Raw genomic sequence first — 112,104 nt, forward strand, 5'->3', positions numbered from 1 at the left:
GGTGATCCCTGTGAGCAAGCTGGGGCATAGCGGTTATCCGAGGGAAATCCTTGACGTCGCTGTCTTATTCTAGTTTCTAGTCCATTTGTGCCGTTTGCCAAACATCAAATTTATATAGGGCTTTTCTCGGTACTCAAAGTCGCTTTACGTAACAGGATGAAAGATCATAAAGAAAGCAAAAATCAATAGGAGCCTGGGCTAGTTGGCTGAGCTGTGGAAAGTCAGTTGTAATAGGTGAGTTTCAAGGCCCCTTTTTTAAGATGGCCTCTCAGTTGTGATTGGGGAGGGCGTTGCAAATAGTCAGTAGAACCTGCTTAACTGTAGATAAACTACGCTGTTATCACAACTGGGCTTCTAAACACACTCTAAAAAACAGTCCAAGTGGGCTCTTGAATGCTCTGTAGCAGGACCAGTTAAGGCATTTCAGGCTTTGCAAAAAAAATTACTTCTGCTTGGTGCTAATTTATGCATAGGGGAAATTCCGATCAAATCTAATATTTATTTTTCTCTCCTGCTACTTTGTCTTCAGAAAGTCAAAAGAGGAGTATGACGAGGGAATTGCCAGGAGGCTGCTATTAGAGAAAGAGGTTGGCTCCACCTCCAGCAGCTGCTCTGATAAGCCAGTGGCAGAAAGCAGAGAAGCCCAGAATACCACCTCTGCTCCGAGCCAACGAAGCAACACTGCCAAAGTAAGGCATTGTGAGCTGTATGAGCCAAATAAGACCAGCAGCATCCCTGTGTTACCTTTGTTGGACTTTGATCTCACAGTTTAGACGTGTAGTGCCTGATAATACCAATGCTTAATGGTTATAGCCAACAGCCCTTTTCCCCTTAAAGCCTGATTTCTCCTTTCTAACGAGACACTGTCTCCAATGTGCTATTTTTTCCATGTTAAGGCCAAAGCTGAGGGGAAAGGTGACCGCAGCCACAGCAATGGTCACCACGCCCCACTAGTGAACGGAAACACTACCACAGAATTGAATCTGGTAACTGAACCATCCGTGTAGAAACATTTTAATTAGTGACCTAATAATGTGCCACATCTTACTGCTGAGTCTGAGGATGCATTAATGCCATTTGAACTGTACCTGTAAAAGCTAACACAGATTAAAAGGGTAGGTAAATGTAAAACTGAATACATGTGAATTGGGTTAGATTTTAGGCCAGCTCTTTAACAGGTAAACATCAGTGATTTTCTCTGATATCAAAATGTACTGTATGGTACACAGGTATTGGCATGATATTCAAAACCTAAGTATCAGTGCATCCTGAGGGGGAAGATGGTAACTTTTCTGTTTCTTAGCCTGCGTAGTGGGGAGGCTATGTAGAAGCTTTGTAATTTTGAAGCATGTGAATTAGATTGCATGTGTAATATCAATAGACATTTGCTGACTGCAGGATAACTGGCATTTTACACATTATTAACAATTTGATGTGAAACATTGTCTTTAGATATTTAGAGGCCATTTACTGTATTTGCACATACTGACCCTGACCAGTTTGGTACCAATCAGAGCTTTACTGTCAGAGGCTGCGTTTAAGTGCCTGCTTGGTCAGCAAAATGAGAGAAAGATTGTCAGGTGGAAAATGTGGTTTATCTTTTTCAGTGTCCAGCAATCCAGCAGTATGTCTACAATAATGTGACAGTATCCAGTCTGTCACATTACTGTAGAATCTAAAGTGATGTGACAGTTTAAAATGTGACAGTTTCTGTACGACACACTAGTGCCTACAAGTCCACAATCAGAGGACTGTATGTGGTGTTGGAGCTGCAATAGCATGTTGCAATAATTTAATGCGATGTTTGTGTCGTCTGACATGTATTATACATTAAACATGTATTAATGGTCCCTACCTCCAGGTCAACAGCAAACCTGCCAAAAAACAAGAGAGCAAGACGGCTGCCCCTGCAGGTGGGGATAAGAAAAGTGCAGCTAAAAGCAGCTCCACGTCTAAACCCACACCAGGTATCTCCGAAGAGCTTTGAACATTTCACCACCAACTCTACAACCATGAACGTATCTTTGTAGTCTTATAAAAACTCCCCACCACCTCTTTAGTTGTTTTATTCGTAGGAAAGCCATGAATAAATCCAAATTATAGTTTTCAAAACCTCATTAACCTCTGAGGGGAAATGAGGCATTGTGGAGAGAAATGGTTTCTCTTCGTTTTGTCTAGTAAATAAGCCACGTGAGCAGTCCTGCAAGAATAATTTTTTTTTTATTATAATTTCTTTTAAACTCGCAACCAAACTGACAAAGCTGCAAGTTACCAAATTAATTTTGAATATGCGTGTGCAGATTGTGGCGGTAACGTTGTGGAGTCCAAAGTCCTTCCAGCAGTGAGAGCACCAGTAAAGTCCGGCGAACCCTCCGCCAGCCTCAGTCCTGGTACCAAGGAGCAGAGCAGCAGTCCGACTGCAGCCGAGGCGTGGCTGGAGGAGGCACACAGGGAGGCTGGCTTCTCTAAGCCATATACTGTGAGTCTTTCCTTCCCCTTGTTTCATTAAGCACGGTTGTTGTATTTTTGTTTAACAGTAGGATATCAAATTCCGTCATAACCAAATTCAGCTGAAGAAACTTCTGAATGTGTCTGACTGTTTCATGTTTTTTCTTACTGTGCACACCGCTTAAAAGGTGCAGTAGGTAGGACTTATAAAACTAACTTTCTGTCATATTTGCTGAAACTGCCCCTATGTTCCAGTAGAACTACATGAAGCAGGTAATTAAAAATGTCTAACTGCGTGTCAATCACTGCTCATGCACACGCATTCATTCTCTCTTGTGGGGGGAGGGGCTTAGGAGACCGTTTTGGGCTTTAGTGGAAAGGGGGAGGGACTGAGAAGTTGTCGATGTTCACATTTTTTGGCTAAATCCTGGATCCTCACTAGGGTTGCTGAAGCTACCCTAAAATGTTCCTATCCCCACTAAATAATAATAAGAACAACAATAATAATTTGATTTATTTTTTTTACAGTGCACTCTGTATCACTAACTACGGTGAATCAATCTTCCTTCACCATTCATCTGTGTGTGTCGGTGTGTAGTGTGTCTGTTTAATTCTATTTTACAACTGTCAGCTGGTCGAAATGGTGGTGTTAGAGGCTCAACGAGCGCCCACGTGCACGGTAACGAGCGACGTAGAGAGTTAGCTACTGAAGAGAGCCAAGCGGCATTAAAACAAAGCAGAGAATCAAAGATTCTGCAACTGTATCAAGCATCTCATTATCACTAACCGTATCCCAATTCACACAGCTAAAAAATAGCAGAAAAGTCGGAAGTTAGACAGTAGTACAAAGAGTCGTTGTGCTATCAAGATGATGCACCGTCTCGTTGCATTGGTGTGAACTGGCAGCTTTCAGAGCGTTGCAGACCGGAGCGTTGCAAGTAACTCGTCTCGTCGCTACTCTTTGGTCTGAACTTGGTACTACACACACACACACACACACACACACACACACACACACACACACACACACACACACACACACACACACACACACACACACACACACACACACACACGCGCGCGCTGAATGAATGGTCTAAGAAGATTGATTACACATAGTGAGTGATACAGAGTGAAATTGTAAGTTGTTTTTAATGACCGGCTTACCTTTTTAGCTAAGTTTTCTTGAGGTAAAGGAAAGGGGATATTTTGGTTTATTATGGAAAATAATAGTCTAGCTAGAGTGAACGAGCGAAATACAAGAAATAGTTAACCTAGCAAGCTATCCAAAGCTCTTTTATTCATTGCCAATAATATAGCCTATCTCTGTAGTCTTCTAAAACAATATCAGTCCCCATAGACTGTTGTTGTCACTGAATACTAAATGTCATAGGGTCCCTGTTAATGCTATTGTACCGGTGTATCCTTCAATTCACTGAGCAGATGGATAGTGGAAGATATTTTAGCAGAGAGAAAGAGACGCAGGAGATTGGCAGGGCAGTTGATTCTGAGGGAGCCGGCGTGATTGAGGTCAGTAGTGGTCTACAGGTCTAAGGAAATGTGGGGTCTTTTGTTTTCTTCTAACAATAAGCATTTGTTGGCAGGTCTAGGCACTGAGGCATAGCCTAAACTTAATTATTTCATTATATGTATTATATATGCTGGCTATATTCTGACCAACTTAACTTTCTGCATTCATTGGCTGTGATAAATTAAATAAATATGGAGATGTTGCCTAAATGCAGGCCTTAAAATTCTGGTTCTTGGGTTATACTGTATGCAAGCCAAACTACACAGCGAAATGACACTTTGAGTGAACCAATCCACAGCGCAGTTACAGTAATTAGTGTAATTTAAATAGCATTCTTTGGACAACTTGGAATTAGCTATGGTATGCTATTACTTTATCACACATTTACATGAGCAGACAGATAGCATTAAAGTCATTGCCTACAGAAGAATTACATTACAGTAACTTTTGTTGAACGGAGTAGAAATTGAAGAAGAGGATATGTCTGTCACTGTTTACTTGTTAACATCTTGGTTTCTTTCTGTCTTTAAATCCTAGTGACGTCCCTGCTGGATACATTTAATTGTTGGAAAATAGTTACTGTGCAAAAGTCATATTGTTTTCTTGTGCATGGGTTTGAGTTGTACTGATGTACTGATCCTGTTTCACCTCTACACCCTCCAGGAGTTGTCAGTGTCTCAGCAGGAGCAGCTCCAGCAGAGGGCGGCATATCTGCGTCAGCAGCGAGACAAGCTGCATGCATTGAAAAAAGAACAGCAGAAACCCAAGCAGGTGACCGCACCAGAGGAGGCACCCCCCACCACCACCACCACCCCGGTAAGTACAGCTCTGTTCCTCTCCTACCTTAGCCTCCTTTCACAAAGAGGTCAGAGGTCAGGATCAACCATGCACATGTACTGTAGAAGAACATGGCTTGATGAGTAACACTTGTTTTATTATGGAGGCCTGATTACATGTTACTCTGTGTAAGAGGTAAATAACTATTTTATTTCCTCATATTGGCACATTAGTGCCAGAGTTATCGAGAGATGTTGTTGTAAACAGACTACAGATAATGTCAGGGTAACATTGGCTTTGAGTTGTGTCTCTCAGAAGTCGCGGGAAGAAATTGTGCCAGGGCCATATAATTTAGACTTCATATCCATACTTAACATTTTACTTTTTTTTTTTTTTTTTTAATCTTTTAATTCCAAAACTACATACTACCTAATTTCAGCTGACTTTCTATAACCCACATTTTTCCTCATTATTTTTTTTCTTCTTCTTCTTTTTCATCAAATCATCCTTCTGGGTTCTTGTTCTTCATTTGCCTCTGCCTGTATCTAGCCTGGCCTGGCTTGTCAAGAGGCAGTGGGGCGGTCCCAGAGGAATGGGGCCTGTACCCCTCCTCCTCCTCCTGTTCCTCTTCCTCCTGCTCCTCTTCCTCCAGCACAACAATCTGCTAACTCCTCCAAACAGAAGGTGACCCATCAGCTGCCTCTGCCTGATGTGAACCCATGTAGTCATTCATGCCTAGTATGAGGGCTTTGCTGTGTAGTACTTTCTTCCGTCTCTGCGGTACTCTCCGTCTCCATCCCTCAAGCAGATGTTTAGATGTTTAAAGCTATATCAATATTGTGTTATTTGATACCACTTTGAAAACCCCGAAAATACATGTGCCATGATTATCCCATGATACCCGCTGCTTTCGTTTAGTTTTCTAGGTAATCATGTATACACGTGTGCATGGTTGTATTTAAGTAGTCTTTCCCTCTGCTTTTTCACTCCCTTTTTTCTTAAGCCACTGGTGGCAATTGATTTCTTTTCTATCCCGTTTTTAACCCTACTGCCTGCTCTGGTCTCTTTACACAGGAGATATCTGCTGAGGAGAGGAAGAAGCTGCAGAAGAGAAAACATCTGGCTGACAAGCTGAAAGAGGAAGTGATCAAGAAATAACCCCCCCCTACCCCCCTACCCCCCAACTGCAATATTCTCATTTATATGCTATCTGTTTACTCCGTTAATCAAACACACGGCTTTCATTTACACTGCCTCCTTCAGACAGATGATTCACTTTGCGTAACACAGATCAGGGGTTTTCCAAAGAATCACAAAATGTTAGATCTTCCTTCTTCAAAGTTCTTTTCATTGCTGTGTACAGAGGAAGGTACACCTTCTTTTATATTTGGGATGAACCAGTATTTTGGCAGTCTCCACTCACATGAGCACACCGAAGTAGCATCTGTTTGATTGAGCAAGTTCAGAAAAACACACCGTAGTCAGGTAATATGCTGCCAGTGTTACTAAGTTGAGTGGAGAACTCGGATAGCTTTTACTTTACATCACTAGACACATCTGTCCAGAGCGCTCCTTATTTGCCACTGGGTGCACTACATTTACTTTAATGAAATTTTGGAGTGTCCAAATTCCAAATGCAAAACATTATGGCTAATAGTGCCCTCACAAAATCCCACATTGAAATGAAAAATGTGTTCACAGCCTGTACATTACTTGGTGAAAATCTTACAATTTAGTGCTTCACTATTGATAATGTAAATGTTTATTATGCAACACTACATGATTCATAACCACTTTTGTACTCCATATAGAGTCAACCATTGATTATTGACTCAAGGAGTGATTTTGGGTTTGCTTCTCTGTAGACAAGTCAAAAAAGTTAAAATAAATGTGGTGAAACACAAACTCAACGTTAGGTACAACTGGCCTCGAGTTGTATCAGTGAGTTAAGGGTAAATGCTGGGGACAGACTTCATGGGGCGTTTCACAGTGAGGTGAAGGTAACATTAGCTAGCGCAAGAGTACAGTCTTGTCGTTAGCGTCTCCAGAGGGAAGAGTCAGCTGCCACATCATAAAGCTGAGAACACTGTAGCAGCTCATCGGAGTCTATAAGCGCTGTGGAAGTTGTCAAGATGAATACACTGTAGTGATCATGAAGAGGCCAAGAGAACAGTGTGTTGCTTTCTACGAGGAATGCAGTATTTCATGTATGCCGTTTAATAAAAATCACATTTTATAGAAACAAGCTTGACTTCAGACTTTGTGTGTATAAAATTTACAGTCACTTGATATGTACTTTGTGGTCAGTTGGTAGGTAGCTGGTCTCGGACTGATCTTCTCGTTTTAATCTGGAAAAAAGGGCTTTGGTGTGTTTTCTTTTTTTTAGAACCACATGGTATTTATAACCATGTTTTTATTTTACAGGATACTGTGCATGAAAACTTCTCCTTGTACAAAACATGTCAAAACTACTGTTGATTCCTTGCTGTAAAATTCGCAAAACTTACCCCTAAGTAATATCTGATATCCAAAACTGCTCAGCAGTCAAGTTTGTGAGATTTGATCATATACAACCAATCTGGACTCAAAGTAATAATTCAGAATCAATTAGAAATTTTGTAGCTCCGATTGCCAAATCAGGAAATTATTAAAACAAAGCTACATTCACAAGTTCAATGTCAGGGTCGCATTTAATTTCAAAACTTATCAAATAAATTCATACAAATGTTAAGAATGTGTAGTGGTAGTAAATGCACTTGTTACAAATTCATCAAGAGGGAGCAAAAACAGTCATAATGTTGGGTGACGGTAACAGACAGGAGGAAAGACAATTCGCTGCTCATGTACTGCTGAACTCCTGAAAAGCGCATTGGCAATAATTTTACTTGTGCTCCTACCTCATGACTCTGACGTTCTAGACAGAAGTCTGTGTGATCTGGCATTTTTAGCTAATTTTGATTTTCTTTTCTTTCATCTGCCTCTCAGCGTGATTGTGGTGAGACCAGGACAGAATATACAGCACGTGAAATTTTTCATCCCGACAATAAAAAGGTCTCATTGCCTTCCGACGTTGTCGAACCTGTGTGTGTTGTGTCAGAAATCCTCCACCTCAATTTCGTGGTTTGATTCTAAAACGTCACTGCGTCAACTCTGGGGGTTAAATCATCTTTTAATAAAAACAGCTCATCCAATAAAAAAAGGTTTTCCTTCAACTTATTTTTGATCTGCAGGAGGTGTTTTTTTTTTTTTCACAGGCCAAAGACCTGGATCAACTGGTGTTGAACATTCCGGACCTTCATATTGGGATAAAAGCTCCTTGGTAGCTCACTAAAAATCATTCTTCATTCAGTAATACATGCGAGATGTTGCGTTACAGTGCACAGACAAGGTGGGTAGCTTGGCGTTTCTGATGCTAATAGAACTCTGAACCTGAGATCTGTCTGAGAGAAGGGTGCCAAGACTTGAATCTCCTGAACAAGAGTGTGCACTAAATCTAGTCTAAGCACACCAATAGCTCAGGTTTTTCACCCAGTTACAACAAAAACTGGGCTACGTGTGCATTATACTGAGGCCACTAAATTCTTAAATCCACTAAAATACAAAACTCCAGACATCCTCAAAATGTTGGCTGCAAAAATGACTTTACTGCAGTTTTAATACGTTATTTCTTTTTTTTTTTTTTAAAACCAGCATTTGCAACTTCTCTGCATTTTACATTGAGTCAAATGAACTGGACTGAAAGGGTGAACAGTGACCCCACCTTTTGTGCAACAACAACAAAAATACACAGGTAGGTAGGTATCTCTCTCCCCTTTAAAAATCAGATCAGGGAAAAATTATTAAAAAGAAAGAAAAAAAACAAAACATATGTACAGTACTTTAACAAATTCATGAAATACAGGATTTCTGGCTAACGCAGTCCTGTGTGTGAGATGTTGTGTGTGTGTGTGTTTTGTGTGTGCCTTGGCCAAACTGACGCCATTGGCTTTTGTAGGTGTGAGTCCTGCTCCTCTGGATCTAAGCCTCATTACTGCGGAGTTTTCATCCTGGTACGTTTTGACGTTTGTGATCTCCCTCGTCGCTCGACATTTTGTTTCGATCACTCTATCCCCGACTAAAAAGGAACGGTCCTGTGGCAGGGCAGGACGCCCCGCTTCAGCCAGTCAAGCTTTCTATAACTATGACGGCTAGTCCTGCTAGCCTGACTGGCCGGCTGAACAGTTCGTACACTGGCTGGTTGTGTTCTGGCTTCTTTCTGGCTCGGGAGCTCAGTGGGTCGGGTCCGAGAAGGATGGAAGGGAGAGTATAAATGAGGACATGAGAGGGGTTCCCCGTGGAGTCTCGGCAGTAGCGCAGCGTCCTCGCTACTGTTGCTATAGCAACAGAGCAGAGGTAGAAACCGCCTTGTCAATGTTACTTCTACCGCAGCGTCTCTGGTCAGTACGTAGGGTGGTGGATGAGAAGAAAGTTGTTCAGGAGGAGGTCAGAACTGGGAGAGCAGGAGAGCGTTGTGAAAGAGGGAAGGGATGAGTTTGCAAATGGTCAATGGGTTTCCCCTCGGGAGGAAGAAAGGAGATTTGGGATCTCCTAGAGGAGAGGTAAAGGCTGAAGGAACAGACTGATTTGTCTTTCTTTCCAGAAGAGAAGCTCTCCATCTCCTTCCACTGAGGGAATAAAGACGAGCAGGCATCAGGAGGGACTGGGTGAGGTGGAAGCTCGTCTTTGCCTGTCTCATCAGTGAGACTGACAGGTGGCACAGGCAGGCCAAGGACCAATGAGACGACCAGAGGAGGGAGGGACTCCGTGTCCGTCCACTACGACCAAACGGAGAACAATAAGCCTTAAGAGCTCAGACGGGGCCGCTTCCTTGGAGATTGCTCTTCCTCCTCCTCCTCGTCTTCCTCTTCTTCATCCTCGTCGTCAGGGTAGTCCACCAAACCAACCAGAGCAGTCTGAGAGAAAACGGAAGGAGAAACAATATGAAATCTTTTTTAATTAAAATCACTATGGTTTCTTAACACTGATTTCTGCAGGTTCCGTCTGTCCATTACGATCAGTTCTCATTGCTACACGCTTGTCATTACCTTCACTACTGGTGTGGCAGGAAGAGCAACAGTTTTGACAGAGGAAGTGGGACTGTTGTTTGGAGTGACGACTGGTGAGGCAGGTGGGATTGCCGCAGCTTTCCCGTTATTGTTGGCACCATTAGCTCCGTTGGCAGCTCCTGCAATATCAGAGACTGTAAATATTAAAAAATGTATAGGCTGTTTCAATCTGGGAAACAACGATGCATACAGCAATGCCAGAGGAGCGTACCTTTTTTGGCTTCCATGTACTTGCCGTAGCTGTCAGCAAAGTCATCCTCCATTCGGCTCTTCTCCACAGCCTCTCCATCGTCGTCCTCGTCGTCGTCATTGAACCACAACTCTTCGTCCTCGTCCAACGACCGTGCATCTCTGCGATATCTACAGGGGAACATTTACTTCATTAACTACAGAGTAATGGGATGAAAAGAAGGCATCATGCCATCTCTAAGATAAAGATCACTGCACTGATTTGACTTTGTGTCCAATCAGTCTACTGACCTGTTGAGCCTCTGACTCTGCCTGTCTTTTTCTTGCTCGTACCGGCCTTTCAGGCCTTTGAAGGTCTGGACATACTCAATGGATTCAAGTGCTTTGTAGAAGTTATCCACAATGTGAGCTATGAGAGACTTGATGTCCTCCTGCAAAGAGAAGAAATGGTGGAAAATCGCAGAGCAATCCACTTTCAGTGCCACATGCACATACCCTGTACTAATGAACACTTTTCATTAGGGTTCGATTTGTGTCTACACACCACTTTAATGAACTCAAAGAGTTCTATGATGGCTGAGTTGAGGAGGTTGTATCGGGTGCCGTTGTCCAGCAGGGCATTAATGACAGGCTCAAATAGGTTCCCTTTGATGATGTAGCGGTTGTAGTACTCATCCTTCAGACCAATGATCCTTCGCATGAAACGCAGGGCACCTTGGGAAAAAACAGACAACAAATTAGTAAAATAAATTAAGCCGTCTGTGTGTTCATTGGTGTGAGCTGGGATGCATTTAGCAGACCCACATATAAAGTTGATAAGGTGCGCATGCACGTGTGTGTGTGTGTGTATACGTACACCGTTTGTGTACGCAAGGAACTTACAAAGAGCCAGAAATGTGTGCTTTGAGTTCATGAGCACCAGCACTCTCCTGAGCAGGTCTTTGTTCATGATGTAGGTCTTGATGTGATAGGTGTGGTGCTCCACACAGAAGGTCAGGAGCTCCAGGATCAGTGCCAGCAGCTGAGCAGTCTGGAAGTTGTCTACACAAAATAAAACAAAGTGAATAAGCAATGCAACATTTTTCAAAAATTCACACTAATCTGCAGAATTACAGACCATACATTACAGTCCTGCCATTTTATCACACACACAAGCCCAATTATTTACAATAATTCAATTTTAAAGCAAGTGTGCAATCCTAGAAAATACAATTATATCTTACATTCTTTAAAACAAAACAACATTGTTCATAATGCTTTACAGCTCTGAGAGTGTTCACATGAAAATCACAGTCACTTCATCATTTAAGCAATTGTGAAGAGGTACATGGTCATTCATGTCACCCTTTTCTGGTGGGTGCAGGTGAAAGAAACTTTATTAACACAATATTCAAGTGTAATGTTACTATAGCTATGCTTCAAGACTAATCATTTTCAGTAAAGTCTGACATGAACAGGTTTTTGACTTTTGGACAGTTTATGGTTAATGTTGAGTCACGTAACACCCACCTGGACAGACCGGGTTGATCTTCGTTGACCCCTCCTGCAGATCTGAAAGGCCATGGCATAGAATAATCAGTTTATATTCTAGTCTGAAACACTCAGTTAATGTGTGGCCACTGTCCCCAGCTCACCTTTTGAGTTTTTGTCATGTGCAGTGTTGGCCAGCAGAGGAGCAGTAAGGACATGCATGCAGTACTTGTAGAAGAAACTCAGAAATTCTGTCTTCTCAGTTTTCTAAAAGGAAACAAATGACAAGAAGCTTTGACAAGTGCTGTTGATGTTGATTTAGTGTTGGACAAAGCAATTAGGGGTTTGAAATTTACCAGCTGGCCAGCAAATGTCAGGGGGCAACATGATTTCTAGAATATAATGTAAAACATGACCCTGTTCGTCAATACGTAATTGTATTGCCGGTCACCGATAACTTGTGTGCGCTGGTTCTGCTTACATTGGTGGAAGCCAGCATGTTCTCAGGGTCAATGAGCGTCCTGAGTAGACCCATTAGCTGGACAGCCCCTCCCAACTCTGGGTCAGAGTCACAAATCATCTGCTTGATTACAACATTTATCAGCAGAACATCCTGTAAACAACACACACACACACACACACACACACACACACACACACACACACACACACACACACACACACACACACACACACACACACACACACACACACACACACACACACACACACACACAGTCAAAATAATGTATATTTGAGGTAAAGTCAACAAAAACTTTGCATGACAGTAAAGCAACCCTAACAGCTAAAACACACCGTGCGTGCCAACATGGCATCATGACTTTGCGTAAACATACACGCCACTTTCCTAAAGCCAAATGGCGTGTTATCTGCATGCATTTTGAGCTATCCACGTGTATGTCTACGCTGTATACAGCAGATGTAAACATACACACCACGTGGCGTGTTATCACAAGAACGTCACACGCATGTATAAAAAAAAAAAAAAAAACATTGGGAAAGGCTTTAGTAACACAAAAAAATGACAAACTAAAAAAAGAAGACAAAAACTAAAAAAAGAAGACAAAAACTAAAAACAGAAGACAAAAACACAACAGTGACACGCTTAGGAAAACAAATGGTTGTGGAGGAAAGAAACATTGGGGAAGGCTTTAAAAAAAAAAAAAAACTGTTGATAAACGCCACATGCGGAACGCGACCCCGGCTCTCCTGGGTGAAAGTCCTGTGTTTTACCCATCCACCACCCCCAACCAACCTCCCTCCCTCCGCAAACTTTCGCTACGGCAATAATTCACACATAATGTAGGTCAATGGAGGCCAAAAGGCGTTGATAAACACACAAAAAATCAATTATGAGTCTTGATAACACGGCAAATTGGCATACGAATTGGCGTGTCATACATACGGCACTTTATGAGATCAGTCAGGCGCAGGATCAGGCACGTATCTACGCTATGCGGGCCATGCGCCCAGTGTGTTTTCACTGTAACCCTACTGAAGGGAAATTTATTTCAAAGAAATATTTTTGATTCCCTGAACTATATAGGCTCCACTTCTTTTATGTATAGAAGTGGAAGTAATACAACAGAGGGCCTTAATGATAACTAGTAGATCAACTGCAGCCAATGCCATTCGTTTCTATGCCACTTGTAGGCCTCTTGTCATCCACATTTTCTCCCTTGTATAACTAATAGAATGGAGAAAAGCAAAGAGCTCACATCACAAAGGATTTAAAAAAAAAAAATCCCATTTTGTATCTGGAGTTAAACTGATGCAGCATCATGCTATAAACTGAGGGAAATACTGTAAAGGGTATGTTTGTACATCACCCAGTATACAACATTTCATACAAGTATCAACCAACCTGAGGAGAGTACATCATTTAAATATTCTGTTCAACTATTCATTTTAATCACAACAATGTTGAGCTACACAGAACTTTTTAAATATCCAAATTTATAAATGCGATCCTGGGCTGAACTCAACTACTCCCTGGCATCTAAAAAGTAAAAGCATGCTTGTTGACCGTGATGTTTAGATGCTTACATCGTCTGTCTGCTGTGGTTCCTGCATGACAAACTCCCTGACCATGGAGGGGCTGAATTCCACCAGGTAAGAGAAGATGTCTGTAGCTGCTGCCCTCACCTGCAGGTCATCCATTCCCTGAACAGGAGAGAAATAGGAGTTGAAGACAGGGACAGAGAGAGAATTCTACAGACATAAAATGTTTCCCCAGTTAATCATTCTCAGGCAAAAAAAAAAAAATATATGTATGACCCAAAGAACTGTTTCATTAACGGCAAAAAAAAAAAAAAAAAAAAAAAGATATTCACATTATTTTTAATGTCTAGAACATACCATTACTATTTCAAGAGCTGGTAAAATGCCTAGATTTGCCAGAGTTTTGAAGAAAGCGTCCCTGTTTTGTGGTTGCAGCGTTTGTGAAAAAGCACAGAATTCCTTGACAAAGTTCACCTGAGGAGTAGAAAAAAACAAACAAACAGATGTCAGTATTTGATAGACATTCGCCGCGGACTTGTACTGGTCGTACAGCCACAAGGTTGCATGCGTCGTGGACACACGGCCAATTAACACAGTCCACGCAACCGATATTCACTGATTTATTCATATCACATGCAAGCAATTCATTTGTAATATCTGTAAACTTTGTGTTACCATTTTTTTTTTAAACACTGGTAAACACTGTGGGTGCGCACACGATACGTTTTCCCTTTTTGGCGACACCAGAAAATGTTAAATCCCACCACCGCTTTCAGACGCCATTGTAAACAGTCGGACGCGGTTCATCTTCTCGCTGTGTATGCGTGTGAGTGCTCGGGCACTCTTGAATTCTGCGTACTCTCTTGAATTTCTATATTGACAACTTCGTCAGAAATTAACATTAGGTTGAATCGCAGTTATATTTTTGCCCTCCCAATTATTAAATCATCATCACTGGTCATTTTTTCCTGTGACCAGGACGGCAGGACAGCCTTAAGTTAAAGCCCTGAGTAAATATTTAGGCCTTGCGAAAGCAATGGCATTACAGACAACAGAATTAATCCATTTAACAAGAACAGTAATACTAAGTACATTTCATTCCCGCAGCAACGAAAGCCAACATCACTTACGAGCTCTCTTCTTTTACTGTCATCTGTGGCTTCATCGGTGAGCTGTGCAAACACCTCTGTCAGGAACTTTTCGTCCTCCTGTGGCACATGAAAAACAGGGTTAAGGGATCAAGATACTGAAAAAATAAAAGGGTAAAAGACAAAGACAAACAAAAGAGGAATACAAAAAACTTAATCCTGGGCAGTTTGTATTCACGTTTTGCATCAATAAGAATAAAAAAAAGTGAGATATTCCAACAACTCAGAGAACCCATGATTCTTATAGACAGCCACTTCACTACTCATCAGCCTTAAAATACAATCATTGGATATTGGGTAACACTTGAATATGAAATGAGTGACGTGGAAGGTACTGTTTGCATCATGATAAACATTGTACTGTCCAATTTATTTTTTTTATTAACACCTGCCTCACATTCATACTCCATATTGAAATCCATTTGCAAGCAATACAATAATCCTTAATTTATTTGCTCAAAAATGTTTTCATTATTTTATATTTTTAATGGGTCAACTGACACATCTTTCACTTGTAGACAACTACCATAAATTGAAAAGCAGCTATATGTATTATGTGATGACAGATAGATTCTTAATCCTAAACTATTTCAATTTATGGAATTGCATTTATTAATTTATTATAAAGTATGAGCCATTGTTATCCGGAACCACATGGAGGATAGGTTGTCTTGCACCTTGCAATGAAATGTGGTACAAACAAAACAGATTAGACAATGGCTTGGTGATAAATTTTGCCTTAAAGAATAATACACATTACCGGATTTAGGCCCTTACCTGCAACATACTGACAATCTCCACCTTGTTGAAGAAGATGAAGGAGGTGAGCGTGGACAGGAAGTTCTCTTCAAACACAGATGGAGTGGGCAGGATGATGTCCTGGATGTACTGCACCCGGTAGGTCTGGTGGATCTTCTGCCGCAGCTCTGAGTCCGTGATAGGGATCACCTCCTTAAACTTTGCAGTCTTGGTCAAGAATTCACGGTGCCGTTTAGGCTGAACCAGTGCTGGGTCATACTCAAGGCAGCCCACCACATCCATGATACAGTCATCAGAGAACATCACCTCAAAGAGGGCCGCTTTATTGAGGAACAAGACACCCCGGACAATCTCATAGAGGTGATGCAGACCTTCTCTGTTGTCCAGGTCCTCACATACTCTGAAGAGGCCCAGGAGTTTCTTGATGTATGCCTCACTCATCAGGGCCAGGGCGAGTTTTTCCCTCCGGATGGGCGAAGACAGGACAGAGGTAACCAGGTCAGCAATCTCCTCCAGTCGGCTTAGCTCACAAGGAGGGAGCTCCACCAGGTGACTTGTCTCTGGAATCTCCTCGAAGCGCTCCTCCTCCGACTCATCAATGGGATCCTGGGTGATGTCCAGGGCAGGGTCCTTGCCTTGAACCTGGGAAATACATAGTCGGTAGATATGAGGTGAAGAATTAAACTAGAAGTATCACTGTACTGCCTCTTGCCCTTTATGGTAGCGTCAATAGAATGTTTGCACCAGCAAACCGGCACCACTCCAGTTTCTGTACAACCTGGTTAACAAATGTTTAAAAAGAATGAACAAAACTTTAAACTGGATTGACTTTACCTGGCAAATCTTTTCCCATATCTCATCGCAGCCCGCCTTTTCCTGGAAACTTAGGGCGAGGTCATAATTATCTGCTTCCGACCAGACAATCAGTGTGTCCTGGGAGGAGGAGAAAGGCACATCAAAATGTATACAAAGTAATGCTTATCGTATTCATAGGACACACTCAAGCGTTGTTGCATGGGCTCACACACAAGTTCACATTCTCAAAACATGTTTCAAATGGAGTGAGACCTGACACATGCAAGCACTTTCATGCCTTTTCATCTCTGATGAATAAGATTGTTCTGTCTACAATATTCAAGGGGAGCATTTAGCTTAGATCCATTATCTCAAACCATGTACATCCTTAAAATGCTGAAAAACGTGTTTTCTGGTATTGTAAATACCAATAATGTGACCTGCCAATTGCTTGTTTCCAGGGTTATACTCGGACCGGATACTTATGCAATGCATCATTTTAGTAGTAATTGTCTGGCAACAAGTCTCAATGTTGAAATGATTACATTTTCACACTCTAATTCTGGAAAACCCGAGGTATGCATGACTTCTGTAGCTGATCCAGAGTCAGATCATCTAGTCTTACCTGTTGTTTCTGATATGCAGTATTCGGGCTTATCTTCGACTCCAAAAGTAGAGATCCTAAAACACAAAGACTTCGTAAACTTTCCTTTTCCGAACTAGTGCGATTGATCACAACAAAAGGTTGCTACATGATAATATAACCCATTCTTGGAGGTTAAGGTCAATAAATCTGCCTGGCATATAGCATTTAATGCTAAGTAGACAATGTGAAACAATGTTGCAAAAATACAAAGTTACAACTAACATCAGAAGAGCTTGTTAGCCTAATCCAATGTTATTTATTTGACGGGGTGATCTGTGCCTGGACTCATAATGGTTTACTATCTTGAGCAATAACAAGTTTGTACATTTAAGACTAGCTAGCTAGACTTTGAAGGCCCCCCCCATGCTATTCGCCTGCTGCTATTTAATACATGATTGCCTTTTATCTAGGGGTAACACTAGTGTACTGGTTGTTCCAAAAGTTTAAAACAATTGACTCAGCAGCAAATTCAAAGAAACAATTCCAATAAGTTACCCAATATACATAGTGGCCAACTGAAGCCTTATGTCCGAAGTTAGCGTGCTAGCATTAGCCAACGTAACATCAATGCGGCTATGCTAACTGGGAACTTACCGTCCGATTCGGCCCGAACTAATAATGATATTCCCTTCAGTCGTTCAACAAACGTAGACGAAACGTGTCCGGTACCCCGATCGTCCCACTGCCGGTCTTCATTTAGCGTATATACTTTCACTCGCCGCCGAGTGTCCGACATGGTTAACCGAGTCAGAGCTAGCAGGCTGCTAACAAGCTACCACCTCGCTCCGTCTGGTGTTTTCCTACCCTCGACCTGTTAACTTTGTTTCCACCCGCATGTTATAAAACATGCACGTCTAAGTAACGTCCCCAATAGCAGTACAATTTATTAGTAGCTATTTCATAAACACATTACGTTCACGGTGTGAAACAACTCAACAGGAGGCCTATTGTCAAACTGTAAAATTTACAGAGAACACAACAACTCTAACGGCCTTCTTGCTAACGTCCACAGACCGCCATCTTGTAATCCGATCTGTTCTTTTTCTTCTTCGACGTCAATCAAGCGCTAACTGCCGCGGGGTCTCCTCCTCCGAGCGAAATTGTCCAATGGCAAAACCGCAGCGCCAGAAGTTAACGCGCCACCATCTGGCAAGAACAGTAATAGCATCAGCAAGTACTTTCAGATTATGAAGCCTACAGATACATTATAATAATCAGGTTTACATTTTAACACCTGGGACCAGCTGTTCATAAATAATCTGATCGTATTTTGGGATTGGATCAAATCTGTCAAATGAGTTGTTTCGGATTAGATAACGTAGTCCAATTTTGGTCCTATAATATAAATCAAACCGTCAGTATGTGTTGTTCAAAACTTTTCAGTAGGATTGGGATACCTTTGATCCATGAAACCTGGAGCATCCTGATCCCAGCAGAAGGGTGGATTCAGGAAGAAAATGTAATAAAACTGTATTTATAAGACGACATTCGTATCATGTAGTAGCCTAGCCTAGGCTACAGTATATATATGTTACATGTATTAATATTTTTGCACCTGATTTGATTGATGAAGTAGATAAAGTAGACACTAAGCCTTTCAGGACTGTTAAGTAAAATACATGTATGAGTTTGTCCATATAAAACAATCCCCCAAACAGTTCAATATCAAACAAAAATAATATATTTATTCTATCTGTCAGAGTCATTAATCATCACCTATATTAATTATCAACAATAACACAACCATCATAGATGTCAAAAGTAGTTTCTAGCACATCCAGTCAGTCCCTCATTTGGAGAGAACACCGGGGGTTGGTTTGTAGGAAATTCTTTATTAGGAATAACCCCTTGAGATGTAGCATCTTGTTTTCAAGGGGGTCCTTAAAGGCAAACATATACAATACATTCACAATTAGACAAAACAGTTAACAAAACAACTTGAGGAGACCTCAAGAAAAACATCAGACATACATACTGACAAACAAAAGCAAAGCTCTCCTTCACACCAAAACCACCCATATCCTCCACATTCAAACCATTAAATATTAGAAAATAAAGGCAAGGCAAGGCAAGGCAATTTTATTTGTATAGCACAGTTCAGCAGCAATGCAATTCAAAGTGCTTTACACAAGACATAAGACAGTCACAAATTCATACAAATTGGTAACAGATAGAAAGCAGTTAATACAAAAAATGAAAATGAATAAAAAAAATGAAGTAAGAAAAGACAGTGTTAAAAAGAAAGGTCTTCAGCCTTGATTTAAAAGAGTTGAGATTAGGGGCCGACCTACAGTTTAGCGGTAGTTTGTTTCCCCCTTTTTTGTTCCGACTCTGGGGATTGCAAGCAGACCTGTCCCTGATAATCTCAAAGATCTTTGCGGCTCATAGTGTAGTAGTACTAATGATGTAATAAACAGTGGTCATTCATATACAGTTGAAAAAAAAATAATTTAAGGAAAATAATAATAATAATAATAATAATAATAATAATAATAATAATTTGTGTCTTCAACAGCTTCAGGTGCATCATAAACATCACAGAGAGGGACATTGCGCCTGGTAGCGATGTTGTGCATGACAATACAGGCCGGTATTATATGTGGTGGTGACCCCATGCTGGCTATTCTACCGGTTGTTCTTTACATAGCTGATAGCTTACATTGGAATGTGTACATGTGACACATGGATTGCCTGATCCTGGATAGCAAAACATGGGATTTCCATATCTGGATCATTCTGATCCAGATTAAACTTTCTGAACAACTAGGCCCTTTTACATACAGATATAGCCTATTACTTTGCATTAGGCAAACATTAGCCTACATTACATTTCATGGCCCGAGGCACCGACACTGTCGGTCGGTGAAGTCCCTACTAAAATCGATAGGGTTATTATTAGGGACGAGCACCGACAACATCGGGGGCGATTTCGCTAATCCACTGGCATTTGTTTTATGTGTTTACCATGTTATGTCAATAAATGAATACATTCATTGAATTGAAATTGAATCTAGGCCTACTGAAATCACACAGAGAACAATAACAAGACTTTTGGCTTTTAAAACGGTCTTGGTAGTCTAATCAGGGGAAACAAAAATAAAACTGTAACTAGCCTAACACAAACTCTCTGGTTTGGTGCTCTGGTTTATTGGCATTTCTTTAAACCAATCAGAATCGTCATGGGCGGCGCTAAACTCCGCACGGAGCCCCTGTAAAATAGTTGTGCGAAAGAAAACAGATTGGACAAATGGTCTAGCTAGCTGTTTTAATTTACCCTGCAGAGATCTGAGGAGCAGTCAACCATAGTCCTCACAAATCCACCGGAGTTTAGAATTTCAACACAAAGAAAGCGGAAGGAAATGGACATACATGCATCCGGCGGAATTTCCTGAGGCATCGGAGCAATCCCGGAAGTGGAACGTCAAGATTATAGACTATTGCAGTATCGAAGGACATACAGTTCATACATGTCTCCACCAGGATCAGCTGTGGCCATGCATACACCTATGGCTGGGATTCCTAACAACCAATGGATTTTAAATGGTTAAAATAAAAAATAAGTTCTTCACATTATGTTTTAATGAATTTATTAAGTTCTAAACATCTAGGACCGGAGAGCTTGACATTCATCTTTGTTCCCCGCACTTGCCCATCGGACCAGCAAGCCAAACAAACACACAAATGATTTACATACCACCTCAGATTATTAGTAAAGATATTGAGCATGGAAGAAATGGAGGAGCATATGCATTTACGTTTAATTAATTGTATTAAAATTGTCTCAATTGTCACCCCATAGAGATTCAATATTCATTTGGTACATATTTCTGCCACAAGATTAGGGGTTGAGAGTTATAAAAATAATTACAAACTCTGCCAGAGGCCAAATAATTATGTTCTCATTTAAGTAAACAATTCTAAAGTATATCCCATAAATAGCCAATGGGGCACCAGATCCTGGCAGAGTGGGACACAGCAGATCCTAACATGGGTATTTCCCAAAGTTCCTGAGCCTCACGGCTGCACATCTTGTGGATGTCAGAAACTGTCTCTTCACCATCAGATTGTTTAGACCATTGGCTGATCCCTGCACATATCGAGCAGTTGTCTTCATGGGACGTACAATTGGTGATGAGGTCCTTGCGTATGTCCTTGTTGCGCCACCGAGACAGGAATTACAACATCTATGTATAAAGTCAGCCATTTTACTACAGCGGTGAAACAACTAGGCATGCTACAGGGTGGGTGGATGATGCGTGTGGAGTCCACACTGTGGACCATTGGTTGGTCCCAAAATTTGGTACAATTTATAGTTTATTTTCTTCATCCTACCGGTCTTTAACCTGGTTCAATACGGTTTCATTTGTTTATATTTACCTTTTATCCCTACGAGAACAATTTGTGGCACTTAAGTGTATTTCTTTGTTAGCATCTGAATGTTGGGCTAAATTAAAGTCTGGTTTCTTATGTGTGCAGGGTATTTTTACACTACAAAGCTACCAGTCATTGTTTTATTTACACATGACTTAAATATCCTGTCAATGCACCCTAACATAAAAGGAATATATATACATAAAAAAACTGTACACTTCTCCCATTTTGCATTCTTTGTCCATATCTCGATTCTGGCTGCTTAGAGGACACACTGCCACAGTGGATACCAAATATGGAAATCTTTGCATATCCACTGAAGCACGATGATGGCAGGATTTGATGAGCTGCAGTGTAGTGCAGTTTAATCACTTCCATACCTACAGCAGCAGGGTAAACCTCTGGGTTCAGTTTGTGACAAGATCTGATGCTCTTGTTTCTCAACAGAACTGTTGTGTAGCAAAATCTCCTCAATTTGAATCCACCTTGGCAGCAAATCCAGAAGGTAGCCTGCTGTGTTGGTGTGTCACAAATCGGTGCTGGTGGTGTCGCTTGAACCCATGGAGATGCTCTGTTTCTCACTTAGAGTCTTGACGACAGTTGCAGCAGGAGACTGGAGCACCTTCCTTGAAAGTCTCATTCTGCCGTCTGTTGGGTCCCGTCCAAAGTACTTGACCTGATAGCATAAATCCAGTCAGAGACAATAAGCCCAGTATGTAAACACAGGAGGCTACGTTGGACAGCAAAGCCTGTCGTTATTGACACCTACCTGTATCTGCTGTCCCACCTCTAAACCCAAAGCACTTGGATGTTTGATCTTAAAGAGGAAAATACAAAGAAACGACCTTTAGCAGTGATTTCATTCTCAAACGCTCACAGAAACACGGACACGCATGCAAACAGCATGCAGAGGCAAATTCACTGACCCGTTTGTGGTCGAGTTGTGAGTTGTGCAGCAGGACAGCGCTCATGTTGGGATAAAGCTTCACCATCACGCCAATGTCCCTGAAGCAGAGCAGCAAAAGGCTTCAGAAGCAGTTTGAATGCTAACAAGTTGGATTTATCCATAGTTTGATTTTTTATTGAAATATAAATACATGTCTCCTAGATAACATGTTTAAACTGTGTGCTAATGCCTGGCATCAAATACCGTTTAACAGTAAACATCCCAATGTATTGGTTTACCTTATCTCAGTGATAGTGGCGGTGTAGATAGCACCAAACTCTAGCTGTTGATCTTGCTGCAACACAAAACAGAAATACACATGTATGTTCATACACATACAGTATAGTACATACGTGTACGAACATACATACGCAAACCCTTATGTTCAAAGTCAGACTCTTTTTCATTTAAGTACTTATAGCATACCTGCAAACTCAGAAGGGCTGAAAAAGCTGACACATCATTCTCTCTTCAGTTCCCTCTAACGTCCGTTTTCGGAGCATCAGAGAGAAGCACAGGCATTTAAGTGGCACCTAAATAAGGCACCGAAATCCAAGTTGCTATTCGATCCGGTACATAACGGTCATTAAGGCACCGGTGCTGTATTAGCACCGGGTCCCCCCCCAAATAAAAACTCTTTGGATCTATATGATTCACGTGGATGACATTTTCCCATTCAAAACGGCGATTTTCACCAAAAAGCGACTAGTTTGCAGGTATGTTCTACGTACTTTTTGTCATGGGTTTAACATGCGTTTTTCTAAATGTGCAGTGTTTAATAGGCCCCTGCAAGTGGTGGAGACTCACATCATCTTTGCAGATGTCACTGATGAAGTCTTGGGCTTCATTCATGGCTCCTGGTGTTGGAGCGAACACAGAGAAAGTCTCCTCGTCCACCTGACTTATTGTCACACCTCAAGAAGAAAAAACTATTTACAGTTTCAACATTTTGTTATGAAGGAGTCTGTATTGAGTCATGTTCCTGGTTGGTTTTTCTGATTAAATATGAATATTAGATTACTTGTTACCTGTTTGAGCTTGTAGCCTGCGAAGATTATAGCCCCCTGGACCAACAAAGCGTGCTCGTCTGGAAACAGGCACCCGGACATTTTCTGAAGAAAGATTAAAATTCACACACATCAGTTCCCTATACTAAACCCGGCTTTGTATCTACATTGCATCTGCTTAGGTTAAACTGCCGTGGCTGGTCCCTCTGGCTTGATGGGCAGTATCATCGTAATGTCATGGCCCACACAGTAGTCCAGCCATCATCTCTACTTATCCAACTCAACTAGTCTTACACATAGTTACTAGTTATATCAGACAAACTTCTCATACCATTCTCTGACCTAGTCCAAGTTTGTACCTCTTTCTTTAAAATGTACATACACAAATTCATGTTCAAACACAAAACTTACCAACAACAGGTCCATTCTCTTTCCTTGTCTCTCTTGGTTTTGCTGTACATTTGTTCATGATGCTCAAGATTTCCCTCTTTGCCACTGGAACATAATATTGGAACAAAGGCCATCAAGCTACCAAAAATGTCTACACACTTCATTTCTGAAGTCTAAAAAATGTTCAGTTTCACTGCCATCAGAGCATACCTGTGGCCTGTTGGATAGCCTCCATGACCACCTTCAGAGGCAAACCTGGGATCTTCACATCAGCCTGGCGGTTAAATACAGGAGTGTAAAACAATATACAAAATATGGATCAAAGGATAAAACCTAAAGCAGCATTAAAAGCTCAAGTCATCAAGATAACATTTTCCTCAAGGGACTTTACAATCTGTACAGCATTCAACACTCTCTATTAGGGCTGGGCAATATATCAATATTATATCGATATCGTGATATGAGACTAGATATCGTCTTAGATTTTGGATATCATAATATTGTTATACGACATAAGTATTGTCTTTTAGTGGTTTTAAAGGCTGCATTACAGTAATGGTACAGTAAGTGATGTACTTTTCTGAACTTACCAGACTGTTCTAGCTGTTCTATTATTTGCCTTTTCCCCACTGATGATTATTTATCTAAAATCTAAGCGTGAAGATATTTTATTAAGGCACCAATTGTCAACCCTAGAATATCACCACAATATTGATATTGAGGAATTTGGTCAAAAAAATCTGATTTTCTCCCTATCGCCCAGCCCCACTCTCTATCTTTGGACCCTCGAGTCAGACAAGTGGCAGTATCTTCTAATAAATAGTACATTTTTTAAAGCCTCTTATTTAATGTTTCACACAGCACCAAATTATACTTGCACAGCACTGAAAATGTGCCGGGTGAAATATTTCTATGAAGAATTTATCTTTTCAGGTACATTTTAGTTTTCCTGCTCTTTTCAGCTACTGAGTGAGTCACAAAGTTTATTTTAGACACTTGCTATGAGTTATCAGACACAGTACCTGTAAAGCAGTGATGCCCTTGTTTGTTCCTGCCAATTTGAAGTCCATGTCTCCAAGGTAATCCTCTATTCCCTGTTAAGAAAACAATAGTTAGCTGGGGCTCCTGAAGTCTCCTCGACAGCGGCCCGTGTTCGAATCCGACCTTGCTGCGTGTCATCTCCTCTCTCGCTCGCCTTTTCAATCTATCAACACTATCTAATCTAAATAAAAAAAAAAAAAGCCACCTTTCATATTCAACATAACTACACTCTTTTCTTCTGCCTGGTAGTTATAAATGGTTGGTCACACACTCTATGTACCAAGATATCAGTTAGTAATCTGTAGTCTTGGATCTCAGTAGGTTTCTCTGGGTTGGCCTTGGAGATGAGGCCAACTGCTACACCTGCCACAGCAGAGGAGATCGGCACACCTGGGAGACACAGATTTGGACATTAGCAACATATTATCACACAACTGCATTTTATTAAATGTGACACAACGACAACCGCAACAACAAAACAAACAAAACCCAATCTAGCGATCCTATCTACCCATCTTTAATTTGCTTGGAGTAGCATGATAAGAATCAGTCAGAAAAAAAACACTAGGGTACAACATGAATCTGTTTTGTAAAATAATAAATATAAATAATGTTACTACATACAGAGATTATAAATTGTAAAGAAGCTATTTCATGCATTCCCACTCCAGTACCTGCATCCATTAGAGCAAGGCTGCCTCCACATGCTGAAGCCATTGAGGAGGATCCTGAGAGGAGATAAAGAGGTGGAAATAGGAAGAGGAAGGGAAAAGTGAGGCAATCAGACAATGTAACCCCATGTTCCTCCCTGAGACATCCTGCCAGACAATGAGCACATTTCCTGTGGTGTTTGTACGCTTTACAAACTGTGTCAACACACTCACCGTTTGACTCCAGCACCTCAGCAGTGACCCGGATAGTGAAAGGGAAGTCTTTAGGAATAATTGGTCTCAGAGCTTTCTCCGCCAGGGCCCCTGGGAATACCCAAACATGAACAAATAACACACACAAACACACACACAGTCTTTGTCCAGAAGATTCTTAAATCTTAAAGGGAATGAGACACGGACTAAAAGTAGAAGATGTAAATTTGAACACAAACCATGTCCAAGCTCTCTTCTGTTGATGCCTCCCATCTTTCCAATCTCATTGGTTGCATATGGAGGGAACTGAAATTAAAGGCAATGCTGAGTTTAAGTTCACCTTGAAAACAAAAATATACACAATCATACAAACAATACAACTCTATCTATGTGACTTTTTAAATAAAAACAGGATTTTACTCACCTCATAATGAAGCATGAAATTTTTGGATTTGATGCCACTGCAGAAAGGAAATGAAGGGAAGACCTGGGTTAAATAGTCTTTTCAAATACTTTTATTTTAGTCTGTGTGGGTAACTTAGGATGCCATATAGGACGGAACTAGTGCAATGACATTAAGATATAGACAGATATTAAATATTCTTGAAGGGCCAACTCTGAACTGTAAACAGTATGAATGTGTGGTTTCATGTGTGAAAATAAGTGATAACTTTACCTCAAAGCTGTGGTGATAATATCTGCTTTGATACTAGATTCCAGGGAATCGAAAGTAACACTGCACAGCACCTATATAAAAAGGAAGAGGACGAGGACTGAGCTCTCTTTGTTTAAAGGGTAAATATAGGTATAATATAGGATCGAATACAGGTAAATATAAATAAAAGTAATCTCAGAACAAAGAGCCTCACTGGTTCCCCTCCTACTACTGCATTCATTATCAAACCTAGTATTATTATCTTTCAGTTGCAGAAAATACCAACGCCAGTCTTATACCTCCATCAAAGTTGGGCACAATGTTGTTCTTCTTTCAACAAATCATATATCTTTCAAATTAAGCTTCTGTGGCCTTCCTGCTCTGTACCTACCTGTGTTTGTCCTCTCTGGAAAAGAGCTGAGCCATGCAGCGGCTTGAAGAGGTCGACATCGCAAGAAATGTTTCTTAAAGCAGTCAGCTCCCTCCCATCACATCTACAGCACGCAAAATTAAAACAATCCAGTTACAAAGGCACACCACGTGTCTTGAGAATACACATTCATTTTACCATGGGCAGTGCTTACCTCTTGTACTCATTAAGCACTAAATTGCGGAAGATTTCTTTGCTCACAGCGTTAAAGGACTCAATGACTTCAAAGGGCTCAGCCTGAGGGAATCTTTCTACACATGGGAAACATCAATTGACACTGTTCAGCTGACAGATAGGAACACAAATTAAGTACACAGACCCAACTGAATTGAACTGTAATAAATATATGATTGTGTGAAGGGGGTTGCAACAATATTCAAATCAGCTAACTTGAAATGATTTATATGCAACACAAATACTGAAGATGATCTACCTTTTAGGTCCTCTTCAGTTTCTAGTCGAACTTTGTTGATAGCTTCATCTCTTGAAATCTAAGACAACATGATAAGTATATTACTGAGACTGTTCAAGAGATAAGGTACATAAACATTGTCACATCACAGAAAAGAGAAACATGAGTGATTTTAGCTGCTTTAAATTACTTAAAGGAAACAAAAACTGAATACTTATTAAGATGAGTTCAAAATGACCACATGAGGTGGTACAGTAAGAGATGGTTAACAGAGATAACTTTGAGTCAACACCTGGGGAACAGACGTCAGACTTTACCTTATCGTGTGTGTAATCAGTGAAAACAGCATAGATCTTCTTGGAAGCTAATCTGCAGGGAAGAAAAAAACAAAACAAGTCATTATTAACATATAAAACAACATGAGTCCTCTTTTTGTCACTCATTTTTGGGAAATAAAGTTCAGATACTGCTTTATTAAGGTCCCCAGTACTACTGTAACAGGTAAAGCCATTACTGAAGAGTGCCAGCCCTTTTCTAATTTACAGACAATTTCATATACAATGCATTTTTGGAAATTATTTTTGATCATTCACATCATGTTAACTTCCCTTTCTGAATTCTGTACAATGTAACCTTCGACTGAATGAATGTTGGCCTGATTGCCTAAACTAAGGCATTTTGCCTTGAGAACAAAGGCATGCAAGATACTAACTATAAAAGCAACTTCAACCAGAGGGGGAGGACTGAGCCCAGGTATAAAGAGAGATAACTGCTTCCCATTGATGTGTATAACTGTACAAACTAATCTTTGTTTTGGGAAGCATGCATCGAGTGTTTAAAAGTGTGATGATACTGTAAGAGATATTTGTCTCTTTATGACTCTGGAACAACACAAAACAGTTTCAACACTGGTCTTACTGCCGAACATGCTCCACCATGTCAGTCGGGACTGAGAAGACCCTGACGGGGGTGCGCTTGGTGACCTTCTGTTCTCGCGCCAGCTGCTGGATGGCCTGTATGATCTGCTGGGTGTGTTTGACTCCCACCTTCACTGCATGGCAAAAGTCCTGCTGCAGCACGTTCTCAGCTGACGCCTCAATCATCACTGGCAGACAGAGTCACATTAAAGAAGTGTTTTATGATGCTCCCATCAGATCGACAGAAAACAGGCTAATTAATAACATGCAACACCGAGCTGAGACAATTGCAGATGCTGTTCATAGTTGTGGTGTTGACACCTAAGTAAACTATGTATGAGGATGATAACTCTCTGCTTCCTAGCAGATCGTCAAGCAAACTACTAAGTAATAACTTACTTGTCAAACGCAACAAGGTATAAAACATTGTCATTCGATGGTGTAGTAATAATATGACTTATATTGTTTGATGGTGTTATTACATTTTAAGTTAGCATTCTTCCCATTCTTAAGGAGTTATTCCAACATATGACATCACATTTATATTGCCTACTTCTTTAATAATTTGCACATTGTTTACTTTACTTTATTTCTGCACAACTATACACATTAAAAACAGACACTTTAATAACAGATTTTTTTCTCATATTATATTGTAACTTTTCTTATTTTACAAGCAGCTGTTAGTTAATGGCATTATGATGTGTTTGTTCAAAGGTATTAATACTAAGTCACTAAAATCACAAGTCTTTAAAAAAAATGTCAGTAAATAAACACGTCAGCTTCTGCTGCGAGTGTTGTAGTGTTTGCCAACTTACCCACTTGACTGCAGGGGGCTCCAGCCACAATCAGGTTAAGACTGCTGGAAGTCATCTCTGCCCTAGTGGGGTTGATCAGCATCTCTCCATCTACCATGCCCACACGCACAGCACCTGAAAAAACACAAACACACAAGTAGTCCCAAGCTAGGTTTAAGTGTACAACAATAATATCACAGGAATATAAATTGAACAGACAATTGAAAACTAGGATTTAAAATCAATAAATCAAAATGTGTTGTGTGTTCCTCACCTATGGGTCCATGCCAGGGGATGTCAGACAGGGCCAGAGCCGCAGAAGCTATAACGAAAGAAAACATTGTTTTAGCTAAGGTTCTAAAAATAGCTATGCTCTGTGGAAAACATGGATGGCTGAGATTTATCTCACCTGCATTAATAGCCAGCACATCTGGATCATTGACACCATCTACTGCCAGCAGGTTACAAAGGACCTACAGGAGACATGAACATACCGGTACACAAAAAGTTGAAGACAAAGATGCACATTGTTATAAAACTATTACCACATAATGATGAAAACAATTTCAAACTGAACTGACCTGAGTATCATAAAAGTAACCAGGAGGGAACAGTGGTCTGATTGATCTGTCTGAGCAACGGAAACACGAAGAACTGTTAGTCAAAGCACTCAAGTCATAGTAGAATATCAGCACACAGACCTGCTACATTAAGGGTATGCATATAACTAGACACATTTTTATCAACTCACCTATGAGTCTGCTGGTGAGGATCTCATTATCAGTGGTGCCCAGCTCTCGCCTCAAATGGTTAGTGGGGATTCGACCTGCAGCAGCTGCTTTCTGTCTGTAGTCCACCTGTTAATCAAAGAGGACATTCATTGAGAAATATTTGCCCTAAGCATATACTGAGGTCTCATAAGGTATTCTTTCTAGTTTCTAGTTCTGGTGCACACAACAACTGACGGTGACAGGCTGGATTACACTTTCTATCTACTTAACGATTCTTCTACCAAATCCATTTACATTACATATAACAAAATGAAACTGAACGATCACAGATTGGGAATTTTACTGTAATGTTCGAGAACATACCACAAGAGGCATGAACTGAGATGGAGAAGGTTTGACTCTGCTCACAGCAGTCACCATCACAGAGGTATCTCCCAACTTCAAAGAGAAAGAGGTTACCACAAAATACATGAAAAATCCACAAATAGCATCAAACATCTTGGACTGCCCAGTTCAGCCCTACAGCACACTTTATTTCTTTTCATGAAGAAGTCATGAAAGAAAGAATTTTGACATTTTTAGCAGTAAAGAAACACACTGATTTACACAAGCTCTACTTTTACTAGTACAGTACTGAATTATATCATATAAGTCAAATAAATGTAGTGGAGTAAAAAGTACAATAATTCCCTCTAAAATGCAGTGGAGTAGAAGTAAAAAGTATCATACAATGGAAATACTCAAGTTAAAGTACAAGTATGTCAAAATTGTAATTAAGTACAGTACTAGAGTAAATATAGCTTACTTAGTTACATTCCATCACTGCTGCCATGCACCTGTTTGGTGTAACCAATTCTTTTCTATGGGTGTAACTTTTGACATTGTTCTTCTGTACCTTTACTACAGCAGATCCATCAGCAAATCTAGCAAACCTCCCTGAAGAGATCTCAAGTTTCCTACAAAAGCAACAAGACCACATCACATCAAAATGTCTCAGATACGAAAACCAATGTTATATGTACATGCAGTAAGGTGACATATGTAACCGTGTGTTCTGGATACCAACACATCCCAGTTGTCTGTTCTGTCTCTGGCTAAGAGCTACACGAGTAAAAGCGAGGATACCAAAGCAACGGATACACTTTGACAGCAGGTACAGAAACAATTAGCTAGAAGTAAAAACCATGTCTCGTGTGTTAACAGTTATTGGAAGAGAAAGGAAACCGGGAAAGTCAACTCACTTCTCGCCAAGGTCCACTACCAGTCTTCGTGGATTTGTATGGTTACTGTAAACACTTTGGTGACATAAACGGACATGAAGGCGGGCAAACGAGTGCCCCAGTCGGAGCAAATACCTCATATCTAAACAAACACGAAAACAAAACAAAGAAAACGATGTGGTTAGCAGGCAGTGCCTTTACAGTTCAGATGTGCGCATGGGGGCTTCCATGTCAGTTTTGCTAACATGTACGGAATGACGTCGTAGAGACGCGTCTCCTGATTCGACAGGCCGAGGTGAGTGTGTAACATCAAAAGTTGCCGTACTATCCGAGTCACAACAATTCCGCTTTAGTTTTTTTTCTCAAATAGGGGCAAGAGTTATCTGAGTGATTTAAATCCTATCTGACCTCAAATTAGCAGGGATAAAATATTGTAGCAGTGGGGGAAGTTTGTAACGCTACCGCTAATGACATCCACTTTATCGTATCTCTTCCATGTGTTTTTGTCCTATTTAAACGCATTTTAATGCTAGGTTTGTAAACGTTCAGCTTCGGCCTACCTGCGAGAAGTGTCAAACATGTTAACCCTTTACATAGACATTCCATGGTTCCATAGTAGTAGCCTTATTGTCATAGGCTCATACTGTATTCACCACTTGTAAAACATACAAACAAAAAATATGTTATACGTACAGGCAATATAACCCAAATGCCCATTTAAAACAATGTAGGCTACAGTATGTCTGGAAGAAGTAGCCTGGCAGCATGAGGAGCTCTTAAGCCTCAAATATGCAATTTGAAATCCATACCACTAGGTGTCAGGATTGCCTCACAAAGAGCATCTTTCAGCTTGTAGGAACATTTATGACCAACCACCTCCCTTTTATAATACCTACATCATATACTGTATACATCATTTAGAAATTAAGTTCATTTTCAATCGCCTAAGTTGTGCCACTATTTTCATTAGTTACGGCCTACACATCAATAAAACATCAAGGGCCTTTTAAACTGTGTTTATTTAGCAACATAATATCTGATTTACCATAACAGGCACATATCCTAGCCCTTACATACATACTGTTTAATCTACCATAAGGGAAAACAGTTAATGAAAGTTCAAAGTCAGCTGTGGTGGAAGAATTCAGCTCCACTTTGTTATGAGGGAGTGGAACCTTGCCATGTGCCATAATGTAATTACCACGCTTGTGACAAAGAAAATCATGCGTTGCCAATTCATGTAACTATGAGCTGTCTAAACGGTGGTTCCCTTCGAGTTTATGCATGTCCATATCAGTGGATCCAATTACTGGCTTTTCAGTGACACACAGGAGAAATGGAAATATGTCTTTCCACCACAGGAACAGATGAATGCAGGCAATTTCAATATGACTCTTGATGGAAATTTGTAAAATGAGTTACAAAAAATAGGATGATAGATAATCTGCCTTTAAAGACACAGATATGTCTGGTTGCCAAGGACCCAGAAAAACTTCAGTTTTCACCCCTGCTAAAAATCCTGTGAATTCTGCATGTGTGTGCGTGTGTTTGTCAGTTCATGACAAACATCAGTGCAGCGCTCATGCAGGCTGTCCTGTTGTTACCTCCTGAAACAACAGCATACAAAACAGAAAAGCACTTCTCTCTTGAATCCTGAAGCGACCAAGGTAACACACTAACGTACAGGAGAGATTTAGGGTTCTTTAGTTTGTCTTGGTTGTTGAAATTTTGCCTTTCAAGGGTCTGATCGTTTAATAATTAATTGATATATAGATTGTCAGACAGTCAACAGATAACCAATTGATTTCTCTATTTGTCGATGAACATTTACATGAGAAAATTCTCTGAAAAGGAAAGCATCGTCAAGAAAAGCAACACAGTATCCCCCACTGAGCTGTTTATGATCCTTGTATGATCATTGTGCACTAATAGTCCTTGGCTCTGCTTGGTAATAGTAATAATGAGATCTCAATGTGTCCTGGAGCCATGGAAACAAGATAACACTAATAGAAACCTTGGTAATAATGAGAAAGTGGGTGGGAGTTTGTGTGAAATCCTGCAATTAACTGGAGTGTGTACATGTGTTTGTGCCTGTGCAAGTGTGTGCATGTGCGAAAGTAATCCAGAGAGTGTTAGAGATGCTGTTAACACTCATCTGTTGCCATAACAACTGCAGCAGCCCCACTGTTAGAGTTGGCTCACTGGCTGGCTGGAGGGCTGTCTGGCTGTTAGGCTAACTTCTGGACTCGCTGTCTGATCCGCAAGCAAGGTCACTGATTTACTGGGAGCCTGATGTACTGACAGTTCAATGAACTGATTGTTTGAAGCGCATAGAGTCCATTTTTTCAAAAACATTTCACATAACAGTATAACAGTTGAAACAGAGAGTCTTTTCAAAACGTGAAGAACATACAGACACACTCCACATTTTACTCTGGATTGCTGTAAACTACAATTAAAGAAAATCAGCTCTCCATACACTTTTAGTTCAGTGGCAGGTTAGCTTTAGCAGTAAAAAGGCTCCCATAACAGTAATGTGTGTGTGCGTGTGTGGGTGTATGTGTGGGTGGGTGTGTGGGCGTGTGCATGTGTGTGTATGTGTGCGGGTGCGTGCGTGTGTTTGTGTGTGTAGACACACTGTCTGGATAAGAATGATGATTCAAAGATGAGAGTGTAAGCATGATGCAGCACTAATCAATTAAATCTAAGTAAGATTCAATGATTAATAAAGAACTTAAAGAAATGTTTTAATCACAAACAAAACATGACATAGAGACACAGAGAAGACACATGTTCTTTCATTGATTGTCTTAGTAATATGAACAACGGTTATGATAGAAACCAAATTTATTTGGTTTTTAACAGTTACAAGGTGTAGTTGGCAGAAACCGAAGTGTACCAGAGAGTGTACAACTCATGTTTAAAACATGAAGAAAGATTACAGCTGGGAGAAGAATCTCCACAGTATTAATAACAAAATCAGTGTTTATTTGATTTTTGTCTCACAATGACTAAGAGTAACTTAAATTTGTTTCATTACAACTCTGACCCCTACATTCCTAAATATTGGCTCCCTGCAGTGTTGTTGATCTTAAAGCCTCTCAGACAGAGGGCAGATAGAGTGATTCAAAGCATTGAGGCCTGGACTGCAAAAAGCTGATTACATTTTGGTCTCAAGCCTCGAATCCAGAGCAGTCATTTAGGCTCATCTTAAGAACCTCTGACTCTGCTGTTGCTCATAAACAATCTAGATAAAGCACAGCTTGGTGTTTGAGAAGGGAGAAAAGGGAATTGAATTTCTATCATGGTGATATAACGGTATGTACCTCTATGTCTCTGAGATAAAAAACACATCTCTCTAAGTTAAGGGATGCATCAGAATTTACAGGACGCAGAGGGTTGGGACACACACACACACACACACACACACACACACACACACACACACACACACACATACACACAAACATTTATTGCCCTTTAATGTTATGCAGTTAGGCTTTGCCTCTGCAACAGGGGGCTTTAATCATTGAATGATTTGAATTTCAGGCATGTCAGGCATTGATTTCACATAGCAGCAGAACAGGATGGAGACAAGCAGAGACAGAGAGGATGGCCAGAGTAACCTCCGCTGCAAAGACAGAGGTCAGACCTATAAATTATTTAGTCAGTCTAAAGGCAGGAGTCATGTTTTAAAGCTCTATGTCAAATTATTTTTTTGTGCCGTTGTCTTCATGAAGAATTGAATTTACAGCTGGCTTGTCTCAGTAAGTTGTAATGTTGATCTGTCTGCTCAAGATAGCAAGATACATCTCTACAACTAATGACCACATTAGCATTCAATTTATCATGAAACACAATGATACTGAGAGTATGATTCCTAATGGTTTTGGTCAACTCCATATAAGCTTGGTCAAGCTCAATGTGTTAAAAATGCGCTTTTACTCAGAATATCGGTGATATACTGTTTGGTTTTGACTTGTGCATGTGGCCTATTGTATGAGAATTACTCAAGAACATCTGGGGTCTGAACTCTCCTTAGCAAATACATTGTACCTGTAGTATTAGTCATAACATTATTAGGGGAAGTCAATGCTGGTTATATGTTACTTAAAGAAAGAGGAAATGGTAACAACTTGAAAAATTCTGTACAACATGTCAGCCCACCCTGCATTCAAGGCCACCAGCACAGCTCCAAAACTAAATGCTTGTGGTCACTTGTAAATTCCAGTGAAATAACTAACAGGAACATGCAGTCTTATAAAAAAGACAAATAAATAAATTATAAATTTAAATAATTTTATCTGAGAGGAGCTGCAAGGTCATTTGGTTGTTCAGAGAGATAATTTATATATTTTTTCTGTTGTGGAATTTTAGAGCAATTGATTTGTGGTTATGTTTTTTTTTATACTTTTTATCCCTGGGCTGGATTAATACTATGTAGAGGAAATGTTTCCATGTGTTTCTGTACGCTGGTTCTGTGGAGTTTGAGCCAAAAGAGGCAGTTGTGGGTTTCCTCTGGGTAGTTTTGCCTGCTGTCATACCTGAGTGTGTATGTGAGGAATGCTGCTGTGGGTCTGTATAATCACTGAGTCATTAGGTGGAGGTGGATGCCACTTTGTGACAAAGCTTCTTAAAACATCATGAATAATAGATTTTGATTAAAAGGGCAGAAGCACTCTGTTCAATCCAAGGTTAATGAATCCCACACTAACAAAGAATTTATGCTAAGACACAAACACGATCACAAAAACACTGAGCTATACAAAATATCCACCTAATCCTCCACAGTAATTGAGCTGAACATAATTGTGTTCAGGCTGCTGTGTGGGATAGCACACACTTTACACAAGCCCTGAAAGGTTTTCATTATCTGCGTCAGTGTTTAATCGTGTGTTGGGGTGATAGGGTTAGCAGGGATGTGTGTGGCTTGCAACAAAAAAAGAGCTATATTTGATTTTTTTAAAGATTTGATTTGAGTAGATTCTGAAGCAAATTGCCCTCGTAAGATAAACTTCATTGATTTCGGAACAGGAAATTGAATTGTGCAGAGGAATGATTGGTTATAAAGGGCCTGAAAACCTATTTTCTTAATCAGCTTTATTATTCTGAGCAACAGGGTTCTATGTTAACACAATATATTTTTTTGCTCTTCTCACTGGTTTAAAATGGTTGGGACTCAATGCATAAAAGTATTGTCCCATTTTTGCATCTCTAGATATCCACATTTAGCCACATTTGAATCAAAATGTGATGGCAGATGTGGGGCTGTTTTGTTTATGTTGCCAAACCACTGTCAATCAAATTTGACAAAATCACACTGTCGGCAGATTACCTGAGCTTTTGAAGGTTAAAGGGCCAAACATATAGAAAAATACTTAAAGGGAAATTTTGCAACTTGAAAGAAGAAACAATACATTCTTCTTCCTGCAAATGGAAAGTTTAATTTGTGAGCAATGAAACACATTTGTTCTATATTTAATACAGTAAGGGGTTTTGTCTGGTATGACCAGCAGTGTAAGTGGTGGATAATGTTAATTAATGTTGTATAAAGCATATTACAGAGTCAGTTTGCTGACTTCATGAACCCTCTCACTTGTGGCCAATGGCCTCTGTTCAGCAAAAATACATAGGCTCACATTAAGGTTTGAAACTACATTTTTATAGGCTTTAAAGTAAATTAGTTTAGATATTAAACAAGTGAATGACTGCAAGCTATGTGATAATGTGTCATTTCTACAAAAACAAGCATTTTGGTAGACTCATCACACATTTTGTTTTATAGAAAGTAGTAGAGTTTCCACCAGCATTCTACCTATAGAGACAGGTGGACATAAATAGTCAGACATGATCTTTTAAAACATATGACTTTGAAGCTTCTCCTTATCTAATGAGCATTTTTGCAGTGAGTTAAAGGCAGAGCCTAATATTTAATGTTTAGATTAAGATAGACTTCATTGTTAGTGACCAATAAAAAGAGAAAATAAAATAAAAAAATTTGATATTTTTTTTTTTTTTTTGGTAGGCTATTTTGGCATACATTCAAGAAGTTGCTCTTCATGCTGTGGCCTCCTGATCTGTCCTCACTGAGCTTACCGTACAACCTTCCAGTCAAACACGTTTTGCAGAAAACAAGAGACAACAGGTCTAGTCAGGATCTCATACTGTGTAGCCTCAAGCTGAAGCACCAACCACAGTGACCGTTATTCTAAATGCAAATGCGAACCTCTGTTTGTCCAAGAGAGCTGCTGCTGAAATGTGCTTATTAAACGTTTTAGCGTAACATACAATGATCTGTTTGTTCCTGAGAGGTGACCCAGGTCCCCAGCTCCCAAATCAGTGATTGTGTTTTAATTGGCTATTTGGTCACACAGCCTCTGCTCTGAATTCACACCAACAGAGCCATTCATCAATTGTTGATTAGGTGTCATGTGAATGACTGTGGGTCTGGACTTATCATCCAGTCAATACCTTGCTATTGATACAGCTAAAAGAAATATGCGTTTAAAAAAGCTGGTTGCTGGTATAAACTAAAGTTAATGCATTTCTTCTTTCAAATGTGTGATCAATAGCTGTATAATGTATATCACTGTAAGTCCCCATTAAAGAACAGATATAAAAATATATATGCTCTTGCTGAATGAAGTTCTGTCATTTATTTTAATTTTTGCAAATTTCAACTTGGCTTTTATTTAGATGGTATTTTGGTATCTTGGAATAGTTACAAAACATCTCTTTCCTCCGCAGCGCTGTGGAGATAGGTCTGGCAATGCAAGACTACTAAACATCCAGTCCCTTTTTTTGTGATGTCAACCTAGCTGATTATTTTCAGTTTATTATTATGTTCTTGATGAATTGTTTGGTCCATACAATGTCAGAAAACAGTGAAAAATGATGATTACAATTTCTTAAAGCTCAAGGTAACGTCTTAGTATGTCCAATCTATACTCCAAAACCCCAAAACATTTAGTTTACAATGATATACTGAATTGATATTTAATGTATGTGTTTGTATGCAGCTGTTGTCAGCACTCTTTGCCCAAGACAAATTTCCTTTGGGACAATAAAGTTTATCTAATCTTATCTTATATAGAAAAGCAACAAATCTGAAACTGTAACAAGCATTATTTGGCATTTTTGTTTGAAAAATGACTTAAGTGATTAATCGATTATCAAAATAATTGTCGCTATATTTTCTGTCGATTGATTAATCGACTAATTGTTTCAGCCGTGTCATCTCAATATGTTGTTTGTCCCAAATTAGCCTATAAATGATCATAAATGGATTCCTTTAGTACTTCCTTTACATCCTGCATGATAGCCAACACTGTTGAGACTCTCCCTCTGTTTTGTCAAACAGTATGTGATATCATCAAGCGACTTTGAGTCCATGAAAAGCGCTATACAAATTCAATTTATTATTATTATTATTATTATTATTATTATCATGCATTTCCCACACCGTGCCAGTGTGATAAGAGCAATTTCTTTGAATGGACAATTATTTTAATATCCGGATAAAGCTCACAGACAAATCATTTACTGTCCATTTACAGTAGTCTCTTTGTCCATTACCCACCAGGTGTCAGTAGCCTACTTGCCTTGCTGCTTTGATGTATAGCCTAGCCTATACTGTAAATGCAGACAAAAGGTATGCATGGCCCCCAGTATTTCTACTTGCCTAGGAATAAAATAAGCAGAGCATTTTAGTATGTTTTTAGTACGCATATTAATTACAGGAGCTGCACCCAAACTTATTCCCATCCCATTTATGTCTGCATCATTCCTTAAAAACATTTCCTTCTTTCCAACAAATTATTTAATTGTGCTCGATGATTAAAGTGTTTTCTAAGAACACAGTCATCTAAAAAGAAAAGGATGCAGGATGCTTTGACCAATGCCCTATTTTTTCTTCTTCTTTAGAGCAAAAGGGGCGGAGGGAGATGCAGAGGAGAGACAGAAAGGGAGGCGGTACTAAGTGTCCTCCAGTCATCCTCTCAGTCAACTCCCTCTGTTCATTAGTAGGCTGTGCTGCGTTTGAACGGAGGCAGGGGATAGACATGTAAGCGCTCAGAAATAACTTCACATTTAATACGAGGAGTAACCGGGCACCGGGATCTTAAACCTTTGGATTTTTTCCGCTCTGGATATTTTCCTTTAGTTAGTCGTCTCGGGGTAATATTTCCCCTTAACGTTAGATTTCCCCTCTGAGATCTTTAGCCAGTAACGGTCCTTTTTTTTTTTTTTTTCTTTTCAGAGCTAGCACAAAACCATACCTGTCTCAGGTCTCATGTAGTCCGTCTACTCGCCTCTGTAGATAGCTAGCTAAACCAGCGGACGCTAAAATAGAGAATATCTTTAACTAATGGTGTTCATCAAAACGATGTGATTTAATTTCCCTTCACATGAGGTAGCCAAGCCCAGCCGTTGGCATCTGAAACAGCTGGCCCGTGTCGAGACGATTGTGGATTAACGTTTTTTTTTTTTCCTCCACGAATATCTCCAAGAAAACCCGGACCTGGTTTTTCGGTGGCCAACATGAGCGTCGATTTAATTGAATCAACTACATGAGTGGAGCCAAAACAAACACATATTTCTTCCAAGGAGTGCACATTTTTAAGCAGGGCCAGTTGTCCTAGAAAATATGGAGAGCGAGGTTTTTACCCCTTTGCTGGAGCAGTTTATGCTCACGCCTCTGGTCTGCTGGGTAAGCTCCCTAAATAACTATTCAAATGTGTATTAAGCTCCCTAATTAATTAATTACTTAATTAATTGCACTGTGAAAGCATGCTTATTAATTGTCTTAACACCTATTTGCATTGTCTCATTTATTTCCAGGTGAAGACAGTCGGGCAGGCGACATTGGTCGATGGCACCCAATTATCGGAATATATTGAATTAGTGGATGGGATTTACCTGAACGAGATCATGCTTGAGATGTAAGTAATTTGTCACATATTTAGAAATGTGACAGATTTGTCCCCTGCACCACTATTGTGTAACATGATTGGCCAAATAGGAGCATGCAGACCTTTGCTTGTTAACAGATAGCTTACCTTTTAAAAAAAACCTGCATGATGCAGTAGCCACCTTCAATAGTTAGATAGCATTTTGTTTGCTCAATGACGGGGTCAGTGGGTGTGGACCAGAGACAACAAACTATACACTGGGGCTTTTAGTTGGGTTATCCCCACATGAGCAAATTAAGCATTTCTATAAGAAGTCCAGCACTTGAAATTGTCTGCTGAAGTGAATGTAGGCTACGCACAAAGGGACCTTATTGGGGGCAATCATGGGTCAGACTGTCAGAATCCTTTGCAGACAGTTATTGTCAGGATCCCTTGAAGCTGTGTGGCTTGCTCCCAAGCATCCCTGGTGCAGAGAGGCAGCAAAGCAGATCCACAACCTCCAGTAGCCTTGTTTTTTTTTTTTTTTAGTCACCCTAGACTGTCATCTGCAGCTGACTGGAAGACAACCCGCCCCTGGAAACTACAGAGCTCACCCTGCTGTGCTGCAGATTGAAATAGTAGCCTTGAGCGAACAAAATAGATGTGTTGGTAGATCTCTTGATAGTGAGAGACTGAGAGGGTGGATGCTGAAGATGAGGCATTAGACGTCTGTCTGAATCTGTCTGTCTTTCCAGTAACGTCCTAACGTATAGCATGACGGAGAAGACAGCTTTCCATTCCTTTGTCTGGCTTAAAGCTGCAACTTCCCGCTTGCAGGGGAATTTTTTTTCACATTTTCCGATAATGCCACACTCTACACTGTCAGCATTTACTCCTCCCGTTTCCCTGTCAGAGGAGCGTTCAACCAAGCCGGCTCCCAGTGGAATGGATTTTCACCTCAGAAGGGATTATAATGTGTTGCAGTTTCGTAGGGCAACTTCTCGTGTTCCCTCGCTTCAGTATCTCTCGTATTCCAAGGTTAGATTGGCAGAATTGTGTCGGTAGGGGGAAGCTTGTCTCTGTATTTCTACATGTGCAGAGTATACTACCTTATTTAGTATTCAGTGTGAATTGTCTTTAGAGGGGTTAAGCTGTAGCTGTGTTGCATGAGGAGCTGATTATCCCTGATTGGCCATTTCCTGTCTCCAGTTGGTGTCGTCTTCCTCCTGCTCTGCCCTCTTTCACTGTCCTCGATCTCCTGCTGCCCGGCTGCATCGCTTCTTTAAGCAGCCTACCTTCAGGTTTCAGCTACCTCTTCCAACTCTCTTTCTCATGCTTGTTTTTCCTCCTCCTACTGCTCCACGCTGCATGAAACGCTCTCAGAAGAATCCTTCAAAACAGAAAAGCGGTTAGGGAGGCCACTTGCTGGTTCAGTTAGACAAGGGCGTCTTTTCTCTTCCACACAGCCTCTTCAAAATGATGAACAGTTCAGCAGTATTTTTAGAGAATTTCCCCCTATGGGACTTTGTATAGTGGAAAGCAACCATAAGGATATGAGGGGGAAAGGGTTGGAAGCATGAGCAAGACAGAAAATGATTAACCAAAATGGTTAAAAACCTTAAACATGACCGGGAATATATGCAAAGGAAAAAGCCAGAGGGTGACCTGCAGAAGACAAATTTAAAGCCCCAATTGCGGAACCACATGGCAATTCCTCAGATCTACACATTAAGACTGAGATGTTTTACCAGGCACTCGGTAGGATTGGTGTCTGCACATAAATGGAATGAGCTGGACGGGAATTTTCTGTGGTGTGTTGAGGGCTCCTGTACGGAACAGCCAGAGTTGAGCTGAAATTAAATGTGACTGGCTTAGTGATTGCCTGACAGGATGTCGGGGATTGCTAGTCACAGCCAGCTCTGTGTGTTTATGTTTGTGTGTGTGTGCTTTTCTGTAGGGCTTCTGTGCCTGCGTGGGGGTATGTGTATCTGTGGGTGTTTTTCGTCCGTGCAATTTCTTTAGGACTGAGGCAGCTGTTGGTAGTCGTCTTGCCCAGCCACCCTCCCACACAAAAGGCCTACAGTGTTGGTCAGATGTTATGTTGGTTGGTGAGACTGCTTTTTGTCTGCCTCTCCCACTTTACAAGCACCACGTGGAAACCTCCAGTAAGCTGAGCTAACTAAAGTAGACTATCATAAGCTATGTTACAGCTCATGCATCTAAACCGCTATTGCAGGGAGCTTTGGATGATTGCAGTCATCGAAGACATATGCTATATCTTTTATTCCTTGCCCTTTTAATCTTTTAACTGAATGTGTAAATTCAGTATTAAAATACAGAAATGTAGTTGAAACTGGCCACATGATCTAAAGTTTGTTCACATTTAAAGCTGTACGTTGACTGGAAGAATAACTGTACATGGGAGCTTAATAATGCCTCATTCCCTCTCTTCATCGCTCTCTCTCTCTTACACTGTTACTCATTAAAAGTAGCTTAGAAACCACAGGTGAGTTTTCTAACTTCTTAATTAACAGGGATTGTATCCGTTTGAATTCTTGGGCTCCCACAAACACACTCTCACTTACTAATTTAGTTTTTTCCTCACCTCCTCTGTTCTGATAGCTTGACATATTTGGTAGTGAGTGTTAGTTGGCATTGCGTTGCTTGCCATTGATGTGTTTGTGCTAAAAAGGCTCTGCTGGTGTTAGCCTCCCATCAGTAGCTACTGTTTACACTGGCGAAAAAACTAGTGTTCAGCACTGATGACACTGCCATTGAAGAAAATGTTCAAGAAACCCACTTGACCTCCAGAGTGGATGATATAACTCCAAAGATAAACACAAATCGGTAGATGAAAGTCGGCACACGCTAATGTGTGCACTAAACCTTGTTAAACATGGTTTAATTATTTCACTTGTCTCTCACAAACTTAAACTTACGGTCTGTCTAAAGTAACGTATTTAACGTTTTTACTGGTGATGGTAGTAGTAGTAGTAGTAGTAGTAGTAGTGTTGCTGTGTGAATGTCTCTATATGGCTTTAGTGCAGACAGGCTGGCAGCAGTTGTCATCGTAGCAGCATGGGAGAGCATAGAGAGAGGAGAAGAGAGACCCCAGGAGAAGAGAGACCCCAGGATTATCTAACGGTTTGCTGACACCCAGATGGCACCACGCCCCCCCACATCCGCCCTCTTATGACTGACATTATCTAGCCAATTAGATTGCCTCCTCAGTGCTGTCAAACCAATTAGTTTTCCCGCTCGGCAAGAGTGGGCCCAATTAAAGTTTTGTCAGAGTGACAACTTTCCAGTTGAATTCTCTGTTTTCCTGCCAATCCTGTAGACCCGTACCGGCTCATTGGCCTATTCGGTCTGTCCTCTACGGGCTGACGAGAGAGTATAAAAGAACGCGAATGTTACTCGCTTCCAGCATTTTCGTCTGCCTATTTTTTCTGCTTATAACATGCAGTAGAGGGTGCTTGCCAGTGGTTGTCTACCATAAAGCTGTAGCCTAAACCTATGAGTCAGTGACTATGGATCTAGTACTGAATGCAGATTTGAAAGCCTGTTTTTCTCTCAAGGCCACATTACAGTAAATCCACATTGTAGGCTCATGTACACAGGATGTAGTCCTCTCTACGTCAATCATCACTTCCCTTTATGATGGAATTGGCTTTTCGACACCTTGTGCATACACAAAAACACTCGGCCGATGAGCTCTGTAGAAGAGTTTTGGTGTGGAGGGACAACACTAAATGTGTTGGTTTAAGCCCTGGACCTAGTTGGTCTTTTGTAGACTATCAAATGCATAATTTGACTCTGTAGTAATTGTTATACTAACACATGGAGGCTACATTGTGCTCGTGCTTTTATGTGGCTTTGTTGCTTTTGTAGAATATTGAGGTTAGACAGCCGTCTGGCAACGTTTCATATAACATTCAGTATATAGAAAAAGGCTGCATATATTTTATCTTACATTCATCTTTCGATTCATCAACAGAGTGGGGGGGGAAGAATTAATGCATGCCGTGTCCTTAAACAAAAATTCCCACTTCCTTTGCTGGCTTTCTCCCTTTTTTGTATTCATTTGATTGGACTAGAGCTGCAACAATTAATCGATAAGTTGATAGAAAGAAAATAACCTGCAGCTATATTGTTATGTTAACCGATTGTCAAGACCGATTTTCTAGCAAAAATACCAGACATTTGCATGTTGTTCTCTCTTTCCCCCATCCGTCAACTCATTTGTCTCACTTTTTGTCTCATCATGTCTCAACTCCTTTTGCTACACTACCTTCTGCTGAAGACTTTTTTTTTTTTTTTTTCTCCTTCATCTATGCGTCACTTTTCTGTTCATGCCTCACCTCTCTCGCTCTCTCTCCCCTTTCCCTCCTCTGTTTTCTTTGAACAGCATGTTGAAGCCTTTGTTGCTTTCTCTAGGGCTAGTTACAGCAGACATTTTTGGGATTCCAGCTGGACTAGAGAAAAGAGGCAGGCAGAGCTGCTGGCTGGTGTGTCATTCTGTTCGGTTCTCCCACTGCTGCCTCCTGGACTGTGGGGTCCACGGCCCTCGTCATCGGAGTGTATAGTCCCACATTAATCTGGCAACTCGCATAATAGTCTTTGTCTCATGCCATCCTTGCTGTGTCTGTCTAGTAGGAGGATGTATATCAAGTCAGACAGGAAACGGCAGCTGTGACCTTGAGAGGACAAGACTTTAACAAGGTTGGGTTAATGTGAGGCACTCAGAATCCCACCACCGAGGACATGTTACACCCCACAGGGACCATTTTAGGATTTTAGAAATGGGTTTGCTGTTAGTTTCTCGACCCTAGTAATTCAAAGTCAATCTGATTTACTGGGGTTGATATTTAAAGTAAATGTATTTTCAGGACCATGTTTAGCATGCGTCAGGAAAAGGCATTGACCTGTCAATAGTGCTGCATTTCAATTGACCATGAATGAATCGCAGCCCACAACAATTTTGACATTGTGTTTTTGGCTCGTATCATTATGTAAACCGAAATTAGAATACTGTAAAATAAACATTATTTATATATTATTTGAGATTGAGACCTTGTTAGAGACAGGTGTTTATTTCATATTTCCCATTTCCCTTGCTTTATATTTGGTTATACTTGATCAAATAAGGCAAACTCAACACTTCCTCCATCTGCTTCATGTTACAGGCCTTCTGTAGCGCAGAGGGCATAATCCCTTCTGTTCCCTGGAAGACTTTTGCTGTGAAGCATCTGCAGGAAGGGTTGAGTTTCATTAACAGCAGCTTAACATTCCGAATTTACAGCACAGTAGAATTAATCAGTGACCAAATACAACATTTCTGTTAAAAAAGAGGAACTCTGAGTAGTTATTATGGCATGACTATGTTGTCACGCTAAAGGAATTGTACATATTAGTAGGTTTACTTTGTGAGCCATTATGATACAAGCAATGTTGCCTATTGTTTGAGACATTGAATTGCATTTCAATGTTTATGGTCTTGTGCTTGTAGTCCAGTACAAAGTAATGCATCAGATCACATCCAGTTGGGCAGGAATGAGTTTAGCTGCAGTCTCTATGGATGCAACAGCAGAGGAGAGGAATGGGAAGAGGCCCTGTGGAAACAGAAAGACAAAGAGAAACGAGTCCATGAAAAGCCAAGACAAGGAAATGGGATGATGAGAACCACATACCAATGGTCAGATCCCCACTGGGCTGTTTGTATACTACAGTTCTCGTGGGAAAAGGTTGGGGGATGAGAAAATAGGATGCAGTGATCTTGAGCATTAGGTCTGCATGATGGCAAAATATAAAATCTTGACATACCTGCAATGCTAACGTGTTATGTTTTTATAATATTGCTGTCGTATTGCAAACTGAGAGTTGATGCTGTGTACCCATTGAATTACATACTTTGAATATATATTTTTATATGGTATGCTAATACAATAGCCTAATAGCATAACTGCTAATTAATTAATTTGGAAGTAGAAGGATGGTGCCATCATTATCATATGATGTTCTAAGGTCATCGCTTCCTTTTTCACTAGCTTGAACTTAATTGTATTTGTAAAAGTACTGGTTAGCCTGCCTGTTTGTGCTTACTGTACTAACAAACTTCCATTTGGAAAGGCAGTCAGTGTGTTAACATGCACTCCAGCATAACAAGATTTGATTATAATAAGGTTAAGGCTGAATTCCAATTATTGGAACTGGTGTGTAAACATTTAAACAAATTTATCTTGCTTACATTAAGGTTTTACTCGGAGTACTCATGATTTGATTTAGAGAGCTGAATTACTCATTGCTTTCTTGAATTACTCTTGCCATACACCACAGAGATATGTGTGAATGACATAGTATTTCTTAAGGTATTCTGCGTCTTGCCTGAAACAACCGTGTGGCAATAAAACATTTAATTGGAGTGCTGTCCTAATTGCCTTTTATATTTAAAGGGGCTCTAAGCGATGTCACATGTTTTTTTAGGTTAAATTTTTTTGTCACATACAGCAAACATCTCCTCACTGTCCGCTAGTTGCCTGTCCCCTGAACACACTGTAAAAAAAACGCGGTCTCTGTAGACAGCCCAGGCTCCACAAAACGCCAACAAAAACAAACTGCGCCAACCTGCACCACAAAACATAACATAACATGACAAACAAACAGAAAGGTGCTCTAAGCGATGTTGGGTGATGTCACTTCTTGTTGACGTTTGAAGTATTGTCAAACAAAACGGAGGCTAGCTCGCCCCTCCCTCTTCCTCATCCCGAACACTGTTATGTTATGTTTTGTGGTGCAAGTTGGCGCAGTTGGATTTTGTTGCTGTTTGTGGAGCCTGAGCTGTCTACAGAGACCGCGTTTTTTTTACAGTGTGTTCAGGGGACAGGCAGCTCGCAGATAGTGGGGAGATGTTTGCTGTATGTGACAAAAAATGTTATAACCTAATAAACATGTGACATCACTTAGAGCACCTTAAGTATTTGATCAAATTCAACACAAAATCCTGTAAATTCATTCAATATGACAATTCATTTTCCAAGTCATATTTCCTATCGGCTACTAGGAAACTTCACAAACAAAAAATAATGTAAACTTTGTTGATCGTTGGGTTAGTGGCATTTCTACAAGGCATGTCAATGGTTTAATGAAAGTCCGACTTTGATCTGGGTAATGGATTGAAGTGCAAACTGAGACGTATTAGGACACATAGGTTAAAATTTTGTCATTTCAAATTTAGTTCAGTTCCGGTTTGTTGTGGTCGGTTAGTGTCAGTCAGTTTCAATTTGTAATGTGGAGGTTTCAGAAACAGACCCACTGAACTGTTAACCTTAGTGTGTGTGTGTGTGTGTGTGTGTGTGTGTGTGTGTGTGTGTGTGTGTGTGTGTGTGTGTGTGTGTGTGTGTGTGTGTGTGTGTGTGTGTGTGTGTGTGTGTGTGTGTGTGTGTGTGTGTGTGTGTGTGTGTGTGTGTGTGTGTGTGTGTGTGTGTGTGTGTGTCACACAGACACTCCCCCGCTGTGTTTGGACAGTACAGCTCATCAGCTCTATCCCTAACACGTGGCCGAATGTAGCCTGCCATTTTTTTTTCTTTGTGTATGTGCATTTAGCCTACTCTGTGTGTGTGTGTGCGCCTGCCTGGCTGCCCATGTTGACTGTAATGCAGCCTGTCATATATAGGCTAACACTACTCCCCAACCTATCCAGCCAATCAAAGCCAGGAGATGAGAGGAGAAAGCCCAGTGTCCCTAGGCTCTACATAAGGCTGCAGTGCCTATTGACAGCACCGACGAACCGGCTTATTGACTGGCCGTCTGGCTAACTTGCTCACTAGTTGTCTGCCTTGCTGGCTGCTTAACTGGCCTTCTGCCTGTCTATGTCTAATCTATTTGTCTATTTTAGGTCTTAGGTTTTACTATATCAGCAGAAACGGGGATGGAGGCAATAATGGACATTTTTGACCCCAGTTACCGTTCTAAGGCCCTGTATTTATTTGCCTGGTGATCCACAGGGGAGGTTGGCCAGTCGCGTGCTTGTATGTGTGGCATCAGAGCCAAAGAAACGAGGGGTGGATTGTGTGGTGTTACATGCTTATGTTGTTGTGGCCGCCATGTTCTTGGCACACTAATGGTGAAGGAATGTGTGTGTGAATGGGCAACCCTTTCCTTGCTCTTTCAGTCTCTTTCTCTCCCTATCATACACACACCACATCCACCACATGACTCTCCTCGCCCTGACAGGATTACAACCTCCTCTGTGCTTTTTAATTAATGGGTTAAATAGACCCCCCTACTATGGACCTCCAAAGGGGCAGAGTGTGTGTGGAGGGGGGAGATGGGAAGGTCCCATGATTGTTAATTTAGAAAAAGAACGCTGTGTCCTTCTGATTAGCATGACTGTGTGTGTGTGTTTGGGTGTGTATATCGGCGGAGGCTGGTCAAAAGACTAATTTAAGACATCCACACTGCAGCCGGTTGAGGGGCTTAGGAGACCGTTTTGGGCTTAACGGAAAGGGGGAAGGGACTGAGAAGTTGTCGATGTTCACATTTTTGGGATCTTGGATCTTCGCAATCCTACCTACGGCACCTTTTTAAATACATACTCCAATGAGCACTTTAAAACTGTCCAAAAAACTGTTCCAGCATATGCATGGGAGCACTGTTTTTTTTGTAATCAATATGTGAATTTGAGTAAATTGATAGCTGGGAACTTGGGATATTTTTATATTTCTGGGTATAACACAGATTCTTATGTTTTGGTTTTATATGAAATAGATGTAGCCTATGTTTAATCAGTTTTAGTGGAAACAGGGCAGTGATATGGTAAAGTGATTAGGAAAACCCATTCATCCAGAAGTCCTGTGTGACTCTAAGCATCCACCAAGCGAAATGTCCTTGAGGATGATAAAGAATCCTTCGCCTTTTGACCTTCTCTCTCAACCAGAACAAGGCAGACAAAAACAATCTTGATTGTGTGCTGTCTTTATGGTGTTTCGAGATTAATCTTTATTGAGCATACAGACACGCTATTCTAGAGTGCAGATGCAGACATGCACACACATGCATGACTACACATGTGCTACACACTGCATGCATACATTCACAAGCAGCCAGGACTCTCCTCCCCCCTACTTGGAGCATGTTGACCCTCATATATAGGTCATGGGATGAACATGCTTTGAAGTCTGAAGTGCTTATCATGAAAAAGAGAGCTGCTCTTAAACAGTGTGGGTGTAAGGCTCTACAAATGTCAAATACATAAGTATTGTTGTTTTCCCAGACAATCCCAAAGCAAGTGTATCATAAATTAATTAGAGGGTAGTTGTTGGTTTTTCAGGCGGGGTGGATGGGATTTTTCCTAGTTTTCCTTCTTAGGCTCGATGAATGGTAGATGAAGGATGACTGACTGTCAAAACGTGTGGCTAATTATCTAAATCTAAAACCTCTTATGCCTGTATGAAGAGTCAAATTTCTTTTCTGTAGAAAAACATAGGTTCAAATAGATACAAATTATGTTTATCTTGATATTTGATTGTATAATCTTTCAATTATTAATTTTCAGTTGTGCTGGACTTAATAACTATAAATGTAATAGAATGCCACTGCCTTGAAACAGATATTTAAAGCATGACCGCAAATGTCTGCCTTTTAAAGTGTCCCTCTGCTACTCAGGGAAACCATATCAGCTCTAGGGTTGATGCTTTGTCACCACCTCTGTTCTGTCAAGTGGGGAGCCTAGGACATAGGAATTTCCCTCAGGGAATTGGTAGATATCATATAAAGGCAGTTAAACTTGTAATTATACAAAAGTTGCCATTTCAGAAAGCTTTTAATAAATGCCACTCATGCTGTCAACGGTAGCAGTCAAGAAGCCCTCCTTACATTGCAACTTTACAGTTAAAAAATAATAAAAAAAATGAAAAGCTGTACTGACCATGTGCCTTGCAGATAGTTGGCATGCAATCATCCAAAGAGACAAAAAGACAGACACACAAATTGCCATCTTTTTGCAATAGTTAATTCCGCCAATTATGTTGTCACTAACTGGTTTTAGATTAAATGAGGTTTGGTACTGGTATCTTCCATAGATATGCAAACAGTAGTTTGGATTGTTGTAGATAACAGCGGCTGGGGAGGTGGTACTGTGTGAGTTTGTGGAATGTCTACGAGGCTCACTAAAACATGTTGACACCCGTAATAACATCAGTTGTCATGCATGCTCCTTTTAATGTCCCTTGGGCAAAACACAGTCAGATAAACAGGCTCTCTCTTCTGCAGGCGCTAAAAAGATACTTCTTTTCTTTGATTCAGACAGATGAGAGAAAGTTAGATAATGGTTAAAGGTCAGAATTGCTGAAATACATGCTCTCTTTATGATGATAATCATGATAAGGAAAGTGTCAGTATTTTGAGGTACAGTCTATTGGGGTCGCCACCTCTTAGTCGATTAGTTGACTAATCGGTCGTTTTGGTCTTAGTCGACTAAGATTTCTTTAGTTGATTAGTCATTTTTATGCTTATTCATGCTTAATTACTCATTTCCAAGAAACTTCTGAGCACATTTATGGTAAACACAAGATTTAAAGTGGTGCTTTTGCAGGATTAATTGTGGAGAAACTCAGTTTTACAGATGGTTAATTAACTACATTTATATTGTGCTTTTATAGTCTTAACCACCTCTCAAAGCGCACAGCTCTGTCAATTAAATCAACTAATCGATTAGTCGACAAAATCCTATAAGTGTTAGTCAACTAAGAATCATAAATAAAGGGTCTCTTGTAGAATTTCATGTTCAGTCCAATTGTAGCTTGAACATTTTTGTTTCACAAAGATTTTTGATGTTAATGATTGGGGCACTGTCTGAAACATTGGTGCCACCAGATTTATGTAAGGGTCTTTGAATGTGTCTATGTTTTCTTTAACATGGTTATGGCATTGGCCCTACTTGGACAAGGGTCCATTGTCACTGTACTGCTAATGATTTTAGCCAAACACATACTTGTTACATTACATAGAGCAACATAGTGTCAAACTGAAACACGGATGTTTCAAACAACCTAGTAACACATGCTTAGAATTAGTTTAAAAGTGTTTATGGCTACATCTTCAACTGATATTTATCTTTGCTACAAACAGATAAAATAACAGTATGCCATTTTTTTTCACACAGAAATCCTAAGGCCACGGTGCAGAGGACCAACAAGAAGGTGAACAATGACTCAACACTGCGCATCCAGAACCTTTCTATTCTCATAAGGCAGATTAAAGCCTACTATCAGGTAAGTTTTCTTTCTGGCTGAACAAGCTGCAAAGTCAGATATCACATGTACCTCTTTTTGCTTGATCAAAAGTTGTCCATGTGAAAGTTGAGAGCTGTTTTTCTTCTTCTTCTTTTTTTTTTGCTTTTCTCTTTGCATCTCAAAAACAATCTTAAGCAGTCCGTCTTGGATGATAATCCTGATATACTATATGCCTCAATTTGTCTCGGGTGTTACAGAAAGAGAACAAAACTACAAAAAGCAGCTCACAGCATTACCATAATACTTTACGCTTTAGTCAGAGACATGTGAAGGTGATAGAAGCACACCAAGTCACATGTAGGGAAGTCTTATCTCATGTTCAGTGTGTGTTTACTGCTTAGCACGGTAGCAGCCCGTCAGGCCCTGAAACATGTCGTTTTACTCTCTCATCACAGTTTATCATTACATTTACAAAAAGGAAATGATTGAGACTTCAAGAGAAAGTGGAGGAAGGAAGTGTGGGGGAGTAAATGTGGAGAAAAGATGGGTACCCTGATTACACAATACCAGAAAGTGAGCCCCACACTTCTCACATGCAGCACTCCAATGCACATTTGGTGATCTGTCGCATGTGGAAAGCTGTAAATGCATGAGGGAGTAAAGCATTGATATACAATTGGTCAGGAAAATGTTGTGTTCATACTACATATTTGTACACATGCATCCTGGACCATCTCTTAACCACATAGTCAACTTTGCAGAGCACACAAATGGCATGCTACATGGTTAATTTGATTTGCCTGTCAAACTACTTTTACAGTTTACACCCCATGTCTAAGGCTAGATGCCAAATATTTGATTAAATCCTAATCTATTTTCCATCTCACTCTGTATGTCTGAGACTGAATAAATCCGAATACTGAATAGATGCTACACTGCTGGGCTTGATAGAACACGGTCCTCGTTTTCTCTTCATTGTGCAGATTAATGGAATCTCTTATCGTGTGTTATTGTGACATCATATCCTTCTTATTGTCGAGTCATTTTGAAATATAAGGTGTCAAGATTAACAATGTGTGGTGGTTTCTGCTGGTACCAGCAGAAACCACCACACATTGTTAATTACATTGTTGTGTAAAATTTTACACAACAATGTAATTTCAACACAAATGAGAACAAACATGGTACACACAACCAAATGTCAAGTTGCTGTAACAGTTGGTTTAAATGTCAGACTGCTGTCCTATCATACTGCTCAAATGCACTGTGTCAGTTCTTAACTGTGCAACTGTTAATCCAATTGTCAAAACCTATGAGCTTAGCGAATTGAACCAATCCAGAGAGGTTATGATTCATTACATTGCTGCAACAGTGTCTCAACTGTGTGTATGATAACCACGAATTGAGCATGACCCAGCATGCTGTTGCGACAGAGGAGTGAGTTTAGGAATATTATCATGGCCGAGGAGTCTCACTGAGCGACGTATTTCCCACACTTCAGACCTAGGACTGTGACCCATATCCTCAGGGGCTGTGGCTGTGCAGAGGCACTTACTTATCACATCATTTGGTATTATTCAGTATGGAGAAACATTGAATTTTTTGGCCTACTTTTAGCTGGATCTAATAAATCTTCTTTGTAACTTGACAGTACTGGAATAAGACTAAACGGTTCTTAAGGTGGTTGATGTTTTTAGGTGTTTTTTTATTGTTAATAAATCTGCTGTTTCTATATCTCAAGTTCCATCTTTAATTTCGCCCCTGAGGTCAAGTTAAGAGTGTTACTGGTTGTTAACTGCTATGTTAGATCTAGTTTGCCCTGGTCCTAACAGCCTGTTAGCCACTCATCATCTTATTTAAACAATCAGCCTATTGTGTAGACTTTGACGTTATAAGCCTACAAAAGCTCCCCGAGGCGCACACACTCACACTTATCGCTCTAAGAGTCGGTGGTTGGGTCAGTGGCTGCTGGGGTTAAGTAGGGACCAGAAGAGTCGGTGGATGATGAGATGAAAAGAAGGGTTAAAGATGTTACCTGCGGGCATCTTCGTTACTCAGTTAGGCACAGGACATTACTGAAAACATTACTGAAAATATGAGTCTTTATTGCAAGGATGTGGACATTGTAAACTTTGTAAAAACATTGTAAAATCTATTTACTTTCAGTTGCATTTTCAGTATTTTTTTTAAAAAGTTTTACTTTTGGTAAGCACATTTCACTTAAAATGTATTGAATTGAATACAATCATTGTTTTGTCTTAAAGTTGAGGCAGCCTTGGTCCACATGGCCGAAGTGTTCAATATAAAGTTGTCACACCTCTTTCTGAAAAGTGTGTAGTTATTTAAGGAGGATGATTTAATGACATTGGTAAACACAGTGTGAGCAAACGGGTGTTAATGACGGGAAAAAATTGCCGATTTTTTTAGTTTTTGTTTTGCAGGTATAGACCCATAGACTACCTTGCAGTTGAGTAGTCAGAGTTGTTTTAACTTTAGGAGGACATTGAAAGCCAACAACGAAACTCTTGTTCCTCTATGGTGTTTCATTAATCTTCTGATTGTAGCTGCTTCGCTCTGATGACCTCCTGGTCACACTATTGTTCAGCCACTTGTGTCTGCCGGCTCTGCCTCACAGAGACCACCTACAGATTTAATACCCCCCCCCATAGTTCCCTGCTGTCCTTGCTGTGTGTCTGTCTGCCCCCTTAATGGCCTTTCAGGGACTTAACCACCCACTGAAATTAAGATATTTTTACTGTAATTTAGACAAAAGCCAGACTGTATCATTATGTGGTTCTTAGTTGTCTAGTTTACATGGGGCTATCGGTACTTTTGGCCAAAGAGTTTGAGGTTGGTTGACATACCAGCGGTGCTGTTAAAAACATTACAGGGGCACCGTATGAAAAGAGCTACATGCCCCGCATTGTTCACCCAAAATAGACGTCTCAAACACTCTTGAAGCTGAAAGTCAGCTCTTTAACCTTTGCCATTTTTTCAATACATATAAAATGGGCTGGAGCACAGAGCCAAAACAGCAGGAAATGTGTCTAAATACTTACTTATGGATCACACTGTACCTACTCGCACACAGTTACTGCTTTAAAGTGAGCTGGTTCTTATTGGGGTAATGAGGAGGAAAATTGGCTTTCATATATGGTTTAGTGGTGGTCTCCTTTTCCTGTGGTTGTTTTGTCGCTTATCGGTTTCAGATTTCCAGAGCCATATGGATGAAGACAGAACCATTCAGGTCTTAGGCTAATGGACTTAGCAGGTTTTCAATTTACTGTTCTACTCAGCACTTTGAAAGAGGACTTGGAGAGATTGGAAGCCTTGAATGGTTGCTTGCTTCCTGTGATTCAATAAATTGATCTGACTTCAGCTCTTTTTAACTAGATTTTCCCAGAATCCGTTGGAAACCACTCTCTAGGTAAGGATATCACTGTATGTCACAGAGCTAATAGTCAGAAGAGACAGTCATAAGAGAACTGAGATAAACCTAAATGCATCATCATGAGCTGAATTTAATCCCATAGTCATTGTCTAACAGAAGGGTACTGTGAACTCTGTTGTCCATAGATATAGAGCTCTATATTTCATTTAGAGTGTCTGGCGAGTCAGCAAAGGCTCCAATTCAATAAAGTCTTCCCCTCCTCTTTCCTCCCAAAGGCTCCTCTGGTGTCAAGAAATGACTAATTCATTAACCTTCCTGAACCGTCAGACAGTTGAGGGCATTTCCTCCCCCATCCATTACCTTCCCTACTTTTCTGCTCCTCCTCCCTGCCCCTTCACTTCTGTGCGAGATGTAATCCTGACCGCATGTGTGTGACATTTTCCACATGGGAAACCAATGGAGATTGACTTTGTCCAGAGGTTGTGAAATGTGAATTGCAAGATGAGAATTTCAATAAGGTTTTTTATTTCATTGCTCTCTTGGGCTGTGCGTGCGTGTGCGTGCGTGTGTGATCAAAGTCTCAGTTATTGTTCTGGTACAGTAGATTGTGTAGGAGGAGGTCAATGTCTAGACAGGCTTCAGACTTTTAACAGCTGTAATCGTGTGTGTGTGCTTGTCCGTATGATTTTAATGTTGCATTGAAGCATATATGATGATTGTAGTAAGAATATTTCCTAACCGTTAGTGAGAGTAAATGTTCATGCTAGCAATTATCGCATTTCTGTTTCCTGACTAGGTTATTGACTTTTCCGGTTACTTGGTCATTTCTGTACAGCAGAGTCCACTGAAGGCTTTCATTTTTCTGGTGGTCAGTCCAAATATATAATGGTCTCCTTTGTAATTTAGTGGCCTTGGTTTGGCATTCCTTTGTAAGGTGTAATACTACATTCTTTGGGCTTTTCCTGGCTTTTCTCAAAGCTTGCTAAGGGAATCCCTTTATCCTGGTTTATAAAAATTAGGCCCGGACAGCATCTGGGGGCATTTATGTCCAAACTATGAATTCAAATTGATGGGATGGTGATTCCTTTTTCCAATGACAAAAATGTGAGTACTTAAGTTGTAACCGTTTTATAAAAATCTTAAAGCTCCATTGGATGTTATTTAATATAAATGTGTTTGATTATAGGCTGATGTGCACTTTTGTGCAGTTAAAAGCAACATTTCTCTCTGCTCCCATCCTTTTTAAAAAGCTCAAGATGTCGCTTTTGGAAATAAGAGCAGTTCTGTCCTCTGTTTGCAACTGCTTTGGTTTGGGGTGTGGCGTAAAGGCTGGGCTCTGTTTTGACAGTTTAAAGGGTGACAGAGGGCACCATTCATGCTGAGTGGGCCTTTCCCTAAAGATTTGCAAGGCTCTGAGAATAGATAATGTTGGATAGGTGATCAGGCCTTTGTTTCATTTGTTATCATCTTTAGGATATGTTGAGATCAGCCTGAGAATAGTTGGATTTTGATGCCCCTAGGCCTTTTTTTTTTTTTTTTTTTTTTTTTCTGACCCACTATCTAAAATACTCTGAATTATCATGCGCTAACTTATTTTTCTGCAAATGTTCTTCCCAGTTAAGAATTTCTTCAGATGAAGAAGAATTTAGGAATTCAGCATGCTCAAGTTGTGGCTGGTTTGGGGCTTAAGAGACTAGCTTTTTTCCTTCTTGACCTAAAGCCTCACAAAGATGCTCTGTTCCTGGGCTAGAGTGAAGCTGAAACCAATACAGTACACACTCTCAGTCACATACATACATGCACACAGTCTGCTGCAGCATACTGCAGCTATGGATAATTGTTGTTTGACTTCATCAAAAATGGAGAAGAGAATCCTTGTTATTACAGCTTTTGCCTCAAGCCAGCAGTTATTTTTATTGCCTTCAACTAGAACTCGTTTAAAATATACAAATAGTTTTTATATATGTTTGTTTAATAAGTCTGGAATTCCCTATTGACTTCTTGTCTGGCTGCTCCTTTCAGCATCAGTCATGGGCAAATCAGTTTATTAGGGCATGTGCTTGTAGCTGCAGGCTTAATGTGTGTTGTCATGCAGACTCACATGCTAGTTAGTCTGAATATCCTGTTGTTGTTGTTGTTGATGATGCAGCAGCTAACACACATAGCTAACTAGCCAGCTAGCTTTCTTTTAAACAATCACATAGACATGGAGTAGAGTATAATGAAGTTCAGGGGTGAATTGGATGGCTCTAGCCATACAATAAACTTTTTAAAGCTTTTAATCCTTGTTTATTATTTGTTCTGTTCCTAAAACCATAACTGTTTGGTTTTGAGTAGTTGTAAATACTGTTTAGCAGCACAATAAGAGAAATTGCAGGATCACTTAAGAAAATGACCACTACCAGACATCAGGTGCCGTATCAAATACCTGACTATATGAATAAGGACTATCTTTTAGCTTCATTGTGCAGCGCAGCTAAAAGTTGATATCAGTTACTGGTTTCTTGTTACATTAAGTATATGCCAAAAACAAACCAAGCTGCTTTGAACAAGCTAACAAGTGTTCAGTATAGTTGGATTCAACCTGATGAAAAGCAAATTCAATTGATTTGAATTGATTAAAAGCAAAGCTTTTTCTGCTTTCATATTCCTATCATTAATATGATTAATTCTGAACAGTCATACATTCTACTTTTTCTGATTTCAAACCACACAGGAACAAGCTTACTGTTAACAAGCACTCCCTTATCCTGAGCCATATTTGTACACAGACATCCCCACTGTTTTTGAACTTTCAAGGCCTTCATATTGAGCGGTGTTCTCGTTTATGTTTACACCCAGAATCCCTCACCAGTCGCATCATATAATCACAACCCAGAGTGGGAACTGAACATTGGCTTAGTGGGAACTAAAAATTGGCTCAACAAAATAACACGTACATTTCTGTAAGCACTTACTTTGAGATACAGTACTTGTGAAGAGGAATTTGCAGCAGTTATGATGTAGAGTTGGTTCCCATATGCTCAAAGGGAGCTATTTATAGGCATTAGCACGGTTTCTGTATTAAGGGGAAGTTCTAGAAATACGGTTCTTCTTTTCAATCACTGAACTAGAGCATGTGGGTTGTGTCCACAACTGCTCTGTGAAAATAAAATCCAGCCTTAAAATTCTAAATTTAAAGTAGTTTGAAGGTGTATACTGTTTTATTTCAGCAGTTGCACCTTTTTATAATTTAAAAAACTATTATCACAGTCCAACGAAGATATTAAGCAAACTAAACCAAATACAAAACCGTAGATTAGAGTTGAAAGAACAATGTTGTCTTAAAGTGAGCATAATAATAATTGCATTGCCTTAAATTGCACAGAATGGCATGTGTGTGATTATGTGAACCTTTCCATGCAGTGTGAAGCAGAGCCTTGGGGTGATGGGGTTGGGGTGGAGGGGTTGGGCTTCCCCCAACCCACCTGCCTCCACCTTTTTAAGGCGAGCAGCAGGATCAACCCGTCCACTCGTTCAGCCTCAGGGGTCTGTTGTAAAAAGCACTCTAGCTGATAGATAACAGCACAGAACAAAAGAAACTGGGTACTAATGGCTCGTTTTCTCCTCCTGCTCATGTAAAAGATGATCTGTCCATCTGGCCATCAGTAGACCCCGACTGCTGTTCTTTTTAGTGGAGTTTACTGTTGAGCCAAGAGCAACTGTTGAATTTTTTTTGTTAGGTCAAATCTAATTAATTAGTAGTTCATAAGGACTTTAGCCTTATTTCACAACCCGGAATTAGGCTATGTGATGATTAATTGAACTTGCACAGGGTCATTCTTTGCTCTCCGTAATTCATTCTTTTTTATTTATTTTTTTATTTAAAAGCTCTTTTGTCGTTCTGCAGGGCTTCATAGAAAATGTTGTTTGATCTGTTTATAATTCCACAAGGTAATAGCCTTGTTGATTAAACTCTCATTTGGCTGCTTGTGACTAGCTCGTATCGATAGACAATTACTCTTTAAATCATTGTTATTTTTGTGAATCTTAATAAGAGGGGAAAAAAAGCGTCTCCGAAGAAAGCCAATAAGCTACCAAAGGGATGTTGAACTGCAGTGTGCCAACCCCCTTTGTGTTGTTATGGGTCTATTACAGTGCTGAACAGCAGGAAAAGCTTTTTTTGCATTGACTGAATTCATGGGGATATAGTGAGATCTGGTGTTAAGTGGTTTCTGTGTTTGTGTTAGAGGTGAGAGAAAGCAGAAGTGTGCTCCTTCCTATTGCGGTCGGTAATAACCTTTTCAAGTTCATAATCTCTGCAGTGTGTGTGTCTGTGTGTGTCTGTGTGTGTGTCTGTGTCTGGCATAGGGAGAATAAACCCATCTCCTCGTTTCTATGGTAACACTCCATGTCGGCAGAATGGGTGTAATTCAGGATTTGTACACACACACACACACCGAATGGCAGTACAATTAGTCCCCTGTTAAAGCTGTGCTTGCAGTGGAACTTGTGCTCGGGTGGGTAGATGGGAAAGAGTAGTAAGGAGGTGTGTGTGTGTTGCAGAGGGCTAGTTTAATAGGCAGGTCTCCTGTGAGACAGAAACACAGCATAATTTATAACCTTTCCACTGACACCACTTTTACACAAACGTACACACCTACCTACTGTAAGAGCACATGCACTAATTTTCTTAGCATGGCCCTTGCCATGTATTGCATTCATAGCTGAGTGTGTGGGCATTATCTACCAGGTTGATGGATCCGCAGAATATTATTTCTTGTCAGAAGTCCGTTCAGCCACATCTAGCTTAAGAGAATAGAGCAGGATGCAGACATCAGAATCATTTGTTTTATATGTCTGCCTCATAATTATCTTTAAACAATATCCTATAGTATAGCTATTGCTTAGGTTTGAACTAAGGATGTCAGAAGAAATGTTTGAACAGCACAGGGAGGATGATCAGATCAATGAGACAGACAAATATGTTTGTTAATGTAAATAAGCTTAACAGATGTACCGGGCTAATTTGAAGATTTTTTTTGCTCTGCTTACATATACATAAAGGCGCATGCCCAATACCGCATCTCTTTGCACAAAATATATTGAATGAGTAAATCCCATTTACAGGCTCCCCTTTAACCAACGCCTCATTCTGTCAGTCTGTCTGTCTGTCTAAATGTCTCTGTGGGATGGAAGATGAGCCAGTGTTGAGGAGCTGTGCATCCTGTTGGAATCAATAATACAGCAATATAGTGTCAGGATGGAGGGGGGGGAGGGAGGGAGGGTGGGGGAGGAGACAGCTCAGCCCTGCGTGCCCGGAGTGAAAAGTGTTGGAATCAAAGCTTCATCTCTCTCTTTCTCTCGGTCTTCCCTTTCACTCTCCATTTCTTTTTTCTCTATCATCACTCACTCTCTGTGAATATTGTCTTTTCTGAAAATGTAGATGACTGACTCTTTCCCATTCCCCTTGTGTAAATTGGATATGATTAGATAGTGAATATTGGAGAGTGTGACTGAGCCAAGGATGTTTCTGCTGTCACAGCTACAGTGAAGCTTTACATTTGAAAGCTATGTGTGTGTGTGTGTGTGTGTGTGTGTGTGCACGTGCACATCGTCATGACGTGATCAGTGTGGTGACTGGTCTCCCTCCTGCGGTGTCTATCATATTTTATTTATGAGCGCTAAGCCTTCCCCAGCTAATCGGCAAGAGGCATAATAGTATACTGTAGTTTTAGCTTTATTAGCCTGCAGCTAATCATCAAAGCATGTTATTACCTACATCTTTTAAAAATACAGTTCTTTAAGTACATGCACTTGGAATTTGACTGGCAGTATACTTAAGGTTTTGTATTAATAGTGCATATACAAATACATTTGGCTGGACTTGCATGCCTTATATTGTAGCTTTTGCCTCCTTTGTTTGGGCTAATTCCTTATTTATGCAGCTCCCTAAGCAGCCAGAACCCTATAGTTTGTTGCTGGGAAAAGCATTTCTATCTCCATTTGGCATAAAATATAAAAATTGTGCTGCACACCACTCTCTGCACATTGACGGTGCCATGCTCTGCAGGAAAGACACAGTGGCACTCAGAACATCTATATAGCATCTAGTCCGCATTAGTCCTGTCAAGCTACAATCTGCATTTTAACTCTAAATTCAGATACAGATTACAGGTTAAAAATGAGAGAAAATACATTAGAAGCTCATGATGTCTAGGTTTTTTTCAGAAAGCTCCAAGCTCAGTTCAATGGACCCTTGAGAAGGGAAGGAAAGGGAGCAAAAGTGGTAAAATGCTGGCACAGCTAACACATGGCTTCCATTTAAGGAGGCAGGTGTGAGCATGTGTTGATGGGAAGAAGAGAGACAGGTGTGTGTGTTCGTGTGTGTGTGTGTGTGTGTGTGTGTGTGTGTGTGTGTGTGTGTTCGTGTGTTCGTGTGTTCGTTCCCATGTATGGGACTAGTAATGGATCTGAAAGGCCCAGAGGTGACCCTGTTGGAGCTCGGGGGGGTATATTGTTGGTGATTTGAGTTTTATTTTCTGTGGTGACTCATTTTCTACAAAGCTTAAAGCACAGGTAGCAGTTTGCACAAGCCTGCAAGATGTGTACAAACAACACTCTTCTACTAGCGTCGTCCTCAAATCTGTTTCTCTCTGAAACTGATTTAACACACAACTCAGGAGGTGTCCTAAAACTTTAGATATTTGAGCAACTCTAGGTTCCATTGCTTTCTTTGATGAATGCAAATTATTTTTGGCTCTTGTTAAAGTCTTGGATGTTTTTGCCCAAACCGGCTGTCATGAGTTCTACATGGTGGATTGGCTTTTCTGGCACACCAAATGCCTGGCTGTGAGACACCAACTGTGGCTGTCTGAGCTACGCTGATTATTCTGTCTGACACTTGTTGAGTCAATCTGTCTCAGTCCTCAGACATTATGGCTGTTTGGTCATTTCTGACTGGAACTGCCTGATACAGTAGTAGTCATCACAGTATCAGAGGCGCAATATGATAGTTTTTGATGAATTATTATCAGTTTTGTTTTTTCTGTTGAGAGGATTGGAAATGGCACACATCGTAACACACCATAACCTCTCTCCCAGCATGCCCAGTGTAACAGAGAGATAGACAGACAAGACAAATGGGGCCAGTGCTCTTATTGCCATGAACCCTAACCCTGTGAAAAACTGTAGCAACCATGCTCCTAATTTAATAACTGTGACTGATCATCAGTGAGACCTAAACTTTGGCCTTAATCTCAGGACATAGAAGTGTCTTTGTGGGTTTGTGTGTGGAGGTTAAAGCATGGGTCTGATCCTCATGATTTTGGTCTCCTCTTAAATACATAAGCACCTACAAAACGGCTTAATTATTTTTTTTTTATATGAACATTTATATTTATTTATATAAGTCTCATAGTGTTGTAACAATTAATTTTCCACTGTCAAGAGTGAGAAATTGTAGTAGGCTACTATCTGCTTGAAACCAGACGTGAGTGATGCATTGGAAATCTACCACCCCATCCTCCACATCGTCCTCTATAAACCAGCGGTTTTCTGTCTCCGCATCAAATCAAACCGCCAACAAAGCTTTAGACGACCAAAGGTGTCTGCCGCCTCGGCTGCAAGCCCTGATAAGGAGGGTATATCTGAAGTTGTGTTTGCAACTGTACTGAATACATTTCCCCTGACATGGAGAAACAATGACACATGTATGTTTTTCAAACAACAAGCACATTGTGAGCTCATTGTGTACACAGAAATGTGGGTGAAAAGAAGACCTGAAACATGGTGTTGAAGAAATGATGCAAATTTGATATTTTATTAAAACGGCAGCTTAAGTAAGGATATAGGATATATGTATGTATGTATGTATGTATGTATGTATATGCTTAGAAAAGTTTTTTCCAAACGTTTGCGTTGACATATATACAATATGGTAATATTGACCATATAGTTTAATTTAAGTTAGGGGCTTGTCACCCTACTTTTTAGAGACAGAAGCTCATTCATTCAAGGTAAGGGGCTAAATCTCAGACAAGAACAGCTCTTTGTGAGAAAGATGATATGTTGCTTGTAGATAAGTCTATGACGCTAAAGTATATCCTATTAAGTCCAGTGTCCTGGGATTTTGAGGTAAATAAGAAATGTGTAGAAGATATGTGGGGTATACAGTTTTGAAGTCTTCAGTTCTCAGTCAATTTATTTGGTTGCTGCTTTCAGGCATTCTCAAAATAATCACAGATGTTGCTCTATTTTTTAACCAACCAAAACCAGCAAATGATGTCAGATTTCCTGCCCCCTTCACCTCCATGATGAGGTAATGCAATATGTATAGGGCAGATGGTTATGGCAGGAGGGAGGTTTCTCTAAAACCATTTACTTATATAAGCCTCTTTGTCATGACAACAGCAGTAACTTGCATAGAGTAGTCAAACTGTCGGGTCAGAGGAGTTCAGACGGCTCTCTGCCATCAGGTAGACATGAAATATTCAAGTTAGCTGACCTTCGTGTCATTTCTGCTTGAAGAAACCAGCCTTTCTTTTGAGTACAACTGTATTTGGACTTGGTTTGTACTGCTCTAAAGGTTAAGACTACAAACATATTTTGGCAGGCCGTTGAGTCATTACTTCCAGTGTTTCCTCTAGAATATTTTTCAGCAGGTGGGGTGTGGGGTGTGTGTATGTTGAACATCAAAAAGTAAAGTTACCTAAAAAACAGTTTCTTTGTAGCATCTCACTTCACACTTTCAGTCACTATGACCACTACTACGGTCAAACAGAACATTGTGCCAAAATATGAACAATGACGTTGCTGTCACCGCTCATTTTACACACCGTTTAACAACAAAACAAAATGCTGAGTGAACATTACTAGCTACGTTTTTCATGTTGGTTTTGAGCGGTATGCACCCCCACTAACCTGGAAAACGGTTTTAAAACCGTAACGTTAATACAGCGTGTTGGAGGAATACAGCGTTCTCCTGCAATGGGAGGCAGAGGCACCGCAACGTTCGCTAACGTTAGCTTCTTGTACCATCTGGGGTCTGATAAACCGTAAATTCATGAAATTCAGTGTCCACAACGGCTTTCGTCGCTATTGTCACTTTGCCTGAGATTGAGTGACAAGTGTACTCGCCCTGTTGTTTATTTGGTTGATGACGTCCCGTTAGTCCCCAGCGGTGCGCCGCTGCTACATACTGGAAACCCTGTTGTGTGTCTGCCCTATTTCTGATACCGTGGCGGCAAAATTCAACATGGAAATGAAATCAACATAGAGGAAACACTGACTTCCATGTACGATATGTAATGCACCACCATACCACATATGATATTAATGGCGAGCCAAAAACAGTCGCGGTGCTGTTGACGTTACACTTCCTCTTAGACAAGCAGCCACAACGGTGGTTTCTCTGCCCTGATGACTGACTGACAGGCTGAGCTTGCAAGGCAAGGCACTTTTATTAATGTTACTCTGAGTGAGCAGTTTTACCAGAATTTTTTAATTTTGATAACTGTTTTGATTCAAAATGAAGGTGGAAAATAAAAGCTTTGTGTTTTTAATGTATTTTTGTTGATGTTGAAATGGATTTTAAAACATATGGTATCGAAAAAAGTATCGTTGGGAATCTGTATCGAAACTAAGGTATCGATATTGGCACCGGATCGAAAGATTATGAACGATACCCAGCCCTAAAAGGCATACATTCAAGTAATTTGTTGTTTCCGGTAGCTTGTTTGTGCTCTACTGCAGTGCTCATAATTTAATGATTTGACTTAAACCAAAAACCTCAACACTAATTAAGTCCTGTCCACCCTTATCCTCTGTGTGTCTGCATATGTGCGTGTACACATGTACATATCGTTGCATTTGTCTGCATGAGTGCTGTAAACTGCAGCTCATGGTTTCATTTAGGTTTTGTGATTGACATGTGAATAGAGGGGGCCCTGCGGCAAAACCCACACCAGAAATTTAACCCACATAAATACCACTGTCTCTCTATCTCACACACACACACACACACACACACACACACACACACACACACACACACACACACACACACACACACACACACACACACACACACACACACCAATGAAACCATCACTGTGTCCACTAACTGAGATTGATACTACACCTCGTTCCCACACTGTAAACCCTGATACCCTAGGCTTGCTACACTATTACTGTCTTTGATTAGAGATGATATTACGGTCCAATACCTGCAGCCTTTCACACTGTCAAAGCCCTGAGGATGGTCATTATGGTGTTTATATTCTGAATGTAGTGTGGAATCTGTTTTGAAATGGGGATTTGCGATGACAACCTCTGCTCTCTTAGTGTAAGCACACTTGGAAGGCTGAAATTCTTTTCATAGTGAGCTTATTTGACTAACGGAATGATAGTAACCGTCAAACGTAAACTATACCGTAAGTGTTTGATCAACATGTCAATGGAAGATTCAAGCACACTCGTAGTCACAAAATCCAACACTCAAAAACTCCTTTTTAATAATTAGATCAGAAGTTAAGTTAGAAGTTAATTGGGCTAGGTTAGGGTCATGTAAATTGTATCTCTCCATATTCATATGTGTAATTCTTATTCAATGCTAAATAGTGATCTCTCTTCCTGACTTTCTTTTTTATTTCTTTGTGTAACAGGAGACTCTCCAGCAGCTGGTGATGATGCCTTTACCAAACATGCTGGTACTGGGCCGGAACCCTTTGTCTGGTAAGTGTCAATGTACTAAACAATACAACCACAACGTTTTACAGACTAATACTTTGACCAGTTCTGTGCAAGTTTTAATTTGAGTGTGCTTGGCCTCTAAACATAAGCAAAAAAAAAAGTATTCATATCTGCTCCAGGATACTTCTCTAGATCAGTCACATGAGCAGCAAGCGTCCGTACAGTTCATAAGGAGGACACATGCAATTTTGCAGTGCTTTTGTCGCTTTAAAATGCAACAATAGACCTCCTTTTAATTATACATTGCTTTGATGTTTTCAAGTGACTTTCTCTCTGGCTGTAGATTTCATTTTGCAGCCACTTCTTTTCTTTTTCTCCATGTGCTCGATAATGACTGCCTATTTGACCGTCCTTCATAACCCACACATTTAAAAATGGACTTGATGGCAGAATTAAAAGGGACTTAGGCTAACAGAAGAACTTGAAAAATGCTGGGAAATGGACCGATTTATGGTTGGTTGGCTGATTGGTTTCAAAGAAGAAAAAACCCATTTTGGTCACACAAAACTGTTGGTAATGTTAAAATGCTTTGTGACCCACATTCTTAGCCAAAATGCCTTTTAATATTAAATATTCAAACTATTGATCCTAAGAAGGCATATTTGGATCATTTGACAATATTTGGATTCCTTTTAACATCACAGGCTGCAATCTGTTCAGGAGGGTAATGATAGATGGCAGAATTATAGACCATTTTAAGTGCAATCTCATACAGTGGAAAGAGACAAATGACTTAGTGAATGGGGTTGAATGTTGCTATTTACCCAAATATGTCCTTTTATTATAATAGCACTATACAGACCACTGTCTTCTGACCGCATGTTTCATGCATACCATTCTCAAAGAATGTGATTATAAGAAGATGATTCTCACGGGTGACTCAAAGATAAATTGGGGGAACAAAACATGAAAAAACAGTATTGCAAAGTAATTCCTAAGAGTGAGAAGCATAACTATACTTCTGCCATTAGTCAAATTGAATGGTCCAATTTGCTAAACAGTTGTTGCTTTAAAACATTTTTGACCGGGCTTAATAGCGTCACTACGTTCTTTTTATAAGTTTAACGTTAACCACAACGTTTACTTCTTTGCCATGGCTTAATGAAGATCTCAAAAGAGAGAAGTCTGGAGATTTCTTTTATCTATTACCTGAAGCGTTGCATTCATTTAACCATTTTATAGCAAAATCTTTGACCTTCCGAACCTAGCTATTTGATACTGTATGTTTGATCAGCCGTAGCGCAGTGTCAAGTGTTTGCATTTCATTCAGCTTGACCTCTGTAGCCTGAACTGCTACTTGATATTCCAATGTGATCTTGATGAAGCCACTGAGGAGAGTAGATGACTAGGGGAAGGCCATTATTTTAGATCACGGTGTGCTGGCTGTGGACATGAAAGGGTTGTATGGATGAAAAAGAACTATGTGATGAAAAAATGCTTCCTGCCTCCCAGCCTGTATAGATCAATTATTGGCACAATAGCCCCCACTGCAAAACATTTGCTAAAACCACTTCAAGGCCTTTGGTTGTTTTTACTTTTGGAAAAGAGTGCCCACAGAGTCATAGCATTTGTGTGCACCTCTTCAAATGTAATCATCAGCTCTTCAAAGTGAATTGTTTCCAGCCTCAGCTGGCAGAGCATGTTGATATTTGTACCTTTTTTATTTTTAAGCAGATGAAATGGCTTCTTAATCCCTGTCCTCCCTCAGCTACATTTGTCACACTTTCACCACAGCCATTGCTGTTATTTTTGGCTTTTCATCACTTTTCAATGGTCACAGTTACCTCTTTAATTTTCATACGGCCCCACAAGGATGAAGGGTAAATAAACGGACATCAGCAGACTGCAGTGAGTACACACACTGTTGTGTTTGACTGGGTTTCTGTTTTATGCAATGAAAACATGGTTGTTAATTTACCTTAGCGGTACAAACAAATACACCACTGCTCTGCAAAATACACAGTAAAAACATATTTTTATAAGTGTTTTTGAATGGGTTATTCTAAGTATTTGTTCTACCACTAGTGATAACGACCATCGGCAGCATACTCCATAACTCCTAAACAGCTTTGTTTTGGCGATAGAATTTAATTAATTCCTCTCAGTGCTGCTTTCCATAATAACCCAGTCTAGCAATTTTGAAGCCAATAGGGAATCTTTCATGACAGAACTCCCAAAATAATGTCTACTGTTTGGATTTCAAAGCAGTGCATTTCTGAAGATCTACTGTGCGTACAGCAACTTGAAAATCTTCCAGATCTACACAACAGCCTTACACATGTCTGAAGTGAATATCAAGTCGACCAAACACCGACAAGAGTGGAGGGCAGCTCCGGGCAAGTGGACCAGAGCAGGCAGAAAGCATTAGACGGCATTCCTCAGGGTTTCTTTTGCCCTTTACCCTCTGGCTTGTCAGATAATCAGTCAGTCAGTCAGACCAGCGGTGGCTGTGGAGTCTGGATCTCTGGCTCAGCTGCTGCCAGCTGAAAGTCATTGGCCATGTGGCTTTTATTATGCTCTCATTAGGGGGCAGGGGACGACTCTGCATGTGTGTGAGTGCGTGCACGTGTGTATGTGTTTAGTTGGTGGATGGGGGAGGGGTGTCTTCAAAACGGTGAACAGTGGGAATGCACTGTAGTACCCCCCCCAGGCTCTGATTTACTTTAGTCTGCCTTTACGTACATATAAACTGAGATGCACAGGCACACGCGCTCTTGTGCATGCAAGTTGTGTTTAGTAAGTATGCTTGCATGCACACACACTCAGCATGTCCTTTTTGTTTAGTCGGTCTTAAAGCCTGTGAATTTGTAAGCGGTGATCTGTTCTGATCTTCTGAAAACTTAAAGTCCTTCCCTCTCACCCCAAAATGTCAGATGTTGGTCTGTAGCTGCTTCACTCAAGTTTCTTGCAGACTACAAAAAGACTACAAAAAAACCTCATATCCTCTCGCCACTACTACTGACGGAGAACACTGCACCTTTGACAGATCGCCATATGCAAATTTCAGATGCAGTCTAGATTTTTGTTTATCTTTTTATACATATAAATAAATGTAAGCATAAATATGGCCAAACATATGGATGACACAAATCAAAATGGAGTTTTAGATAAACACAATGAGCAGAAATAATTTTAAACCATAGCAACAAGTAACCGGACACAAGACAACTGTTGACAGCTGACGGAAAGTGTGTGTGTGTGTGTGTGTGTGTGTGTGTGTGTCTGTGTGTGTGTGTGTGTGTGTGTGTGTGTGTGTGTGTGTGTGTGTGTGTGTGTCTGTGTGTGTGTGTGTCTGACTTTATTCGGAACTACACAGTGTTCCATGCAGGCAAATGTTTTGTGTGTTTATACAGTCTGTGTTCACAGCGTTGTGATGTCCATTGTCTCCATAAGAAAGAATAGAATAGACAGGATTGTTTGTGTGTACGAAGATGTAGCCAAAAGTGCTGGGTTGGCTAAGTTATAGACTGAAACAATGAATATAAACAGGAGAAAATGCCAATTTGACCAATATGTTTTCTTTGTGTTTTATCCTTTTTCTTTGTTATGCTCATTTTTAGCTGGTTGTATAAAGGCAGACTGTGTAGCGTGCACTGTTGCTCATGACACTGACCTCCGCTCCGGGCTGTCTGTCTTTGATGTCACTTGACACTCCATTTGTCTTATGAAGCACAAATGCCCTGAAATAATCTGAAAGCAAGGTTCAGCCAACTCTGTCCTCTGCTCCAGTGAGATGGGCTGAATATACTCTGGCATGCTGTCCAAGCAATATCAGATTGCTTGTACCAGTTTCACCACTGACATGCAAGTCATCGGGTCCTCAATGACTCTTTCATCATGGAAGAAGAGAGGGTTGAAGCAGTTGATTGCACATGTAAACAGGCACACATTTGTTTTAGTTTTTTATTCACTCACATCCTCACACAGATAAACAATGGCATTGCAGGAAGAAGGGTTAGTCACTGTCCGTTTGACCTCTTGTTTCCTGCTGGGAGGATAGAGCAGGGAGGAGGGACAGGAGGTGAAAAAGGATGCCTAGATGAGTGAATGCGGGAGGCGCAGATGATTTGTAACAATGTTGAAGGAAGGAAGGATGGGTGGATGCGTTTAGCTGGGAATAAATGGATGGATGAAATGAGTGTGTGTGTGTGTGTAAGAGGGGAGGAAGAGAGGTAGGGAGAAAAGAGGCTGGTGCGTCTCCTTTTAAGCCGCCTTTCTGCTGCTGCTGCTGCTGGAGAGAGATTTCTCTTTTCTATTTTCAACCTTGCCTCTTTGCCTTCCTCCTGCTCTTTCTCTCTTTTGGTTTCTCTATTTCTATATCCATCCCTTGTGTTTGTGTTGCTTGTGCTTTGTGGTGCTTTCCCTTTTTTTTGCCTCTTTTCCTTTCATCTCTCCCTCTTACCGTTTCTCCCTCTTGTTCCCCCTCTCTAGCTGTATAAATTATTTATCCTATGAAGGTCCTTATCTTTTCTACGTTGCCTCAGTAGATTTGCTGAGCTAAATCCCTTCCCTGACTCGTGGCTCTAATATTCCTTCCTATGGCTCGAATAGTGTATTAAGCCCTGCAGCTGCAAGCAAGAATTAAGTTTTATCTACAGTCATCCTTTTAGGCCCTAATTTGCTCATATTCTCTCTATATGCTTAATATGTCTTTTTATATCATGAATGCAGGTGCTAATGAGGAATTGTCTAGTGATGACTAAGCAGAAAACCGTGATTGATAGCACACCATCAAAGCATGAATGGAAAAAGGTTTTTCTAAAGTGGATAGATAAAATGCAAGAAACTCAGTCTTCAATTGAGTTTTTCCAACAGTGTCCCATTTAACAACCATAAAGCCATGTAATTCATGTCTCGGTGCTACTTTTTACAATCAGTCGTCTACAGATGCAGTTATTTGAGCAAGCTAGTTATGGCTGTTGCAGGAGTGGACCTCATTAAGATACACTATGCTTTAAAATAAGTAGTTTGACGTCTGACCACGGTGGAAGGCAAACGTGTTTTTATCGTTGTTTAAAACAGCAACACTCAAAGTCTGCGTCCTAGAGAGGAGTGAGATGCGATAATCGTGGGGATTTTATATTCAGCCGTTCATAGTGTTGCACTCGGTTGACCACACAAAAGATTTATTTGTGATGTCCTACTCATCTACTGGAAAGTTTCACTGAAGCCTAGCAAAAACAAAATTCACCATGTTTCCTTGGCTGCAGTACAGAACAAATGTAATTACAGCTGAATTTCCATATCACGATAGACAAATCCAAACATTATCCAGTCTTAGTCCTAATCACATAGAGAGGAAAAAGACTGCTGCATAGCCTCAGTTTTCCACCAGCTCTAAGGCAAAATAACATGCTGTGATATCACTGATTGGGCCATAGCCAAAAGTACAACATGATCAAAGTGCGGCGCAGCAGCAGGTTTCTTTCCCTTATCAGTGTTGGCTTGTCCTTTTAAACTCCAGGCTTGGACCTTTGATCAAGTATTAACTGTCATGAGTATATTTAGGGTCCAGAACCTCAAAGATTATGATTTAACCTGCCACATCGTGACCACATGGAGGTCTCGATTGCTAAATAATACATTGACGTGTGTATCTCCATTGATTCAAGAGGAATGAGAGAAGGGAGATTGATTTGGGTGGAGGATTCTGTAAAATTGATAGATCCTCTGTATTAGCATAATAAGCTTTCCCAAAGGAACAGCCTGGTCGTCTGTTTGCCGCTCACTAAATTGGTGCTTTACACAGACAATCTGATTTCTTTCTCCAGCATTTGTGATAATGTTGAAGTAGTTTTATTCATCTCATTTGATTTTCATTTAAAATCATTTGGAAAGTCCAACAAAGCATAAAGTCATGGATCAAAATTGTCTTCCAGTACGCCAGCCATTTAGCTGTTCCTGCTGTGATGATTGGCCCATTAAACTGAGAGCCCACCCTACACAGAAAACACGCTGTCACTAATCTGGATTTATTATTATTAGTGCCGGACAGTGTTAGCACTCACTACCCCCTGGGCAACGTGATGAGCTGGCTTAACACACACACACACACACACACACACACACACACACACACACACACACACACACACACACACACACACACACACACACACACACGGGTAACACACACACACACACACACACACACACACACACACACGGGTAACACACACACGGGTAAACACACACACACACACACACACACACACACACACACACACACACACACACGGGTAACACACACACACACACACACACACGGGTAAACACACACACACACACACACACACACGGGTAACACACACACACACACACACGGGTAACACACACAGTCCTAGTATAGACACAACTTGCATATACCATACCACTTAGTCAGTGTAACACACACAGGCACCACCTGGTTTACTGCTGTTCAGCAACAAATCCCACAGATGAGCTCAGACCTGTTGAGCATGCTAGCAGCTGTTTGTGCGTGTCAGTGGTTTCTGCCAATATGTCTTAACATGTGGAAGAGAACTGTAAGTGGAAAACTCTGTGGCACTGTTACTAGAGGAGGGGGTTTTATTAGGGGAAAATTGTAACAACCTAGGAATTTAAGTTAATTGGTATGGCTAAGTAAATGTGGGATAGATGGATGATTGTTCCAAGGTGGCACCTCAAATGTGACCTAAATTTTTTTAATTTTTTTTTTTTATTGGAAAATACATTTGAACAGAGCAAGCACAGGAGTAAGAGCCCACCTGCCTAGAAGTCACCTGCTATAATTAGAGATGGTCCGATACCATTTTTTGCTTCCCGATACCGATTCCGATACCTGAACTTGCGTATCGGCCGATACCGAGTACCGATCCGATACCAGTGGGTCATGTATTTTATTATGTTTTAACAACTGTATACTACTATCCCTGTATGGATGTGATATGATATAACAACTGTATACTACTATCCCCGTATGGATGTGATATTATTTCTATCTTTGTTGTCTGTCTGGCTCAGGTTAAACTCTTTGTAAAACATGAACAAACACAAACAATGAATGTCGTACAACTTTCTTTTATTCTCCAGTTTGACAGTCGGTTATAACGGAAAAAGAACATAAATAAACTACTTTAACGTGGATTTTCTTTAGGGCTTTATTACGTGGTATCGGATCGGTGCATAAACTCCAGTACTTCCCGATACCGATACCAGCGTTTTAGGCAGTATCGGAGCCGATACCGATACTGGTATCGGTATCGGAACATCTCTAGCTATAATCTATGTAGTTGTATAGCTCTAACTGCAATGGCAATGTTTAATTACAAAGCACTTTTTAAGACTTCATTGTAAGGAAGGGCTTTACAAATGTAATCAAGTAAGTTATTTCTCTTCATCAATCACCAGATCTCTCATTTTGCAGTAAAGTGCTTGAGGCAAAGGTTTCTACTGCTATCAATAAAACCCATTAATAGAATTTATTCATTAACCTCCGTGTGTTTTGACTCCTTCTTAAACCACAAAATCTGATTGAACAGAATGTCAGACAAGACAAAACCGAAACAAGGCTACATTTAATGGTTGCAAATTGTTTGGTTTTGACAGTCATTTTGTCTCATGCAGACATACTTTAAGCGGTTTGGCTGTAGTTATAATACTCTTTATCTTTGTTTTGTTTTCTTTAGAGCAAGGTCTGGAGGAGATGAAAAAACTGTTGCTGCTGCTACTAGGCTGTGCTGTCCAGGTAAGAGCACAGTTCAGTGTAAATCCAGTGCAAAGAGAGGAACATGGTCTTTGTCTGATCTCTTTAACATTACAAAAATGTCTTTCTCCATCTCTTCTCCCTCCTTCCTCTGTTTACAGTGCGAGAAGAAGGAAGAGTATATTGAACGTATCCAGACTCTGGACTTTGACACCAAAGCTGCCATAGCATCCCACATCCAAGAGGTATTTCTTCTCCATAGAAAACAAAACTGGAGAGAATTAAGATATTTAACCTCCTAGACCTCCTTTAGCTCAATTACATCATCTTATGGACAATATGCTAATAGTGGAATAATGAATTGATAAATGTACCAGTCTGACAAGGTGTTATGAATGCAAAATTTGTTCTCTACATCAGGGACAAAATCTTGTTATTCATGGTATTATGTTGATTTTAGGTGACTCATAATCAGGAGAACGTAGTGGACATGCAGTGGTTGGAAAGTGGGGAAATGCCTCCTGAAGACCTGGACAGCCTCTCCAGAAATCTGGCTTTTCACCTCAAACGCCTGGTGGATGAGAGGGACACACAGCTGGAGGTAATGACCTGTGTATGAAGATTGTTATAGCTTTAATCCTTGTCGGAAATTCTTTTTATTTTCTAAAGCAACGTAAGCCAAATGGCAATAAACAAGGCCGCGCTAAGCACAACTAGGAGAGTGTGGAATATTTTGTGTGTTTTTTGTTTTCTCTTTCTATAGTTGTGGGGGGGAGTTTGTCATGAGCGGATACGTGTTTATAGAGGTTTGTTACAGTTCTATGAACAGAACTTTGCTAATGAAAATGATAGGCTAGTCAGCACTGTGTGGAAACTTTGCCCTTTTTTTGCCATTACCACAAAAGAGCAGCCTCAGGAAGGAAGGGGGTGTGTGGGGGGGGGGGGGGGGGGGGGGGGGGTTTGGGGTGTGTGTGTGTGTGTGTGTGTGTGTGTGTGTGTGTGTGTGTGTGTGTGTGTGTGTGTGGGGGGTCATTAAATTAGTTCCCTACCCATAGGGTGCAGATGCCCACAACTGATATAGCTGATCTTTTTGTGTTTGTGTGTCAGGGGTTCTAATAGCCTCCAGATTATCACTATTTAGTCCAGCCGCTCTCAATTAAAGTCACATTTCCTATCACAGGCAGTAGATCAAAATAGGCTGTGTGGGACTGTGGATGTACTTTTTGCCCTAATGCATGTGTTCTAGTTTTGCATGGTGGGGGTGCTATGGGTGGATCCATGGATCTACTCTCTCTTTTCATCTAGTCCATGCTAGCACAATTGTTGAATCCTACTTCTAACTTTGCCATTGTATGAAAAAGCAACACTAGTTCTGTACAGATTCCCCCAAATACAAATCCAAAAACAATTTTTGTGTTTTAACACGTTTTGTAGTGGGTTTTCTTCCTGAGTCTGGCTTTGAGGAATCAAAAGTTAGCTCACACAGCCTGGCTTCTATTAATGAGCTTTTGTACTCCTATACACAGCTAGAAATTTCACTGCCTGCTCCCCCCATGCAGACTATAGTGGAGTTAACCCAGGAGAGAGACTGTGTGCAGCTGTCTCCACTGGCTCCCTGTCCGACCCAGTCTCCCGGTGACTCCCCCAGTATCAGGAGGACCGAAAGCCGACAGCACCTCTCAGTGGAGTTGGCTGATGCCAAGGCCAAGATCAGACGCCTTCGACAGGAACTGTGAGTGCCACGTCGTTATCGTTATACTATATACTATACGTATTACAAAATACTGAAATTGGGCAAAGGGGACAGAATGCAGAAAAACCGGAACTATACCTCCATAGTTAGCCATAGACAAGCTCAAGAACTACATACAAAAAGGTAATTTTCTGGAATAAAACTACCCTAATCTTGTTTGCTACTGTAGTTGCCATTTTTGCTTGTTTTAGTGCCATCTGTTTCAATCTAAACTGGGAACTCTGATATCGTCATTGGCAGTTCCATGATTTTTTAATCAAAGGGAATCGGAGCTTCTGTCGTCAGTGTTCTGAAAATACAGTTTACAGTGTCTATACATCCTGGTTATGAAATGTCTTTCACCATGAATTTGAAGAGTTGTGTTCCATAATTTGTAAATTTAAAGTTCTCATATATGGACTGCAATGTTTCCCTTATAATTGTACAGTGAACCCCCGCCAGCCCAGCTAAATGTTTTTATTTTTTATTTTTAAATGTCAAATCAACCACCCCCACCACCAGAAAAAAAATCATTATGGTACTGACAGGAACTCAGTATGAGCGTGTGCTCTTAGTTGTTATTGGTAGTTTGAAGCATGAGGCTTAATACAACAACGGAACTCAAAGTTGTGATGTCATACTGCAACACACACACACACACACACACACACACACACACACACACACACACACACACACACACACACACACAGAGTCCAAGAGAGCCTCACACCACATCCCATCACTCTCACAAACCTTGGTGAGGCATTTAAAATTTTGCCTATGAATAATAGAGCTTCCTTTTTTAAAGTGCTATAATCCCTTTCCAGACAAAGGCTTAATGGTCAACACGGATCACTTAGAAGAAAGGGAGCACATTCTGACAAGGGGAAGCATTTAAATGTTGCACAAACATTACATCTAATCTAAAAAGACCGGCTGGCGTCATGAGGTCGGGCTTGATACTGAATGCTTTGATAGAAACTGTTTTGTAAGAGGTGTTGCTAACTTCATAGTCTATCCTTGTATTTTAATGATGGTCTGCATCAGGTCCGATAATGTGTAATTCTTTCTTCATGGGAATCCTTTGCATGCTTGAGTGGATCTGATTTCCAGACAAGAAGACTATTCATCACCTTAGCAAGTAGAAGAATGTATTTTAGCACCTAGTGATCCTGATGATTTGGAAATGGCCTTAGGTCATATTTGAATGTGGTATCATTCTGCCCCTTTATTTTGCAGTAGATATTGTTCTGTCTCCTTTGACCAATAGGCAGTGGCATGTGTGAGGTTTTAATGCAAACAACTATCGATTATAACTCGGAATTGAGTTCAGGTCACTCTCTGCTTGGTCATATGAAAAGAGGGAAAAGCATCTCTCCTTGAGTGAGCCTAAATTCATTTATTGTAGTACTCGTGCTGAACAGGTCTGACGTTCATCACTGTAGACATCTCCCTTATACTTCCTTGACCTATATTATGACTATTTCTTCATTATATCTAAATAGGGCTACAAAACAACACCCGACAGGCCAATGAGTTATTGTTTGTTGGTTGCCATAGTATTATTTACTTGTTGCTGTGAATGACCAGGGATAAGGGACAAAAAGGGCTTGATGGCAGTCTGAGCTGATGTGGTCTGGTCACATAATTGCGGTTTCTTCTTTAAGGCAGAATAGGAGTGTGTTTATTGTGTCTTATTGTGTAACCATAGCCGGGAGTTATAGTTCAGTGTTCCCACAGTGGTCGGTTTGTTAATGTTTCTATTAAAGCTACGGAGTCTTGTCTGCTTCTTCTCCTCCTGTTCAAGCTCAGACACACACACTGCATTTATATATGGAACACATTTAGAGTCCTATTAGAGCTGCTTTTCCTTTTTCAGTCTTTACTGAAATCCTTGGTAAAAACAATATTTTGTACTGCTTTCTTTCATCTGCCTCTAAACGTCTCTTATTGGCTTTACTTATAGATATATTGTATCGGGGTTGTTTTTCAGCACAGTCAGGGATATTTCACAACATAATTGTAGCAATGGCAAATCTTCACCCATTAACCGTTAGTAATGTCTGGGTTTGGGGTCAACCAGCATATACAACTTCAATGCCAGTAGATCATTAACGGCTACAAATCCTAATTAACTCAGTGAGATGAATGGCAGGAATGTTCTGTAATGCTGGAATTGCACATTTTGTTCTAGACTGATTGTTAGTATTTTAAACCAGTCCGCTGTATTGAAATCCTCATTTAAACAACGCATGTTTCTGCAGGACTAATTAAGACATTATAAACATTAATTGTTTACTTTTAATTTATTGTAGGTAAGGGAGATTTTTTTTTCATTCGTCATGTTTGATGATGTTTTTTTTAATTTTTTCCCTAAGGAGTACAGGTACATCCCAATGTTCCATACTATTATAGTTAAGAAACAGTTCAAAATATTACAGAGGAAATGTTTGGTAATGTTTATCACAAAAGCTGCGTTTTATATATACAGCACATAGAAGTATGGGGGGGTGTAGACACATGTGAGCTGTTTTTGCTGTTGATGTGATATTCAATAGCTTACAACAGCATTTATTATTCTAACTTCATATTTAATGTATACACTGTTTGAGTATTAAAATACTTTTTGGTGGTTCCCAGAAAGACAAGGACCTGTTTTGTAATAGGGCAAAGATTTAGGGTTACAAAAAAGTATTATAATGTGTCTAACTGGGTACCAGTACATGTACTAGACTAGGAACAAAGGTTGCATTAGTTTCTTGGCTTTTCAAATATAGCAGTGCATACAAGGCATGTAAAACCATTAACATAAGCAGCAGAGCCAGCTGCATCCATAACATGAGCCCAAAACTAATCTGCCATGCTAGAGTTGACAGGTGTTTAGAAAAGGGGAGTTGCATGGGGACGGGAGGGGCTACAGGAGGTGAAGGGGGTTAACTGATGAAACAAAACCAGAAATGGGTAAAGTAACATTGGGCCTGCATATCAACTACAGCTTCCTAAGCTGTGGGAGGAAGGAGGATATAAATGAAAGAAAAGAAGATGTAAATAAGGGTGCCTTTTTTCTTATTGAGATGCACCCAGAGTCTCCAGAGAGCTGTAATCAAATAGGCCATCAGATGTTCAGTGGAGAGGTTACACACACACACACACACACACACACACACACACACACACACACACACACACACACACACACACACACACACACACACACACACACACACACACACACACACACACACACACACACACACACACACACACACACAGAACAGCATCTCAGGAATGCAGTCGTTTTCCTTCAAAGCAGTTTGACACATTCTCCCTCTATGGTAGGAGCCTGGAGAATTTGCACGCACAAATGCACATATACAGCAAATGTCAGGCTGCCCGATTTTGCTGTCACCTAAACAAATGGATTCAGGATCGTGTTAGATAGCAAGACCCTACTATTGAGAGTGAAAGATTGACATTTAATTCTGTTTTGTACCACTTGCACAACCAAAACTTTATTCTCTCCTTTTCTGATCTTATGTGTTGTAGAGGTTTCTCCAGAATAAGGGTTTAGGGGGCAGATTTGCATATATTTACCCCTGAAGGTAGTCACAGGGTGCTATCTTTTCTTCAGTTGTTTTTAACTGCTGTCTTTCCCCTTTCTGTTTGTTATTGTGTGTTATGCCGAGTGAAGGAGGTTGTTTATTTGTAGCAAAATTCAAAGCAGGACACATAAAAGAGTGTGTCCCGAGTCCTGATCATCACAGTTCAGACTCCAGACACAATTGGCTATTTTTACATAAGAAAATGGGTTGGTGGGTTTATTGATGTCTTGAAATCAACATTTGAGTTGCTGATTTTTATAACTTGCTAACAAAGGCCAATGAAGCCTAATGGAATGTTGCATTTGCTATGATTGAATGCTGACTCAATAGCCTCCAAATAGTAAAGTAAGATTGCTTTTAAATATTTTTAGTTGAGCCTTTAGTTCACACTTTAGTCTGACTATGTAACCCAGTTTAAATGCTAAAACTGTATACTCTTGCATGATTATAGCAATCATTTACTGAAACAGGCCAAACTATTAGCAAAATGCCAAACTAGAGACACTAAAGTACTGAAAGTAAAGTTAAGATGGTGCAGCTATTCAGGCACATTATGTAAAATGTAACTATTCTGTGCAACTATGTTAATAGGTCACTACCATTAAATGGTTTAGCTGCAAGCTTTGAAATGGAAACAGCCCTAAAGGACTGTCCTTGTCTGAATTGGTACGCACACATGCATGCACACACAAAAAAAACTATTTGCAGTGTTAATCCTAATGACACAAGCAGAGACACATAACATCATATTTTTCTTGCTTTTTTGCTGCAGAGAAATATGTATATTACTCTACCTCCTGGCATTCTTTCTGTCCTTCCTCTCTTTAGGTTACATCCTCTGACCTTTTTTTCCATTTTCTCCTTTTTTTTTTTTAACTCCTCTCCCTCCCTGCCTCTTTTTCAGAGAGGAGAAGAGTGAGCAGCTTTTGGACACCAGGCAGGAGCTTGAGAACATGGAAGTGGAGCTCAAAAGGCTTCAGCAAGAGGTAACTCAACAAGTCACAGCGATCCTCACACCTCCACAACACGGAAACATTCATATGACATCATCATCTCCCCTTCACCTGCTGCTCCCTCCTCTTTTTAAGTACATTGTTTCTGCAGTGCTGCCAGGCTTTAATCAGCTACCTAGTGACTTAGCTCATTAAAGGCTATTACAGCTATTTTTAGCTGAGCAACAGGCTCACATGGCTTTTGATTTGGAGTGGGCGGCAGGCTGACTGGCTGGCTAACAAATGATGCTGTAAACAAGGTGGGTGAGTTCACAGCATGGTGGATGTGTGTGCGTGTATGTATGCATGCTTGTGATAATTGATAGTGTGGATAGAGTTTGTTCAGTTCTTTATCTGTTTATGTAACAGACAAGACTTAGGCTGTTAGTTATTCATAGATAATCTAGTAGTCCTACAAGATTACAATCCACTGACTTGTAAAACATCTGTAGCTTTTGATTCATGATTGTATATCTGTTTACATATTTTTTTCATGCGAGTCCTCACTTATCCATACACTTGTACATATGCATATCCACATATCCACATATTCATGCTCTATATTTGGCTGTCAACTCCTGCAGAGCTACCAGTTACTGTCGGACGCTCGGTCGGCTCGGGCCTACCGCGATGAGCTGGACGCACTCCGAGAGAAAGCAATCCGTGTCGACAAACTGGAGAGCGAGCTGAGCCGATACAAAGAGAGACTTCACGACATTGAGTTTTACAAGGCCAGAGTCGAGGTACACAACTGAACGCACGGAGCATTACTTCAATCCATGAAGACAGTGTTCCTTAAAGGACACCCCCGGGATACTTTGGCATCATGTAGCTGACATTAAAGGAACCAGCTATTCCTTGAAACATACACAAGTCTTAGTAATAATAGTTCAAACTGGCCATGTTATGAACAGCATGCAAGCAACATGTGACCAATATGTGAGCCCCCAGCGGCTGTCCATACTGCATAATCTCATGATTCAATTTTTTTATTTTTTTATTTATTTTTTATTTGCAACTGTTTGCTCACCATACATACATAGTATCTACACCATTTAAGTATTAACTTTATATATTTTTAACTATAATCATTATTCTAGACAACCCTTTGTATTTGGTGCAAACCTTTTTACAAAGCTAAAATTTCTTTTTACTACTGCTCATGTTACTACTGATTCTAGTAATACTACTGATATTAAAAGTAATAATAAAAACTGTCTTCTCAAAAATAATGCTTTTGTACTAGCTTCAGTGTTTTATGTTTTGTTGTTCAACTTGTATTCTCTGCTGACGTGGTGGTTTCTGTAGGAGCTGAAGGAGGACAACCAGGTCCTGTTGGAGACTAAGAGCATGTTGGAGGAGCAGCTGGATGCTAGCCGTACCCGCTCCGACAAACTGCACCTCCTGGAGAAAGAGAGTCTGCAGCTCAAATCCAAGATCCATGACCTGGAGATGGTGAGATGACAGGTTTATAAGATCAGTGTGATGAGTGTTGGAGCTAGACAAGCTGGGGTTCAGTGGTAGGGGTAAAAACAAAACTGAGTAAAATGGACAGGGGCTGTAATTTCAGCAGTTGTGTGTTCATCATTTTTTGTTATCTCCAGGAGCGGGACATGGACCGTAAGCGTATGGAGGAGCTGTTGGAGGAGAACCTTGTGCTTGAGATGGCCCAGAAACAGAGCATGGACGAGTCCCTGCACCTGGGCTGGGAGCTGGAGCAACTATCCAAGACACCAGATCTGACTGAAGGTAAGAAGAAGATGGAGCCAAGGATCTTTCTAAAAGCAGAGAATGAGGAAAAAGTTTCTGTATGTTGACCGAAAGTTAAAAAAAAATGGAACAAATAGGAGTGTTAAGGAAAGGACATGGAGTTAAAATATCATCCAGTTTACAGTCATCGGAGTTGAACAGGTTGAAGACTTCACAAGGCCAACACACCAGGCTTTGCTTATTGGCTCTTGACCCTGGCATCATCCCCATGGCCTTTCTGTATTTGCCAGCCTCCACTGTGTATTTCTTGTCACTTTGTTAAATCCTGTAATTATATTCAGTGGCTCTTGGAGGATAATCTGTGCGTTTGGATTATAAAAGCTGTTAAGAGGTTTAACTAGCCAGGGATCTGGATAAAGACTTTGTGTTGTGTGTTTGTTAAAATGACACTTTAAAAGCTTTAAGACATGTGAGGTTAGACCCTTGGGCGTTGTGTTTATTTTTTGATGGATTTATTTTTCTGTGGTTTAGACTTGGAACACCAAAAGTCTAAACATAACTTTGATTTATTTGTTAGTATTTGTTAAACCATTGATGTAGAATCCACATCTTCTTGCCGTCATTGAATTAGCCCCTCAGAAGTCTCTGGGCGAGGAGGTGAATGAACTGACCTCGAGCCGCCTGTTGAAGCTGGAGAAAGACAACCAGACCCTGCTGAAGACTGTGGAGGAGCTCAGAGGAGCAGCCAGTCAGGACACCGTGACAAAGCTGGCCAAAGTCAGCCAGGAAAACCAGAGACTGAACCAGAAAGTAAGCAATGGACTGTGTATTTAAGTGTTTTTTTTTTCTGGTTGGGTAAGGGTTAGGTTAGTCTCACATTGCCTAGTCTCGCTTTGCCAGACCCTCCTCCAAAGCGCACTGAAGGAGGGTCTGGCCACTCCACATAGCATTCGCGGATGGGAGCAAAACATGCTCTGGTTTATTTGCATTTCTTTAAACCAATCAGAATCGTCATGTGCGGTGCTAAACTCCGCACAGAGCTGCTGCAAAATAGTCGTGCGAGAGAAAACTCAGAATGGACAGATAGTCTAGCTAGCTGTCTCACTTTCCCCTGCAGAGATCTGAGGAGCAGTCAACAATAGTCCTCATAAATCTACCAAATTTAAAATTCCACCACAAAGAAAGCAGAAGGAAATGGAAAATGCATGCATCCGGCAGAATAACCTGCAGCACCGAGCAATCCCGGAAGTGGTACGCAAAGGATATATACTACGCATTGCCAGATCTTCCTCTACAGCGCTGCGGAGGGGGGCCTGGCTACTCCACATAGCATTCCGGGATGGGAGAAAAACGTGCTCTGGTCTATTGGCATTTTTTTTAAACCAATCACAATTGTCATGGGCGGCGCTAAGATCCGCATGGAGCTGCTGCAAAATAACCTCGGAAGGAACTTGTTTTGGTGGACTCATAAGTTATTTTAGTCGTGCAACAGAAAACTCAGATTGGACAGATGGTCTAGCTAGCTGTCTGGATTTACCCTGCAGAGATCTGAGGAGCAGTTAACCATAGTCCTCATTAATCCACCGGAGTTTAAAATTCCAACTCAAAGAAAGTGGAAGGAAACGGACATCGGCGAAAATACATGCATCCGGCGGAATTTCCTGTGGCACCGGAGCAATCCCGGAAGTAGAACGTCGTGGATATAGACTAGGATTAGGTTGACCGTTTTTTTTCGAGAGAAACATACCTATTACGTAAATTTGGTCAATGGAAAAATTACACACACCGATATACTCTTCTAACATTTCCTCATCTCTTAAATGCTTGTAGATTATTTCCAATACAAGTGTACATGTGAACTCTTAGTTACGTTTTATTTTTTTTTTCTTTCAAGGATTTTTTTCATAAGTGTTTCACTTTGCATCCTCGGTTGGAATTGCAGTTTAATTTTCTGCCCCTCATCAAGGTCACCACCAAGATTAGCATAAAGGACCAGCACTCCCACATACATGATATATCACCCTAACACTTAAGCTTTAGGCCTTTTCACACAGTGAGAGTGAAAAATAAAAGGAGAAAGTATAAAGAGGGGGGGATAGGAGGATGAAAGCAAAGCTGTAAATCCAGTCAGCCCTGCATTGCCTTTTCTTTTCCAGTCTTTGACACCCGAATGCACCTCGCTAAGAGAAGTCTCTCAGCTATTTTCAGAAACATAAGCCTCTCTCTGTGCTCTGTAAATAAAAAGCATAAAATTGTGTTTTTCTCTCACAAAGGGAAAATCAAGAGTGAGAAATGTATTTCAGAGTGACTTGAGCTCTAGAGCCGAAACACATTTAAATGTGAATACAGCTCCTGGTAGACTTGAACAACAGAAATAGTCTCTTAAAGTGTGTATTTGTTTGAGTGTGTGCATACATGAACTTGTGTGTGGTTGTCTGCAGAGTTGTGAAAGAATGAGGTGATATTATGTTTGTATCATGGATCAATATTGCACCGGCTTCTTTGTGACTCGGAATCACATGTACAATATTTTACAGTCATTACTGAGCCATTGTTACTGTTTCCTCATGAACACTAACCAGAACATTGAAACCCAGTCACGATTATTGTTGGGTACCAAAACCCAGTTCCACTATGGAACATTGTAGTTGTTTGTTAGGTTTACTTATTATATATTTAAAGGTGCAATATGTAATATTGTGTGTAATACTGGCAGCTAGCGGTTAAAATAGTTACTGCACTACCAATTCAAAATACTGGAGAGTCTCCCCCGCCCCCTCCTGCCCAGACTCGAAGTTCACGGGGGTTGCCAAGCTGAGACCGCAGCATTCACAACAATGTAGCTGGACGCTTTTCTCACATAGCCAGACGTTACTCCACAGCACAGCGGAGTAGCTAACGGTAGATGCTAGTCTCACATAGCCAGACATTACTCCACAGCACAGCCGAGTAGCTAACGTTAGATGCTGGCTATATTGACAGTCATAAAAGCCCGTGCTCACGCTGAGCTCTGTAAACAACTAACAGACACACTTTTTCGGCTTAAAATTACAGTATGAACCGCTAAAAACACAACAACCTCACTGTTCTCTCCACACGCCAGTCAGGCACACTTCCTCGGCTTAGAATTTCAATACGAAACGCTAAAAATACCACTACCTTGCCGACGGAACACACTTCATTGGCTTAGAATTACGGCAACAATCGCTAAACACACTGCAAACTCATAGTCCCCTCTTTCCGATTTACAGCCCCCCTCTCGTGGCTTAAAATAACTCACCGTTGTCGGCTCCAGCCGCTGAAGAGGCTACACGCTGTAAACAGCCATGGGCTGCCCGGTAACGTTAACAGTTAGCAGGGTTAGCATGGCGGCGTTAGCCAGGACCAGTCGGGATCACTTTACTGGCTATGTCTCAATTGTTTTTGCGAGTAACCAACTCGGTTACTCTAGCTATATAATTCAATGTGAGTACACAAATGTTGAAATGACAAAAAATGCCCATCCCTAGTAGCTGTGATAAATTAGCCTGAAGCTAATGCTTACCGGTTCAGGAGAAAATAAGCCAACTCGGCGTCCTTTTGGGCTCTAAGCTGTCTCCATCTTTCAAATACATCTCCAATATTTACCAGGGGGTTGTTACGTCTCTGGTCACGCAACTGTTAGAAACATGCTGTTTTCTTTTTTTTATGTCATGTAGAATCTATCTCCGTTGATCCTGTTCATTTGTTTGCTGCTTTCATGGCTGTACTAACGTTACAGCTGCAGCGTGCTGGGTTTACGTTTTTACAGGTATATCTGGCAACCCGGGGCCTGCCTGTCAAACTGGGCCGTTGATAACAACACAGATCAAAACATAAACATAAATTCCGTCACGGAATGTAAATTTCAAAAAGAAAAAATACTGAAATTAGCATTGTTGTCAGAAAAGATAGTATTTCAGTTTAACATGTTTCCTTAATATCTGATGAGGCATTGGTGTCATTTTTGGATTTATTACAGTACAAATATTACATATTGGACCTTTAAGTACTTTAAAACGTTAATATATTGTTAAATTTAAATTTTCAATTAAAAAAAACTATAAAAGAGCCTTTCTTTGATGTCATTTTGCAGTTTTTCAAGAATCTGTTTAGGAATCTGAATCGTTTTTTAAAAGTACCGGTTCGGAATCGTAAAAATCCAAACCATACCAAAGTCCAAGTCAAGATAGCACATCTTCATTAAATCATTGTTTACAGTTGGAGCAGCTGGGGAGTGAACTGACAGCAGACAGAGAGTCGCTCCTTAGCGCTGAATCGCTCAATACTGACCTGATGAAGGAGAAGGCTTTACTGGAGAAGACTCTGGAAACACTCAGAGAAAACTCTGAGAGACAGGTAAACACACACACACACACACACACACACACACACACACACACACACACACACACACACACATTTGGGAAGTTTATACCAAAACCAGATGGTCACTTATTTTTGATTTTTGACATCAGTAGAAAGTATGTAGGTGTATTCAATTATTATTTGATTATTAACTTTATTAGGCCTGTTGTGTTCAAAATGTTAGTGCAATATGTTATACAGACCAACTTTTGTGAGAATGGCTATAATCACATCAAGCATTCATGTGCTTTGAAATATAGTTAACAGTCTGTATACTGGACCAGCATATGGTCGGATACACCAACACATTCAGACAAACGGGGCTTTGAGACTGTGTGTCATACACGCTGCTCTCTACAAAACCATCATTGATTCTCGTTCCAGGAAGCTCCAAGAAAATGACTAAGCTCTGTCATTTACCAAAGTCTGTGCAGAGTTTTCCTGAGTGCAATCTTTGTGCAATTGATTTGGCTCAAAAAACTATTAAATGTTTTATTGATCACACAGATTTCTGTCCGTCTGTGGCCCAGATGCAGTCGCTCGCTGCGTGTCTGCAGGGACTTTGTATCCGTTAGACCCAAATCTAACAACTTTGATTAGTTTAACAATCTGATTTGTAAAATCCGGCTTTGATGAGGCAGAGAAAACACAACATTCTGCACTCAGAGTACTCTGGGCGATTTTATCCAGTTGTTGTAGACATAATGAGATATAACTAATGCAGTGCCAAACAAATAATTTTCAATAATAATAATTTTTTTATAAACCTTTTATAGGCTGTTTTGTGTTTCTGCAACTGTCCTGTTAGAGCAATCCTTTCATATAAATTCACAAAACACATTTTGAAACATTTGAACCTTGAACATTTTTATCACCACCAAACTTAATGAATATCCATATAGCTTCAAGTTGATGAGTAAAAATCACTTATATTACAGGACCTCTTTGTTTTTCATTGAAACTCTGACGTCTGTTCTCCAGCTGAAGGGTCTGGAGCAGGAGAACAAGCACCTGAGCCAGACGGTGTCGTCCCTGCGTCAGCGCTGCCAGGTTGGTGCTGAGGCCCGGGTCAAGGATGTGGAAAAAGAGAATCGCGTTCTCCACGAGTCCATCTGCGAGACAACCGCCAAACTCAACAAGATGGAGTTTGAAAGGAAACAACTACGTGAGTGACATGTTATTTATACACAAAACGTGTTTGTGGTTCATTACAATTGGTATTTTGACAGCTGCCTTTTCTATACATACAAAGTTCCTTGTTTCTTTTCATTTTGAATATATAGGATCAACATTTTGGGTGTCTGTTCTTTTTTCATGCAGGTAAGGAGCTTGAAGTGGTGAAGGAGAAAGGTGAGAGAGCAGAAGAGTTGGAGATTCAGATTCAGAAGCTAGAAAGGGACAATGACAGCCTGCAGAAGAAAGTTGCCAACCTTGGGATCACCTGTGAAAAGGTGTGGTGCATTTTGTTTTCTGCCTGGTTTGTACTTAGAAATGTCAATGTGTCTGCATGCTCCGTTAGTCAGTCAGTGTACGTTTCTCCACGTGGTTCATCTTCAATACCCTTAGTTTCATGTAGAGCTGGGCAATATATCAATATCGTTATATGAGACTAGATATCGTCTTAGATTTTGGATATCGTAATATGGCATTAAGTGTTGTCTTTTCCTGGTTTTAAAGGCTGCATTACAGTAAAGTGATGTCATTTTTTACCAGGCTGTTGTAACTGTTGTATTATTTGACTTTACCCACTTAGTCATTATATCGACATAACTGATGATTATTTACCAAAAGTCTCAATAGTCAACACTACAATATCGTTGCAGTATCGATATCAAGGTATTTGGTCAACAATATTGTGATATTTGATTTTCATGTTATCAAATCAGATGTGGAATATTAGTTATTTTCCAAATCATTTAAGTAAACATAAAATACAAAATAAACTGTGTATTGAAGTGGAATAGCTGTTGTTTTGTTTTCTCTCTGTCTCATTTACTACTTGTGTTACTTTTGTACCGCATAGTTACAATGAATTGGATATGACTGCAGAGAGTTTTAGGCTGCTATTACACAACACCATCAGGACCACCTTGGTGTTGTCGGACAGAAACGCTTTACTCCTCATCTTCATGCATCACTTGTGCGTGTGTAGGTGTCTTCTTTGGAGAAGGAGAACACTGAGTTGGAGGCAGAGGGCCGTCGTCTGAAGAAGAAGCTGGACACTCTGAAGAACATGGCCTTCCAGCTGGAGGCTCTGGAAAAGGAGAACTCGCAGCTGGAGCAGGAGAACCTGGAGCTTCGGCGCTCAGCGGAGATTCTCCGGTCAGCGGGGGCTAAAGCTGCTCAGCTCGAAGCTGAGAACAGGGAGCTGGAGAGCGAGAGGAGCCAGATGAAGCGCAGCCTGGAACTGCTCAAGGCCTCGTCCAAAAAGACGGAGAGATTAGAGGTAAGACTTTAGCACTGCCAGTTATACAGCGGGTACTTCCGTCACTGGTTAGCAGTAAGACACCGTTAAAATGCAACCATATGCGGCAAGAAGCTTTCTTTGAGGAATAAAAAGCAGACTACTGCTTTATCTGCACCAGTGGTGCTTATGTGTAAAGCCGCCTACACATGTTTAGAGGTAAAACCGCAAAAAAAGGGCGCAGAGCATATTGCAAGCACAGAGGCAAAGAACAAACACAGGAATATATCATCATTGCTTCTGGCTTTGGTTGTGCTTTGAAGGTTAGCGGTAATGAGGTCAAAGTTTAAATCATTTTAACTTTTAAGCACAGCACTCGGCGGCAATTTTGAGTGCGCCATGCCGAGGGTAGCGCTTACTCCGAGATGTCTCCACTGCTCTCCCCATAGGAAAACAATGGCACAGCAGGCACAGAGCGATTTTTCCCACGGATCATGAGTGTAGGCGGCTTAAGTTACCGAGACAACTTGTCTTGACACAAGGTTGTGCAAAAACGGCTGTAGAGTTAAAGGCACCTTACACATTACATTTTTATGATTTATTGTCACCAATGAATACTTTTATAGATACCTTACAGGGGATCTGGCATGTAATGGCATCAGGGAGCAGCACAACTAGTTCATGGATGCTTTTAATATCCTAATCTGGCTTTTCCTCTCCCAGGTGAGTTACCAGGGCCTAGATACAGAGAACCAGCGCCTGCAGAAGGCTTTAGAGAACAGCAGCAAGAAGATTCAACAGTTGGAGGCGGAGCTGCAAGAGGTGGAGACTGAGAACCAAACCCTCCAACGCAACCTGGAGGAGCTCAAGATCTCCAGTAAACGCCTGGAGCAGCTGGAGCAGGAGGTAGGCAAAAAATTGTTTCACATGCATTCATTCAGTAGCAATAATCACGTGCTGAATTGGTAGCCTGAAAAATACAAACTAAATTTTGGTTCAGTACTTTCAGACTTTTTTTTTGTTTTTGGGATGGACTGATTCTGCCAGGCAGAATGAGGTCAATCAGATTGGCCAAAATTGTAGCTGAGGCTGACTGAAAGTGTTTTTTGTGATACAGCAGTCTAAAGAATATTATATTTTAAAATAAAAAAGGGAAAATGTGTTATTTGGCACTTGTGCAGCACTGCCTCTCATTTAGTTCCTTCTGATAAAATTACAGCGTGTTTCCCAGCAAAGTTGGATTATCCCAGATTATTTGTCAAAACTGATTTTTGGCCATTTAAAATTAATCTTTGTCCACTTTTCGCCAACCATGTATTTACAAGGCATTTAGACTAAAAGTAAATCCCACCTGCTGTGCATTACGTCCTGTTATCCCACAGAACAAGACTCTGGAGCAGGAAAGCTCCCAGCTAGAAAAAGACAAGAAGCTGCTGGAGAAGGAGAACAAGCGGCTGAGGCAGCAGGCCGAGATCCGCGACTCCAAGCTGGATGACAACAACCAGCGGATCTCCACCTTGGAGAAAGAGAATCGCACCATGGGCAAGGAGATGATCTTCTTCAGGGACTCCTGCACGAGAGTCAAAGACCTGGAGAGAGAGAACAAGGAGCTGGTCAAACTGGGCACCATTGATAAGAAGACCCTCAATGCACTCAGAGAGGTATAATAGAAGTCTGCAAATATTAGTTTTTCCAACATGTCTTTAGATTGATCTTCCCATGCTTCCATTATCTATCATAATCCTTTTGTTGGTATAGGAATGTCCTCAAGGTATTTGAAGAAACAGATAAACATTGCTTTTTTTTTTTTTTTTTTTTTTTTTTTTTTTTTTTTTAATTTGGTTTCTGTTGTTAGATCATTGCTGAAGTGAATAACAGTTTTTTATACAGTACAGTGTTGACTCTTTTAAATACAATCATACATCTTCATTATTAGTTTGAATGCCTCCGGGCCGGCGATAGCAATGACCGGAGACATTATATTTGCGTGTTGTTCGTCTGTCCCATTCTCGTGAACACGATATCTTGGGACCCTCTGGAGTGAATATTCAAATTCAAATTTGACACAGATATTGGAGGTCAATGTCCCTGTGAGCTCACAAAACGTGTTTTTGGCAACTTAACAAATCCTACGCTAATTATGACAATGTTACATGACATTTTATATACAAAACACTTTTCTGGCCATTATTCAACGCCATACCTCAGGAACGGAAGGGGAGGCAGTTGGTCAGATTCTGAATTTGGCACTAATCATGGGTGCCCACTGCCCACCTTGAAACTGTGGTGATTGTATAGTTCTTCTGTACTGCCAGATTGGAAATGTGTGTGTGAAGCATCCATGTTTTGCCAAAAAAATACACTTATTACTTTTTATTAAACTACCTCAAAGTCTTCACTACATGTATTATGAGTCTGGACAGACATGGATGTACAACTGCAACTTGACTGGTTGGTGGAGGCATTCAATCACAAGGCGGTAATTCTAGTTGATGAATAAATGGAAGGTGGTTGTACATCTCAGTTACTCTCTCTCTGTGTGTGTGTGTGTGTGTGTGTGTGTGTGTGTGTGTGTGTGTGTGTGTGTGTGTGTGTGTGTGTGTGTGTGTGTGTGTGTGTGTGTGTGTGTGTGTGTGTGTGTGTGTGTGTGTGTGTGTGTGTGTGTGTGTGTGTGTGTGTGTGTGTGTGTGTGTGTGTTTAGGAGCTTGTGAGTGAGAAGCTGCGGACTCAGCAGATGAATAATGATCTGGAGAAACTGACCCATGAGTTGGAAAAGATTGGACTGAACAAGGAAAGGTTGCTGCATGACGAGAGCTCTGACGACAGGTAATCATCTCACACACGTGCCTCAGTGTTCACTGTCCTGTGATGGCTCTTGAAAAGGATGAGATTGATTTAAGTGATCAGTACAATCCAAATAAATCAAGCCTTGTGGCCCATTTTAGATCAGGTGTTGTAGTTTAAATGAATCTAAGTCTATTGCAGAATAATCCTGTGGGAGTTTTCTGAGCCAATATCTTCCCAAGAAGTCAGCTGGCCTTGCTACACAGTGGCTACGATAATGCATTACCTGTATTGAGGATTACAAATGTGTGATCACACTCTAGACTGGAAACACAAATACATTCACGCAGAGCTAACTTGAGGATTTATTTTCAGGTTTAGGCTCCTGGAAACCAAATTGGAGTCGACTCTGAAATCATCTTTGGAGATTAAAGAGGAGAAGATCGCCGCCCTAGAGGCCAGACTGCAGGAGTCCTCCAACCTCAACCAGCAACTTCGGCAGGAGCTCAAGACGGTCAGTGACACAAATCCATCTTTTAAACCTAGAAATACATGCACACATACAGTACTTTGGTTCCATGTAGATAATTTAGCTCAACCACAGTACAGAAGACTCAGTATAAAAACACATTCCAAACACTAATTTCCCAGTGTGTCCCAAAATCTTTACCCTGCGGTCCAAAATACTAGAAATATTGAAAACACTGAGGGCTTTTCAAGGCCGATACATTATTTATTCATCCACTCATCCACTTCTTTTGCCAGTTTATCTATTCATGAGGCGGCAGGAGTCTGTGAAAGAGGTGGAGTAGAGTGGTGGATGTCTGTTTTCCTTTAGGGAAGCGGATGTGTTTTGAACTTGCTGACACAAATCTGATCCAAAGCTGAAGGGCTGAGTGGAAATGTTGAGGGTTCTGTAGATGAACTCTGAGTTTCAGCTGGGAAATGATAATGGATTCTGTCTGCTGTTGTACTTCAGCGTTATTCGTGCCATGTTCTACTATTATATTCTCCTTTTATCATTAGTCATTTTACAGTCAAGCCTGGGTTTATGTTACATACATTATACATTATACTGTACTGAAGGAGCACAAAAAACTACTCAAAGTTAAGCGTTGACTCGTGTGTCTCTCTTCAGGTGAAGAAGAACTACGAAGCGCTGCGTCAAAGAGAGGAGGAGGAGGAGAGGATGGTGCAGAGCTCGCCCCCTAGAGGAGGGGAGGACCCTCAGGCTTTCAGTAAATGGGAGAAAGAGAGTCACGAAGCCACCAGAGAACTGCTGAAAGTCAAAGACAGACTCATTGAGGTGGAGAGGAATGTAAGTTAGCACAAAAATCAGTATTGCTTATGTGACCTTTCCAATATGAATGATGAACACACGCATTTGGGTTGTGCACTTTTCTCTGAATGCATCCTTGTAAATCCTGATATCTTATATTATGTGTCTGTTTTTCCCCAGAATGCCACGCTACAGGCTGAGAAGGCAGCCCTGAGGAGCCAACTTAAACAACTGGAAACTCAAAGCTCCAATTTGCAGGCTCAGATAGTGGCAGTGCAGAGACAGACTGCTTCTTTACAGGAAAACAATACGACATTACAGACACAGAACGCCAAGCTGCAGGTAATCCCCTACACATCCTACCGAAAGCAGTGTCCAGTAGGCAATGGGTGACGACTTTCTTACAGAGGAAAACATTACACATACATATAACAAAGCTACCAGTTTAGTGGTGTACAACAGGTAATCACTATAACTTTGTGTCACACTAAAATACATTTAACATAAATAGACTGAAAGTTTATATTATTGTTATAATAATCTGCTTCACACTTACCAAGACACTATAGATGACAATCTATGACACTCAGTTGATACAGAGCAGAACTGTGTAAAGCAACACTAGCTTGACTTATTTTGCTGCAAAGGACCAGATAACCCTTTCTAAAGTGCATTGAATTTGAAAAAACGATCCCAGCTTAAGGTCTCTTTTTAGTATCTATAATGTAGGTGTTTGGTTTCCCTTTTCTCTGATCACTTTAAGGAATTATTTTCTATGTTTGCTTCAAAGTTGAAGTTCAAAGTTAATGCTTGACCTTAGAAACAGCTGTTGACAAAACAATCTCACCTCAAGGTCCATTTAGTAGCTTTTCTGGAGCTTTCAGTCATACTTGATGAACAGCTCACATATGTAAAGTACATATGCTTATTTTGGTGCATATGATATAAATACATACATAATTTAATACAAAACATCAACAATTCTACATTTTAAACACACAATGCAAAGCTAGCCAGCCTTCTTTCAACATTGCTCTGTTTGTACAGTTGCCCTGCCAGGCTGCTTAGCTTCCTGGTATGGATTTAGACTTGTACTCCCTGTTTGGCAACAATTCAAACCCTACTTATGAGCAACAGGATTTACACTGACCATACAGTAGCTTCTAGCTGTTTCGGTGTGTGTTTGCGTACGTCTCTTGATGTATGCGGGTTGTGTGTATGAGAGAGCAGGTGTGTGTGCACTGGAGGTAAAAAGCTGTCTTTATTTAAAGGTACAGAACGTGTGTGTGTTGTGTTGTGTGTGTGTGTCTTACAGGAAACCACTGTGACCACAAAGGAAACATGAAAAGAAACGGTTTCCCTGCAAATGTTCTGTAGATGGAGCTTACAGCAAAGGGGGAGAACAAACAGAGACACAGTGCCCCCTTTAGACAAAAACAGCAACAACCCCTACTTATTTGACATTTATGTCCTTTGATGTTTGAGGAGCTCAGCTCTCCACACAGATCACAGTAAAAAAGATTTTTAGAAGTGTAGACAGATGACAAAATGTGGAGAATATTTATTTTAAACTGCTCTCATATCTCACACTCCATGCTCAATGTTTCCTTCCCCCACTCTCCTCTCCATGTCTGCTCCCCACCTTCACCTCCATTTGCTCTCCCCAAGTCTATCTATCTATCTATCTATCTATCTATCTATCTATCTATCTATCTATCTATCTATCTATCTATCTATCTATCTATCTATCTATCTATCTATCCTCTTTTCTCCTTTTTTTTTCTCATCTTCATGCACCAATAATTGTTTTCATATCTGTTCCTCTCTTCTTCTCCTCCCACACCCATCTCTTTTCTCCTCCTTACTTAATAAATAACTCTGTCTTTGTCCTGTCCCTTAGGTGGAGAACTCCACTCTGAGCTCGAAGAGTGCATCCCTCATGGCCCAGAACGCCCAGCTGCAGAGCCAGCAGAGCAGCGTGGAGGGTGAGCGTGAGGGTGCTCTGAAGGAGAAAGAGGAGCTCAGGTCCACCTACGAGATGCTCCTCCGTGATCACGAGAAGCTGGCGGCGCTCCACGAGAGGCAGGCGGCCGAGTATGAAGCCCTGATCGGAAAGCACGGGGGCCTAAAGAGCTCCCACAAGAGCCTGGAGCAGCAGCACAGAGACCTGGAGGACAAGTGAGACTGGGTTTAGGAGCATGGAATGGGCACATGCTCAAGTCTCATTACAGTTCAAGTCTCACTTATGACCTAATACACTACTTTGTCCTTCTTTTGTACATTTTCTTATGAGGGCAATATTAAACAATCATAAAAAATCATCATGCAGAAAATCTTAGAGGAAACTGTAGACCGCTTGGGATAATAAAATATGTGCTTTTGTATTCAATTCTGTCTGACTTAAATCTTTCTTTATGTAACCCATTAAAGTGTTTTTAATTCATGTGTATTTGACTGTGTGCAGGTACAAGCAGCTCCTGCAGAGGAAGGGGGAGTTGGAGGATCTGGAAAAAAATCTGAAGGAGCAGCAGGAAAAAATGGCGCTGGAGAATCAAACGCACCAAGCCACAGCTGGCCAGTACAAACTGCTCAAAGAGGAAAATGAAAGGTCCGATCAACCTGTATCAATATTTGTTTCAATATTGTGATGCAAATGTATGAATAACATGGTAACAACGTGCGTCAAACTTAAAACTCTCTTCCTTTCACCCTCTGCTCTTTCCTCAGGCTGAATAATACCTATCGTCAGCTGGTGAAGGACAACGAGAATCTCCAACTGGACCATAAAAACGCAAAGAGCCAACTGAACAGCGCCAAGCTGGACCAGACCAAGCTGGAGGCCGAATTCTCTAAACTGAAGGAGCAGTACCAGCAGCTGGACATCACCTCCACCAAGCTCACCAACCAGTGTGAGGTGAGGAGATGCACGTCTCTTCTCTGTATGTGGGAGTTTCCCGTTATGTGTTTATGTGCCACTTTTAAAGCCATCTGTCTTATGGCTGGTGTACCTCTTTAATGTACAATATTTGTTGAGACAACTTCTTAAGCCAGCTGTGTTGTGGATGGTTTACCCCTTTTAATGTATCATATTTGTTGTTGAGCCAGGTGTCTTAGTGTCTCTTTTGTGTGTGTGTGTTTTTTAGTTGTTGAGCCAGCTGAAAGGAAACCTGGAAGAGGAGAATCGCCACCTGTTGGACCAGATCCAGACTCTGATGCTACAGAATCGCACTCTGCTGGAGCAGACCATGGAGAGCAAGGACCTGTTCCACGTAGAGCAAAGACAATACATGTAAAGCGCTGATGATTTTAAGTTTTCTTTAAAATGGACCGCAAACACGTCCCTTTCCGCAATAATATATTCATTTCAAATTGGTTGCATTTATATTTTGATTGTATGCAGTTTCACTTTTGCCTGCCTAACCGGCTCATCTCTTAATTCCCCACCCATCAGTGACAAGCTGAATGAGCTGAGGAGACAGAAAGAGAAGCTGGAGGAGAAGATCATGGACCAGTACAAGTTCTACGACCCCTCACCTCCACGCAGGTAAAAAGCAGCATCATCTAGTTATGTGAGTTAAAAAAAAAATATTTGACAAAAAAACTACAGTTAATTTGTGACTTAATTTGTCTGTTGGAACACCTCAATGTCAAAATGGCTCCCCCTGAATCCGAGTGACTCAAACAAGTCATGTATCATAGCAAAGTCTGATGTTCACAGCTCTGTTTGCTTGTTGACTCTTATTTCTGAGGCAAGGGAATGGCAGAAAACACTCCACTGCAGCCTCAGGAAGGGTTGCATCAAATATTTATGGTCTGCAGAGCTTTAAACAGCTGTATACTGCAACATTTTTTATCATCTATGGGAGGATTTAGTGGCTGAGAACACACACACAAAACAAATCCAACACGTTCTTTTTATGTCAGTATGTATTTTATGTCCGTATGTATTGAGGAGAAAAGAAAACTGATCATTTTCTTTTCTCCTCTCCTCGTGTTCCTGATGGTCTCTCTGTCTCACTCTCTGCCCTGTCCTCCCTTTTGTAGGCGTGGCAACTGGATCACTTTGAAGATGAGGAAGTTGATTAAGCCGAAGAGCCGGGAGAGAATGCGCTCTCTCACGCTGACTCCCTCTCGCTCAGAGTCTGGCGACGGTTTCCTGATGTTTCCCCAGGACAGCCAGGACAGCTCGTCGATAGGCTCTGGCTCCAACTCGCTGGACGACACACTTACGCAAAAGAGGAGCAGCAGTGAGTACAAAAGGGGACACACACACACACACACACACACACACACACACACACACACACACACACACACACACACACACACACACACACACACACACACACACACAGACCCAAGAATCAAAATCAGCATAGCTACGGTTTCAACAACGACTGGGCATGCTCAATATAAATTATATAAATATAAACTTACCCAAATATCAACTAATGAGACAATATTTCATACACAAATGTACATGCAAAGAAAGCAGTGAGCAATGTAGTTGCCAAAAAGTTCTAATTAATGCTGAACACTCTTTTACAGACACATAATCATACACTCATACCCAGACACAAAGACACAAAACACACTGCTACTTTGTGTGTTGTGTGCGTGTGTTGGTTTGTACAATTGTGTACTGGTTGAGTGGTTGAATGGGTTTTTCCTCCCCTAACTGCTCCTCTGCTTCTTTATCTCTCTCTCTCTCTCTGCCAAGGGAGGAGAGGGCAGCAGCCCCATGCCCAAGGGCAGGGTTCCACCAATGGTATGCTGCGGATGGGGAGGGTGGGCGGGGTTTATGACCCGACTGTAACGTGTCTCAGGGCATGTTTTCGTGAGTCCTTTGTCTGTGTCACTCAGCTGTCCTAGACGTTACGGTTGAGCTGCGCAGCACCACAAGGTTGACTCTTGAGCTCGGACCTGGTTCGAAAAGTAGATTTCCTTTGTTTGTAACCGAGAGCGTGCTTGATTTCTGTAACCTTATGTAATTAACTACTAGAGTTATGAAAAATACCACCACCATTAGCCACTTAATTTAGTCCTAAGAACTAAATATTTTTGTGCAATTAGTGACAAAAAGTTTGAGAGAAAAACTCCACAGATTTGACGACATCCAGTCTTAGGCTCTTTAGCTCCTAGTTCCAGTCAAGTCAACCTGCTGATCTGTGCAGTTCACCTGTAAATATCAAAGAAACGCCGTCTAACGTAGCATCCAATCTATTAAAAGGTGCAATGCGTTGTGGCTGACTTCCAGTCAATGCAAGATGTGTTAAAATCCAAGTTGTCTATATTTGGTACAAGCTATAGACTAAAGAATACAGGTTGTACGTGGGCTAGTAGGTTTACATTTTCATATAAATAAATAAATAAATAAATAAATAGGTCTCTTAACTTAATTAATCTGGTAAGTTTTGTAAAGTAAAAATAATTCTGTCATGTAAAATCAAGAAGCTATGTGTAGTATACAGTAAGTAAAGTGTTTTTATTTTATTTTTTTATTATTTTTTTTATTTTAAGTGAGCAGTAAAGCTATAAGAAAAATAAGGAATAAACTATAACAAAATAATACATACATCATACATACATACGACAAAGACATCACACAGTCAAATGCGTAAGGTATAATGTAAAGTGAGCCGATCATTGCAAATTAGAACCCCCACAGGGTGATGCAGGACTGCAATAATGACCGGCTCGCTCTACATTATCCTGCTTATTACACAGTTTATTACACAGCTTATTACACGGCTACTCATAAGGAGGTTACCATCTGATAACGCCTGCGTCCCAGTCGGGACGGTTAACTTTACCGTTGACCAGCATGTCTCTCCGGCGGGAGCCAGGTCGCCCCGGTGCGTGAGCTAACCATGAAGCAGCTAACTAATGCTCTGTTTGCACTGTTGCCATTAGTTCTGTTGGCGATCCCCTTTTCTTCCACGCTCTCTCTCCCTTTGATCAGCTGAATGAGCAGAAGTATTGATTTTAAGACTATTTTTTATTGATTTTAAAAATAGTCCACCAGAGTCTATGAACCGAACTCCATCCATGTCAGCGGTCTGTTATACAGAAGAAACGGACTGTAGAATGCCGTTATTGATCAGAGTCACATTTTCAACAAGGTTGTGTAATAAGCAACAATAAAGATCTTGGTTATGTCTATGTAAACTCCTCCCTGATGCTGTGAAGCTGTCCTTTTGACCTTTTCACTCTCCTGATTGCACCCTTTAATATTCTTCATCCTGTGTTTCATTTAGGTGGTAATGTGTTGACACTTGTGTTGTTGTGTACAGTTTGTAATGCGGTTGGTATTGCAGAAGACCACACTCATGCCCAATAACATGAGTGCTTGTGTGTGTTGTTGTGTGTAGATACATTTTGTGCGAAAGTGTGCTTGTATATTTGCATAATGTGTTTACATTTTTGTGTTTTTTTGCATAATGTGTCTTTGTACAGAAGTCTGCCCTTTTTAAAAGTATTATTCGGGTTTTAAAAGAAGTCTGTGGGAGGCATTTCAGTCCAACATAAAAGCTCTTGAAGTATTTAAAGAATTAGAAATGTAAAATAAATGATGGTTTATTAAAAAAGCTAGTTCCAAATCAGTGGAGTTGAACACAATCTCACTGGGGAAATGATAGAGATAAAAATGTACAATCAACTTCAATCTAGCATTGTTAATATATTTCTAGCTGTATTTCTATAAAATACTAAAGAAGTGATAGGTTAAAATACCTTACACTTGATGATAAATCACATATGCTTTCTAATAATGTGAATACCCAATCTAACTTATATGTTTGAGTGCTTGTGTTTATTACATAGTTTGTCTATTGTCCAGTTGAGTGTCCAGCTCTCTCTGCATCTCTCCCCTGGCTCTCTTTCTAAAAACGTTAACCACATCCCTCTGTTCTGCCCTCCTTTTTCTTTTGTTTTCTTTCCTCCACCTCCCTCGGGCTTGTTCTGTCGCTCTCTCTCCCCTGTCTGTCTGTCTGTCTGTCTCTGGCTGTGCTCTTGACAGCTATAAAAAGGTTGCCTTTCATGAGGAACAGATCCAAGGACAAAGACAAGGCCAAGGCCATCTACCGGCGCTCCATGTGTAAGACCTCCGTTAGCCGCCCCGCTAGCCTTCCTCCGCCTCCTCTCCCTCTCATCCACACACTAGCAGAAACAAAGAAGGACCAGTCACTGATTTCATGGTGGCTGCAGTGTAGGGGTGTGACGGTGACAGTTTGGCAGTTTCAGGTTTCAGTCACCGCTCTTAAACCAATTCAGGCCTGCAGTCTGTAAACTTTTATTTAATATTTTAATATTTAAGACAGCGTTTTTTAGTTTTCAGCGGTGATGTTATTTATCTGATATCTTTTAGAGACACAAGATTTGACAAACATTCCCTGCATACCCTGGTGACATCAGTGACTTGTCCTTATCATTTTTGCCTAGTAACCCCCACCCCTCCGTCACCTCCTCCGCCCTGTGTCTGCCGCCTCCACTCCCTCCTGTAGAGTATCTGCTCTTGGCTTTCATCATCTTTTACCAGTGTAGTGTCACTATTTGCAGATAAATGAGTAACACAAACTTCACTAACTTTGTCTTAAAGCAAAGATGTACGAATGAAAAATGAATGTATTAGTGACAGAATTTTGTCTAGGGCTAAATTCCAAAAAACAATAATGCGAAAACTGACGTAACAGTAAGAATTTCCTCTTCCTGTAGATGTGTCTCTCTTGGTCTACCGAAGCCTTATCTGTCAGTTTGGTCAGTGTGGAAATCTCTACGCAACAGTCAACTTATTGGGCAGCTTTGTCATGTGCTCTGTGATTTCATTTTGTTTGTATAGTGTGTGTGACTGTGTGTGAGACTGTGTGGGATTGCCTTTCATGAACTTGTGGTGTCTCCTCCATCTTTGATTACAGCACGACTTAAAAAAAAATCACCAACCGCCTGATCGCCTCCACTCGCACTCAACTATGGAGTCTCTCTCTCTCTCTCTCTCTCTCTCTCTCTCTCTCTCTCTCTCTCTCTCTCTCTCTCTCTCTCTCTCTCTCTCTCTGTGTGTCAGTGTGCTGCATTTCAGATCCTATTCTGCTGACATGGACTTGCCTCGCTCTAATCTTTTTTGTACAGCACCGCTGCTGCTCATAGCATTGCATGCCTTCGTGCCTCTCTACCGTCGCATACGACTCAGTAAAACGTGCATAAAGACAGTGGCCTCTTTAGGTGATGTATCACCTGTTTTTAAAAAAGTATCTGAAGGATGACAAACAATGCAGCTGCCGTCTTGATGCACTTTGGGTGATATTCTTGAAATCCTTTTTTGTAATACTGTTTCCTTGCACATGCCTTGATTTCCAAAAAGCCTAGACTTGATTTGATTGTATTTTACAAAATGAATGAATTGATGAATAATCAAGTAGACCTTATAATAATGTTAATCTTTTCTACATACTTTTTGTACTCCCTTTAGTAGCCTGTATGAGGCTTCTTATGAAATTGTTGCATTAATCTGAGTCATTTTACATCCCCAACCGATTCTCTTTAAAGGGAACACTGAATGTCTTTGACATTAAGTTAACAGTTCTTTTGGGTACAACAAGCTAGACAAGCATGATGTGAGGTGGATGACTATTGTTCCTGTCATAATTTCCGTTCCTCCGTGCGTCTATTCAGCCATGAATGACCTGCTGCAGACCATGGCGGTGGCGGGCGGTCCCGGGGCTCAGTGGGCGAACAGCATCGAGAACCTAGACGGCGCTGAGGCCGGGGATGCTGTCATGACGGGGAGCAGCAGGCGCAGCGGGCAGCGCATGAAGGAGCTCGCCTTTTCCACCAACGCCATCGACTGTGCCACCCTCACCCTGCCTACTGCAAGGCAAAGCAGGGCCAAGCACCGGCTTCAGGTCAAAGGTCAGGATGCTGGTTTTATTTGTGAGGATTGGGACAAACGGGCATATGGAGAATCTCCTATTGAAAGCATCACTCGCTTGTGTCTCCTCAGATAATGCCTCCTGTGAGGATGTTGCTGGCTCCTTAGATGACCCCAAGAGTCAAGGTGAGACTTGACATGACTTTAGAAAAGAAAAAGGATGGGTAGTTGCAGCTGGCCTATCAAACGAGGAGTGAGAAAAGACTGAATAGACGCAAAAAAAGCAGGTCATGTCCTCAGCAGTCCCACTGCTAATCTTTGGGCTGCCTTTCTGCTCTTCGATTAAGCTAGAGCGAGAGAGAGAGAGAGAGGCCTCCATTAAAAGTAGGATTGACTCTAATTCAGGCTTTAGGACGTTATCCAGGGCAGTTAATCTGCGGCCGGGCAACTATTCATCAGTTCTGTGTCACTCTAATGAAGATGACCCAGTTGTTAAACAGCCACAAAACTACACGACACATTCCTCATACTTAAAGCCAGGTCTACACCCTACTGCCATCAGTTTTGTCTCTCAAAAATCCTTTTTATTTTTTTTATTTTATTCCTTTAGTCTGCCAGCAGCTACCCTTAGACTAATGCCCTATGTTAATATGCCAGACTTTTACTGTATCTTACCTAAAGTCCCAACATGTCATTGCACTGGTTCCCCGGGACATTGGCGAAGCATTATTGCCGAACCTGGATTCTACTTAGCTGATGATTTCCCAGAATGCACACATAAAATCCAATACATTGTCGTGAGACCCATTTTCCAGTATGTCTGTATAGGAACCTCTCTCACTCACACACCAGACATTGCTTCTAATGTATCAGCCATTAGGTCATCTTCTAGAGATGTTATGTTTTAAAGTCATTAATAGTTTAGTAGTATTTTCAGATACCTATTGAACTTTTATGTTGCTGTTCGTTTTGTGTTTCTATCTGTGTTTTCGAACCTTAAAGCAATATTAAACTTGTTTTGCACTTTGGGCGGCATTACTGAATAGTGTGCTGTATCTTTTAAACTTGTCATGTCACGTGTGTGTTTTATCAGGCCTGCAGGTGTATAGCAGTCCTCTGGCTCAGTGTTCTCCTGTTGAGCTGAGCCTTATTTGCAGGGTGCCCTGTAGCATCTGTTGTAAGTGACCACTACTCGGCACTGAATCCCACTCTGGGCCACAATGGGCTGGTTTCCTAGACCAAATAAGAACTTTGACAATGCTCAGTAATGTAATGTTTCATTTTAAATTCTAATTTGGTGTCACCCATGTCCTGAAAGCCAGTTTGAAATGATTTTATGGTCCCTGGTTTACAGCTAAAACTGCATACAAACACGGTGAAGAGCAAGGTCACACTTTCACTGCTTTTCTTTCTTTCTCAATTCCTCCTCCTCCGTCACACAGTCACCCCTTTCTTCTTTGTATCTTTTTTTATTTATTACTACTTGTACTCTATCGTCCTCTGTTAATCAGTTTTGTCTGTATAAGTTCCCCTTTTTCTCTAAGGTGGGTCGGTCCTTGGATTTAGGCATCCCCGTCCTCTCTGTCAGTAGTTTCTTTGTTTACGGACTGGACATGTTGGCACTGCAGCCTGGCACTGTCCCCACTGGCCACCCTTCCTGTCCCTCTGCCTGGCATGTGCCATCTGCTGCCCCAGCAGGAGATGTTCTGTCAAACTGTTAGCGTATACCTACGTCTTACTCTTTGTGTTAGTGCATGTATGTGTGGATACATGTAAGTGTATATCCTAACTGTGTGTGTGTGTGTGTGTGTGTGTGTGTGTGTGTGTGTGTGTGTGTGTGTGTGTGTGTGTGTGTGTGTGTGTGTGTGTGTGTGTGTGTGTGTGTGTGTGTGTGTGTGTGTGTGTGTGTGTGTGTGTGTGTGTGTGTGTGTGTGTGTGTGTGTGTGTGTGTGTGTGTGTGTGTGTGTGTGTGTGTGTGTGTGTGTGTGTGTGTGTGTTCCCTCTTGTCGCTTACCCAGCCTCCAGACCCACCAGTCTCCATAGCAACAGGATCACCAGTAGTAATAGTAACAATAACTCCCAACTCTCTTCTCCTCTGGAGGGCAAAGGTATGCTCCTCCTTCCCTTAACTCCCCCCCTTTTCTCCTCGTCCTCCTCAACTAACCATTCTCGCCTTCCTCCTTTGCTTCCTTTATCTTTTTCTTTCATGCTTTCATGATTTTAAAAGTTAAGGGTTACTTTTTTTTTTCCTCTCCTCTATGGGAAAATAATTAAGTTTCTTGTTGAAAATCAATATATTAGGATGATCGAGTGACATTTAAGTCTGAGTCTGTATTTATTTTATATTACAGTATTATGCATTTTACATTTAGTTTGATAAATGACTACGATCGTTACTATATACAGCATATAGTGAAAATGTAGGCAGTGTAGGAGACGAGTAGTAGCCTACTAATGCAGTTCCTAGCAGTGAATGATAAAACATAACCATGATCATAGATTACTTTCCCCATGGTTCTAATCATTGCTTCCCCCCCCCCCCCCCCCCCCCCCCCCCCCCCACCTCCCACAGGCACGAACGGCAGCCTCAGCAGGCCTCACAGTGAGAGCAGCGGTGAGTTCAGCCTGAGCTTGGACCAGGAGGTGTGGTCCAGCAGCGGCAGCAGCCCAGTCCAGCAGCCCACCTCCTCGCGCTCCTCCCACCAGAGCCCCCTGCAGCTGCGCAGGTCGCTCGACCCGTCCACCGCCGCAGGCATCCCCGGCCAGACCCAGGTCAGGAAGACGGGATCCCCAACCAACGAGGTGCTTTCCCTGCAGCAGTTCCTGGATGAGGGTATTGATCCTGCAGAGGTGAGGCCTCTAACTCAGTTATAAATAACTGATGTGTAATGTTGCTGTAATGATTTTCTTAGACTATAAACGTGCAGGTGAAGCTTTTATGAGAACAAAATTGAAATATTTTCATTCAATCAAATCAGGGATCCATTTAGAGCTGGAACTAAAGATTTTCATTAACAATTAATCTACCGATTATTTTCTCAATCAATGGTTTCTAATGGCTTTTATCTGCAAAGTGTGATTTTAATAAAAAAAAAAAAAACTGTCCAACGGTCCAAAACCCAAAGCTATTTGATTTACTACCTCATATGACAGAGAAAAGCAGCAAATCCTCAATTTGGAGAATGTTTGGCATTTTTGTTTTGAAAAAAATGACTGACTGGAACAGTTAATCAATTTCAAAATGGTATGCTGATAATGTTTTCAAGACTCGAATTTCGCCAAAGGATAAGAATACCTCAATATGTCAGAATTGTAGACTATTTATGATGGCTCGCTACTTTATACGATTTGTTTTCTTTTCTTTTTGTCTTCTGCAGTCCGGCAGTCAGGAGAACCTCACTGTAGACTCTCCTCGCCTCTCCACGTCTTCTGAGCATGTGCAGAAAGAACGCACTTCCACAAAGGGCCGAGGCATATTGCGCTCATCCAGTGGGAAAGCGGCGCCGGTCAGCTCTGATCGCCCACCGAGATCGGCCGGACAACCGGGTCGCCCAACCCTGCGTAAGGCAGAAAGCACCCGTGTGAGAGGTTCGGTCCCGGTCCGCTCCAGCCTATCATCGCAGGGCAAAGCCACGTCTGTGTCTGAACGCCTGGACTCTGCTTCCTCCACGCTGCCCCGGGCCAGCAGCGTCATCTCCACTGCTGAGGGCACCTCTCGGCGCACCAGCATCCACGACCTGCTGTCAAAGGACAGCCGGCAGCCCGTGTCAGTCGACGCTTCTCCTCCCGTCGCCTCCACCAAGGCTGGGGTACGCTCCCAGCCTCCGCCCAGTGAGTACCACCCCAACAGCACCAATCTAAAGGGACCCCTTACCGCCATCACCCCCTTGCCCAAGTCACTCAGCTTACCTTGCCATAGCTTGGAGGATCCAGACCTCTCCACCCTCGAGTCTTTCCTCGGCCCTTCCTTCACCGTAGAGTCGGTGTTCATGGACTCCATCTTTAGTGAGTCGGCGGGCAAAAACCTCCCCTTCCTGTCTCTAAACCCCACCCTAGTCAGCAACATCAGTGGGCCTCCTGTTCCAACTAAAACGCACCCTCCTCCTATCCCCAACCATATTTCCACCCAAAACCAGGCAACCCATCACAGCCAATCAAATGGCCAGATGGGATCCAGCCCAGCCATATCTGAATATAGCGAGGGCGTTGATCCCAATTGTGTGAATAATCCGGACCAGTCACCGAGCCCAGAGGACAACCAGTCTCTGTGGTATGAGTACGGGTGTGTGTGAATGACAGGGAGGTTGTGGCTTGCTGATTTTTTTTTTTTTACCGGACTTGCGGTAAAGAGGGGAGAATGAAAAGAATGGATAAATGACAAATCATCATCCTCCTCCCGTGCATGTATTTATTGGAGCACTATCTCTGTCTGGTGTATTTGTTTCGTTCTTTTCCGTTTGCCATGGTGCTGGTTGGTAAATCATTCTTTTGATTTAATTTTTTTTTTGTGACTTCCTGTTTTCTGCCTTGTTCTTATCTCTGAGGTGAGACGTTGATGAATGTTCCTTAATACAACAGCCCTGTTATTGTTTCCTCATCAAATCCGTTTCACTGGCTAACACTATACTATTATCTGCAGTTTTGGCTTAATGCAGGCTTATTATATCTGTTAATAGCTCACATCTTTATTTAGCAGTGAGCAGAAATATTGAAGATTCAATAAATTTGTCACCAGGATCCATTAAAAAAAAAACAAAAAAACACCAAAAACATCGGAGTGTCAAAGCATTGTGGGAGAGATCTAGTAGCTGCAATTTTTTCATTACAAATCCAAATTAAGATTTTTTTTTTTTTTTTTTTTTTTATGTGTCGGATAATAGCATCATTTTCCATTTTCTGTTTATGATGTCTTGATGATGTATGGGTGACTGAGTGTCTTTTTCACGGCTTTTTAACTCTGTTGCATCATTCATTAAATTGCACGGCTTTGTTCTGTCCGACCTGGAGCGCTCATTTTGATTGCTCAAAATGGTTATCGTGTGTATCTTCTTTTTGTTTGTACTGATGGTGTGGACTTTTGTCTTTGTACATCCGACACCTTTTCTGTATTTTCTCTTATATATTATTAACAGCAGCATTTGTGCTGCGGGTTATGATCTGGTGGGTCTTAACGGGCCTCTTGGGCTGGTGACTAAATGATGCAAGCTTCATTCCCAAAATGATCTGAGGGAAGGGATAGTTGGTTAAGTGAAAGTGGACTGTGAAGTTAGTGGAGTGGGACCAAGGGTGTTGTTATATTTTAGTTTAAGGCGGCCCTTGATGGAGATATTGAAACAGGAAGTCACTACAGTAAGTTGAGAATAGTTTTCAGTGGTCAGATTGTTTTGTGAATGAAGCTAACATTATTTCTTTTGGTATCTGGAAACTTTAAATTGACTTATCCCGACGCACCACAAGTTGAGAATGGATAATATTTGATTAAGTATTTTAGACCGACAAGATCTCGTACAGATTGTTGTAATCATTAAGTTATAATCAAAGACCAGCACTGCTTTATGTGCCAATACTAGTAGTACTGTCCGCCTATAGATCCTTATTTATTTCTGGGTTTTTTGTACTCCGCACTTGCTTTTTTTGAAGTTGCTTTAATGTATTTATCTTAATCTACAGTATATGCAGGTGTAAAGTAAATGAACATTTCTTGTCACTGTCTACAGATGTAACATAAACATTGCCTTTGTCCTACAGATGTGGAGGGCAGAAAGTCTAAAAGCAGGAGCGGGGAGCCGCAGCAAAACTGCTAAACCCCGCCCCCACCACCCTCGTCTGTCTGCTACCATGCTGTGAGCGCGTGGTGAGTGAGTGCTGCTCGAGTGGGAGGAATAGGGATTGGGAGGGGGGGTCCAGTCTTCTCCATGGGAACCTAAAACATGGTGTAACAGATGTCATCCATCCTGCCATGCACTTGCTTCCCCTGCTTTTCTAAGCCCAAACCCCCCCCCCCTCCCCCTCCCCCCCCCCCTCACTGTCCTGTCCGTCGCCCCACTGTCCCTGTGGTGCCCAACGCCTGTTCACATAGCCTGATGGGACCCTGGTCTGCATGGCATATGGGCCGTTTAACCATGTTGCTCCGAGTGGATGAACGCTTTGTCTGTCTTAAATCCCCCAACAAGAGGAGCTCTAGGACTCCAGTACCTCACCGTATCCCTCCTCCTTGATGCTTCTTGTGTTTTTGGTGAAGGTGACTGCTGAGTGTTTCCTACTGGTGAAGAAAAATGTGGGTTTTTTGTTGTTGCATGGCTTCAGTGTAGCGTTGAAATCCTTCCCACTCCTTGTTCCCTTAACAATGCATGTAGATCCATGCTGGCTGCAGCCTTCTGTCTACTCTTGTATATCAATGTCTACTGATACAATTTCTGACTTTTAATCTTCTTTTTCCTTTTTTTTTTTTTTTTTTTTTTTTTTTTTTTACTTTGTGTTGTGTTCTCTTTTGTTTCTTTCCTCTTTGCCTCTTTACTTTCTAATCTGTCTCCTGTTCTTTCTTTCTTTTTATCTTACTCTATCCACTCCTCCTTTGCTTGCCTGGGGGCTCAGAGAGAAAGGTGGCCTAGGAGCTGTGTTTTTGAAGCCTAATAGAGTTTATCTGCTGAGACCATCTACAGTGAGAAAAGATTGTATATCCCAGTTTCCTTTTGCTTCCCCCCCCCCTTTTTTTTTAACCCATGACACTTCAGTGGAGAAAAGTGGCTTTCTTCTCTGTTTGGTTTTTCTTCCTTGAATCAAGGAAATGGAAAAATACTAGAAAAGGTTGCTGTAACAGTTTTTTTTTTCCTATAAAGACTAAAAGCTGTGGCAGATTGCACTGCCACGTGTACTTCAGTGTGACGGACTGCTAGATGTGCACTAGTCTCTACGTACTAAGATTAAGTGCCAATGTTCACACAAACAGCCAAAACGGTGATCCTAATCCAAACATTCACATTTTAAAAGCATGTTGGCACCAAACATTTCCGACTCAACCTGCTTTTTGGACTCACAATCTGCATGGAGCAATCAATCAGCCAATCACCCCACTACCTTTGTCCAATCAAAGAGGAGGACAGCGTTCAGTGGGGATTTTACTTGCCAGGATGCCAAATGGACTGGGACAGGAAGCCATGACAGCTGTGTGATTGGTGCCTGTTGCCTGCCAATCATGAGTGAAGGTTGTATGATCAGAGAGCGTGAGAGTCTAATCATGGGAGTGTTCCAGGTCACCTATAGAACAGTTGGCAGCCATGGCTCATACCACCACACACCCTGAAACAAATCATACACACTGTTCATCTTAGCTTAAATCCTATATCATTAAATCATCTCCTTTCTTGATTCCCATCCTGCTCTGAAAAAGGAAAATAACCGTAACACTAAAGTTCATTAACTTCATGCCTTCACAGTATTGTGTATCTACTTCCGGAGAAGGCACTCAGTATAGGTGACCTGTGACCTACCCAGTACATGCAGATTTCTGTTGCTGTGTTGAACATGATGGTGACGATGAGACTCAGTGTTTTCCTCCTTTTCCACTTTTTACATAAATCCATTTGATGTAATTAAAATTCATCAAGACTACCGTGTGCTCTTGTTTTGTGTTTTTGTATGCTGAGCCCTTCCAGAACATACAGATATGTTATTTTCAGCGACGTGGGCAGAAGATTCCTCAAGTTTGACCATTCTTAACCACTTTCTTATTCCTTTTCAGTGTTGCACTAAATTGAGCGCTTTGAAAGTCCCTTTGTGGAAATGTAGAATTTCCTCGTAAAAGTTTTGATTTCTTTTTACTCTGATCCATTTCAGCTCTCGTGCTAAAATGGTTGATGTAGTACAAACGTTGTATTGTATAGCAGTAAATTGTATAATACACGTTACCAGTTTGTTACATCTAATGCTATCATTGCAACAGTCCTAAAAGAAATCCTACCTTGTTAGGTCTTTGTTTATACTGTCAGAGAGATGTTGATTCAATTCTATGGTCATTTTGGAGTGTGGTGTTAATATTAGGAGGTGTCAATGTTTGGAGCCCTGTTAATGTGGAGTACCACCAGTATAGCATTGCATTCCTATATTATTGTCTGCTTCACAATGGACAGTTCTTATAAAAAAAAATAAATAAATAAAAAGCAATATAGCAGAACCAGATACAGTACAGGCCAAAAGTTTGGACACACCTTCTCATTCAATGTTTCTTTATTTTCATGACTATTTACAATGTAGATTCTCACTGAAGGCATCAAAACCATGAATGAACACATATGGAATTATGTACTTAACAAAAAAGTGTGAAATAACTGAAAACGTCTTATATTTTAGATTCCTCAAAGTAGCCACCCTTTGCTTTTTTTGATAACTCTGCAAACCCTTGGTGTTCTCTCAATGAGCTTCATGAGGTAGTCACCTGAAATGGTTTTCACTTCACAGGTGTGCTTTGTCAGGGTTAATTAGTGGAATTGTTTTCCCTTATTAATAAAAAAACAAAGGGTGGCTACTTTGAACAATCTAAAATATAAGGCATGTTTTCAGTTATTTCACACTTTTTTGTTAAGTACTTAATTCCACATGTGTTCATTCATAGTTTTGATGCCTTCAGTGAGAATCTCATGACATGAAAATAAAAGGAAACTCATTGAATGAGAAGGTGTGTCCAAACTTTTAGCCTGTACTGTATATTGTCTTTTTTTTTATTCCATTCATTCTTCTTCCAAACCTGCTGTTTACATTTCCCACAACACAACTCAACCATCAACGGTTAGGTTGGAGATTCAGGTGTTGTGCTTGTAGCAGCTAATATAGCCTAGGTAAGCTCATTTCTTTCAAAATCCACACCCCAAGACTTAATTTTCAAACATGCAGATCTCCTTCAGTCCTGTGAACAGATTTTAAATTATAACATTGGTATAGTTGCCCTTTTAAAAAATGTAATTATAAATACTTTCAGGTCTGATTTCAGGTATTTTTTTCCATCTGCAAGATCAATTTCTTGTACTAAAAGCTTAACATTTTTGCGGAACTGATTTACATCAAAGAGAAGCTTTTTGCTTGACAAAAAAGAAAGTATTGATTAAAGCACTCCACATTCCTGTGCTATACTGCTCACCTAGGGGTTTTCACTTATTGGCTGATTCTCAGCACTGTGTATTCAGACAGTGTGCGATTGACATTTCCTTCTCTATCTTGTTTTGTTATACCTGTTAGGGAGGGACTTCAATTTTTTTTTTTTATATTTTTTCTTTATACACTGTGTTTGACACAGTGATTCCCAGCATTACTGTGCCCAACTTAAACTGAGCAGAGGTGCAATCATCCAGAATAAGTGTGAACACCTTTGAGGGGTTGCAGGGCCTCTAACAACAGATAAACAAAACGCAGACTGATAGAAGAACAGGATCTGTGAAAGAGCTTGCAATTTTTGTTGTTGCCGTTTCCCAGAGGAAGGAAACCTAGTGCCTATTGTGAGCCGCCACTGGGGAACGCACCATGTCCTGCCTATCACCATGAATCCTAGGTATGGAAACACTCGCATGTCTTTACACCCATCACCCAAGGAACTGAAGCTTAAAGGATAGGTTCACTTTTTTTTTTCCCCAAGTCTGTTTTAAAACTATTGTCACATGCCCGTATTAGGCCTACTACGCATTGGACAAAATCCAGTCCTTGTCCATCCCAATGTCTTTTAAGAGGAAATTCTGCACTAAAAGACTAGACTTTAGATTAGAGAATACCAACTTGATTGATTTGTCTTCAGTTTTGAGTACTGTGGATGTTGTCCCCCATCACTTACATTGGAAGTGCATTACAAATTCATTCTTTAATGGCCAGTATGAAGAGGAAGAATGTTTACAGCAGGCAAACACTGTTTCAGTGCACATATGGGCATTTGATTGTTTTGCGACAGACTTGAAAAATTTTAAAACAAAAACTTCCACTGCTTCTACTAAAAAAATAAAAAGCTCACTACATTATTGAAAAGATACCTGTGCAGCTTTAGGTTGATTTGTTTGGTCTTTGGCACCTCCTAGAGGTGACCGTCAGTACTACAGTTAGAACAGATGTGATGCACAGTAGATATGGGTCTGTATGAATGGAAACCTAATGCAGGAGGCTTGAACGTTTTTTTAAGCCAAGGACCCCTTTACTAAAAGAGAGATGGAGCAGGGACCCCCCTATTACATATATTTTATCAAATTAAGTTTCATATTAAATTGGGCCAACAATAACTTGTAGGGCAGCCTAAAGCCTTTATACATATCTTTTTTGTTGTTGCATAGAATAGTAAGCTATTGAAATAGCCTAATAATTGTTGGCATGATTTCATAAATCATGTTTTAATGTTAAAAATACAGGGCACACGTGTGGATGGCCTTAGTGACTAACTTGACTATAGGTCAGTACGCAAAAGGAATTGATATTTGCTAATAATATGGGATTAATGTTAAGACTTTCAAAAATTTTAAAAACTTTCAAAAATCAACAATTTGGAGGACCCCTGTTGAAGATTTCTGCTCTAATATGAGAGGGACAACCTTCCTTTTACACATTTTAAAAATTTCATTTCTTTCCCCGTCTCACATAAGACCTTGTTTTTCTTGATGGAGCTGGACCAAATGGTTGAACTCAATGTGATATTAATAAGTAAAACATAAATGTCACATAAGTGCATGAAAAATCACATGTTAAATCATCAAAACAATGTTGAATGCTTTTAACTGTATTCCAGTGTTGTACATACTCTTACATTTAAAATAAACCCGAAATAGCTGTTTTTCATTAAAATTTGCTTGTATTTATGGATATATTTAGATAATTATATATATATAAATTAAATACCTTTTGAAAGTTGAGCAAACATACAGTTGCAGGTTATCAGTATATTGTCTTTTTAGCTGTCTTTGATCAACCACATTATTGGATATTTTGATAACTGCATCCACCACTTAAAGTGCTCATATTATGCTAATTTTCAGGTTCATAATTGTATTTAGAGGTTTACATGGTTTAATTTTCAAAAAACACCATATTTTTGTTGTACTGCACATTGCTGCAGCTCCTCTTTTCACCCTGTGTGTTGAGCTCTGTTTTAGCTACAGAGTGAGGCATCTCACTTCTGTACCATCTTTGTTGGGAGTCGTACATGCGCAGTACCCAAGTAAGGACTATCAGCCAATCAGAAGCAGAGTATGGAGGGCGTGCCACGCTAGCAACTAGGCGAGCATTATAACGTGTTACAAAGTGACGCACGTTTGTCACTGAAGTAAAGGCTGGACTACAACAGAGCTGTTTGGAGCAGTTTGTGAACAGTATTTTTCCGTTGGAGATTGTAAGTCCCTTTGGGGTGGACTTTGGGCTTTTTCACTTTGTAAACCTAGAACATGCAAAAAATGATATATAACACAATAAAGGAAAGGGAAAAAGCCAAAAAGCATAATGAGCACTTTAAAGAGATTTTTAAGCTGCGACATGAGAGAAACTGACACCAGTATTCAAATACCCACTTTGTCCAATAACAAGGCTATGAAGAACAAACATCCAAACAAACACTTGATAGTTTTTAATGTATGTTTATTAACTGTATGGTCATGCAAAAAAATCCAGCATCCAATTGAGTATAGACACATGTAGCCCCTTTAATATAAGGTTACAATGCAACAAATTTACTTCCATACAAGCTAAAGTCTTTTGCTAATCATTTATGCATTTTATTGTGCAATCACTTAATTT

At 40.7% G+C, this 112,104-nt stretch overlaps 4 protein-coding genes across 14 annotated transcripts in view; 2 read left to right on the forward strand and 2 right to left on the reverse strand.

Annotated features, from left to right (window-relative positions):
• Positions 1-7,001, forward strand: part of cfap36 (cilia and flagella associated protein 36) — a 12,529-nt gene extending 5,528 nt beyond the window's left edge. Inside the window, exons 6-13 of one of the 5 annotated variants that reach the window (XM_028603535.1) lie at positions 530-689; positions 897-986; positions 1,862-1,967; positions 2,301-2,479; positions 3,892-3,978; positions 4,643-4,795; positions 5,306-5,440; positions 5,831-7,001. In XM_028603535.1, the coding sequence (XP_028459336.1) occupies positions 530-689; positions 897-986; positions 1,862-1,967; positions 2,301-2,479; positions 3,892-3,978; positions 4,643-4,795; positions 5,306-5,440; positions 5,831-5,914 (994 nt within the window). In that variant the 3' untranslated portion in view covers positions 5,915-7,001. The remainder of the gene's footprint in view (positions 1-529; positions 690-896; positions 987-1,861; positions 1,968-2,300; positions 2,480-3,891; positions 3,979-4,642; positions 4,796-5,305; positions 5,441-5,830) is intronic. The other 4 variants (XM_028603538.1, XM_028603537.1, XM_028603539.1 and 1 more) reach the window with 4 other exon arrangements.
• Positions 7,002-7,427: 426 nt separating this feature from the next.
• ppp4r3b (protein phosphatase 4, regulatory subunit 3B) lies at positions 7,428-17,990 on the reverse strand. 2 transcript variants are annotated; one of them, XM_028603529.1, is made up of 16 exons: positions 17,485-17,990; positions 16,870-16,925; positions 16,284-16,382; positions 15,468-16,091; positions 14,673-14,750; positions 13,900-14,016; positions 13,588-13,704; positions 12,002-12,133; positions 11,685-11,787; positions 11,560-11,601; positions 10,933-11,091; positions 10,595-10,764; positions 10,342-10,481; positions 10,073-10,221; positions 9,841-9,995; positions 7,428-9,708 (listed from the first exon to the last, which is right to left on the reverse strand). In XM_028603529.1, the coding sequence occupies exons 1-16, from the start codon at positions 17,624-17,626 to the stop codon at positions 9,598-9,600; spliced, it is 2,394 nt and encodes a 797-aa protein (XP_028459330.1). In that variant the 5' UTR covers positions 17,627-17,990; the 3' UTR covers positions 7,428-9,597. The 2 variants fall into 2 exon arrangements, with proteins under 2 accessions (XP_028459330.1, XP_028459331.1); XM_028603530.1 differs by having other exon boundaries at positions 9,841-9,980; positions 17,485-17,989.
• A 2,470-nt stretch (positions 17,991-20,460) lies between these two features.
• On the reverse strand, positions 20,461-30,937 carry pnpt1 (polyribonucleotide nucleotidyltransferase 1). Its single transcript, XM_028603175.1, has 28 exons — positions 30,692-30,937; positions 30,346-30,406; positions 29,814-29,888; positions 29,471-29,576; positions 29,301-29,350; positions 29,129-29,192; positions 28,994-29,041; positions 28,741-28,854; positions 27,924-28,110; positions 27,323-27,374; positions 27,027-27,084; positions 26,748-26,844; positions 26,555-26,657; positions 26,185-26,255; positions 25,933-25,969; positions 25,748-25,814; positions 25,530-25,619; positions 25,320-25,373; positions 24,926-25,035; positions 24,627-24,698; positions 23,815-23,878; positions 23,626-23,709; positions 23,236-23,319; positions 23,015-23,121; positions 22,447-22,502; positions 22,188-22,266; positions 22,031-22,078; positions 20,461-21,937 (listed from the first exon to the last, which is right to left on the reverse strand). Exons 1-28 carry the CDS (start codon positions 30,808-30,810, stop codon positions 21,788-21,790), a joined length of 2,307 nt encoding a protein of 768 aa, XP_028458976.1. The 5' UTR covers positions 30,811-30,937; the 3' UTR covers positions 20,461-21,787.
• Positions 30,938-38,675: 7,738 nt separating this feature from the next.
• Positions 38,676-106,353, forward strand: ccdc88ab (coiled-coil domain containing 88Ab). Of its 6 annotated transcripts, none has more exons than XM_028603017.1 (37): positions 38,676-39,377; positions 39,509-39,609; positions 50,720-50,828; positions 64,824-64,893; positions 72,579-72,637; positions 72,757-72,840; positions 73,056-73,196; positions 74,155-74,327; positions 78,837-78,918; positions 79,509-79,667; positions 80,233-80,379; positions 80,529-80,673; positions 81,266-81,444; positions 84,874-85,011; positions 86,002-86,185; positions 86,341-86,471; positions 87,173-87,466; positions 88,148-88,330; positions 88,807-89,085; positions 90,126-90,250; positions 90,584-90,722; positions 91,347-91,526; positions 91,668-91,829; positions 93,388-93,665; positions 93,952-94,095; positions 94,215-94,401; positions 94,631-94,776; positions 94,939-95,031; positions 95,532-95,734; positions 98,506-98,583; positions 100,155-100,391; positions 100,483-100,536; positions 101,444-101,527; positions 102,369-102,458; positions 102,923-103,200; positions 103,728-104,181; positions 106,099-106,353. In XM_028603017.1, the coding sequence occupies exons 1-37, from the start codon at positions 39,315-39,317 to the stop codon at positions 106,152-106,154; spliced, it is 5,709 nt and encodes a 1,902-aa protein (XP_028458818.1). In that variant the 5' UTR covers positions 38,676-39,314; the 3' UTR covers positions 106,155-106,353. The 6 variants fall into 6 exon arrangements, with proteins under 6 accessions (XP_028458818.1, XP_028458816.1, XP_028458815.1 ...); XM_028603012.1 differs by lacking the exon at positions 106,099-106,353 and having other exon boundaries at positions 38,679-38,732; positions 39,178-39,377; positions 103,728-105,686; XM_028603015.1 differs by lacking the exons at positions 102,369-102,458; positions 106,099-106,353 and having other exon boundaries at positions 103,728-105,686.
• Positions 106,354-112,104: the final 5,751 nt, after the last annotated feature.

The sequence above is a fragment of the Perca flavescens genome, chromosome 17 (genome assembly GCF_004354835.1).
Source record: "Perca flavescens isolate YP-PL-M2 chromosome 17, PFLA_1.0, whole genome shotgun sequence".
Classification (NCBI taxonomy): Eukaryota; Metazoa; Chordata; class Actinopteri; order Perciformes; family Percidae; genus Perca; species Perca flavescens.

Bases quoted from the DNA above. Each gene is read 5' to 3' on its own strand.
- ppp4r3b (XM_028603529.1), bottom strand. From the start codon at position 17,626: ATGTCGGACACTCGGCGGCGAGTGAAAGTATATACGCTAAATGAAGAC. The intron at 16,092-16,283 runs GTAAAGTCAATC...TGTATTTCCCAG, and splicing joins TATGGGAAAAGATTTGCCAG to GTTCAAGGCAAGGACCCTGC. The intron at 12,134-13,587 runs GTAAGCATCTAA...TGTTGTTTACAG, and splicing joins AACCACAGCAGACAGACGAT to GATGTTCTGCTGATAAATGT.
- ccdc88ab (XM_028603012.1), top strand. From the start codon at position 39,315: ATGGAGAGCGAGGTTTTTACCCCTTTGCTGGAGCAGTTTATGCTCACG. The intron at 80,674-81,265 runs GTAAGAAGAAGA...TCATTGAATTAG, and splicing joins GACACCAGATCTGACTGAAG to CCCCTCAGAAGTCTCTGGGC. The intron at 94,096-94,214 runs GTCCGATCAACC...CTCTTTCCTCAG, and splicing joins CTCAAAGAGGAAAATGAAAG to GCTGAATAATACCTATCGTC.
- pnpt1 (XM_028603175.1), bottom strand. From the start codon at position 30,810: ATGAGGTATTTGCTCCGACTGGGGCACTCGTTTGCCCGCCTTCATGTC. The intron at 25,970-26,184 runs GTAAAGTTATCA...TCCTTTCTGCAG, and splicing joins ATTATCACCACAGCTTTGAG to TGGCATCAAATCCAAAAATT. The intron at 25,036-25,319 runs GTACTGGAGTGG...TGTGTCTCCCAG, and splicing joins CCTTGCTCTAATGGATGCAG to GTGTGCCGATCTCCTCTGCT.